Source organism: Malania oleifera, chromosome 1 (assembly GCF_029873635.1).
Source record: "Malania oleifera isolate guangnan ecotype guangnan chromosome 1, ASM2987363v1, whole genome shotgun sequence".
NCBI lineage: Eukaryota > Viridiplantae > Streptophyta > Magnoliopsida > Santalales > Ximeniaceae > Malania > Malania oleifera.
This window is the reverse complement of record NC_080417.1, coordinates 89,123,393-89,267,571: the sequence shown is the minus strand read 5'-3', so window position 1 is coordinate 89,267,571 and position 144,179 is coordinate 89,123,393. Positions and strand designations below refer to the sequence as shown.

The following is a 144,179-nucleotide window of genomic DNA, read 5'->3' as shown; positions in this document are numbered from 1 at the left end:
TTTTTAAGAACACAGAGGCGGCCAACCCCCCCCCCCTAAAATTTCTTCTGCAAGCCTCAGCTCGCTTCGTCTCTCTCTCTCTCTCTCTCTCAGTAGATTTGTAGCGGATCGGGAAATGGAAGGTGTCATTGGATTCCTGATTTTGCTGTCGACATTTCTATTGGAGTATATTTGTCGTGGGAACGACTTAGGCACTGCTCCTGGGGAAAGGTAATTTTTTCCCATTTTTCTAATTTCTCTTTAAATATGCTGTTAAATCGACGATCGGATACCACCACGTGGTCCTAATCACGGTTGTCGTCATTTTGGCATAGGTAAATTTCCAATTGGGGTTTTTTAGGCCCCACTCCAAAGCAAGAGTGGGATTTGAAAATTTTGGCAAATTGGGTATATTTGCGGGTATTACTATTTATTTGGAAATTATGCCCCTAGGAAATTTTTAAATAGTATTTTATTGAGGAATAATTTATTGGAATTAGGAATGTAATTTCAGGATCCGGGTGAGAGCCGCAAGCATCTTTTTGGGATCCCTATTGGCGTAGTGCAAGAAATCAAGTAAGGGGAGAAATATATATTAAATCAGAAATTTTATAAATTTAATGAAAAATAAATTGTGTTATAAGTACGTATATATGTTTCGGTATGAGTTTAAAATGACAACTGTTTAAATTATATTTTTTCGAGTTTAGGGTTGTTTATTAGATATGTATATGTGAAAATGAACTGATGAAAGTGGAAAAATATTTTCAGGATAATTATGTAAGAAATGAAAGGTATATTTTTAGAATATAAATGTTAAATGTAGGTTGGCTTATTTTATAAGAAATATATGTGTATGAATTTTACTGCTAAATTGTGTGGCATGAGTAAAATAGAATTTTGTGTGGAATTATGTTATATATACGAGATGCAAGATATACAAAAAATGAAATGAGTAAGAAAATGATATATGAAATATGCTGCATGTGAGTGTTAATACAATCATGGAAACAACCACGGCTGAAAGGATCCCGAAGCTAACCAACCACGGCTGAAAAGATGTCGACCACGGCTGAAAGGATGCCAAAGCTAACCAATCACGGCTGAAAAGATGCTGACCACGGCTGAAAGGATGCCGAAACTAACCAATCACGGCTAAAAAGATGCCGACCACGGCTGAAAGGATGCCGAAGCTAACCAATCACGGCTAAAAAGATGCCGACCATGGCTGAAAGGATGCCGAAGCTAACCAACCACGGCTGAAAAGATGCCGACCACGGCTGAAAGGATACCGAAGCTAACCAACCACGGCTGAAAAGATGCCAACCACAACTGAAAGGATGCCGAAGCTAACCAACCACCGCTGAAAAGATGCTGACCACGGCTGAAAGGATGCCAAAGCTAACCAACCATGGCTGAAAAGATGACGAGTATTTATGAATTAAAATAAAAATGAGTATGAAATGAAAATGAAATGGAAAATGAATGAAATGGAAATGAAATGTGAAATGTGAAATATGAAAGAGTCACTTAAAGTGAAATGAAATGAAATGTTAAAGTTATGAACATGAACATAGGTGAATGGTTAAACAATGATAGAAAGAATAATGTATTATGGTATTAGCAGTATTTATGCTAGTAGAACATGTTACGTTTGGGCGAGGCAAACTCTTCGCCGAGGGCTTGCTGAGAAAGGCGAGTGCCCTAGTTGTATCAGATATAGCAGTAGGTTGCATAACATGCTAGGGCAGAGAGAAACTACTTGTATGGGCAAGTAGATTTCCCTATTCTTGGGAGCCTTCGTCGGTAAACTTTTGTATGAACCATGTGAGTACGAGACCAATTTATCACTTGAGGGCTTACTGAGTAAGGTGAGTGCCCTAGTATGCTTTAGCTGTGACCTTTGGGTTACCAAATGTATTAGAGCAGAGGGGTGCTACTTGTATCGGCGGGTAATCACCCCTATCCTTGGGTAATCTCATGGGTAAAATATCTTGCATGTGTTTGAATAGGATCAAAAAATGATTTTAGAAATTATGTTAAAGATTTGTAAATGTTAAATATTATGTTGATTATAAACTCATGTTGGCCACATACTGTTTTAATATATTGTTTCTTCCCTTACTAAGATGTGTCTCACCCGAATATGAATTTATCTTTTTTCAGGATTTCCTCGAGATCGAGCTTTGAGAGCTCAAGGTTTTTATAGCATTATTGAGAAATAGAAAAAGAAAATGGTATATTTCTATGTTAATTTTGGGGAATGTAAATATTTATGTTTTATGTCTTTATGTTTTAAGTCTGTGGAGAAAAGAATGTTTGTGAACATACTGAAATGTTTTGGAGATATATGTAATTATGGAAATGCAAGTGTTGGATGGATAGAATGGATGTTATATAGGGGTAGTAAAGTATGGTATTGGTGATTATGGTTTTTATATTATATGGAGATTATATTTATGTTTTCCACTGTGTATATGTTGATTAAGGATTTTATCAAGTATAACGCGTCGGACTCGGGTTTAAGGGTTCGGGGCGTTACAAAGGCTACTTCATCTTCATCCATTTCTTCTTCACTACTTGAGTTCTCTTTTGAGGCTTTGAAGACTATTGTGTCTTGGGATTTGGTTTTACCACTCTTTTCATTCATTGCCATTTCATATGTGAGTAAAGAACCTATAAGCTCATCTAAGGAAGTGGTTTTCAAATTTCTTCCTTCCGTTATGGATGTGGCTTTTGGTTCCCATTTAGGTGGCAGCCCTCTAAGAATTTTCCTTATCATCTCATAAGTAGTGTAGGTTTTTCCTAGTGCATTTAGGGAATTCATTATGTGAGTTAACCTAGTAAACATATTAGTTATGGATTCATCCGGGTTCATTTTAAACGCTTCATATTCACTTGTAAGCATATCGATCCTATTATCCCTAACATCTATAGTGCCTTCATATGTTACTTCTAATTTGCCCTATATCTCCTTAGCTAATTTGCAAGCCATTATTCTATTAAATTAATTGGCATCTAGAGCACAATATAGAGCATTCATGACACTAGAATTTACTTGCAGCATCTTATAGTCTAAGTCTGTCATATCAATTTTCACCTTAGGAACTTGTTTTCCATCAACTATCTTAGTGGGAATTTGGTCACCTTCCATGACAACCTCCCATGCTTTCCAATTCATAGTTTGAAGATATATTTGCATTCTCTTTTTTCTTGAATGTATAGTTCAAACCACAAAAGATTGGTGGCCTAGTTGAAGATTGTCCCTCTCCAAAGGGAGCTACGCCTAATTGAGCCATTTAGATCTTTTTATAGCTACTAATTAAGATTTGTTATAACCCTGCTCTGATACCAATTGAAAAGTAAGGTGTAGTCCCAAGAGGGGGGTGAATTGGATTTTAAAATTTTCTTTTAATTCCCTTCAATAATCCTTAAACTTCTTTTAAGTCCTTTTTAACGAATTCTTGTTTTCTTGTTGTTTTACCAAATAAACAAGAACTTAATTTCTTTTATACAATCAACAATACAACTATGTAAACATCCAAGTAATCATTCAACCAAACCAATCATTCACAATTTGAAAGCAAACAACAAAACAAAGATTAAAATATACAGCGCTTTGTGTAATGTAAGAACTTAATATGGTTGTTTGTTTATATAAGCCCTATGAATACAAATTTGAACCAAGCCCTGTAGTGAATAATAATTTATGCTTGCTGATATGGATTTTCTTCTTCAATATGATTTTCAACAAAACATTCACACTCTTCCCAAAATTCAAAATTCAAATAAACTCTTGGTTAATTTATCTTTGGGTGTTAACCAAATAACGTACTCCCGTATGATTTCCACAAAGTATAGTTTAACCAACGTACTCCCTTTCGGTTTCTGCAACCCAAGTAAAAATTAGACTTTAAGTTTACTTGATTCCAAATATACGTAGTATATATGATTACCAATTAAACCATCCACGTAATTTAAATATGCTTGAAAATAAAGAGTAAAGAAAAAAGAGAGTGAGACAGAGATTTTTACGAGGTTCGGCTTATACCCAGCCTACATCCTCACCTTTGGAAAACCACCAAAGGATTCACTAAACCTATTCCTTTAACGGGCGGAACAATACCTTTACAACACTCCTCGGTTAAGACTAGAGCCCGCCTTCTCCAAACGTTGTCCCCTCATTCGGTCACTCCTTAACTAGGTTAGAGCCCGCCTCTCTAAGCAAGATCCCCTTGCTTAGACAACGATCCAAAAAACCCTTGGAATCGTCAATCTACAAGATACAAATCAAATATTTGTGTACAAAGAATTTGCTCTTAAAAGAGCTTATTAGTACAACAATTCAGAACTATAATATACTTCAAAGTAAATAACAATATGGAAATTAACTTGAAGCTGCTCAATGAAATATATCACCGATTAACTCTTTCAATGATTGAAAGATTTAGAGTTTGTGGCACAATTCTGGTGGAATAAGATCAACAAAAACTCAATTGAATTCGTGCAAGTTGAGAGCAAAAGAGAGCCTTGAGAATTTGAGAGCAATTGAGAGAGATTTTGAATTTTTGCTGAATTTGAATTCTTGGTGTATTGATTCAATGATCTTTGAGGCTTATTTATAGGCTTTTAAAAGGAGTGTAACTTGGTTCCCAAGTGACTTGAAGTATCCCCCAACTTTTCACAAAGTTTGAGCCCCAAGCAAACCATTTAAAAAATGTTTCCATTGAGTTTTTTTTTTTTTTTTTAAGTTCTGTTCGTGGCAGTTGCCTGCCCCAATTTGGTAGTTGCCTGCCATGTTATTTTTAAAGGAGCAGCAGGGGCAGTAAGGTGACAGTCGCCTGTCAGGACACAGCCAGTCGCCTGGCTTGACCACCTAGGCGCACCCAGGCGCCTGTCTTGGTTCAAGCAATCTACTGGTTGCTGTCAGCTTCGAGCACCCTTCTATTTTTCGGTCATAACTTTTTTGTGTAATTCTAAATTTGATGATCTTGGTGTCAAATGAAAGCTAAGAGAAAATACTACAACTTTCATGTTGAACACTTTTTTAAAATAAAGAAGAGTTTTTTATAGATAAAAATACACCTCAATGTAAATGTAGAAAAATTAACAGCATTTTGAAAATCCTCTTTTTTATGCTTTTCATTCCAAAAATAATTCTAACCTTTTTGAAATAATTTTTGACCTTATAAAAATATTTTCCAAGTATGTTAAAAGATATTTGGGTCCAATAAATTAATCTAAGAGTTTCATGTATCCATATTGAAATTATTTGAAGTACTTACATGAAATTTCCTATAGACTCTTTCAAATTTTCAATTCTTGAATTCCTTGAGGTCTTTATGCTTGCTTCATCTTTCTTTAAGCTTTCATCAAGTTCTCTTTGATCCTCATACTCTGATGATCTTCAAGCTTTATCTTTAAATCCATTTTTGAATTCATGCTTCAAGCTTGATATAAATCATCCTTCTTTAAAATATAAGCTTTCATGAATTTTTTAACCTTGCATTCATCTCTTAGTCATGAAAATACATCACTTAAACAAAGCATGTTAAGTTCTACTTGTTTATTAGCGTCAAAACAAAATGTTAAGCCTTGTAAGACCAACATATTCAAACTTTATGTATCTTAATGCTTTCTAGTTTAAGGCTTGTATGGCCAACTCTTCTTTGAGATTTTTCATACGAGGCTTTTTATTTAGGTACCCATGCTTTCTTGGGTCCTGATGAAAAGGATGTTTCTTTTACGTTCCATACTTGTTTGGTTTTCACGCCCTTTCTCTTAAATGGACATTCAAACTTTATATGTCCTTTCTTTTTACATAGATAGCATGTGGTGTGAGTGTAGGCATTTGAGGAGGTGCTAGTATAGTCTTTTGATGCTTCTATAAAGTATCTCATGTAAAGATTTTTTTTTCCTTTTATTTTCAATTCCATTCAACCCTATGCCTTCTTTATTTAGAGACATTTTTTGTAAGTCAATCATTTTGTCAAAATTTTCTTTTCCTTTAGTGAAGTTATAAATGATTTTGGCTTAATCCTCAATTTCTTTTTAAGATCATTAATTTTTGAATTTTCTATATTTTTACCCTTTTCTTGGTTTTTAGACATCTTAGTAATTTTATCCTCTAATTCAAAAATATATAAGTCTTTCTCATTTTCCATTAAGGATTGGGATCTCAAGCCTTCTACTTCCTTCATCAATTTTTCATTCTTGCTCTCTAAATTCTTGATTTTCAATTCTTTTTCTTTTTCAGAAAGATTTTCATACTCTAATTCATTTATCACAGCTTCATACTTATTCTCGATTTTCTAAATTTTTTAATTTTTATCGTTTTCAACAAGCTTAATTGATTCTAATTCTTTCATCACTCCATCATTCTTGTTTTTCAATGATGTGTTTTGTTTAGTTACTTTGATTAGCATCTTATGCACTTTGAATAAATCATTTTGTAATTCTTCATAAGATGGCATACACTCATCATCATATTCATTTGATGAATCACTACAAGAATTATTAAAGGATTTGGATGAACAGCTTCTCTCATCGTACCAAGCTATAAAGCAAGTGTAACCAACCTCTTAGTCACTTGATTCACATTCCGAACTACTTGTACTATCCCAAGTAGTGGCTTTCATTGCCTTTTTCTTTTTCTTTTTAGAATCTTTCTTAAGTAGTGAACATTCCGATTTTATGTGTCCATCCTTTTTGCCATTATAACATGTGGGAATTTTATTCTTTGATTTCTTTAAATTGGTTTCTTCTTTATCTAATTCGGAGTTTTGGATTCTTCTTTTGAACTTGTTCTTTCTTCTAAGAATTCTTGCTAGCTTCTTGGATATATAGGCTAATTCATCTTCATCCATTTCATCTTTTTCCTCATCACTAGAGTTTTTGTTTGAAGTTTTAAAAGCTATAGAATCCCAGGCTTTAGTTTTTCCATTCTTTTCATTCATTGACATTTCATATGTGAGGAGAGAACCTATTAATTCATCTAAGGATGTATTTTTCAAATTTCTTCCTTCGGTTATTGCAGTAGCTTTTGATTCCCATATGGGTGGAAGACCTCTAAGAGTTTTCCTAATCATTTCATAAGTAGTGTATGTTTTTCCTAAAGTATTGAGTGAGTTAATTATATGTGTGAACCTTGTGTACATACTTGTAATTGATTCATCCGGGTTCATTTTGAAAGCTTCATACTCGCTTGTGAGCATGTCAATTCTATTATCTCTTACATCAATGGTTCATTCACAAGTAACTTCTAATTTATCCCAAATCTCCTTGGCTGATTTGCAAGTCATGACCCTATTGAATTCATTCATGTCTAGAGCACAATATAAAGCATTCATAGCACTGGAATTTTCTTGTAACATCTTGTGATCTATTTCAGTCATGTCCTTTTTCTCCTTAGGGACTCATTTTCCATCTTCTAGTTTGGTAGGAATTAGATCACCATCCATGACAACCTCCCAAGCTTTCCAATTCATAGTTTGAAGATATATTCTCATTCTTTGTTTCCAAAATGTATAATTTAAATCACAAAAATGGGTGGCCTAGTTGAGGATTGTCTTTCTCCAAAGGGAGCTACACATAAGTCTGCCACTACGATCTTTGTGTAGCTACTAATTAAGATTTGCTATAACCCCGCTCTGATGCCAATTAAAACTAAGGTGTAGTCTTAAGAGTGGGGGTGAATTGGATTTAAAAATTTTCTTTTAATTCTTTTTAACTAATTCTTGACTTCTTGTTAGTTTATGAAATACACAATGAATAATTAAAACAAAATTCAATTCACATTCACAACACAAGTATTTAAACAATCAAGTAACCAATCAATCAACCAAGCCAATTAATTTTCCAATCAACCACAATATCCAAACTAAGATATAAAACTCAGTTTTTATTTGTTTGCAGCCCTATATATATGAAATTTTGAATCAAGCCCCTGTGGCAATGAATTTGCTTTCTCAAAATGATTTTTAACAAAACATCCACACTCTTCCCAAAATTTAGAATTTAAATAAACTCTTAGTTAATTTATCTTTGGGTGTTAACCAATTAACATACTCCCTTATGGTTTTCGCAAAGTATGGATTAACAAACGTACTCCCTTTTGGTTTCGACAACCCAAATCAAAATTAGACTTTAAGTTTACTTAATTTCCAAATTTACGTAGTATATATGATTTAATAAATTAAATCATCCACGCAGTTTATATGTACTGAAAATAAAGAGCAAGGGAAAGAGAGAGTGAGACCACGGTTTTTACGAGGTTCAGCTTATACTTAGCCTACGTCCTCGCCTTTGGAAAACCACCAAAGGATTCACTAAAACCAGTCCTTTACTGGGCGAAACAACACCGTTTACACACTCTTTTAGTAGGCTAGAACCCGCCTCTCCAAGTGATATCCCCTCACTCGGTCACTCCTTCAATTAGGCTAGAGCCTGCCTTTTTAAGCGATATCCCCACGCTTAGCCAAAGATCCAAACACCTTGAATCATCCAAGAACACTGCAAGAATACAAAAGAGTAGCTGCATACAAGAACACTCTTAAACGGAGTAGATTAGTACAACTTCACCACTATGCACTTCAACAAATTAAATACCAATATGAAATAGAATTGAAGCTCAAGTGTAGAGATCACTAATATTCTTCTTAGATGAGGATTAGCAGTAGGAATAGATTAGGAAGATCAGTTCTTTTAGAAATTCAGCAATATCAACTAGGCAAATATTTTAGCAAGAGAGAACAACCGATTTGCAAGATAGCTTTCAGCAGATTTTTCAATTCCTTGGCTCTTGATATTATTTGATTTGTAAAACCATGTATTTATAGAGTTTTAGGAAGAGTTTCCTTGTTCCCCACATTGTTTGGAGTGTCTACCAAGTTTTTATAACGTTCATATTTGAAAAAACTGATTTTTAGAAATTTTCTGTTCAAAAATTCAAATTCCCGTAGAGTCAGTTGGCTGGACAGGCAACTGGGTAAGCAATTTTCATAGGGTCAGTCGGCTGGACAAGCAATTGACACCCTTTTGTCTGTTCAGAATTTAACCCAATTAAATGTCAATCGGGTGGCTTGACACAGTTCAAAAATAGTCAGTCGGCTGGGTGTGTCAGTTGGCTGACTGATTTCAGTGCAAACTGTCAATCGGCTGGACAGTTATTCATTCTGATTGTTTTGTGAGTCAGCTGGCCAATCTCAGTGTTTTCTGGTCAGTCAGCTGACTAGTCCACTTTCTGAAAAATCTTTCATTTTCATTTTTTGTTTTCAAAATTAATTTTTCTCTCTTGCTTTGATCTTTCATAAAACATTTTCCGGGAATTTTTAAAAGTAGGTCTCTAAGTCCATATTCAATCCTAAAAGAGCTTCAACAATATTTCAAAAAGATATTTAAAATATGAAGCACTTGCATAAATACTTCTAAGACTTTAAACATTCTTAGCGCTTTGAGTCTTCATGTTTGTCTTTTCTTTGAGCTTTCTTTTGCTTTACTTTCAAGCTTTGATTTACTTTCAAACTCTCTCTCATATACTTCAAGTTTTAAGATATCATCTTGAAATTCATGCTTTAAGCTTCATATGATCATCCTTCTTTGAAGTATAAGCTTTTAGGACATTCTCTTTCTTATGTCCTAAAATATCATTACTCAAAAAATATGTTAAGTTTCACTTGTTTGTTAGCATCAAAATAGGATGTCAAGCCTTGTAAGGTCAACATTAAATAAAGCAACACTAACAATTTCCACAAGATATATAGGCCATCACTTGAAAATCAAGTTTGAACCAAAGTGTTTTATTTTCCCCAAAAAAATTCATATTTTTATGTTTTCACTCTTCAATAAAGACTATGATTATCAAGACATTCAATTTTCACAATAATTAAAATCATTAAAAAAAAATTGGTGCGCTTTCACAGTAACAATTTCTACAAGATATTCAACAATATGCTCATATTAAGATCATATTTTCAAAAAGAGATAGCCAATTATGCTCAATGACAACTATCTTTCACAAGATATTCAAAATGATCATTTCAAAATGCTAAATTTTTCAAAAGATATTCATTCTGCTCAAGAAATTTAATATTACCAACATAATTCTTTCCCATAATGTATTCATTTATGCCAAAAAAAAAATAAGCACATAAATGTTAAGAATCCTTCCTAATGTTAAGATATTCAATATGTTCAAGAAAGTTCTCAAAATGAACATTTTCAATGATATGAAAAATCTTAAATAATCATGTTCAAAAGGTTCAATCACATGGTATTCAAGTGAGAATGCTCCCCCTAAACAAATGCATGCCCAACTTGCCAAAATTTTGAGAAAATTTTAGCTTAAAATTCTCAATAATCCATTTACATTCATCAAGTTTTACACATATCTCTATATCAACATCTTCATTTCAGCATTGCAACTAATCATATTTCCATACAAGTATCAATCCACAATAAAGTTCTACAATTGTAAAATCATTTCCATAAATCATCCATCCATCAAATTTCATAATTCCTATTTTCATCACAAATCATAGGCATCCTTGTAACACGAAATTTCAATCATAATCATCAAGTTTGTAATCATAATATCTAAAAATCATATTAATAAAGCCAACAAAATTCAAAAGTGTTTACCAAAACATATACCACCCATAGATATACAACCAAGTTCAAAATAAACCCAAGGTTTTTACTAAAAGACAAATGCATAGCCAATAGCCAAAACTTAAATCATGTTCATGGAGTCAAATACAAACAACATAGCATAGATGTGTCCAAATGACACAAAATCCATCAAAAGAGTTCATAAATATCGAATCAACAATACATACATATCTAGAGTGCTTATACAAATTCAAGACAAACCAAATACAACAAGTCAATCAAGTTAATCATATAAAAGGCAATGGAGGAGGCGGATACTAGTGTGTAAGGAACTACATCATCTACTAAAAGTGATATTGATGATTGAAGCACATCTAATCCATCTGCCATGTCATATGCTATTAAAATAAGTAAAATTATCCTCTCATAAATTGTAGTTCTATATTTAGTTCCTCAATGTGGTCTTCAAGATCTTCCAAATCAACTCAGGTGATCGACTCACTATCATCTGAGCTATCTCCTTCTCCTTCTTCATTCCTAGAGTCGGGCTAAGATACAAGACAATCAAGATGCATGTGGTCAAGAGTAGAACAATCAAGGCCACTGGGTTTAGAAGCAAAATAGTCATCCTCAAGGATCCCAAAATAACGGAAGATGCTAGTAAGCAACATCCCATATGGAAAACAATAAGTTGACCCAGAGGAAGAGGACTCAAAAGTATCTATTATATAACTTAGAATGATATGACCAAGATTAAGTTGGATGTCATGGATAAAGGCATGTAAGATGTCAAGTTGAAATCTAGTGAAAGTGTGGATGTGGGCACCTCAAAGGATGATGTTGTCGGCAATGATGAGGGTTGTGATACGGTATTTAGGAGGTATTTGGATCGCCTTATTTATATGATTTATATTCACATTGACCAAATCATGAGTAGAAAAATGATCAACAAATCCGTCAATGGTAGGTTTATAATAACAAATGCCAAAGTTTTCAATATGAAGTAAGTTACAAATGAACTCATTATTACAACAAAGGAAACTGGTTTTGAGCCTTATAGAAAAAATATTGTTTATCCTTATGAATCTTTATGTTTTTATAGAACTCCCGAATGAGAGTGGAGCTTATATTCTCAAATAAAAAAAAGAAAATCTTGCCATCCTATCTCTCTAAACATATCAGCAATTCTTGGAGTGACAAATTGAGATAGTGTTACGGGCTTACATAAAGCAATGTCAAATCATTGAAAGGTGATGTGTTCCCATCATATGAATACAAAGTAGGAGAATATAAGAATGTTGGGGTGGATGAGGAGGGTGCAAACTGTAACGACCCGAAGAATAATGGTATTAAATAATAAAGAGGGAGGGAAATGGAAACAGTAACAGAAGAAGGTAGCCGACTTTGTCGATGAACGCTTCGCATTCGTCAATGACGTTGCACTTTGGGATGTAATGACCCAAGAAAATTTATCAGGTCCTCATTGACGAACACAGCGGATTTTTCGATGAGGGTATAAGAGGGCCTCGTCGATGAAGACAAGTTTCTTTGACGAGAAGATACCGAAAGAGGATTCTTGGAAGTCTGAAATTTGTCAACGAGGGTGCAGGTTCGTTGACAAACTTTCTACAGGAGTCATCGACGAGGTCACGTGTCTCGTAGACGAATTCAACTCTATAAATAGCTAAAACTCGGATTTTTACGCAGAAAATTCACAAGAACTCTCTCTCTCTCCTCTCTCTATGGTCTCTCCCTCCTCTCTCTTAGATTTGCGCCCCGTTAGTCACTAGATCGATGATCCGAGGCCACCACGACGCTCCTGGGAAGTTCTCTCCAAGTCTGTTGGAACGAATTGTCGGTGGGACGAAGTTGAATTTTATCCCAGATTCAAGGTAAGGCCTTTTTGTTGAAATTTGACTTTCCAGCAGTTGTAGGAAATACTGTAGACGTAGAAATAGTAATATTTTGTTCTGAGAATGTTGTTTTCAGGGTGTTGAGTGGAGAACCCTACGGATATAAGGTCAGAGTACAGTAATGAATTTTCAGAGATAAGGTAAGGGAAATATGCTATGATAGGTAGTTCTAGAATGATTTTCAGTATGAAATGTATATTTTTACCAGGTTATTATTCACAGCTGAATTTTATACAATTTATCAATTATGAATAATATGTTTTAAATTACTGTGTTGCTTGAAAATATAGATATAGTACAGAAACATGTTTTACAGTATTTTTCAAAGTTATTTTTTACAGAATATACAGACAGTGGATATGTTTCATAGCAATTACAGAATACCATGATTATACAGTTTACAGTACCATGACATACAGATTTACAGTTAATTTCAAAAACACAGTTGTTATAGATACAATTTACTATAGCGTCATGGTTAATACAATTATTATAGAATCATGGCAAAATAAATAGTTGTATATAGAGATGTATTATATAGTATCAGACCCTGATGGACCATTATAGATACAGTTTATAGAGCACGGTACTATAGCTATATACAGTATAGAGTACAACTACCTATTGAGACAATATATGGTAGGTAGGTCGATCGCATGCCCACAAGTGGACAAGCTCCTCATCGGATATGGGTGGAGGAGCGCTTATCAGATTGATGGAGTATAGTAGTTTATTCTGGTTGGCCAGCCAGGATAAATTCCGCACAACCCTATCATGAGGGGTTAAATCATGACATACAGTTATCCATCCAAGGAAATTTTCAATTATTATTATGTATGTACAGTTTCACAGAAATAGGGAATATATTTATATATATTAAAATTATTATGTATAGAAATCTAAAATACAGAAACGTTAAGCAACATGGAAGAAAGGGGGGTGGTTTATATTACTTGTACTGCATTCACAAATTCAGTTTTACGTGATTATATAGAAACAAATTTTCATAGTATTGTAACTCATTTGCTACACACTAGCAATAGCATATTTCATCTTACTAAGTGTCATCTCATCCCATCAAATTAATATTTTTCAGGTGATCCAACTAGACGAGCAGATCAGACTCGCAGACACAGGAGGTTACAGTTCAGGCCTGTCAATAGAGTGAGTATTTTAGGAAGGTTACTCAGTTGAGGGTATTTTGGGAAACAGTCGTATATGTATATTTTGGAAACATTTTAGCACTCTGGTATTGTATATTTACTTGATTGTGTTTATATCAATTCCACTTCTCGCTGCTTAGGTTGATGGTTTGGTTTAATCTAGTAGGCATCAGAGCATTATAAATTTCATAGTATATATATAAAAAAAAAAAAAAAAACAATAGAACTGGAAAATAAATGGCAGTTCGTTACACAAACATTCTTTTGAGCCATCCTCTTAAAGTGGCCTCCTTGTGGTGCCTGACTTTTAGAGGCTGTATTTGTGAAAATAAATTTAGTTAAAGTGAAAAGGAGGAAGAGGATTTTAATGGATGGATACAAGCAAAAACAAGGGTTTGGAAGGGCTGATCAAAGAAAAAAGGAGAGGAGAGGGGGTTTAGTGCAGGAGAAAAGGAGAAATTGAGGTAAAAATTAGACCTTTTGTGCTTTAAAAATCCCTCACAACTGATCAGTCCTGTAGGAATCCAAACCTGAAAAAAGAAAAGAAAATAAATAAAAGAAGAGAGAAATAAGGGAAAAGAAAAGAAAAAGAGGAAATTGGTTTGGCAAGACCCCAAACCATCGATGATTTCACTAAGCTCAGGAAAAACCGTTGATGGCTATAGTCAATGGAGAGCATGGGACTGCCAAACCATTGACGGCTTTGTAAGCACAAGGAAAATCGTCGACGATTTTCCTGTGGGCTGGCTTACTTAAGCGCTAAGCAAGGTATATTTTTCATAACTTAAAAATTTCTCTCTTCTAATTAACTCTTGGGATTCTCTCTCTTCACTCTAACTCTCTCGTGACTCTCTCTCTCTCGCGTAGGCTCACCCGGAGACCTTCATCGGTCTCCGATCATCTCTCCCTCCTATCTCAGCTTTTCGGTTCACTTTTGGAGGTGGGATCGAAAAGCTAGGGTTTTCTATTTTCTGAACAAAATCAGATTTTTTTTTCAGAAACATGTTAGGGGATTAAGTTAAGTCAAGTTTTTATCAAAATTGAACTGATTAAACTGCATTATATGTGTGTATACTTATGATTTCAATGGTTATTTCAGAAACCAACCGTTCAAATGGACTTTACAAATATTAGGTTTATTATACGGTGATTGAATAAAATGAATGATGGAAGCTTGGTTTTATCATACAAACTAAATATACTATATTTTCCTGGTCGTTTAATTGATTATGTTTTAATACTAAACTCGTGAAGCATGAGAATAATCTATATGGTTTATTGTATAACTGAATCTGAGTATGGTTGCGAAAATATATCATAGAATAGTGATTTACACTGGTTGTGAAAAATACTGGAATTGATTGTGAAAAATACTGGAATTAATTATGTAAAATACTGGGATTTGATATGACGGTTGAGAGCCGAGTTTTTATATGACAATTGAATGTCGAGGTGTGATATAATGACAGGTTTTATATGAAATAATAACAGTGAGAATATATTACGATTTTTATTACTTAAATTGCATGATATGGTTTAAAAATCCTGAGGACCAGTTCTGTTGAAAGCACAGTACCATTGCCAGTGATTTGTTTGGTCAGGTGCACCCACACTATAGTGGAAGTGTAGGGGGTTTCAGCTGATTGACCTGCAAAGAGTTGTTGTACCTTCCTTGGGGTCCGGACCAGGAGGTGGTAAGCGAATCGGACCTGCAGATGAACTTGCAGATGCCTGCAGATGTACTTGCAGATGGTTACTTTGACTTAGTTTGGGTTGATTACCCAGGCTACGTCCAGCCTTTGGGTCGCACAACCTGTCATGGGGGTTAATCATGTCATTAGTCCCAGGGGGTTTCTTCTATGCATATATGTGAATTTATGTAAATGGTATTATCTATTCAATGAACTGGTTTATGTTGTGGAAGTAAATGCATATTTTTCAACTATATAAGTGTGAGTACCATTTCACCAATGCTATTTTTGGATAAATGAAGAAATGGATATTTTCTAATTCTACTTCAACTCTTGTCGACCATACCTGATATTAACTTAATCCGTCTTACTGAGAGGTGTCCTACCCCAATGATCATTTGACTTTTCAGGAAATACCAGGGATCGTGCTTAGCAGGCTAGAGGGGTTGAGTTTAGTTATATAGTTTATGTACATGGATTGTATGGACAAAGTTTGATTATGTCTTTTATGTTGGTTTGTTATATGGGTATTGGAGACTTCAATGTACGATGGTAGTTTAGAACTCTAGTAATGTTTTGGGGAATTTTTAAATTATTTTCGTTGCTTTTACATGAAAATTATGGTATCAGGAATGCAAATGTTACTAAAGTAACACCACGGGCCGCACATGGCGGGTCGGGGCGTTGCAGGTGGTATCAGAGCCTAGGTTTACTAGGTTATGTAGACTTTGATGGTTGATTACCAGAGTATTTGTTGAGATAAGATAAGGATAGGAATGGGTGACTCACTCGAAAAATGAACAGCTCGGAAGCTATCCCAAGTATAGGAGTTACGTCGTGTAATACTCAGCCCAAGGGATAGATCGTCTCCTTAGGGAATGCGCTTAATTTCAAATTTCACGTTTTTCCAATCAAAAATAAAAATGCACTGAACTCAGTTCAGATTCGGGGGTTTTCAAGATTGTGGAGACTTAATTAAAAACACAAATTAAAGTCTTAAAACTAACATGCTTCGAATTAAAAAGTATGAATATTGGAAACTCTAATCTACTCAAAGAAACATCAAAACACGCGTTGACTAAAAATGGTAACATTGATCATGGAATTAAGCATGCAGGAATGGAAACACTAAAAACTAAACCTTTAACACGAACCAAAAACTCGAACTTAAAATTAACTATTAACAATTTAAACGATAACATAATGCAATCAAAACATGCACCTTTTTTATTTTTATTTTTTTATTCTTTTTATTTTTATCTTAAAACCAAACCATACCTCACTAGTTTAATTAAGTAATTCGAAGCACTAATTAAATCTACCATGAAATTAATTGAGAGAATAAATAAATAAATAAATTGCGACAACTCAAAAGTTGAATTTTTCCATAAACTTCAACAAAAAAAATAATAATAATAAAAATAAATTACAATAGTTACCTACTACTAATAAGGCATTTAAAAATCTAGGGTAATTAATCCTCAATACAAAGAAAACAGTGTCCAGATAAAATAAAGTAAAAGAAAAGAATAAAGAAGAAGAAGAAGAAGAAAAGAGAGAGAGAGAGAGAGAGAGAAATATAGAGCTGGAGGATGATGGTGGCTAGCCGGAGGTTCTGTGGGGGATCCAAGATGGTCTTGCAGTTGGACGTCTCTCGTGGCTACTGTTGTGGCCTTCGACTACAGCTGGGGAGTCTGGTGTTGTTGTAGCTGCCTGACGTCTCCTGTTACAAAAGATAATGGTGTGGAGAATAGGGAGAGCAGTTGTGCAGGTGCTGGACTGGTCGAGGAGCTGTAGGAGGTTGCTGTTCGGTGGAGTTGCTGATGGGGGCAGAGGCTGAAACAGAGGGAGAAAGTAGAGAGATATTGAGGGAGAAGAGAGAAGGAGAAGAAGAAGGAAAAGGAGAAAGGCAAAGGTAGAGGAGTAAGGGAAAGAAGGAGCTCGGGGAGAAGGGAAAAGAGTAGAGAAAAAAAAAAAGAACAAAAAAAAGGGAAAAAAAAAAAAAGAGAAGATGCCTCATGCGTAGGAAAAGAAGAATTTAAAGGGGAGGGGGGAACTGCCCTAATGACCTATCTGGCTTGAACTGACCCGGCTGCATGGCCGGGTCACATCAATTGTTCTCAATATATATATATATATATATATATATATTCATTTTTGTTCTTTTTGTTCACAGCCAATTTTGACCTTCCTAGAACCAGTTCCGCTCAAAACTCAAAACATGGAATTTGTAGATAATCCTTTCCTCTCTCTCCATAAATTTGAATCGTCTCTAGCGGAGCTCGGATAGAAAAGTAATGCACAAATTACAAACAGATGCTGGTTTTGATTCCGGGAATTTTCCTGCGATAAAAAGCCAAAAGTTCATAAATTATGCAATAAAACTCAAGAATGATAAATTCAGTACTTCGTTAAAATATTAGACATAATTGGACATTTAATTAAAAAAATAAACCGTAAAGACCGGATTAAAGTGCCCAATTACGTAGTTTTGACGCATAATCAATGGGTAGGCTAAGTTGGGTGTTGGTCTAGAAACTTGGAGGTAGATATCCTTTGAAGGTCTTCTATGTTTTTCGTGGAATGACAATTTCAGCAAAACCACGGTAAATCCCTTAATGATTTCGTTTCTGGGTTGAGAGACTAGAATATTAGGTCAATTGAGTAGGTGTGTAGTGTTAGTGTTGTGATTAGAGATTGATACTTTAAATATGACTAAGTGTATATAAGCCATAGAGGCTAGTATGGTTTGCAGGAGGCAAATCGTCGACGGTTTCCTGGTGGAATATAAAACCATCGACGGTTTTCTCCAAAAGTGACTCTCTGTAATTTAGGTTTTTCATCGACGATTTCAAGACCCTCTAGAAAAACCATTGACAGTTTTGTGGCAGGACTATGTGAATGAATCTTTAAACTAAGAATTCATACATTATATTAACTTTTTCATTTAATACCTGCATCAACCAAGATAAATGAGGAACTTCTAAGTCGGGTTCTACCCTATCTTCATGATGGATTCCATGGGAAAGGACATTGATGCTGAAGGGGATAATCACGTTGACACTTCTAGTGGGAGGATGTCGATGTCTCGATGGTGCTGCGAGGTATAGCGTGGCAGATTAGGAAGGAGATTTGGAGGGACTCCAGAGAGAAAAATCAGCCACTGGTTGATCGGGGCTCCTTATTTGAGTAGTTCACCCAGACAAGCCCGCCGAAATTTGCAGGGGGAGTGTGTAGTAACCCGAATTCAAAAAAAAATAAAAGAAAATAAATAAAAGGAAAAAAGGAAAATAAAAGAGAGGGAAAAGAAATTTTAAAAGGGTATCAAGCAGGGACTCATCGACGAAGTTGTTCTCCTCATCGACGAACATCCTTCTGGGTTTTGTCGACGAGTATACATGTCTCCTCGACGAGGAATTACTGAGAGCAGAAGAAAATTAAGGTTTTTAAATGCTTCATCAACGAACATGATGACCTCGTCGACGAATGTTCTTCTTGGCTTCGTCGATGAACCTTTTAAACTCGTCGACGAAGGCTTGGGTATAAAGTGATCCTAGATCATTTCTTTCATGAAATTCTCTCTCTTCTCTCACTTTCTCTCTCTAGGTTTTGGTTTCCCTACCTTTTTTCTTCAAATATGGCCCGGATTTAGCCTGATTTGATGATCAGAAACCACTACAAGATTCCTAGGAAGATTCTCTGCAACTTAATGAACCCTAAGCTTGATATTTTTTGGACATACTGAATCTCTTCGTCGATGAAGTTCTGAATTTCAGTGACAAACCTCATAAGGGCCTTCGTTGACGAGAACATGGAGATCGTCGATGAAACCTACTGAAAATCCCCTTTTTCCTTTCTTATTTAAGTTCTTTATTTTCCTAATTCAGGTCTTTACAATCTCCCCTCCTCATAAAATTTCGTCTCCGAAATTTGCTAACTTCTTTCTATCACATCATGTAAATCATCACTGCTCTAACTTTAGGAAGAGTTGGCGGCGACCCACATAGCAGCCCCATCCCAAATTTATTACCTGCTCTCACTTATGGTGGAGGAATACCATGGTTACACACAGTGTCTTGGAAGATTACAATATCCAAACAAACTCTCCCGAAAAGCAAACATACTCTAACCCATAAACAAACTCATTCTAACTATAATACACATAAGCCACTTATTTACCATTCTGCTTACCTGTCTAACTCTAAGCGTATCTGAAAAAATGAGGATACTTCTGACGTATCTCTAATTCTAGCTCCCATGAAGCCTCCTCTACTACATGATTATGCCACTGTACCTTTACTAATGGAATTCTCTTCGTATGTAGTTCTTGCTCTCTATAGTCTAGGATTTGAGCTGGTATCTCCTTATATACTAACACGTCCCTGAGCTCCAATAACTCGTAACTGATCACATGTGAAGGATCTGGAACATACCTCCTAAGCATGGATACATGGAATACATCATGAATCCCAGACAACATGGGTGGTAATGCTATCCTGTATACCACTGAACCAACTCTCTCTAGAATCTCAAATGGTTTGACGTACCTAGGGCTTAGCTTGCCCTTCCTACCAAACCTCATCACTCCTTTCATCAGAGCAATCCTAAAAAATATAGCATCACCCACCTTGAAATCTAACTCTCGTCGGTGTGTATCTGCGTTGCTCTTCTGCCGACTCTGAGCTACTTTAATTCATTCCCTGATGAGCTTGACCGTCTCTGAGGTTTGCTGAACCAACTCTGGCGCCAATATCTGTTGCTCACCAACCTCATCCCAGTACAATGGAGATCGACACCTCCGACCATATAGTGCCTCATACGGTGCTATCTTGATACTAGCCCGATAACTAGTGTTGTAGGCAAACTCAATTAACGACCCATATTTGATCCAGCTGCCCCCAAAATTCAATACACACGCCCTCAGCATATCTTCTAAAATTTGGATGGTCCTCTCTGACTGACCATCGGTATGTGGGTGGAATGCAGTACTGAACGTAAGTTGAGATCTCAACGCTTCCTAAAGACTCTTCTAAAATCGGGAAGTAAACCATGGATCTCTATCTGAAACAATTGACACTAGCACTCCATGTAATCTGACTATCTATTAAGCACAAAGCTCTGAAAGTTTATCCATGGAATAACTAACTTTAACCGAATGAAATGGGCAGTCTTCGTTAATATATCAACCACTACCCAAATCGCATTCTGTCCGTGAAGTGCTGATGGCAATCCCGTGACAAAAACCATGGAAATGTGCTCCCACTTCCACTTAGGAATGAGAAGTGGTTGCAACGGTCCTACTGGCCTCTAGTGCAAGGCTTTCACCTGCTGACATGTCAGGTAATACTCTACGAAATGGGCAATCTCTCTTTTCATGTTAAACCACCAGAAAGATTCCGGAAGATCTCTGTACATCTTTGTACTCCCTGGATGTACTGTGTAGAGCGAATGATGTGCCTCCTCTAAAATAACCCACTTAATATCGGCATCATTCGATACACAGATCCTGATATGGAATCTCAACACCCCATCATCAGAGATGTTGAAATCCGGCTTTAAACTATCCTAAACCCCTTCAATAACCTCTACTAGCTCTGTGTCTTCCTTTTGAGCTATTCTAATCCTCTCCCGTAAGGTCGGCTGAACCACCAAACTAGAAATGAATACTTGGTGACTTCCTTCCACTAACTCTATGCCTAACCTTTCCAGGTCCATACCAATCTAATGTTGTACAACAACTGCTGAAACTGACGCATCTACTGACTTCCGACTCAGAGCATCAGCTACCACATTAGCTTTTCCTGGGTGGTAACTAATAATACAGTCATAGTCCTTTATCAGCTCCAACCATCTCCTCTGCCTCATATTCAGCTCCTTCTGGGAGAAAAAGTACTTAAGACTTTTATGATCGGTAAAAATCTCGCACCTTTCACCGTATAGGTACTGCCTCCAAATCTTCAATGCATACACTACCGTCACTAATTCCATATCGTGTGTCAGATAGTTCTTCTCATACTCCTTAAGCAATAATTTGCCGCTGCTTCAGTTCCTGAAAACTCTGCTCACACTCATCAGTTCATTCAAACTTTACGTTCTTCCTCGTGAGTCATGTCAATGGACCTGATAGCCTAGAGAACCCTGCTACGAACTGTCGATAGTATCCTGCAAGACCCAGATATATCCTGACCTCCTGAACATTCTTCAGTCTCATCTAGTCCATTACCGCTTCAATCTTACTTGGATCCACAGATACCCCTTCTCTGGACACTACATGCCCCATGACTGCCACTTTCTTTAACTGGAACTCGCACTTCTTAAATTTCACAAACAGATTCTTCTCCCTAAGTACCTGAAGTACCAACCTCAAATGAACTGCATGCTCCTCGGGACTCCTCGAATAGACCAAGATGTCGTCAATGAAAATGACCACGAATTGATCTAGATACTCATGGAACACCCTGTTCATCAAGTCCATAAATGCTGCAGGAGCATTGGTCAATCCGAAAGGCATAATCAGAAATTCATAGTGGTCATACCGAGTTCAGAATGCAGTCTTCGATACATCCTCCGATTTCACCTTCAGCTGATGATACGTGGATCGCAGATCGATCTTAGAGAAAACCTGTGTGCCTTGTAGCTAGTCAAACAGATCATCAATTCTGGGTAACGGGTATCTGTTCTTCACTGTCACTTTGTTAATCTCTCTGTAGTTAATGCACATCCTCATCTACCCATCCTTCTTCTTCACAAACAATATCGGTGCTCCCTAGGGTGAAACACTCAGTCGAATGTAACCCTTATCTAATAGCTCTTGTAGCTGCTCCTTCAATTCCCTCAATTCTACTGGAGTCATACGATACAGAGCTTTCGAAATTAGTGTCATGCCCAGAGTCAACTCTATAACGAACTCCACTTCACAATCAAGACGCAATCCCAGCAAGTCCTCTGGAAACACCTCTAGGAACTTACTTACCATGGGAATCTCTGCGCCTCATCCATTACCATAAACAGAGCAAAGCAAGACAGCTCCATAAATCTAGTGGCGTATTACTGAATCGTCAGCTACCCTTGAGTCAGAACTATGAACTCCTCCATCTTCGCATTCCTAACTGTGGCTAGAAAGTACCGCTCAAAGAACACCTCTCTAAAATAGCCCCATGTCATCGCCACCTGCACCGAACTCTGCTCCTCCAACAGCCTCACTAATTCCCACCATCTCTCCACCTCTCTAGTCAATTTGAACATCGCATAGAGCACCTTTTTTTTCATCTGTGCAACGCATAACAACTAAGATCTTCTCAATCTCCCGAATCCAATTCTCTGCTCGGATCGGGTCTGTACTCCCTCAAAGGCAGGAGGCTTCAGTCTGGTGAACAGATCAATGGAACCTCCCAACTCAGCCGTGGGACAGTCCTGCCCCCTAGAACTCCGCATGACCTCCGCCATAAACTGCTGGGCGAAGTCACAAAGTACCATTATAGAGTCACTGCTAACCTCATGGCCAGCCCCTTCACTGCTACTGCCACCAGCATTTGCAATAATATCCTTAGACTCCATCCTGAAGAGATAATTGAGAAAATTGTTTAGAATCTTTGTACCCTACATATATGCTACTAGTACAATACTATAAGACTCATTTCAATAACTTAAGATCCATGATAACGACATACTTTGCTAACTTGATGCTCTCATTCTAGCTCAAGTTCTGCCCTTCCACTCAAAAACAAAACTATCAATGGATTGTCATGATTTTTTGAACCCGTCGGCTAATCCAAAAAACACAGAAGTCCACCAATGGATTTCTGTCTCCAAGATTATGAAGCTAAACCCGAAAGTCCTATCATACCCATTCTTATCCTTATCACACTTTGACTCCTATACTCTGGTAAGATCTTTTAACCTCGTCTAACCAAGTCTACAAGACCTAACAACCTAGTTAGCTCTAATACCAACTATAGCACCCCGACCCTCTCGGTGTGCTCGGAGTGCCACTAAACATACATAACATACATCTCGCTAATACCATACATATACAACCCGCCCTAACAAGGGAAAAACGGGTGTTTTATATTAAACTACATAAATATACACAGCGAAAAACATACATCTTATAATAAAACTTACCAGAGTAACTAACTATTTCTCATATACATCCACACATAATTGAAAACATAATCTGTTATATATACAATCTCCAAAAGACAGACACTGCATAACATCTCACCAGCTCTGACAAGGACTGTCTACTATCTAACTCTGCCTGGTAACACGCTAGGCTCGATCCCTTAGAGGACCTGAAATAACATTTGTATGCTAGGGTGAGATACCTCTCAGTAAGATGGATTATATTATTATTAGTGTGTGGCTAGCATGAGATTTCGCATGTACATATACTACTAACATTTAAATACATTTAATTAACATTATAAAACTGCACTACTCTGTAAATCTGAAAATATATACTTTGGCTCAGCATAGCCCTTTCTATAGTAAATATGCCCATATATGCCTAGAAGATACAACCTAGTCCATAAGACTAGCGTCGTCACGCCATCACATACACGTGTGACATGCTTCCTTCTATGACAGGTTATGCGGCCTGAAGGCTGGACTTAACAAATAGCTATCCGACTAATGCCAAGTCAAACATAAAGTATTATTATGGTGCCTCCACTCTCTCTTTGTTCTTGAAGGCAGAGTCATCTAGAATACTCCGTCGGATAGGGCCCCGAAATCACTCCTTCGGGGAGTACTTTACCCAGGCCACCAGTCGCCTTTCCCATCCACACTCTAACTAAGCAATGTGGTTGCACCTCTGCATACATATAGCTATGGTATCGTGCTCTAACCATGAGATCATTATAAAAAGGCTCTACTATCATATATGGCAATTTACATCATATAAAACCGTAATCATCATTCATTTCATAAAAATGTAATAAAACATACTCTGTAAAATATATATATATATATATATATATATCAGATACTGACTCAGTAAAAACTAGCATATCATAACCTCGGCATTTAGCCATCACATCTCATCTTATCTCATTTTTTCTCTTCTCTTGGCATATAGCCATCATATTTCTCATCTTGGCTTATAGCTGTTACAGTTCACTATTACACAAAACATGCTCATTTAATGTCAATTATAAATATAGTCATGTCGCACAATTTTCTTCTGGTAACTCATTTATAACTCAACTACTTGAGAACATACATACTGCTACTAGAACAAGGATATAAATATCTCCAGGTTGTTATTTTATTAAATATAAATATATAGCTAAATATGGGAAAAATGGAGATAATCAACCCTACCATCTTTGGTTGATTTTAAAATAAGACTATAGTTTGAAATAACAACTTTCCAATTGGTAAAAACATTCAGAAAGAACAATATTATATTTTAAAAATATCATACTTAAATTTAAACGGTTGGTTTTGAAAATAAAGTCGATCAACCGAACCCTAGGCCCGAAAACCTTAGAAAGGTCGTAACTGATTATCTAAAATCTTTTTTACCATTTCAATCCATTAGAACTCATAAACATAATTAACATAATATAATCCCCTTACCTATTTCCTAAAAAACACCCGAGACGCTCGAAAACTGAACCCTAACTTTTTTCCCAAAATCATGAATCCACTACGCTAGACTTGTAGATATTCGCTCACTGATCCTTATGGTATCTTCCAATCATTGAAACGGGCAACGAACAGCGAAGGATTGAAGAGAGAGAGAGAGAGAGAGAGAGAGAGAGAGAGAGAGAGAGAGAGAGAGAGAGAGAGAGAGAAGGAGAGATATTTTTATTTCTTAACATGAAGCAATTGAAAATCTATTTATAGACTCCTTGACCTGATCAAATTTGTCGACGAAATGACACCATCGTCAACGAGCCACTCAAGGTCGTTCATAGACAAAGGAAAGGCCTCATCGACGAACCCTATGCCTGATATTTTTTAGACGTTCTAGATCTCTTTGTCGATGAAGCTCTGAATTTCGGCGACGAACCTCAGAATGGCCTTTGTCGACAAGAACATGGAGTTCGTCAAAGAAGCCTACTGAAAATCCCCCTTTTCCTTTCTTATTTAATTTCCTTATTTTCCTGATTCGGGTCTCTACAAGGCATATATGGGTACATTTACTATAAAAGGGACTATATTGAGCTGATAGTTTATTATTCTGAAATTATGTATTTTCAAATATATAGTGCAGTACAGTTTTAAAATGCCATTTCTGTTACAGTTAAATCATGACAATAATGTGTTTACGTGAAACCTCATACTAGCCACATATTGACAATAATATAATTCGTCTTATTGAGAAGTGTCTCACCCCATTATACAAATCATTTTTCAAGTCCTACAGGGAATCAAGCCTAGCATACTACGGGGCTAGGATTAGACAATTAATAGTAATTGTCTGAACTGGTGAGACATTAGACAACAGTTTTTTTTTTATTCTTTTTGGGTTGTAATATCATGATATGGAGTTATGTATGTATGTATTTGGGAACAGTTAGAACTCTGGTAATATGATTGAGGTCTTTTCTTCCACTGCATGGTTTTATTTTTAGTAATGACAGGTGCACCCAGCATTCCCTAGTTAGGGCGGGTTGTAGTATTTATGGTATTAGAGAGACTTATATGTTTTACTAGCACTCCGAACCCCACGTGGCAGGTCAGGGTATTACAAGTTGTATCAGAGCCGAGGTTGTTAGGTTCTGCAGACTATGTCGGATGATCTTACTAGAGTATAGGTTCAAATAGGACAAGGATAGGAATGGATAGAATAGGAATTTTGAGTTTTGCTTCGTAAGCTTGGAGGCAGAAATCCCTTGACGGACTTTTGTGTTTTTCTGAATCAATCGATGGGTTTAGAAAACTATGACAATCCATTGATGGTTTTGTTTTTGAGCGGAGCGGCAGGAACTTGAAAACTAGAATGGGAATATGAAATTGGTAGGGTATGTCGTAAATTAAGGGAGAAGATTTAGGCCGGTATTTTGAATTTATTTAAAGTGAGCATTTTAGTGTTATAATTGCACCAGAAAAGTTAGAATATTAGAATTCTAAATTCGTTTTGGTTCTATCTTCAGGATGGATCCCAGGGATAGTAATGCTATCACCAGAGGGAGTGGCGGTGAGGGGGCTGCCTATAAGGGTGGCAGCAATTCTATAGTGGCACTTTGAGATTTCACCCAGCAATTTATGGCCGAGGTTAAGCGGGGTTCTCGGGGGTAGGATCGTCCCACTACTGAGTTGGGAGGTTCTATCGAGCAGTTCACTTACCTGAAGCCTCCTACCTTCGTAGGAAGTACACCTGATCCTTGTGAAGAATTGGATTCGGGAAATCGAAAAGATCTTGGTTGTACTATGATGCACTGATAAGCAAAAGGTGTTTTATGCTTTGTTCAAGCCGACTGGAGAGGCCAATAGATGGTGGGAAGTGGTAAATCTACTAGAGGAGCAGAGACTGGTACCAATGGTAATGACATGGAGCTACTTCAGAGAGGTTTTCTTTGATTAGTATTTTCCAGCCTCTATCAGAAACGCGAAGGCGGAGGATTCCTGAACCTGACTCAGGGACAACTGACTATCTAGCAATATGCTGCAAGGTTTATGGAGCTGTCTCGTTTTGCTCCCTATATGGTACCAGACGAGTCCAAAAAGGCTTGGAGGTTTGAGAGGGGTCTGAGGTAGGAGATTTTAGTGCTATATTTTGCTACACTAGTGTATAAGGCCACTGTGGTAGAGATGATCCTACATGGAGTAGAGGTTCAGAGCCCGAAGAAGAGGTCGATGCCTTCTAGTTCTCATACGGGTGCGAGGCAGGGTCCTTGGAGGAGGTATAGTAATGGTGGAGTCCAATGACAAGATATGGGTTGTAACGCCCCGGACCCGTCACGTGGAGCCCAGAGTGTTATGAGACCAATCATACATCTCTAATACCATTCACACAGCATAATTAATTAAATAACCTCAAAAAAAATACCAGAGTTCTTTATTTACATATGCCAACCCATAAAAAGGTATATCCATATACTGTATTACATAACCAGGTCAAAATATAGATTAAGCATAAAACTAAACACATATTTGTTCTGGTATCCACTCACAAAAACTAACCCCCCCTAGAGCTATCTAAGTTCGATCACCTAGAAGACCTAAAAAGATTAAATAATCGACAAGGTGAGACACCTCTTAGTAAGGAAGAAATAAGTTACAACAGTGTGTGGCTAAAGTGTTTAATATATAATTACAAATAATACATACAATCGTATTTCACTATCAAATGTAGCTTAGAGAAAATGCACCCTTAAATCACATCATTGTCGACTTCTCTATCACCCAATCACATACACACATACATCATTACTTTTACCAACAATTCCTGAGAATAAGGAAGTCTACCAACCCATACAAGTAGATTCCCTTTACTCTAGTACTAACACTAGGGGACTTACCTTTCTCAATAAGCCCTCAAATTATGTATCTAGGTAAAGTCTCCGAGAATAGGGAAGGTCACCCGCTTATACAAGTGACTTTTCTCTACTCTATAACCCACAGATAATTACTAGAGCACTCGCCTTCGTCAGCAAGCCCTGGAGTGGAGAAACTACTTTACCATAAATACTTAAGTAATTAAATTACAAGCAACCATTGCCAATCATTTCACCGAGTTCCACACATAAACACATACCACAACCAATCCACACAGGATAATGCATACAGTTTTCATTCACCCACACAAGGTTCATATCCACATAGAATACAACGTCCACGTAGGACTCTAATCCATATAAAATACATGTCCACAAAGGACTGGTCCACACAGGACTATCATACATACAACATACACATCTGCATAGGACTCGTCCATACAGGACTAATCATTCACACAAGTTACACGGTCCACACAGGACTAATCATCACACAAATTACAACACTTACCACCCTGTTCATGGTAAATAGGTAAAACAAACTCCTCATACCACTACCAATGTTTTACCCCCCAATATAAATGCCCATATAATGACCTCCTCATACCACTACCAACGTTATATAACGGTTATATTAGGTACGATATAACGACCTCCTCATACCACTACCAACGTTATATCACAATTTACATGAATCATAACACAAATCAATAACAAAACCAACCACTCAAGCACAACCACACATCTACCACAGAATACACAATCAAACAATATCCACAACCAACCAGCATTTTCAACTAAGTGGTATTCGCAGCCCAAACAGTATTCACAATCACACAATAAAACATAATTCCGCAGTATTTGCAACCATTTGATTGTCAAAGTTGTTTTCATGTCACACGATTTTTTCCAATATAATATATAATCAAAAACAGTATTTTCAATACCTGCACTGTTCAAAAAATTATACCTGAATATATAGACCCAAAATTAGCCGGTTAAAAATTAATAAAAATGCTATTATAAATTATTTCCCCTTACCTGCTCCTCGAGATTCTGCCTAAAATTGAACAAACACAAGACCCTGTATTCCAAAAATCTCAACTTACTCAAATCTTAGAAAAAACGCTCATTTAATACTTCCTAGGCTCCAAATAATTTTATTTCTTAAGAAAACTTCAGAATAGCTCACTTACCCTGATTTTGGGATGTTTTCCAAACTTCTCAAATTGAAATTCTACTCTGCCTCTGTTGTAGAGAATCTTCCCAGGAGTCTTGTTGTAACTTCCGATAGTCAAACCAGGCTAAATTCGGGCCGAATTCAAAGAGATAAGGCAGAGGGGCCATTTTTAGAGAGAGAAACAGAAGGAAAAATGAATTCCTTCGCTGAATATATGATTTTTGCCTATTTATAGGCAACTTGCCACATGGCCTCGTCGACGAGACATCTGGACTCGTCGACGAGCCCAAGAACACAGTTCGTGGATGAAACCGAGAGCTCATCAACGAAATTCAGAAACATGAAAACCTCTCTTGGTAAACCCTCATCGACGAGACTTGCATACTTGGTGATAAGGCTCAGAAGATTGCTCGTCGATGAGAAAATCAAGATCGTCGACGAGGGCCTGCTTATTACCCTTTAAATTTTCTTTTCCCTTTCTTTTATTTCCTTTTTTCCTTTTATTATTTTTCATATTATTTTAAATAGTTAAAATTTTTTGGGTCGTTACACGGGTGGTAGAGCATTTCAGGGTACCCCTTCATACCCTATTTGCCCTACGTGTGGCAAAAGGCATTCGAGACAGTGCAGGGGCGGACTAAGTGGTTGTTTCTGGTGTGGTAGGCTTAGACATATGGCATGAGATTGCTGCACAATGTTGAATTACGCACCACCACAACATCTATATCGAGGAGGTAACCAGGCATCCTGAGGTGGTCATCAAAGGGGCACCGCCTAGGCGCGAGTGTACTCACTTGCGCCAGGAGATGCAGAGAACACCGGCGACGTGGTGACAGGTACTATTCCCACTTTTTCAAATAGTGTTGTAGTGTTGTTTGATTCAGGTGTGACACATTCTTTCATTTCTTGGGGATTGGTTAAATTGTGCATGGTAGAAACACAATTGTTAAATTCCGAGTTAGGTGTGGTCACGCCGACAAGGTCAGTTGTTATGTGTAGTAAGGTGATCAGAGACTACCCAGTGGAGATTCAAAAGGGAATGTTGCCTGCTAATCTGATTGTTTTCGACATGCATGGGCTCGACTTCATTTTGGAGATGGATTGGCTAGCATCCAGTTACACGAGTGTTGACTGCCACAAAAAGGAGGTAGTGTTCATACCTCTAGGGGAACAAGAGTTTAAATTTGTCGGATTGTGTGTGAGCTCTACACCACAGATTCTTTTAGCCATTCAAGCAAGGAGGCTACTTCTGGAGGGATGTCAAGGGTACCTAGCATTTGTAAAAGAAGCGCCGAAGGAAGAACTTAAGCTGGAAGATATCCCCATGGTAAGGGAATTCTTGGATGTTTTTCCAGAGGACTTATCGGGATTACCTCCTGATTGTGAGGTGGAATTAGCCATTAATTTACTTTTCGGGACAGTGCCCATATTTCTAAAGTTCCATACAGAATGGCTCCAGCAGAACTAAAGGAGTTGAAGGAGCAGCTACAGGAACTACTTGACAAGGGGTTTATCAGACTGAGCGTATCACCTTGGGGAACACCAGTGTTGTTTGTAAAGAAGAAGAATGGGTTGATGAGGATGTGCATCGACTATAGAGAGATCAACAAAGTGAAAGTAAAGAATAAGTACTCGTTACCCCGTATTGATGATCTGTTCAACTAGTTATAAGGCACACAAGTCTTCTCCAAGATTGATCTACGATCCGCGTATCATTAGGTGAAGGTTAAAATAGAGGATGTACCAAAGTCAGCTTTTCGTACTAGGCATGGCCACTACGAATTTCTAGTTATGCCTTTTGGATTGACCAATGCTACTACGGAATTCATGGACCTGATAAACAGGGTGTTCCACAAGTACTTAGATCAGTTCATGGTGGTATTCATCGATGACATCCTGGTTTATTCAAGGAGTCCTGAGGAGAATGCAACTTATTTGAGGTTGGTACTTTAGGTACTTAGAGGGAAAAAGTTGTTTGCAAAGTTCAAGAAATTCAAATTTTGGTTGGAGCAAGTGGCATTTCTAGGACATGTAGTATCTAGAGAAGATATTTTAGTGGACCCAAGCAAGATAGAAGCGGTAGTTGATTGGGCGAGACTGAAGAACGTGCATGGGGTTAGAAGTTTCTTAGGTCTGACAGGATATCACCATCGATTCGTAGCGAGATTTTCTAGACTATCAGGTCCGCTGGCATAGCTTTCGAGGAAGAACATAAAATTCGAGTGAACTGGTGAGTGTGAGCAGAGTTTTCAAGAGCTAAAGCAACGACTAGTTACTGCCCCAGTGTTGAACATTCCATCAGGACAGGGTGGATTTGTGATCTACAGTGACGCATCTCAAAAAGGACTCGAGTGTGTCTTAATGTAGCAGGGAAAGGTTATTGTGTATGCTTCTCGCCAACTCAAGGAGTACGAGAATAACTATCTGATGCATGACATGGAATTGGCAATAGTAGTTTATGCTTTAAAGATCTAGAGGCACTACCTGTATGGTGAAAGGTGCAAGATCTTTACTAATCACAAGAGTCTTAAATACTTTTTCACTCAGAAAGAGTTGAACATGAGGCAGTAAAGATGACTTGAGTTGATAAAGGACTACGACTATACCATCAGTTACCACCCAGGAAAGGCTAATGTGGTAGCTGATGCTTTAAGTCGAAAGTTAGTGGGTGCGTTAGTCCTAGCAGTTGTAGTTCAGCATCGGATCAGGATGGACCTGGAAATTTTGGGTGTGGAGTTAGTGGAAGAAAATCAGTAGGCGTTCATTGCTAGCCTGATAGTGCAACCAACTTTACGGGAAAGGAACAGGACAACTTAGACGAAAAATGCAGAGCTGGTAGATTTTATAAATGGAGTACATAATGGATTGAAGGCAGATTTCAATGTCTCAGATGACAGGGTGTTAAGATTTCACACCATGATATGCATACCGAATGACGCTGAGATTATTATGGAAGAGGCACATTGCTCTCTCTATATACAGTGCATCCAGGGAGCACAAAGATGTACAAGGATCTACGGGAATCTTTCTGATGGTCTAACATGAAAAGAGAGATCACCCATTTTGTTAAGCAGTGCCTGACGTGTTAGTAGGTGAAGGCCGAGCACCAGAGGCCAGCAAGACCATTGCAACCACTTCTTCTTCCAAAGTGGAAGTGAGAGCACATTTCCATGGATTTTGTCACAGGATTGCCATCGGCACTTCATGGACAGAATGCTATCTGGGTAGTTGTTGACAAATTAATGAAGACTGTCCATTTCATTTCGATTAAAGTTAGTTATTCCATGAATAGGATGGTAGAACTCTATGTGCAGGAGATAGTCAGATTGCACGAGGTGCCTGTGTCCATCGTTTCAAATAGGGACCCACGGTTTACTTCCCTATTTTGGAAGAGTCTATAGGAAGCATTGGGATCTCAACTCACTTTGAATACTGCTTTTCACCCACAGACTGATGGCCAGTCAAGAGGACCATTCAGATCCTAGAGGATATGCTACGGACATGTGTACTGGATTTCAGGGGTAGTTGGATTAAATATTTGCCGTTAGTTGAGTTCGCATACAATAATAGTTATCAGGCCAATATTAAGATAGCACCGTATGAGGCACTGTATGGTCAAAGGTGCCGATCTCTATTGTACTAGGACGAGGTTGGTGAGCGGCAGATTTTGGGGCCAAAGCTTTTTCAGCAGACATCTGAGAAGACCCAACTTATCAGGGAAAGGATTAAAACATCACAAACTTGGCAAAAGAGCTATGCGGATACACGCCGACAAGAGCTAGAGTTTGAGATAGGTGATGCAATATGTTTGAGGATTGCTTTGATGAAAGGGGTGATAAGATTTAGGAAAAAGGGGAAGCTAAGCCCTAGATACATTGGGCCATTTAAGATTCTGGAAAGAGTTGGTCTGGTGGCGTACAAGATAACATTACCCCCAGCACTGTCTAGGATCCACGACGTATTCCACGTGTCCATATTAAGGAACTACATTTTAGATCCTTCGCATATGTTCAACTATGAGTCTTTGGAGCTCGGGGACACTTTGGCATATGAGGAGATACCAGTACAGATCTTAGATCGTAAGGAGCAGGAGCTACATACTAAGAAAATTTCACTTGTGAAGGTACTCTGACGTAATCACACAGTGGAGAAAGCTTCATGGGAATTAGATACAGAAATACACTAGACGTATCCATAGCTATTCAGAGAGGCTCAGCACTAAACAGGTTGGTATGATAGTAGGTAAGTGTTGGTTTGTATGTATGGTGTTTATAGTAAGTTTGTTTACGGTTTAGCATATGGATGGTCTTTGGGAGAGTTTGTATGATTTTGTAATCTCCCGAGACATTACGTGCAACCATAGTATTCCTCCGCCATAAGTGAGGGTATTTAATAAACTTGGGATGGGGCTGCTATGTGGGTGGTTGCCGACTCTTCCTAGAGTCGGATTAGCAGATCAGTGATAATTCAGTGGATGTGATGGAAATCAGTTCGCAAATTTCGAGGACAAAATTTTTATAAGGAGGGAAGAATGTAGTGACTTGAACTCGGGAAAGAAAATAAAATAAATAAAAGAAGAGAGAAATAAGGAAAAAGAAAGGAAAAAGGGGAAAATGGTTTGGCATAAGACCAAATCGTCGACGGTTTCAGGAGACTCAGAAAAATCGTCGACGATTTCAGCTATGAGGAATGATTTAAGTGCCCAACCGTCGACAATTTTGTCAAGCTTAGGACTGTTTTCCTATGGGTCTATTTACTTAAGGGTTATGTTATGTTTTATTTTTCTTAACTCTCATATCCTCTCTCTTTCTTTAACCTAGGATTTTGGAAGGCTCTCTCACTCTCTCTCTCTCTCTCCTAAGCCTCCCGAATCATCTTCGAGTGTTCTTCGATCTTCCCTCCCTTCTCTCAGCACATAAGCCGTTGATATTCGGTAGATTCGTGTGATTAGGTTTTGGTGGTTTCGAAGGTTTTAGGCAGTTTCTTAAGGATCAGATAAGGGGATTATATTATGTCAGTTATTTTTTAAATATGGACCGATTAAATTGCAATTTATGTTTACAGAAACAATATATATGATTTTCTAAATGAATCGGGTATATGGAAATGGTTGTTTTGACTTTTATACATTTTTTGGGTAAACTAACGTGAATGGTTTGAACATCTCTTATTTTCAATAAAATATGCAGTTTGAGTTAAATAAAACCTTGGAGATGCTCATACCCCTGTTTTCAGCAATTTGTATATTTCCCAGTCAGTTTATTTTATTTATGGTTTATTAGATAGAAATTTTGTGGCATGAGAACAATTTTTAAATGGCATATATGAATATAATGTTTTAACTGATATTACACAGTATGATGTGACGGCTATAAGCCGAGATGTGATGAGACAACTATAAGCTGAGATTTGATATAACAGTTTTATATAGAGATAGAATATGACAGATATTTTACAGGATTATGAACATCTTATGTTTTATACAGTTTTTATTGCATAAATTGCCATATATGATTTTAAGAACCCTAGGGATTAAATGTTGTATTATGAACACGGTACCGTAACTAGTTTTGGCAGGTGGTGCAATCACATTGGGATGATAGTGTGATGATGGATAGTCGATTGGAGACATGAGTAGAGTACTACCCCAAGGCAGTTCTGGGGGGCCCATCCGAAGTAGCTCTGGGTGACCCTTCCCGACGCAGTTCTGAGTTAAGGGTAGGCACAATTGTACTTACTACCTTTTTTGACTCAGCTATGGTCGCCGGCCATATGTTGAGTCCAGCCTTCGAGCCACACAACCCATCATAGGGGGAAGCATGTCGTACGAGTATGTGAAAGTGTAACGACGCTAGTTCAACAATCCAGGTTGTATTTTCCATGCATATATGGGTACATTTACTATAAAATGGGCTATATTGAGCCGACATTTTATTATTATGAAATTATGTATTTTTAGATATATAGTGCAGTACAGTTTTAAAATGTCATTTCAGATACAGTTAAATCATGATGGTAATGTGTTTACACGAAACCTTATGTTAGCCACACACTGATAATAATATAATTTGTCTTACTGAGAAGAGTCTCACCCCATTACACAAATCATTTTCAGGTCCTACAGGGAATCAAGCCTAGCATACTACAGGGCTGGGATTAGACAGCTAATAGTAATTGTCAGAGCTGGTGAGACATTAGACAATAGTTTTTTTTATTCTTTTTGGATTGTAATATCGTGATATGGAGTTATGTATGTATGTATTTGGGAACAGTTAGAACTCTGGTAATATGATTGAGGTATTTTCTTCTGCTGTATTATTTTATTTTTAGTAATGACAGGCGCAGCGGGGATTCCCTGGTTAGGGTAGGTTGTAGTATTTATGGTATTAAAGAGACTTATATGTTTTACTAGCACTCTAGACCCCACGTGGCGGGTCAGGGTGTTACACGTCCCTTCCTCCAATAGCTCATCAATAGTAAAGGTTACATAGTTTATTGAATTTATATATCTGAAAATGTGGTAGTTGGCTTGGTTTAGGATTTTCATCAAAGCCTCCTTGTTCAATTCAAATTTATGTAAAAGTAACATGATGGAGATCTTGGCTAGAAGATGATTAAGTTTTCAATGACATTGAACTCACTTTGCTTAATTACCTTTAAAAACTTGCAGCATCCATCCTATAAGCATGCTCCTTAATTTTTTGGACAAGATCTTTCTAATTTGCTTCCTAATCTACTTTTTGCCCCTTATTGTTTACCTTCTCATTCTAGTTGGCCTTTCCTTTCCTTATTTACTCAAGTATTTCTGGCGTGTAGTAATAACCATTTATAGTTATACCACCTACTTTGGCTATGTTGGATAATTCACCATTTTTTCTCTATTTTCAATGAAGTTGCCTTGCACTCATAACTCTGTAGGATTGCATAACAATTGGAATGAGAAAAAAGGATGTGATTTTTATACCATAACCTTGATTGGACTATTTATAGTGAATTGACCATGATTGGCTTGGATGTGAAACAAAGGTTGAAATCTAGATAATCTCTTTCTTGGCCAATGATGAATATCAGGTCATCTTGTGGTCCCCTAACTTCCACTATGTAAGAATACATTAATTTATATAGGGATTGTCTAAACATCTAATAGTCTTGTACTAGAAGCCCATATCCTAGTTTCAACAGTCACAACTCATCTCAAGGCCACATAAATCTTCTTTCGATACAAACCCTTCTATATATAACTATTGCCAAATTAATCACATTTAGCAACATTTGGACATGTGTAGCCTCATCCTTCTATATGCCTTCTAATTCTATGCCACATTGACATTCATTTCTTCATGTTTGGGTAAAGGATTTTCATGCACATTAGGTTTCTACCTGCCACCAAAATCTAACCATTTGATTTCTCGAAGCACTTGGACCTTGTTCTTAAATGCCATGCAATTGTCAATCATGTGTCTAGTTGCAGCACTATGGTATTTTCAGTGAGTGGTTGCATTGTACCATTAAGGGTATAAGGGTTGTAGTGGGGTTTTCAAGATTGGGTCCACTAAATGATTGGATAGTGGTTTTCAAAACAACTATGCATAGGTCATAAGGATTGGTTATAGCTCCTCATATTACTCCCCTTTGCTAAACAAATTTTTTTGTAGCTCCTCGATGGTGATTACTCAATCTTCAGCATCTATTATGGCTTCCTCCATCGGTATAATGACCTAATCCATATCTTCCTACAACTTTTGGTTCTTTTCCTTTACAGTCCCTACGTCTCCTATTCAAATTTTTGGCAAAGTTTCTCCAAGTCTTGAATTGCTTTGTGTCTTGCCCCAACAATTGGCTAATTCTCCTATTCATCCATCAAAATTTTTATTCTATCTATCTAGCATTTTTTGCGTCTTTCTCAGTTCTCATCTCAACCTTTCAAAGTTGCTGATTCAACTTAGTTATCTCTTCTAGCCATTCCTATTGTTGGACGTCCAAGTCTTCATCTAAATCAACAATTTCAAGGGTTTTAGTGTTGTTGACAAGCTCTAAATGAGAAAGGTGAATTTCTACTTTGGGTTTAATCTATTGGTGGTTTTGCTCTACATATAAGCCTGATGCATCATTGGTAATCCTTCTTCGCTTAACTATGAAAAAAATTTTCCAATCCGTCGAGATGTCTATGATATTCCTCTAAGCACCTCTGTTAAGTGTAGCTAAATTCCAAATCTACCAAGCCATAAGTTATAGGGACAAACTAGTGCAACTTTATTTACCTTATGAACATTAGTGGAGTGTAAGCAATACCTCTAGATAGGAAAAGTAAAAGGACCCAAGGGTACTCCCAAGCATCAATAAAACATTTCCATATGGCTCACCTAGAGAGCTCCAGAGTCCATAACTACATTAACTAGTGTGGCTGGAACATCTTAGGCCTTGGTAAGCCTTTTTTGGGGACTGTGTTTGGCATTATGAAAGTGGACCTTATAGGGGATTTTGGAGGTTAACTTGAGCAAGGCAGTATATTCTTTGATGATCTAGGCTATGTCGTTGTTGTTAAAGGTAAAATAGTAGTATGATGTGTTTGGCCAAGTTCATGTCCTTCTTTATATTCATTCACTATGCAATTTGTCCATATTCCCTATTGAATTCCTCACTTGTCCTTTTTAGCTAACTCCTCTATATTGTTCAGAGCTCGTGTACTATATTTAAACAGGCATCTACCCAAACTTTCATTGGAGTGTGGGTGATGATTGATATATTAAGCTATCACCGCTCTAAACTTGCATTATTTTTTACTCTTCTTTTACAAAATATTCCTTTTATTGGCCACTAGGGGTTCTACCATATTCGACAGTTCCAAGATATATAGAAATTTAGGTTCAATATATATGAAGCATGCAACTAAAAAGAATGAATGAGGTTAGTTCATAAAATAATTAAAATACTAAATTGTACAATGAAACTATTATCCAAATCAATGGTTAAAGAAAGAACTTGCTAAGAAGGCGGGAGCTCCTATTCCCTAATGGGTAGTCTTTTATTCTTAGGGAGTCATGTTCTAAAGGTTTTTCCTAGGGTAGGATGCTATTCCATATTATGTGGGGGTTAAACTCTATAGGACCAAAGGTTCTTAGACTGCTTATACTATTGCCAATAGAATTCCCTACCTTGAAAAGGGTACATCTTGAGTGGGATGGTTCATATGCTGGGAGACTTATGCCCTTTTGAGCTAACACTATTACATCCATGTCTAACCTAAAAGGTATAGCCAATGTATAGGGCTTGTGAAAGTGTGTGCAAAAAGAGGCTAAAGTAAATCTCTCCCCTCAAAACCAATCAATAACAAATAAGTCATAATACAGGAAGATGAAAGAGTCAAATAGTCTTTATTGATTAGATTTAAGGTTATCAAAGACAAATTGTTGGCTCAACTCTTTAAATGTCCCTAGTAATTGTCAAGCCATTACACATCTTGGATTACCATTAGCTTGAACCCTTGACTCAAATGGCAGCTAAGAAAGTATGGTTAATAATTACCTATGGGTCTTTTAAATGTCCACGGGACTCACCACTAACCTATCTTATTTCCTAGGTATGGTTATACCTAATCACTACCAATTTTGGGTCTTTAAGCAAACCCTAGGTCCAAGGGATTTGCAGTTTTGGTTTGTGTAACTTGTGTAGGATTTAAGAGTATAGTGATGCAAAGGATGGTATCAACGCCCCTAGATATTAGTTATAACGCCCCGAACCCTTAAACCCGGGTCCGGCGTTTTATACCTGATAAAATCTCAGATAATCCATAATCCATAATATATATGCAGCGGAAAACATAACCATAGTCTCCACATAACATAATACTAGAGTTTACTACTTCTAACTACCAACCATAATAAATTAATCATCCACCAGTATTCAAATATATACATGTCTCCAAAACATTATCCACTAATACCAATAAGTTTCACAACCATCTATATCTTATAAAACTTAAAATATAAATCATAAAACATAAAATATACATATTAGAATTAAAACAAAAATATACCCTTTTTCTTATATCTTCCAAAAATGTTATAAAATCTCGAGCTCTCAAAGCTCGATCCTGAGAAATCCTGAAAAAAAAATGAATTCATATTCAGGTGAGACACATCTCAGTAAATGAAGAAATAATATATTAAACTCAGCGTGTGGCCATCATGAGATTATACATATCATTTTATAATATTTGCAAATCACTAACATAATTTCCTGAAAGTCATTTTCTGAACCTAACAATCACATGCAAAGGTTTACCCACGAGATTACCCAAGGATAAAGGTGATTACCCGCCCATACAAGTAGCACCCCTCTGCTCTGATACTTAGGTAACCCTAAGGTCACAATTAAAACATACCAGAGCACTCACCTTACTCAGTAAGCCCTCAAATGTAAGATTAATCTCGTACTCACACATTCAACAATAGTTTACTGGCATAAGCCATAAGGATAAGGAATTCTACCCGCCCATACAAGTAGGTTCCCTCTACCCTAGTACGTTATGCAGCTACTGCCGCATTTGAAGCTACTAGTGCACTCGCCTTACTCAGCAAGCCCTCAGGCGAAGAGTGTGCCCGCCCAAACGTAACATGTTCTACATACATAAATATTTCTAATATCATAATACATCATTCTTTTAATCATTATTCAATCATTCACATTCTTTCATGTTCATAACTTAACATTTCCTTCGGTTTCACTTTAAGTGACTTTTTCCCATTTGTATCATTCACATTTCACATTTTCATTTCATTGTCATTCTTTGTCATTTCATTTCATAACATTTTTCATTTCATTCCTTTGTACTACAGCTGGTCTTTAACCATCATCAGTTAGTATACGTAGAAATGTGCTAAATCTGCTAACACAATTCCTTTTAGTTGTCATCAGTTAGTCTACACAGAAGTGTGCTAGATCTGCTAACATGGCTATCTTTCAGCTGTCTTACATTTACATGGTTGCATTTAACATACACAAGCATCATTGTCCATATCATATTTTATTCATAGGCTTTGCTTACTTAGCTTGTATATAGTACATTTAACATATATTTGTACAAAATTTACATTTACTCATGCCACATAATATAACAATAAAATTCATACAATGCCTGTAAAATAAGCCAACCAACATTTAATGTTTATATACTGAAAATACCTTTCATTTCTTACTTAATTATCCTTAAAATATTTCCCACTTTCATCAGTTCATTTTTGCATATACATATCTAATAAACAGCCCTAAACTCGAAAAAAAATATAATTGAAACAGTTGGCATTTTACCCATATTGAAACATATACACGTACATATAACACAATTTATTTTTTCATTAAATTCATAAAAATTCTGATTTAATATATGTTTTTCCCCTTACCTGGTTTCTTGAACTACGTCAACAGGGATCCCGAAAAATACCTGCGGCGCTCACTCGAACTCTGAATCAAAAATTTCTAACTCCAATAAATTATTCATGAATAAAATATTATTTAAATATTTCCTAGAGCTATAATTCCTAAATAAATAAATATACCCTTAAATTTAGCCAAATTGGCAAATTTCCCAAATCTCACTCTCACTTTGGAGTAGGGCTTAGAAAACCCCAATTGAAAAATTACCTACGCCAAAATGACGACAACGACGATTAGGACCCGGTGGTGGTGTCTGATCGTCGATTTAATAGTAGATTTAACCAGAAATTGAGAAATTAGGAAAAAATTACTTTTCCCCAAGAGTAGTACCTAAGTCATTCCCATGACAAATCTGTTCCAGTAGAAATATCGGTGGCAGAGTTAGGAACCCAACGACACCTTTCGTTTTCTGATCTGCCATAAACTCGTCAAGAAATAAAGGAAAAAAGAGAGGCGGAGATGGACGAGTGGAGAGGCGAGACGACAAAAGCAGAAGCTCTCTACAATCCTGCAGAAGCTTTAGTAAGCTTCTTTATCCTCTTCTTTTTTTCCTTTTCCTTTTTTTTTCTTTCTTTATCTTACCTTAACTTAACTTTACTTAACATATATATATATATATATGTATATATATATATATACATATATATATATATATATATGTATATATATATAAAACTTATACTTTAACCTTTATATATATATATATTAAGCTTACATATATATATATATTACATATAAATATATATATCTTTATTCCATTTTTTTTTACTATTTATTTATTTAATTTAATAACATTTAATTAATTAATTAATAATAATTATTATTTTTATACTATTTATTTTTATTTGTTTATTTAATACATTAATTTAATAGTGTTTAACCAATTAATTAATTAATAATTTTAATTAATAATTTTTTTAATTAATTTTTTTTGGGTTATTACATTTAAGAAATATTTATTTTTATTTGTTTATTTAATACATTAATTTAATAGTGTTTAACCAATTAATTAATTAATAATTTTAATTAATAATTTTTTTAATTAATTTTTTTTTCAGGTTATTACATAACCCCTAATGAACAATACCTAGTTAGCATATGATTATCTTCCAAATTTCACCAAGCAAGACTCATGACACTTTCATAGTCAGTCCTAATGACGTCATGTTGCATCACCTAACACATGTCCTCCACTATTTCAAGAAAAAAAAGAAAAAGAAATCTAATCCACTCGTGTGCTACCACATGTCAGCACATATAGCTGACACATGGCAGCCCAACCCTTTTCCCGCCTCTGCCTCTCCCTTGAACCTAGTCAACCCGGTTTGACCCAGGTCAATATGAGCTCACCCATTGACCTGGTTCAATAAGTTGAATTGGTTTGACCCTCTAAACCACCATTTTTTAAATTTTATTTATTTAATAAATTTATTTTAAATTCTTTTTTAATTCAAAAACATTGAGAAAAATTGATAAAAATTAAGGAAATCAGAAAAATAAGAGAAAATAAATAAAAATTCCTTTAGCCATTTTTGACTTAGGAGCCAAAAATAAATTTTTTTAAAAAATCCAAAAAAAGGGGAATTCTTATATATTTTGAAAAATTGTAGAAAAATTCTAGGAAATTTTTTGGACCATTCTTACTCAATTTTGATTAATTTCTAGTGATTTTTCTTGTGTGGTTTGTTTATGTGTGCCCCGTTTGCTACATGAATGCATGTTTTGCCCCTTCTTTTATGCATGCGTGTGCTTGTATGCTTGTGTGTGCGTGTGTGCATTTCCCTTGTGAGGAAAACTAAAAAAATGGGGATCTTTGATCTTAAATTATCTCTTAAGGGGTGGAGATTCTAACCAAATCACTTTGTCTTTAGTGGTTCTCTTAGAATCTTTGAATTATGGTGCACATCTTGCCCGTATTTTTGCATAAGTTGTGAATTTATTTACATGTTGTGTACTTGTTTAATTGTTTAATTCTCCTTGCCTATCTTGTTGTACTATTGATCTACAACCTTAATGAATTTTCCTTTAAATATCAAGGGCTATGTCTTTGCATGCCTTGAGGTTTGAAGGCAAGAAATATTTGTCTCATGCAAAGTCTTCTTGAAAATAAAGGTGAGGTAATGAGCACTTTTAAAGTGTAGGGAAAATTTAAATAAATAATCTTCAAAAGGATTGCCAAGAATTGTGTTCTTAGCACGCTTTTGGGGTCTTAAGGTGAGGATAGTCTCTGCCTTTCATAGGGCTACCCAATATTTAAAGGCCAGATAATTGAATAAGTTGAAGAATTGAATTCTTGACTGGTCAATTTTAAGGGTAATCTTTAGGTTAGTCAGGTGTCGTCAACTAGACTGGTGCGAAGGGGTTCTAATACCTTCCTTTTACATAACTGCACTCCTAAATCCATACCTGGTAATGCAAACTATTGACTGTTGGCTTTCGTGGACCTAGGTGACCAATGAACTGGTAGAATAATAGATGTTCTAACCGCACCAAGAATAAATAGGTTAGTGGCGACTTCGTTATTTTTAAAAGAAACTTATTTCTTAGTCATTATATTACACCAAGACTTATATCACATTGTATTGAGTTCGCCACTCGGTCGAAGTGTTTTGAAATTTTCGATCTCATCGGTTGTGAGGGGTCCTCCCTCCAGGATGTTGTGACATCTGCCATCTTGCTTAACCTACCACACCCCCAAATTATAATGCTTATCCTTAAACACTGTACCCATCAATCCTTGGAGTGATAAGCGGCCACTCCAACCCTTACCCTTAGCCCTACTAGTGAATGTTTGTGGGCCACACTACAACACTCCATTTATGTGAATCCATAATGTGGGCTCTAGAAACAACCTCATCATCTAGCTCAAATGCAAAGTTAATCTTTAATATTGCCTATTAGCTTCTTCTTTTTTTTCGGTTCATGAAAACCAATTGAGTTAAGTGAAAAGGCTAAGCTAATATATCAAATCTATATAGGATGATATTATCAGCAACAATCATCTAAAGGCTCATTTACTTGTCCCCATTTAAGCCAAATCCCGTTGTCCTCTCTCATGCTTCTTGGATAATGTGTTGCATAAAACCAAAAACCCAGCTAAACCTTTGAAATATGAAGTAGCAATGAAAAGAAGCGTAGTTCTAGTAAGACTAACAAAACTATCAACCACTACAAACACTGAATGACCTTATTCCCCTAATTTCACAACTACACCCTTTGCAAAAACAAGTGTAGGCAAAACATATATAAAACATCTCACAAAGTCTTACTAACTTGTCCCTTTTATGCCAACTTCTTGTCTTCACCAATGCTTCCTAAATAATGTGTTGTATAAAAACCAAAAACTTATGTTAACTTTTGAAACGTGAAGCAAACATTGAAATATACCTTCTAGCAAGGGTAATAGAACTCTCAACTGCTATACACACACAAAGGTAAAAAATAATCTCTTAGTCTGACATCTACACCTTCCACAATAAACTTAGATACAACAAAGGGAACACAGACAAATACACACACACACTTAAATGAATCTATATCAATCAAGTGTTTTATGTTTCTAATTGTCTAGTTTTAACAACTAATGTGAATATACATCAATCAAGTGTTTTATATTTCTCATTGTCTTGTTTTAACAACTAATGTGTAGCCAAATAACTATTCAAATTATCTGCATTCCTAGTGATGTTTTAAAAATTAGTCCAATGCATGCGTGTAGGTAATTGGAATTTCAAAGTATTAAATTCTAGTGTAGATCTTGCATATAGATAGGAAAATAAAATTTTAAACCATATGAAATCAAGCTTCTAGACATGTAAGCACATCAATTTCAAAAAATCAAAACACACACACACACACACAAGGGGGAATGATAAGGAGAATATCATCATCCTATTGTAAAGTTCGTGCATTTTCATAGCTTTTTGTAAATGCTAGTAGAACAATAAGGGAAAGCTCTTCCAAAACACTTGCAATAAGAAAAACTTATTCCCACAAGCAAGTTTAATGTATTGGCTGACGAAAATATTACACATGTATCATAACCAAATTCATAGGAGAGTATTTGATTGTTGTGAAATATAAGTAAAGCAAAACATAATTTTTTTTTTAAATTTTAGTATCATAAATATAATTCACCAAGGGGGAAAAAGCAATGAATATGCAAAAAGATTACACTTGTACAACATGCCTAGAATATGCTCACATTGAATATGCTAACAACCAATATATCTACATTATTGGATCTATACACTATACATTTCAATACATTTCACATTCTAACATGCCGACAAAACCAATTAAAATTTTTTATTGACTGCAATAAGAAAACCAATCTAACTCAATAGATTGCTAATGCAATTATCAATCACCTGTTATTACCATTAACAATTATCAAAATGATAAACGTGAATAGTACCCATTTTGTGTTGCTTAAGGTGAGGAAGGTTTGAAGCATAGCCACAAACAATTAGAAATTGTAATAATTAAGGCGGCTTGTGGTGTTATTTCGCTATTATCATTCATGCCCACAACAACACCATATAAACAATCATATGGCAAATAAAAGATTTCGCAGGAGGTTGCTCGAGGCATTAGAGCTCCTACGGAGGATGGATGTAACAAATTTTTGGAACCACTTTTGAACAATCAAAAGGTACATCGACACAACATTCTATGGTGGAGGGGATGGTGGAATTTAAATGTGGGAGTTAAACAACTAGTAGGCGAATGTGAAAATAGACTCAACAGAGCATTCAAATTTGGGGTATGAAACTATATTTAATAAGAATACATGATAAAAAAAAGTTTACACTATAAATTTTTGTCACTTTCAAAACTATCATATTTTTGAAATTTTCACTTTTAAGAATTGTTAATAGTTTTATAAATACATATAGTTAAACTTATAGGGTTGTATTTTGGTTGTATAAATTTTAAGTATTAAATTTAAATTTATATACATTTGAATAAAAAATCAATATAATTTTACATTATAATTAAATTAAATTTACATAAATTTAAATTTATGTTCCAAAGTCTAAAATTAAAATATAAAATAAGTAAATCTAAATAAATAGAATTATGAGAACTTTAAAATGTGAAAATTATGAATGCCCATTACTAGACGGTCCAGTAAAGAATTTACTTCAGGTTGAAGCAAACGCTAAGCGGCGTGCGGAGTCTTTTTTCTCTTAATCCCAAATTGTCCTTTCGTCGCCTTTAAAACAATTCCACCTCCAAAAACCTTCGCTAAACTCTCCCCTCTGTAATCTGGAGTCATTTCCGACGAGACTTGACGAACGAATCTCTTACCTCTCTCATGCACTGATCACGAAGCCCATCCGGTCGATCGCTCCAGGCGCTTTGCTCCCATGGCGGAACTCTCCAAGCTCGCTGAGCTTCTTTTTGACGGGAAGCCATCGGACGTTCTCGCTCTGAGACTTCGATCCGAATCAGTTAAACCAGGGCTCGAGAAGTTCTACGCAGTCCTCCGGCGAGGCCTTGATGCGATTGCAGGCGGAAAACTAGTGTTCGAGTCGTGGACCCACTCGCAGATTCAGGCGGTTTGTTCCGTGGCATCTGCTATTGCTACAGCCACTCGATCTCTCTCTGGTTAGAGTTATCTTTTAAGTATTTTCTTTTGCTGTTTTTATTTTCTTGGGTTTCTTTGGAGGATTCAGTGTACTTAGCAAGTTCTTTTGTCCGATCTTGAGAGCAGTTGAACAAGCGGAACCTATAATTGTCGCAATCGTGCAACAGTCACTCGAGTTCGCGACGTGTTTTCTGGAGAAAACTGTGTCAAGCAATGATGATTTGAATCTTCAGGTTTGTAACTGTGTTTGTTTGTAGAGCTGGGCTGAACGGTTTGAGCTTCTTGTTTTCGGATGAAACTTGTGAGGCCTTGCGATCATCGATTAGTTGATCCGTAGCTGTCAACTCATGTCATTAGGTTAATTTATGCATGACTTGCTTGGCATTTCGTACACGACTGTTTCTTTTTAAAGAATTAAATGCACTTAGTTTTAGCTTGCTTTTAGTGAGAGTTTTGCCTGAGTGGTATTCCCAATGCTTTTGCACTTTTGTATTGCATGGAATTGATTGTGTCTCTAGCTGGGGTAATGTTGATTTGATGGCGTTTACTTGATAAACTTAAAATTCCAGTGAATTGTTAATTGGTTTGATGTTATTTAGATTTAGACAATGCTAGATTTTGTTTTAAAAAAGGTAGTGTTGTTTTCTTACCCTATTTGTTTCTCACCCTGGGTGGATGTTTTGGAATTTTTGAGTGATTCAGATATTGTTTGCTTGAAAGAGATACGCTTGGACTCATTTTTACTTAGTTTATCTTTTCTACAGTGATGAGTCGTTGGGAGTTTATACGTCAAACAATTTTTATGTTCTGAACCCACAATACACCTGCAGACCAATGCAGCCTGAGCTGTAGGATAAGCCGATAATAGACAATAAGCAGCTGATGTTGTGACTTACTGCAGTCAACTAGAAATTCTTGTTTTGGGCCTTAGGGGCTGATGAACACAAAGTTCTTTATGATTCTTTGTGATTTTCAGTGATCTGAAGGACACTCTTTTCTTTCCCTTTAAAGCATGCAACAAGAAAATTAAATGTAGGTGAAGAGCACGTAGAAAAGGTACACCAGGGTGTGCTGCAAGTCTACACAAACACCACTAAGAAACTTATAGCTTGATGTGGATTCCATCTAATTGGAAAAATTAAATTTCACTCTCCCAATGCAGGATATGCTTGTTTTTCTCTTTCTTAATGCTTTCAACTATTGCTCAAAATACTGATGTTTACATGTATCATGATTTATGTTGTTCTTATTGTTTCTAATGCTTAGTTTTGCCCCCTAGCTTTTGGAAAATAATTGTTGATACAGAGCTGATTAAGATTGTTGTAAAAATTGTTTGACCATCCTATAACAAAGGAGTTGTTAGAAAGAAAAACTTACTCTTTTTTTTTTTTTTAACAAAGAAATTTATTGGAAGAGATAAGAATGTACATCAGAAGAAGAAAGGGGAAAAGAAAAAGAAAAAAAAATCGGGAGAATAAAAGATCCTCCCTTTACAAGAAAGACAAAAAATTAAAATAAAAGATCATCACATCTGAAAGCCAAACTCAATGAAGCAGATGCAATCAGTCCTGTTGTAGGTCATCCAAAGAAACATGACAAAGAGACCATTAGCTGACACCCACAGTGACGCAAGATAAACCACCCTACTCCAAACCAAATTATTAGCGGCGGCCACCCTTTTGAAAATTTTGGCATTCCTCTCCAACCAAACACACCAAATAACAGCCATAATGGTACATCACCACAAGGCTTTCCAATCCTTCAAAGAAACATGATGAAAAGACCATTAGCCGACACCCACAATGACGCAATATAAACCTCTCTACTCCAAACCAAATTGCTAGACGTGGCCAGCCTTTTGAAAATTTTGGCGTTCCTCTCCCACCAAACACACCAAATAACAGTTGCAGTGGTACATCACCACAAGGCTTTCCTATCCTTCCTTTTTCCAAAACCTCTAAACGTGATAGAGCAAAAAGCCTTCAAGGTGGAGTGACAAGTCTAGTCTTTTTCACATATAGCAAATAATTTATTCTAGACAAACCCAAGTAAAGGGGCAATGAAGAAACAAATGTCAGCAAGTCTCCCCAATTCTCAAAAAAGTACACAAATATCCGTTGATAGGGCCTTATTAGGCCTTCTCTTCTAAAGCACATCATTAGTATTAATTCTATGAAGAACTGCCATCCAAATAAAATCTTTTATTTTTTAGGGAGCTTTCGCTTGCTAGATTGAAGAGTACAAACTAAAAGGTTCCTCATTAGTTGTGAGTCAAATAGGAGAAAAAAAATTTACAAGAGAAATCCCTAGAAGGATCTAAACTCCAAACCATTTTATCATTCCCCAAGCGAACATGAAAAGAATCAAGAAAACTTGTTAAAAGAGCCAACTCATAAATCTCTCTATGATTAAGATTTCCCCTGAAATGGAAATCCCAAAAGAGACTACTGCCGTGTGGGGAAAAAAAGGGGGTATCATGAAGAATAGAGACTTGATAAATACTGGGAAAAGCAATAGCCAACAACATCTCCCCAATTCAAAGGTCCTCCCAAAAATGAATTCACTCCCCATTTCCCGCCAGCTATTGGATTCTTGGAAAGAAATACTCATTAATATGAGTTATAAACTTCCAAGGACTTGCATAAGTAATATTATCCCCAACTTTTGCATCCCACCCATTTTGTTGTAGACCAAATTTAATGCAAATTATCTTATGCTAAAGAGAATTTGATTCTAAAAGGAAGGCGCCATAACCATTTCCTCACTGAAGAAATGTTTTTCGACACCAAATTAACCTAGACCGACCTCCCTTTTTTAGACCTACACATAGTGTCCCAACCTACAAGGTGATCTCTATGACTCTCTGCCCTACTTGATCACAAGAAATCCCTCATTAATTTCTTAAGCATGCGCACCACTCTCATAGGAATTCTAAAAAGGGAGAGATAATACAACGGAACTGAAGATAGGCACGTGTGGATAAGAGTAATCCAACCCCATCTAAGGTGAAGAATGTTTCTTTCCACCTACCCAGTCTCCTAGCCACTGAAAAATAGAATCCTAGAACAACATTAGGATTATCACCAAAGGGAAAACCTAAATATATAATTGGCCAAGTGAAAACCGCACAACCCCCAAGCCTAACAAAAGGGTCAATATTGGTGCCAACTTCCAAGGTCCACCAAATCACTATTAGAGAAGTTAATCTTTAAACTGGAAGCTTTCTTAAATACTTAAAGGATAGTTAGCAAATTTGAAAAGAAGCCCATGTTATATGTGCGGAAGAGAATAGTATCATTTGCAAATTGGGGAGGCGAAATGATGCACTCCTTGTACTAAAATCTTTTTTGGGCACTAGGGTGATAAAAATAGAACTTCTGCTCCTTCCTACTAATTATAAAAAAATTAATGAAAAACTATGAGAAGATCTCCCCCATAGTAAAACCATCCAGCCTAGGGGCTTTCTCTCTATCCATTTCAAAAACTGAGTTTTTAATCTCTTCTTCCTTGAAGGGTCTCTCTAGCCAGGATGCTTTATCAGCTGATATAGGAAACCAATCCAGCCCCTTGACCATAAATCTCCCCTCTTCCTTCTTTGAAAAGAGATCCCTATAAAAATCAGTATTCATCCTGCAGTACAATCCAAATTCCTATTAACCTCTCCTCCATCAACGTTGAGCTTTTTAATAAAATTCTTTCTTCTCCTGCCATTAGCCACCCTATGCAAGAGTCCAGAATTACAATCTCTGCTCCTGACCCAATTCATTCTAGATTTTTGTCTATAGCTCATCTCTTCCCTTAAAACAACCTGCTCAAATTCATTAGACAACTGGATACATCTTCTAGCAATGTCCTTAGAAATGAGGCCCTCCTTAGTCTATCAATCTTAGTCTATTAATTGACCCTTAATTCCTCAAGAATATATATATATATTTCTAGATCTAATATCACTGTAGGTCTCAATATTCCAAAATTTCAACTTCTCTTTCAAATACTTTTGTTAGATTAGCACTTTACCTAAACTAGCTATTAGTTTGTGGTCCAACAATGTATATCAGGTCTTAACACTCCTTCGCACATGCAACCTGATAGCACTTGGAGAGATAAACAAACAATGAGCAACACCCACATTGGGGGCAATAACTTTTTTACAAATTTATGTTAAATTTGGGCAACATGACTTGAACCTAGGACCTCCCGGCAACAATGCTACTAGGTTGTGGGCCAACAGTGTATGTTAGGCCTTAACAACTTCAATTTTTTCATAAAGCAAAATTCTTCCCACCATTCTGTAGTGTACTCCTCCCACCAACTCCTTATCATACTAGGAAGATTAGTATGAGAAAGCCAATGTTTTCATGTCAAAACTAAGCTGGGCCCATTTAATAGGATTGTATTCAAGAATCAAGGGGCAGTGATCAAACACCAATGAGAACATCCAATATGCTAGCAAATTTTGTACCCAAATAATAACATAACCCCATGAGGTAGAAGCTAACCACATCCACTCTTTGAATCCAGAATACTTTATGGTCCTAACAAGAAAACCATCCACCATCCAATTTAGATTCTTGGATCATAACAATGTCAGGAGCAGCCTTGACTATAATATCTTTAATCTGACGACATTTATCAGGACAGCCAACACCTCTAACATTCCAGCTCATAATCTTCATTCTACCAACTTACTACCCCTAACCCTCTTACCCTTCCACCCCTCCATAATTAATATAAGAGGCTAATTTTTGCAATTCCTTTTCTGCACTTTTTTTGGGTCCTTTCATAGGTTCTAGGAGAAACAACCACTTTGACAACCTAGCCTAAATATTAACTACATAGCATCCCAATTTATCTAAAAGGCCTTGTGGGTCCCAGATGTTCCTTTCACTTCCCAATGGGTCATAGGTTAAAGTCCATACTACAAAATCTAAATCTCTTCGTCAAGAAAGATAATTTGTTTCAATAAGATCAACCCTAGGCATAGGTAGGATGCCTTTGCCATAATTAAATGACTCATTATGAGCATTAGAAGTTACAAACCTAGAATCAAGATCAATACAAGGATTAATTGGAAAAGAATCCTTTTTTCCATTTGTTGGGGGGAGGCAATAAAAAAAAAAAGGGCAGCCTGATGCACAAAGCTCCTGTGTATCTAGGGTCCCGGGAAGGGATGGACCACAATGGGTCTATAGTATGCAGCCTTACCTTACATTTTTATAAGAGACTATTTCAATACCTTAAACCCATGACCTCTAGATCATACAACGACAACTTTACCATTGCGCCCAAGTATAGGGAGGTAGATAGTGGATGCTATTTTAGTTGCCAATGTGGTGGTGGAGGATATTCGTAGGAATAAGAAGGGGTTTGTCTTTAAACTAGATTTTGAGAAAGCTTATGATAGGGTGAGTTGGAGTTTTTTGGATAGAGTTTTTACAAGAAAGGGTTTTGGTCTGTGTTGGAGTCGTTGGATCAGGGGTTGTTTGTTTATTGTGTGGTTCTCGATTATTGTGGATGGTGAGCCTAAATCTTGGTTTGATGCTTCGAGGGGTATTAGACAAGGAGACCCTTTATCCCTTTTTTTGTTTGTTCTTGTAGCAGATGCTTTGAGTAGGATGGTGGATAGGGCAGTGGGAGAGGTTTGGTTCGTGGTCTAGAAGTGGGGAGAGAGGGTGTGGTGGTATGGCATCTCCGGTTTGCGATGACACCATTTCTTTGTAGATGACTGCAGTCTCTCTTTTAGGAGTATTTTGGGTATTCTTCATATTTTTGAGAGGGTGCCCGGGCTCAAAATGAATATGGGGAAGAGTGGTTCAATGGGGAAGAGTGTTTTAGCGGCTACGAATGTGCTAGTTGAGCGTGTTAGGGAGCGGGCTAACGAAGTGAGATGTGGTATTTTGGATTGGCCTTTGACACACATAGTGTTTTCTTTTGGGGTTGCCCTAGAGCTGCATATTTTTGGAACCTGGTAGTGGAAAGGGTGACGAAGAGATTAGATGGTTGGAAGGGAGTCCTCTTTTCTCTTGGGGGTAGAATTACTTTGACTCAGGTTTGTCTTGCTAGCATCCCATTATATTTCCTGTCTGTCTTTAAGATTCTGGTGTGGATTGCAAGCAAGCTTGAGAGGATCATGAGAGAGTTTTTGTGGTTCCGTGGTGGGAGTCATAGGGATCATTTTTGTGGGTTGGGATGAGGTTTGTAAATCTAAAGAGAAGGGGGTTTGGGTCTTGGAAAGTTGATGTCTAAAAACACTGCTCTTCTAGCTAAATGGCTATGGTGCTTCTCTTTGGAAGAATCATCCCTCTGGCATAAAGTAATAAGAAGTAAGTTTGGGATGGATGAGAACAGGTGGGATACCAATGCTAATTTAAGATGCTTTTTAAGGGAGTTTGTCGAGATCCATTTCTCATATTTATGCTTCTTTCATCCCTCACACTAAACTTGAGGTGGGGTGGGGTTCTCATATTCGTTTTTGAACGACCCTTGGCTGGGAAATGCACCATATTCTACTTCTTTCCCTCATCTATTTCATCTAAGTTCTGAACAAAATAAAGGTTTTTTTTTTTTTTGTTGGTGAATTGAGTAGTCCTTTGGTTTCCTGGACTCTTCATTTTAGGAGACCTTTGAACCATAGGGAGATGGTGGAATTGTCATCTTTGTTATCTTTATTGAGTGGGAGGATTCTTTCTTTGGGGAGGGTCGTTCATTCTTGGCCTTTGGACCAGTTAGGTGTGTTTTCTTGCAAATCTTTTTTTGAATTTTTGATTCGTTCCAGCTGTTCTTTCTCGCTATACTCTACTATTTGGAAGGCTAAGGTTCCCCCTAAAATAAAGGCTTTCACTTGGTTGGTTGTGCCTAATAAGATAAATACCAATGACTTGTTGCAAATTAGGATACCTATGAAGGCTCTCTCTCTCTCGTTGTATGTGTGCTCTGTTATAAGAACTCTGAGGCAACTTCTCGTTTTCTTTTGCAATGTTTATTTTCTTGGAGTATTTGGAATATGCTTTTTGGTGATATAGGAGAAAGCTGGGTTTGTCCTCCTCCCTTGGTGGAAGACTTTTTGGTGGTAGAAATATCCTTCGCAGGTTTTGGTAGAAGAAAGGACAGGACAACTTTATGGAAGTGTGGCTTTTTCCCATTATTGTGGGGGGTTTTTGGATGGAACACAATATTTGGATATTTTCTGGGAAAAAAATTAAATCAGATGTTGGTTTGGGAAAAAATAAGCATTTGGCCTCTTTGTGGTCTTGGATATGGATTTTTTAAAGAGGCAAGCTTTCAGAAGCTGCAAAGAGATTGGAGGAACATGTTGATTGAATGACTTTTTTCTTGTTTAGTCTTGGAGTGTCTCAGTTTGTCTTGGGAGATTTCTCATTCTCCCTATTGTAAATTCTCTTTCTATTAATGATATCTTCTTCTGTTATCAAAAAAAAAAAAAAAAAAGAAGGGAAAAGAGCAGCGCAAAGATTTTTCCAAAAGTCCCAAGAGGTTATCGGCAACCAAAGACTTCCCTTATCAAAAAGATTTTTGAACCTACAGAAAAACTAGGATGACCTGACAAGAGTCCCTACCTCCTTCGACGGTGCCCTTTGTGTTGACTTAGCAGTTTGACACTTATCAGGTAGTTCTTTGAATTTTCAGCATCCTTTGAATTTACTATATCCTTAAGCTGAGATGAAGGAAAGCCCACATCCTCATATTTGTGAATATATTCCAGTAACAGATTATTGTCGTCTTCATACCAGTCTTCCACTTCATTATCCCAGTTGAATATATGGTCCATTGTTGGTTTTTCGACATCACCTCATGGCTGCATCGTTGCTTATAAGAGTCTGTATTTTCCTTACCGAAAACCCTGCCTGAATTCTTTTTGGTTATTACTTTGGTTTCCAGAAGATTTTCTGCAAATCCAGCCTTCTTTGTATAGCATTAACATGCCAATTTCTCTGAAAATTCTTCTGTATCCGCCAATACACTTGTGGCTGGTTTGATTAGACGACTGAAATGCAGCACCTTTCCCAGTCTTTCCTTCTGTTCTTGCAAAACCTGTGGATCTTCTAGAATTGGCAAAAGTTGGTTGTCCTCCTTGTTCAATTTCAACTGCTCCTCTAATTTCCCTTGTGTTACTACTCTCTTATTCCCTATTATTTTTACCATTCATGCTGCCATTGTTAGAAAAAGCTCCCTCATGATCTGGGTTTTTAAGAAGCGTGGGCTTTTCATCCTCCACCCAAGCTAAACCAGCCAATTTACCTAACCTTGAGCCTAATGGATAGACTGGTTTCAGACTTAGACCTCATGGCCCAAACCGTGTAGTGTAAAAGTTATTCTCTATTTTAATAATTTTCAGCCCATAGCTCAAGTCATTTCCTTCACGAGAATAAAATTTAAAGTTTTTAACAGATTTAGGTCTGAAAATTGTCCAAGAATCACTTCCAAATTTTCTCTTTCTATTTCCAGAGACTTGGCTTGCTGAGTTTTCAGGCTAGTATCACCAGCAGTTTCCCAACTCCAACCCCACCAGACCCTTCACACTTTACTGTCTCTGCAAAGCTGCACTCATTTGTGATCCCATTAAATCTGCCCTCATTCTTCACCATGTCTCTAGATTCACAGTTTTTGTGAAGGGAACTTGGGTTCTGCTGTGACTGTTAATGTATATTTTCTTCAGCTTCTATCAGAATTTTGCTGAATGACCACCAACCAGAAGCCTCCTTTCTCCCTGGGATTCTCAGTGAGAACCTTCCCCCAGAATATATGAGTTCCTCTATGACAATCAGGCGTATGAATTTATTGGCTATCATGCACAATATCTGTGATCCTCCTGGGTTTCTTGTCGTTTTTACCCAAGGGTAATAATAAGAATTTTGTGTCTTCATTTGGTAACAATAGGCATCTGGATGCTCTAGTCCCACCCCTTTCCAATATTCTAAGCGCATGCGAATTGGGAACCCATTCAAAGGAGAAGTCTTTCCTGTCAATCATGATGGAAAGAGCCATGGCTGAAGATTGCTTGTGGTCCAAGAAGAAAATAGCATATGCGAAGAAGTTTCTCGCTGGTATAAATCAATTGGACTCTGAATCCCAAAAATTCTAGATTTAATCAAGGGTCCACCAAAGATGAAAGAGGTCAATGAGAGGACTAAAAGGTGTGTTGTAGGTAGTCCCTGTAGGGAGTTGATCGGTCTACTGATAGCCGAGGATGATTTTCCGAGAGGTGATGCGAGCATCTGATTAGAGAATTTTTTTCTGCAGAAAGAAAGGGTTTTCTGAAAATAGGAGAAAAATAGGGTTTGATTGCTAATGGTTTTTTTGGTGCTTTGGTTTGATTTCGGGGTTAGGTATCAAAGGAAAGAGGTATCAGGGACAAGGGTTCAGGAAAAGGGGGAGAGCTGAAATCTGCCATGCTTGCAGTCTCGGAGGGAGATGTCCAGAGGAGAGCATGTCGAGTGCCAGTGCAAGAAGCTTAGAAAAACCTGATCTTGATTGTTTGTAAAAAGCAAAATGGGTATAAGGTGCCTAAAAATATTTAAAATGACCAAAATTCTTGTCATTTTAGGAAATGTAACCAGGCGCTGATAATTTTGTAATATTTGAAAAAAAACTAATGGCACCTGTGAAATATGAAATAGTATCATTTTTTTTTATAAAGCTTTTGAAAGCTTCAAATCTATAGCTTTTATAAGTTCCCTAAAAAAGCTAAAAGTTACTTTATTGCATATGGTAAAAAAGGAAATTGTATTAAGATAGCAGAAAAAATTACAATCTAAGAGAGGAAAAGAAATTGTCAAGAAAAAAAGAGAAAAAAAAAGACCTATCTTATAGAGTACCTGTTGAGCTTCTAAGTCCTTCCTATTAATCTCCTCCACAGGAGTAAGTAGTATCCATGCTTACTCTGCTGGTCCTTACTAAGCATGTTATGTCCAGCATTTACTGAATGCATTATGTACAACTTTGAATTTTTAAAAGAATTTCTTCCACAAAAAATGAAAAAGAAAAAAAGAGAGGGCCCAATCTCATCCTTAGCATCAAAAGGATGCTTAGTGGGAAGAGGAAGTGTATAGATGATTTCTAGATCTGGTAATTTTGATAGAACTGATTGGTGAATGTATACTGAGTATTACTTGTGACTTATTTGCAAAAAAAGGGTTGCGGGATTAATTAGGTCCAGTTCGGTTAGGGTTTCAGATTCTGTATTCTGAAATGCAGGATACAAAGGATAAACAGAATTCATGTTTGGTTGAGTGATTTTAGAAGTTCGTTCTTGGAGAAATATCCAAAAACACTTCTACTGAAAAATACATGTTTTTAAGGAATAATTTTAAAGTGTTCCCTTTGTTTTTGAATACCGTTTTCCTGATACCAAGAAACCACAGGATATGGAGTATCATCCACTTTTTAATAAAAATGGTAAATTATTATTATTATTATTTTACTAACAAATTGCCACTTGGATCAACTGTAACCAAACACAATTCCACTGTTAAACAACTTTCAAAATAGCTAACTAAATGCATTTTTGAGCATAAAAAATACATGATCCAATCCCTTGTATTCATTTTAAAAACAACAATATGGAGACTTGTTGTAGGTCCTTAATCAAATGGGCTGTTAGTTCTTTGGTCTGAGGGAGCCCCTTGTAAGAATTTCATTAGATTAGGTTGCTGCACAGTGAATGCAGCTTCCAGGCAATTGGGAAGTTAAATACTGGTTTGGAGGTGAAAGATCATGCGCTACTTGGGACCATGATACATTTAGATGGAGAAGAAAACTGGCATGCTCTTTTTCTGTCATTTCATATTTCAATCATAGCCAGGTCTTCATGATCTGTACAATTGTTTTTGAGATTTCTGTGGATTCAATTCTTTAATTTTGAAGGTTATGTCCGAAACTTTTTGAGGAATACTTGCTGATTGATTTGGTCTTTTGCTAAGATCAAGTTCAATAATTAAGAGTTGCTGATGGAACATGAACTTAGGTGTTGCTCCTTTAGTTAGTACTCTTCTTCTAATTTCGTAAGTTTCTTTATATTTTTTAATGTTAAGAAAAAAGCATACTTATGGGCAAGTATAAAGAATCAAAGATGTGAATCCCTTCCTATGAAGAATTTTGCTGAAAGCAGTAATGCATTCCAAGGCTCACCTCTATTAGGGTGGATCTCTGAATCGCCTTGACACGGATGGCGAACTCAAAATGAAAAATTGTGAAATGGCATTGTGATGTGGGTCGGAATATGTCCATGAATTGTCATTGACCTACTTCGTCCGAGGTGAGGTTAGAACACCTAATTCGTTTACTGCCAATTTTAAGGTCCGCAAGCTATTCCTAGGGTCCAAAGAACTCATAGTCAAAGGTTTGTGTTCCCAAGCTAAGTTTGGGAGTACATTTATGTGAGGGGGGGGGTACTAGCACCCCTATGCACTTGTTCTACGAATAATACCTATTATGCTACGTATAATCTCCACTTTGAATTTTTTGTCCTTTGATTTGATTCATGTTATCTTTCCATTTAATATTGTTCCCCACCTTGCATTCCCACGGTATTTCGTTTTGGAATGCAAGACTTTCCTCACCTCAAGAAAGCCGATATGGGGTGCTATTGCGTCCCCCCTATGGTGTCCATCGTCGGATTAGTTAATTAGATCGCTTGTTTCATTCAACTGGATTCACTCACAGTTCTCTAGTAGAATTTCAAAGCATGCTATGCTACAATTTGTTTAAGAATTCCTCACGTATACAACTCATCACCATGTTCAAAATCCATTAACAACATACATCCATACTACACATAAAATGATACATCACGTAGACGCAAAATGGAATGAATTGAGCCTGCATGCATACCATCCAAATGCAAACCAAAATGCATCTCATGTGAATTAAATTGAACTAATAAGCAGCCCTAATCCCCCACACACAAAATAAGGGGAAACAACATTCTATGTACAAAATGCAAAGACTAACTTACCTTTGATCCCTTCTAATTTTTATTTTTAAATTTTAAATTTTTATTTTTTTTAAATTTTTTTATCTTTGAATCTATTCTAAGATTATATCTATGCCTAAACACTTCTAAATCTCAAATAAAATGATGGAAAACGAATAGAAATATTTTTTTGGTATTTTATTTGATTTTTCTGCTATTTATTTTTGGATTTTAGTCAATTAGTAACAAAAAAAAAAATAATCGAACCAAAACTCAATAAATGAGTAGAATTAAATAATAAAAAACTGAGGCAATAATAAATCCTAAATTTTAAGAAAAAAACAAAGCTATTTTTATTTAGAACAAAAAAAAAAAAAAAAAGAGCATGCTTTTTATTAAAAGGAAAAATAAAAGAAATAAAATGGAAAATAAAAGTAAAAATTTATAAAAATTATCCTAAAATGAAAAAGAATATATATATATATATATTCTGATTTACCTATTTTTTGAGCATTTTTTTACGAAGGAAAACTGTTTAAAAATGATTTTTGGATTTTGAAACAGAATTAAATAGAAATAAAAAATGAAAAACAGAATACAGGGAAAAACCGGTCAGACCAGCCTACCGGTCCATGTCACCTTATTATAAAAAAAAAAAAAAAAATCACGCAGGGGGCATGTGTATGTGCTCCCTTGCTACAATGTCATCTTCATGAAAATTAGGGTTTGCATGAACCTAATTTGCGCCGGTGGCCTGTTTCCCTCATAACACGTTGGTTGCCTGCCTCGTCTGGCCAGCTTCTGATGCTGGAATACCCTCGCAGACGCTGTTGACACCAGCAATACCACTGTCACTGGTGAAATACCCCTCTCTCTGCACACCTTCTCATTCCGACCATTCGGCAGGTGTCCACATGGGAAACTGCACCTCTACTGGGTTGCAGTTGCCTCCTTGCTCGCATCTTTCTTTCTTCATTTATCTCTCCCTCTCTCACATACTTCTCTCTTCTTTTTCTTCAGTTCTACCTTCTTTTTCAGTCCTTTTGCAGCAACAAGCAGTCTTCCATGGTACTGCTATGGCCCATACCACCACCCAATGTTGACTGAAAACACCGACTACTCTCTTTAAAGCTTGCTGCCATCGTTCGTTTGATGTTGTGGCCATCGCCTCTCCGAAATGCATCTGGTCCCCCTTTAGTTCTGCCAGCATGGTGGACATGATGGCTGCCAAATCTGCTGCATGGACGTTATGACAACTGTACCAGCAGCTCCTCCATGTATAAAATTGGCATTCATAAAGAAAAATGATGAAAAAGAAAGGAAGGAGAAGAACAAGACAATGAAGATAATAGTGAGGATGAAGATATGTTGATGATGTTGAGATTATTAATAAGATGATGCTTATGATGTTGATAGTAATAATCTATAGTAGATGTAGATCATGTTTACAATTAATATGAGAATATGTGCAGATCAACATGTAAACTTGAAATCACTATATTGGAATAATCAAATCCCATATCAAGAACACACTTACAAACACTCCATCACTGGCCAAGCTAGAAAAGAATGTGATACCTACACATATTCATGTGAATTGTAACATAAGGTAGAATCATGTTAACAAGTATAACAAGAAACGAGATGAAAGTTCATACCTTGGTTTTCTTATCTCATCTCAAAGGCAATCTAAATACTTGAATGAATCTCTCAAAACCCAAAAGGATAAAGAATTCCTTAAGCTTCCTCCTTCATGGGCCATAGTCTTCCCTTTGTATGCTTTCTTTCTATGCTCAAAGAAGTTGAACATGTGTTCTCCAAAACCCCCAATATTGAGTCTTCCCTTTTGCAATCGAATGTCTGCCCCCATTGGTGCCCCCTCCCCGTAGGTTTTCCTTTTTATACAGCAAGGAAAGCTAGGGTGTTGCCTTGAACCCCAACTTCCAAGAACACCCTAAGAAACAAGGAAATCATTTCTTTATCCTACAAGGGTGCTTGGACACAAGCTCATTCAAGCTCAGAGAGTAAATCCCTATCCAAGTTAGGGGTAACCCCTTATTGGATGGGAAAATGACAATTAAACACCAAAAATATAAAATTAGAAGCCATTAGTTGGTCCAAAATTAAATTGTCTAGTAATGGCTTAGAGAAAGGTGGAGAAAACACAGCTAATTGTTTCCTAACCAATTATTGTAAATGTACACTATGCTTTAATTAATTGAGAAATTCTAGAGTTTGTTCAAATCGATTTGGACAAAATAGGGTGTCTACAAGCGATAATCATATATTGTTAGTTATACATTGTAGAGATGGTTGTCTAGTTGTTCATTCTAAAACACCAAAACTTCAACAAAGGGAAAGTGCCGATTTCGAACATGTGTTGGTCACTAACACTCCTCCAACATGGCCTGGACACATGTCGGACGCTTCTTCCTTGCACATGTCGGACTTATTTTTATTTCTTGAGACACGTAAGACACGGAAAATATGAAGTTTCCAACACTTACATGACAAGTTGGGTGTTATTATAAGAAAATTAATAAAAATCTTAGGCCATGTTGCCATGTAGTAATATTATCAAATTGTGAGATATTTTGTATTTAAAGAAAATATATATTACAAATTAAGTGAACTTGTAACTTGCATGTATTGCATTACCAATTTTTTATGCTTGCATCAATGAATAAAGAGTCTAAAACTCAAATGGACCAAAGTTATCATCATTAGATGAAATTCAATGATGCTTGATTACTTATTTTTTAAAGGATTATGTTTGGATAAAAATTGTATTATTAATAGTCACATATAAAATAAATGTTGTTTTTTATCGCCATATCATTGTTGTGTTATGTCTTGAATTTTTAAGATTTGAGGTGTCAGCATGTCCAGCACGTATTTAGTTGCGCGCCTATTCCTGCATTCAGGCTTTGTAGTTGTAGTGTACATGACTTATCTTTTCTGTTTTGATTTATTTATTTTAGTTTGTTTATTCTTTTTTGTTTTGTTTTGTTTTGTTTTATTTTTCCCCCTATGTGGGGGTGGGGGTGGGCTCATGGGGATATGATTAATGGGCATTTGCTTATTTCTTGATTTTGATATAGCTAGGCTTGGTCATTGTATAATATAGTTGCTCAAAATCTAGAAAGGAATGCGATGAGAAGGATTTTATGTGTTGCTTAAATTATCTTTTGGCAAATTTTTATGCAATCGAATGTCTGCCCCCATTGGTGCCCCCTCCCCCTAGAGGTTCCTTTTTATAGAGCAAGGGAAGCCAGGGTGTTGCCTTGAACCCCAACTTCCAAGAACACCCTAAGAAACGAGGAAATCCTTTCCTTATCCTACAAGGGTGCTTGGACACAAGCTCATTCAAGCTTGGAGAGTAAATCCCTACCCAAGTTAGGGGTAACCCCTTATTGGATGGGAAAAAGACAAACACCAAAAATATAAAATTAGAAGCCATTAGTTGGCCCAAAATTAAATTTTCTAGTAAGGGCTTAGAGAAAGGTGGAGAAAACACAGCTAATTGTTTCCTAACCAATTATTGTACACTACGCTCTAATTAATTGAGAAATTCCTGAGTTCGTTCAAATCGATTTGGACAAAATAGGGTGTCTACAAGTGACAGTCATATATTGTTAGTTATACATTGTAGAGATGGTTGTCTAGTTGTACATTCTAAAGCACCAAAACTTCAACAAAGGGAAAGTGCCAATTTCGAACACGTGTTGGTCACCGACACTCCTCCAACATGGCCTCGACACATGTCGGACACTTCTCCTTGCACATGTCGGACTTATTTTTTTTTCTTGAGATGTGTCAGACGTGGAAAATATGAAGTTTCCAACAGTTACATGACAAGTTGGGTGTTATTATAAGAAAATTAATAAAAATCTTAAGAGGCCATGTTGCCATGTTGTAATATTATCAAATTGTGAGATATTTTGTATTTAAAGAAAATATATATTTTACAAATTAAGTGAACTTGTAACTTGCATACATTGCATTACCAATTTTTTTTTTGCTTGTATCAATGAATAAAGAGTCTAAAACTCAAATAGACCAAAGTTATCAACATTAGATGAAATTCAATGATGCTCGATTAATTATTTTTTAAAGGATTATGTTTGGATAAAAATTGTATTATTAATAGAGTCACATGTAAAAATAAATGTTGTTTTTTATTGCCATATCATTGTTGTGTTGTGTCTTGAATTTTTAAGATTTGAGGTGTCAACATGTCCGGCACGTATTTAGTTGCACGCCTATTTCTGCATTCAGGCTTTGTAGTTGTAGCGTACATGACTTATCTTTTCTGTTTTTATTTATTTATTTTATTTTGTTTATTCTTTTTTGTTTTATTTTGTTTTGTTTTGTTTTGTTTTATTTTTCCCCCGTGTAGGGAGGGGAGGGGAGGGGAGGGGAGGGGTGGGGTGGGGTCATGGGGATATGATTACTGGGTATTTGCTTATTTCTTGATTTTGATATAACTAGGCTTGGTCATTGTATAATATGGTTGCTCAAAATCTAGAAAGGAATGCGACGAGAAGGATTTTTTGTGTTGCTTATGAGAGAATTAAGAAGAAGAGGAGAAAAATAAGGGTTTAGAGTGTTTTTTTTTTCCTTTTGGTTGTATATTCTCTCTTCTATTACAATGTGTCATAAAAAAAATAAGGTTTGGTAGAAGAAAAATAGGACACAATGAGTAGTGAGAGTTTGAAGCATTACGGTATTAATTAATTATTCGAAGAGTGATATTGTGGAAATGGGCATTATTTGAACACACTTTCTTCTTACGCTATGATAGAGGGTTGTGCTCTTTTGAGTTGACCTATTACTTATTTAGGCTCCTCCCTTCAGGCGGTTACTTCGCTGCAAAATCTTTTTGTGACCCAGTCTAGAAGAGAGTTGGCAGGAGACTGAATAGTGGAAAGGAGCTTTCTTTACCTTAGGAGGTTGTATTACTCTTAATTCATACTTGTACCTCTTCTATTCTGCTCTAATGTTGCCCTTATTTAAGGCTCCTGTGAGGGTGAATGGATATTAGAGAAATTGATGGGGTACTTTTTGTGGTCAGGTGTTGGTGAAAGGGGCAGATATCATCTTGTAGATGGGACATTTTGGGTAGATTTAAAGGGGAGGGAGCTCTGGGTCTGGGTAACGTGGTGCCCAAAAAACTTTCCTTGGTGGGGACGTAGTACGGTGTTTTGGCATGGGATATTTAATAGTAGATTTGGATTTCAACAGAACGGTTGGTATGTTAAAGTTGGAGCTAACATCTCGTTAGTTCTTGAAAATTTGTGACAGAATATATTATATTATATTATATTATATTTTTGCTATAGAGTTGGTAATGGGGAGGAAATGTGTTTTTGGGAGGATCACAAGATTAGGGAGGCTCCTTTGGGTTGTAAGTACCCTCGCTTGTTTTTTTTTTTTCCTTCTCAGTTCTCCACTCTTCATAATACTCTAATTTTTCATTTTCTTATCTATTAGAAAGTAGAATTACCAATTTTTACACTGATTTAAAAGTGATGAGATTGATTTAGTGGTCTCAGTTGGAGATGGGATTGCATATGTTTATGGATTGAATGAGATTAAAGGTGGGGAAATGGTTGAACTTGGCACTGGTGTGAAAGGAATAGTATTGAATCTTGAGAATGAGAATGTAGGGATTGTTGTCTTTGGTAGTGCCACCGGCATTAAAGAAGCTTGATCTATTGTGGATGTCCTGCATGAAAGGCAATGCTAGGGTGTGTGGTCTGTGCATGAGCCTATGCTAATAGGGCTAAAAGCGGTATATATCCTCGTTCATATGGGCCATGGTCAACTTGAACTTATTGTTGGGAACTGACAAAGTGGAAAAGCAGTTATTGATATCATGTTCTAAACCAAAAGAAAATGAACTCAAGGCCACTTCAAAGAGTGGGAAATTGTATTGTGTCTGTAGTGATTGGACAGACAAACTCAGTGTGACACAACTAGTTCAAAATCTTTTGGAAGCCAATGCTTGGGAATATTGGGTCCTGCTCTCTTAAATTTCTGGCCCCATATCTAGGTGTGCCAGGGGGGGAATATTTCCACGATAATCGAATGCCCAAATTAATGATCTATGGTGATATTAGTAAACAAGCCATGGCATATTGAAAATTGTCATTATTTTTATGCTGATCATTGAGCTGTGAGGCTTTCCCAGGCGATATTTTCTATTTACATTCCCATCTCTTGGAAAGAACTGATAAACAATCGGACCAGACATGCAGGCAGCTTGAGTGTCTTACCTGTCATTGAAATGGGTGGGAGACAGATTGGCCTATATTCCTGCCAGTGAGATCCCCATTACTAATGGACAAATCTGTTAGGAAACAGAGCTCTTTAATCCTGGAATTAGATCTGCTATTAATGTTGGCTCATTTTTCAATTGGGTTGGGTTTTCCACTTAGTTAAAAGCTATGAAACACGTTCATGGTAGTTACAAAACTTAAATTGGGCCCATAATGCGAAGTGGCTGCATCTTCTGGGCACTCCCTGAATTTTCATTTTGTTGGGAACATTAATGAGAGAGATACAAATGATCTTGCTGTTTTGATAAATATGTTTGATTTTTTCATTATGCGGGGAATGATAAAAGAATATGGAGGTTAGATTCATCAGGGAATTTTTTTTTGCAAGTTCTTTCTTTCCTCATTTTATTCATGCTTCTCTCTCTCTTTTTTTATTTTTTAAAAACTTTATTCTTCTATTTTGAAAGCTAAAGTCCTTTCAAAGATAAAAGGCTTTTACATGGCTTGTGATCCTTCAGAAAATTAATACTCATCTCATGACATGTTTTATAAGTGAAGACCTAATACAGCCTTTTCACCAGATGTTTGTGCTGTTTCCCTTATGAGTGGGGAGACTTGATATGCCAGCATTATTAAGGGTGTTGTCCGTCTCATAATTTAATTTGTAGCCGAGTTCTGTTTCTTGCTTGCTTTGGTGCTCGGTGAACTGTTTGTTTACAATGTTCCTCTACAAGACTTGTAGTATGATTGGATTTTTTGTTGATGCAGAACAGCAATGTGAAATTGTTATCAAGAGAGAGAATTGGAGAAGAAATAGATAGGAGAAGTGCAGAAGAAGAAGGGAGGGGGAAGATGGAAGAATAGGGAAGGAAGGAGATGCAATGGGGGACAGCACATATTCATGTCTCAATTCAAATTCACAAGAACTACCGCTTACATGGCTTTCACACCCTATTTTTAAGAAAAATTAAATTCCAAGAAATTACACATAAATCCATAAAGATGCAAGAAATTGCTAATAAACCCCTAGGAGACATCTATTACAAACAAACCCGAAATGCACATAAGCCTGCTACAAATTATTCTAAGGGTCTATAATAATTATTAATTAACTAAATTTTTTTTGGTTTAGGGCTCAATCCCTTGATCCAAGTCTTCTGAATCAGCCTTTAAGTGTCTACCCATGGTCTGGCTTCTTGTTCTACATCATTTGTTTTGATAGAGTTGTTTAGTCTTTATTTTCTTTTCTTTCTTCCTTAATTTTCCTTTGTGTTGCTGGACGACATCCCGTTGTCCTTGTGATGTTCCTTGCCTTTCTATGTTTAATATTTGTTTATCAAAAAAAAGAAAAAAAAAAAAGAAAACTGTAATTTTCTTAACAATTTAACTATGTTGATTACATGACCATGAAGGTAACATGGCCATGAAACTTAGTGAATATGCAAGAACACACACCTTCATGTCTGATTCAATCATATGTAATTAAAAGGTTTTTTTTGTAGGCCCTTTGGTCAGGGCTTCGTGGGTGAGGAAGGAGTATATGGGGGCATGTTACCATTTATGAATTGCAAAAAAATATGCACCTTGCAGCTATGGATTTTTTTTTTTTTTTTTGTTGACGATGGCCTTATGTACGATCAATTCGTGACAGTGATACATTTTGGTTCTTTGCAATAGTTTTTGGAGTGACTTGGTCAGTGTCAACTTATTTTTTCTGATGAATCAGGTGATGCAAGCTTGGTAAGCCTACCAAGGCAATTAGTGTCTATCATAACAATTGTTGATTAGGAGCAGTGCCTACAATATTTTAATGTATTTATTTATATTGCCTTGGTGTTCATATCGTCAATGATTTTTTCTTTTCAGAATAACATGGCACAGCTATTGGAGGCAACATTGGTTGATGGAATGGATAAAGATTCTGAACCTTTACAGCCATGCTCTGTGGATGCCTTTGTTGACTTATTTGAACAATCCATTGTTATGTGTGGTGGAATTGAGCTGGAGAAAAACGTTAAATGTAATTTGCAAGGTATCTTTGCAATTAATAAATTGATATGTCTTGTGCTAACAATAGACTATACTAATTTTGCCATGTTATAGTTTTATTTACTTTTCTAATGACTTGTTTTTAACATTGTTTGTAGATGGGTTTAGTTGCTCAAGAGAAGAGGAAAAAATGGATCGTTTATTGATGACACTATTTTCTGAATGCATGCAACCAGACAGCCTGACTCCACGGTTTACTGGACCTAATTTTCTCCGGGATTCGAATAGATTGGTTTCTCTATCCCAGCATTGGGCAGTTTTTCATGTGGGATGCATTCGACGTCTTATTTTGCTCTGTAAAGAGCTGGTTGAGTCTCCAGGTAAGTTTGATGAGAAGATGGCAAGTATGAGTTCTCGCAAGAAACTGTCACTGTGTTTGAGGATTTTAAAACTACTTGGAAACCTTACAAAAGATATGCCATATATTGAATATGATGCTGCATTGTTGCAAGCAGTTGCCTTATGTGCTGATGTTCTACCTTGTTTGTTTAGAACTGAGTTTGAGTTTGTAAATAGCCATGTGCCTGTTGAGAGTAGCTCTGAGGGCCTCATACTGTTGGTATTGGAAGAGTTTCTTCATGTTGTTCAAGTTATTTTCTTTAGCAGCAGTGTTTTACAGAATATTCAGGCATGTATAGTAGCTTCTATATTGGACAATTTGGATTATAATATATGGAGATATAACAACTCTGCTCCAAATTTAAGGCCGCCTCTGGTATACTTCCCTCGTAGTGTCACGTTCATTCTGAAACTCATAGAGGATGTTAGAAAACAACCGTATCAGGCTCTCAATTGGAAGGAGGTCGATGGGGATCAAAATGGGATTTATGCTGGTTTCCAGGTTGATTTTTCATCTTGCAATGTTCCCTGCAAGAAGATTTCTTTACTTAAGAAGTACACGGTTGAGGAACTGTTAAGGATGATATTCCCTTCATCTAAGCAGTGGGTGGACGACCTGGTGCATCTTGTTTCATTCCTTCATTCTGAAGGAGTAAAACTCAGGACAAAGTTGGAGAGATCATATTCTAGTAGTGCAAAAGCTAGTTGCGCATCTGAAGCTGAAAATTCTGTTTGCCACGAAGATGAAGCTCTATTTGGGGACCTTTTCTCTGAGGGGGGGCGCTTGGTAGGATCTAATGATGGATATGATCCTACCCCTGCATCTGTCAGTTCCATTTCCAGCTCTTGCAATTTGCCACTTCAAGCTGCTACTGAACTTTTGAGCTTTCTAAAAGCGTGTGTCTTTTCTCCTGATTGGCATCCCTCTGTTTATGAAGATGGTTGCAAAAAGCTTAGTGAAAACCATATAGATATTCTGCTTTCCATACTTAACTGCCGAGCATGTTATTCTGAAGACAAGACTACTGATGGTGGTGCAGGATTGCATGAACAAAAGAAGATTGGGCATACCCATGAACTTTGCTTTGAGCTTTTAAATAATCTTCTCACTTGCCACAACTTGTCAGATCAACTTGAGGAATACCTTGTGGAGCAAATCCTGAATGTTGAAAACGGCTTGTTTGTTTATAATAATCAGACCTTAACCTTGCTAGCTCATGCTCTTATCTGCAAGCATGGTTTGGCTGGCAGCCAGTTAAGAACCAAACTTTACAGGGGATTTGTGGATTATATTGTTGAGAAGGCGAATTCTATCTGTTCAGGATGTCCTACCCTTAAGGAACTCCTTGAGACGCTTCCCTCTTTGTTTCACATTGAGATTCTTCTTATGGCATTTCATTTATCTCCTGAAGGTGAAAAGGCAACTCTAGCAAAGTTTGTATTTTCTTCCATAAAAGCAATTGATTCCCTCCCTTCTGGTTTTAATAGTGCGCAATTGTCATGCTGGGCTTTACTAGTTTCAAGGTTGGTTTTAGTGCTTCGTCATATGATATTCTATCCTTTTGCTCGCCCTTCATCATTGCTTCTAGATTTGAGATCCAAGTTGAGGGAAGCTCCTCTTTCTGGTATCCAACGTTCTAATAATGTCAGTGATCATTTGTTGTCTTGGGCATCAATCGCACTAGAGAGTGTAATGGGTTCATGGATCAAAGAAGAGTCTGTCATAAGCAGCTTACTTAGTCAACTGATTGATGTTGCAGTGTTTCCTGCTTCACTTTGTAGAGATGATCCTGGCATCCAATGGCTACAGTTGAGTTGGGATGAATTATGTGCCTTCTTCTCTCAGATTCTAGGGTTATGGAAAGGAAAGAGAGCAGCATCTGTGGAAGATCTTATTATTGAAAGATATATTTTTGTACTTTTTTGGGATATTCCTACCACAGGCTGTACACTGGACCATCTGCTTCCCCTTTGCAGTGATTCCCAGGTTTTGGACATGTCAAACATGGAGTCTTTCATTTACTTCAGCCATTTCCTTCTAGGCCACTCAGCTGTCGTCGGAAAGGGAATTAATTTCCAAGATGTGGTTGTTGGTCTGCTTCAGGACTTGCATGCTGTTCATGTACCGGGTAATGTTGAGGAACTAGGTTGGGATTTCTTGAGGTGTGGATTGTGGCTATCTCTAGTACTGTCCTTATTAAATGCTGGCATCCAGGGATATTGCATGAAGAGTATAGTCCCTGCAGAAGGTTTGGGATGGACAGACTGCGCGTCCAAAGACGATGACTACCTTATTCTAGCTGAAGGGTTAATAGCTGGTGTATTTGAGGTTGGTCAAACTGCACTGCTACTTAAGATGTTGTCCTCCTTGTTGAGCAGATATTTACAGGCTTATCAAAAAGCTTTTATTTCTACCCTTGATAATAGCCAGCAACATATTGATGGATTCTCACCCCTATTGCTTCTTAAGCATTCTGGGTTTGACAAAGTTATCCAGAATGAGCTGGTTGAGAAGAGTGGATCCAATTTGTGCCAGTTGGAATCTGTTTGTGGCCTCCTACAAAAGTTAGAAGTCATCCTTGACAAAAGAGCTTCAGGAATTTTGTCCAAGGTATTTTGGGAATGTATGTTGCATGGTTTTCCCTCAGAACTTCAAATTCCTAGTGGAACTCTTCTTTCTTGCATTCTTAGCATAAAGGGAATCATTGGTGTTCTAGATAGGCTCCTTAAAATTTTGGATGCAAGGGGAAATATTTGTCTGGATTCTGCTTTACTTCATGAGATTCTTGATTCAGTAATGACTATTAAGTTTGACAAGATCTTTGAAAGCCTTCATGGAAAATGTGGAGATATATATTGCTGCTTGACTTCTGGTTTGGGTGGGCCAGATTATAGCTGTTTATTTCTAATGAAGCACATGGAGCAGTTTTTGAGGGATATTAATGCATTAGAAGCAATTGATAATCGTATTCTTGAATGGATTGTTACCAAGACTATTGATACCATGGATAACCTGAGGAAAGACTCTTCAAGGGTGGGTATGTTCAATTTTTATCTTGGAGCAGAAGACGTTTCAGAGGGGGTCAAAGAGCTGTTTGGGCTGCAACGTGGTGATTTGTTGGTCCTGATTGGTTCACTGGATAGTTGCTTCAGTGAATCAGTTAACATAAAGGTTCTTAACTTCTTTGTTGACCTCCTATCGTGGGAACTTTGTACTGATCTCAAACGGAGGATACAGAAGAAATTCCTGGGAACGGACTTGCTTTGCCTGTCTCAGTGGTTGGAGAAGAGGCTGTTAGGTTGTGTGATGGAATCTTCAGGTGGGTTTGCATCTACAAAAGCATGTTCCATTTCTCTCAGAGAATCAACAATGAATTTTATTTTGTGCCTTGTATCCCCTCCTGAATTGCAGTCAAGAGAACTACACAATCATTTGTTTGAAGCCATGCTGGTTACTCTTGATGCTGCATTTATGCAATTTGATATTCACACAGCAAAGTCCTATTTCCATTTCGTGGTTCAACTTTCAAAGGGGGAAGATTTGATGAAATCACTTTTGAATAGGACTGTGCTGTTGGTTGAGAAGCTGGCTGGTGATGAACGTCTGCTTCAAGGGCTAAAGTTTCTATTTAACTTTCTGGGAACTGTGCTGGCAGATTGTGGCTCTGGTAGGAATATGCTAGAAAAATATTCTGTGAGGTCTCTATCTAACAGTGGCCTTGGTGTGGGATCCCTATCTTCTAGGTCAGTAGGTTCAAGAAAAAATTCTGGGACTCTGGTTCTCCCTTCTAATCCGGAAGGGGGGTCAACATCTATTGAATGTGATGCAACTTCTGCAGATGAAGACGAGGATGATGGAACTTCTGATGGTGAGGTGGCTAGCATGGATAAGGATGAAGATGAGGAAGCTAACAACGAAAAGGCCCTTGCTTCTAAAGTTTGCACATTTACATCCAGTGGCAGTAATTTCATGGAACAACACTGGTATTTTTGTTATACATGTGATCTGACTGTATCAAAAGGCTGTTGCTCTGTGTGCGCAAAAGTTTGCCATCGTGGTCATCGGGTTGTTTATTCTCGTTCGAGTCGTTTTTTTTGTGATTGTGGAGCAGGGGGCGTCAGAGGTAGCAGCTGTCAGTGCTTAAAGCCTCGAAAATTCAGTGGAAGTAACGGTGCACCTGTTCGCAGCACTGGAAATTTTCAGTCCTTTCTACTCTTCACAGATGATGCAGATCAACTGGCTGATAGTGATTCAGATCTAGATGAAGATGTCTATATGGATGTAGATAATTCAGTCAGGTTATCTATTCCAAAAGAGCTTCAAGATCAAGTACCATTGTTCCTTGAAGAACTTGGTGTTGAGGATCAGGTGCTTAAATTTTGCTCCTCAATGTTGCCTTCCATTATAAGCAGAAGAGAAGCTAATTTTACAACAGATAAGAAAATTGTTTTGGGTGAGGACAAATTGGTTTCATATGGTGTTGATCTTTTGCAATTGAAGAAGGCATATAAAAGTGGATCTCTGGACTTGAAAATTAAAGCAGATTATTCAAATGCCAAGGAACTTAAATCCCACCTAGCCAGTGGCTCTCTTTTCAAATCCTTACTTAGTGTCAGTATTCGAGGCCGACTTGCTGTTGGAGAAGGTGACAAAGTTGCCATATTTGATGTTGGTCAGTTGATCGGACAAGCTGCTGTTGCACCTGTGACAGCAGACAAGACTAATGTTAAGCCTCTTTCTAGGAATGTTGTTCGCTTTGAGATTGTACATCTTATTTTTAACCCAATGGTTGAGAATTATCTGGCTGTTGCAGGCTATGAAGACTGCCAGGTCCTCACTGTAAACCATCGTGGTGAGGTTACTGACCGTCTTCCCATCGAACTTGCACTGCAAGGTACCTATATTAGACGCTTAGATTGGGTTCCAGGTTCTCAGGTGCAACTAATGGTGGTAACCAATAGGTTTGTCAAAATATATGATCTATCCCAGGACAACATCAGTCCCATGCACTACTTCACAATACCTGAAGACATGATTGTGGATGCTACCCTTGTAGTGGCATCACAGGGTAGGGTGTTTCTTCTTGTTCTTTCGGAGCTGGGAAGCTTATTCAGGCTAGAATTGACGATGGTAGGCAATGCTGGTTCAAAACAATTGGAAGAAGTTATTCATATTCAGGATAGAGAGAAGCCTATTATGGGCTTATCTGTATTCTTCTCATTAACTTATAAATTGATTTTCCTGTCATATCAAGATGGCACCACGTTGGTAGGGCGACTAAATTCTGATGCAACATCTCTAACCGAACTATCTGCCATGTATGAGGCAGAGCAAGATGCAACACTACGACCAGGTGGACTGCATCATTGGAAGGAGCTGCTGGTTGGTAGTGGCTTATTCAGTTGCTTTTCAAGTGTGAAATCAAATGCTGCACTTACTCTATCCATTGGGTCTCATGAGATATATGCACAGAACATGCGTCATGCAGCAGGTTCCTCTTCACCATTGGTTGGTATAACTGCCTATAAGCCTTTATCGAAAGATAAAATCCACCTTCTTGTTTTACATGATGATGGAAGCCTTCAGATATACTCACATGTCCCAGTGGGAGTTGATGTTGGCGCAAATGCGGCATCAGAAAAAGTTAAAAAATTGGGTTCTGATATTCTTAACAATAAGGCTTATGCAAGCACAAACCCAGAATTCCCACTTGATTTTTTTGAGAAAACTGTATGCATCACTGCAGATGTGAAACTGGGTGGTGATGCCAGTAGAAATGGTGATTCTGAAGGTGTGAAGCAAAGCTTGTCTTCTGAGGATGGATTTCTAGAAAGCCCTACCCCTGCTGGATTTAAGGTATGGTTCTTCTTTAGTGCGTTTGTCTTCATCTTCACTTCGCATCTATTTTTTTTTGGCTTCTTTTGTGTCTCATTCCTTTTGCATTTTGGTCATTATCATCATCATCGTCATTGTCACCGTCATCATTATTGTTATATTATTGTGTTAGGGCTTGAAGCAGAATGAGACATTGCCAGACATTTCCCTCTTTCTTGCATTTTGGTAGTGTATGATTTCCCTACGCTATTTTGGTCTGGCATGTTCTCATTCTGTTTTCTACAAATTCCTGGAACTTACTAAATCTTTATCGTTGACCAATTTAGATGCTGTCAGATTTTCCCAGCGCACAGGCTGCTTGATTTTTAACACCTAACCTGCTCCTGCATTATGAAATGTTTAGTGGTTTAGTTATAATGGCTAGTCGTAGTTGCAAATATGTCAAATTTGTAATTTCTTTTTTCTGATTCAAACTTCAGTGGACTTACATTATTATTATTATTATTATTATTATTATTTGTCTGAATTTTTCTCAGATAACAGTCTCAAATTCAAATCCTGACATTGTCATGGTTGGTTTTCGTGTGCACGTGGGTAATACATCAGCAAATCATATACCTTCTGAGATTGCTATTTTCCAGAGGGTTATTAAATTAGATGAGGGTATGCGGTCTTGGTATGATATTCCATTAACGGTTGCTGAATCACTCCTAGCTGATGAAGAATTTACCATCTCTGTTGGACCAACCTTCAGTGGCTCGTCACTGCCCAGAATAGACTCACTGGAGGTATATGGTCGAGCTAAGGATGAATTTGGTTGGAAAGAGAAAATGGATGCAGTGTTGGATATGGAGGCTCGTGTGCTTGGTTGCAACTCCTGGATTCCAGGATCTAGGAAGAAGTGTCATTCTATGCAGTCTGCTCCTATTGCAGAGCAGGTGGTAGCAGATGGCCTTAAGCTTCTGTCTAGGTTTTATGCATTGTGTAGGTCACAAGGATGCTCAAAGCTCGAGGAAGTGAAAATAGAGCTAAACAAGCTCAAGTGCAAACAGTTCCTGGAAATAATATTTGAAAGTGACAGGGAACCCTTGTTGCAGGCTGCTGCTTGCTGTGTATTACAGGCTGTCTTTCCTAAAAAGGAGATTTATTACCAAGTAATTATCCAATTCTATGCAGTAAACTCTTCTATCTCTCTCTTTCTCTCTCTCTCTGCTTGCACGCACTCACACTGCCAATTGTGCAGATGCACCCTATATGATTTTGCATGTTCTTTAATCACAAACTGTTCCTCAGGTTAAGGATACCATGCGTCTTCTTGGGGTGGTGAAATCTACATCAGTGCTTTCTTCAAAGTTAGGCGTTGGTGGTACTACGAGAGGTAGTATTATTGAAGAATTTACCACTCAGATGCGTGCTGTATCCAAGATTGCTTTGCATCGCCGATCAAATTTGGCAACTTTTCTGGAGATGAATGGTATTGTTGCTACCCAGTGCTACATAATTTTCTAGCGTCTGGGCATGCTCTATTATTTATGTAATTTGCTTTTTCTGGAGTATGAACTAATATTCTATTTTCACTTTTTTTTCCTTTTAATTTACTATTCTGGATAGGGGTATTTGTGTTGGGCCCAAATTTCAACTGACCTAACGTTGTTGGTTTGGTGAAAATCCAATCTCAACTCGAGCCATTAACTATACAGTTTGGTTTGGTTTGGTTATTGGGTGGTTGAGCTGGGTTTTTTTTGAAGAAGAAATATTAACGCAAAGAAATACGTGAGATAAAAATTTGCAAAACATAATAAGATGTATCACCTTGAAAACAATAGTTTGAAAGTGTCATTCAAGCTACATCTTTGTTGGATTTCACATTAAAAAAACAATAGTATCAACTAGCTTATATATTTAGATCGCCTTATTATTATTATTATTATTATTATTATTATTATTATTATTTACATTTATGTCATTTACATTTGGCTTGGGTTAGGTCAGGTGTGTTGGGCACTCAATCCATAACCCAATGCATATATTTGGGTTATTATAAATTAGACCCCCCAACCAGCCCACATGCTGTTGGAAACCATTTCTTCGGATTGGATTGGTTGTTATTTTTGGCGGTTTGGGCATTTGAACTGTGCTAGTTGTGGATTTAATGAACTGTCACATGTATTTGATGTGCCTTTGAGAAACTTTGAAAGCTGGGTAGTTGTGGATATAGATTGATCAGCTTTAATGTTCCTATGTTTGGGAAGATGCTTCATGCTGTAAGAAGGTCAAGACCTGTCTGGAAATTGCACTTACGAATTCACTAAATTTAAAGCAACACAATTTCCTCTTTTCTTTTATTTTTTATTTTTCATTGTCGCAGAATCTGCCTTTTGGCCTTTTTAAACTTGATTTGTACAAAAGATTATTGATAACACTTCAACCTTTAATGTCTGCTTGATTTCATTCTGATTTCAATTTAGTCACACTGGAAGTATCCTAGCCATGCACTAGTAAATATTGAAATTATAAGTATATTATCATACACATTTGTGTCCAAAAATTAAGGATTTACAAATTTTAAACAAAAAATAAGTGGGTGGTGAAAATCTCCTAACTTTATATGTGGACCTTTTCCATTAATAGAAAATCCTTTTAATGAATGAGTGTGATATTTAATTGGTTTATGCTAATTTCTTTAATTTTCTACTCCAAAATTACGAGAAATTAGGTTTCAGGTTTTTGGGGGCCAGAGAAGGCTTATTATTTTGTTTATAATATAGTTACCAACTACTGAAAACGGGCATTCCGTCTGTTATTAATTTTCATACGTAAAGTTATCATATTTAGTTGATTCGTAATTTTTTTACCAGCTGTTCTGACATGAATTTAGTCTATAATTTTGCTATATTTTTGCAAGATCTTTTATTAATTTTTGTTTTCTTTTCTTTGTAAATAAAAATACTGTTTTTATTTTAATTTTTTCTGAACATGGATGGGGGAAAAAGCAATCAAGTGGAAAAAAAATAATTATGTCATCTTTTGCTGAAATTTGTGTTGTTGAACTTGAGCCATGTCTTGAATGATTCGGTGGTTAGAGTTTCACATCATCGTTTGAAGTCAATGTTCTGTTTTGTTCTATTTTAGTTGCTAATTGTGCATCTAGGGCCTAAAGTGGGTCTTTACAGGGGTTGCATCCATCCTTAAGCCATGTACTGATTTATTCCCTTTACAAATAAAAATTTTCCTCCTATCCTGGGAAGTTGGGAATTGTATTTGTATGATATGAAAATGTTTTGCTTGGGCATCCATATTTTTGTAAAGCTGTTATTTTACAAATACCAATTTCCTTTCTTTTGGGAAGTTGAGGATTGTATTTCTAATTATCATATGAAAATGTTTAGCCATCCTGTCAGCATGGTTCCTCAGAAATCAATAATTTACCTGCTTTAGTCACCTTGTCAGCATGGTCCCTCAGAAATCAATAATTTTACCTGTTATTCTTGTGCTAATTGATTTTTGGTGCTGTATGCGTCATGTGAGGCAGGTTCTGAAGTGGTCGACGGACTAATGCAAGTTTTATGGGGAATCTTGGACATCGAGCAGCCTGACACACAAACAATGAACAACATTGTTGTTTCTTCTGTGGAGCTTATTTATTGTTATGCTGAGTGTTTGGCGTTACATGGAAAAGATACAGGGGCACATTCTGTTGCACCTGCTGTTGTACTACTGAAGAAACTTATATTTTCTCCCAATGAGGCTATTCAGACTTCCAGCAGGTAGTTATTTTCCTTTCTGCTGTATTTTCTTGTTTATGTTATGCAGTTTTTTACGTGTTTTTTTTTATCATGTTTCAGCTTGGCCATATCTTCAAGACTGCTACAGGTTCCATTTCCAAAGCAAACCATGTTAGTTACGGATGATGTAGAGAATGCAGTGCCTGCTGCAGGGCCATCTGATCCTGCTGGTGGGAATAACCAGGTCATGATTGAAGAAGACTCTATCACTTCATCTGTTCAATACTGTTGTGATGGTTGCTCCACTGTTCCTATAGTTAGACGGAGATGGCATTGTACTGTTTGCCCTGATTTTGATTTATGTGAGACTTGCTATGAAGTACTAGATGCTGACCGACTTCCCCCACCACATTCTAGAGATCATCCTATGTCAGCAATTCCAATTGAAGTGGAATCAATTGGTGGAGATGGCAATGAAATTCACTTCTCAACTGATGGCTCAAGTGAGGCAAGCTTGCTACATGGGACAGGAGATACAAGTGGTCAGACTTCTACTCCATCAATTCATGTGTTGGAGCCTAATGAATCTGGAGAGTTTTCTGCTGCTGTGAGTGACCCTGTTTCAATATCTGCATCAAAACGGGCAGTAAATTCTCTGCTTCTTGCTGAGCTCCTCGAACATATGAGAGGATGGATGGAGACAACCTCTGGGGTTCGAGCTATCCCTGTTATGCAGCTCTTTTACAAATTATCATCTGCTGTGGGTGGACCTTTTATAGACAACTCAAAGCCAGAAAGCATAGATTTAGAAAAATTAATTAAATGGTTTTTGGATGAGATTAATCTCAACAGATCTTTTATAGCCAGAACCCGTTCTTCTTTTGGAGAAGTTACAATCCTCGTCTTCATGTTCTTCACATTGATGCTGCGGAACTGGCACCAGCCTGGTAGTGATAGTTCAATGTCCAAATCAAGTGGGACTGCAGATATACATGATAAAAGCGTTCTCCAGATCTCATCCTCTGCTTCAGGTGCTTCTCAATCTTCCTTTGATGATCAGGGAAAAAATGACTTTGCATCCCAGCTGCTTCGAGCATGCAGTTCTCTTAGAATGCAGCCTTTTGTTAATTATTTGATGGATATTCTGCAGCAACTAGTTCATGTTTTTAAGTCCCCTACTGTTAATTATGAAACTACTCATGGTTCGAGCTCTGGGTCGGGATGCGGATCACTACTAACAGTACGAAGAGAGCTACCGGCGGGTAATTTCTCTCCGTTTTTTTCAGATTCATATACAAGGGCCCATCGTGCAGATATTTTCATTGACTACCATAGGCTGTTGTTAGAGAATGCTTTCCGGTTGCTTTACAGTTTGGTTAGGCCGGAAAAGCATGATAAGACTGGGGATAAAGAAAAGATATACAAGGTTCCATCTGGGAAGGATTTGAAGCTAGATGGATATCAGGATGTTCTCTGCAGTTATATCAATAATCCTCACACAACATTTGTAAGAAGGTATGCAAGGAGGCTTTTCCTGCATCTCTGTGGAAGCAAAACACACTACTACAGTGTTCGAGACTCTTGGCAATTCTCGAGTGAGGTTAGTAAACTTTACAAGCATGTAAGCAAGTCTGGAGGAATTCAGAATCCCACACCTTATGAAAGGGGTGTTAAGATTGTAAAGTGTTTGTCGACTATGGCTGAAGTAGCAGCTGCACGGCCTCGGAACTGGCAGAAATATTGTTTGAGGCATGGAGATGTTTTGCCCTTCCTGCTGAATGGAGTGTTCTATTTTGGGGAAGAGTCTGCTATTCAGACACTTAGACTTTTAAACTTGGCCTTCTATGCAGGTAAGGACATGAACCATTCTTTTTTGCAGAAAGCTGAAGCAGGAGACTCTGGAACAAGTTCAAACAAATCTGGTGCAGAGTCTTTGGATTCAAAGAAGAAGAAGAAAGGTGAAGATGGAACTGACACAGGTTTGGATAAATCATCCTTGGATATGGAGTCAGTGGTGGATATCTTTGCCGACAAGGGAGGTGATGTCTTGAGGCAATTCATTGACAGCTTTTTGCTGGAATGGAATTCAACCTCTGTCCGTGTGGAAGCCAAATGTGTTCTTTGTGGTGCCTGGCATCATGGAAAGCCATCTTTCAAGGAAACCATGTTAGTCGCTGTCTTGCAGAAGGTAAAATGTCTGCCATTGTATGGTCAGAACATAGTTGAGTACACTGAACTAGTGTCCTGGTTGCTAGGAAAGATTTCTGATATCAGTTCAAAGCAACAAAGTTCCGAAATTTTGGACCGTTGCTTGACCCCTGATGTGGTTAGGAGCATCTTTGAGGCACTACATGTGCAAAATGAGCTCTTAGCTAACCATCCCAATTCCCGCATTTACAATACTCTAAGTGGTCTGGTGGAGTTTGATGGGTATTATCTTGAGAGTGAACCTTGTGTTGCCTGTAGCTCACCTGAGGTGCCCTACAGCAGAATGAAACTAGAAAGTCTAAAGTCTGAGACAAGGTTTACTGATAACCGCATCATAGTAAAATGCAGTGGGAGCTATACTATCCAGAGTGTGACCATGAATGTTCATGATGTTCGCAAGTCCAAATCAGTGAAAGTTCTGAACCTGTATTACAACAATAGGCCTGTGGCTGACTTGTCAGAATTGAAAAATAATTGGTCCTTGTGGAAGCGTGCTAAGAGTTGTCACCTTGCTTTCATTCAGACAGAGTTAAAAGTAGATTTCCCTATTCCAATCACTGCCTGCAACTTCATGATTGAGCTGGATTCTTTCTATGAGAATCTTCAAGCTTTATCTCTCGAACCGTTGCAGTGCCCACGCTGCAGTCGACCAGTCACTGAGAAGCATGGGATTTGTAGCAATTGCCATGAGAATGCATATCAATGCAGACAATGCCGCAACATTAATTATGAGAATTTGGATTCTTTCCTTTGCAATGAGTGTGGATATAGCAAATATGGTCGGTTTGAATTTAATTTCATGGCTAAACCAAGTTTTACATTTGATAACATGGAGAATGACGAAGATATGAAAAGGGGATTGACAGCTATAGAATCTGAATCAGAAAATGCTCATAGGAGATATCAGCAACTTTTGGGCTTCAAAAAACCATTGCTTAAGATCGTATCAAGCATTGGTGAGAATGAAATGGACTCGCAGCAGAAGGATTCTGTCCAGCAAATGATGGTTTCATTGCCTGGACCTTCATGTAAGATTAACCGTAAAATTGCTCTTCTTGGTGTCCTTTATGGTGAGAAGTGCAAAGCAGCTTTTGATTCTGTCAGCAAAAGTGTTCAGACTCTGCAAGGGCTTCGTCGAGTTCTGATGAATTACCTGCATCTGAAACACTCTGATAAAACTGTGGCCTCATCAAGATGTGTAGTTTCTAGGTCTCCCAATAGCTGCTATGGATGTGCAACTATGTTTGTAACTCAATGCCTTGAGATATTGCAGGTGCTATCAAAACATTCAAATTCTAAGAAGCAGCTTGTTGCTGCTGGAATCTTGTCTGAGTTGTTTGAAAATAATATTCATCAAGGTCCAAAAACAGCCCGCATTCAAGCTAGGGCTGCTCTCTGTGCTTTCTCTGAGGGTGATGTGAATGCAGTTACTGAATTGAACAGTTTAATACAGAAGAAAGTATCATATTGCCTTGAACACCATCGCTCAATGGACATTGCTCTGGCCACTCGTGAGGAGTTGTTACTGCTTTCAGAAGTGTGTTCATTGGCAGATGAATTTTGGGAGTCAAGATTGCGTGTTGTTTTCCAGTTGTTATTTTCTTCCATCAAATTGGGTGCCAAACATCCTGCCATTTCTGAGCATGTTATCCTTCCTTGCCTGAGGATCATATCTCAGGCATGTACTCCTCCAAAACCTGATGCTGCAGACAAAGAGCAAGGATTGGGAAAATCTGCTTCTGTTTCACAGATGAAGGATGAAAACTCAACTGGATCTTTGAGTGGTCTTGTCAGTAATAGTAAGTTGATGGCAGATTCACCGGGGAAAAATTGGGATAGTTCTCATAAGACTCAAGATATGCAGTTGCTGAGTTATTCAGAATGGGAGAAAGGAGCAACTTATCTTGATTTTGTGCGGAGACAGTACAAGGTCTCTCAGGCAGTCAAAGTTGCCAGCCAGAGATCACGACCTCAAAGATACGATTACCTAGATCTCAAATATGCATTGAGGTGGAAGCGCCGTGCTTGCAAGACAGCCAAGAGCGAGCTATCAACATTTGAGCTTGGTTCATGGGTTACGGAACTTGTACTGAGTGCTTGTTCTCCATCTATAAGATCTGAGATGTGCATGCTGATTAGTTTGCTTTGTGGCCAAAGTTCATCAAGGCGATTTAGGTTGTTGAACTTACTCATGGATTTGTTACCAGCTACTCTTTCTGCTGGTGAAAGTGCTGCAGAATACTTTGATTTGCTTTTCAAGATGATAGATTCGGAAGATGCTCGTCTGTTCTTGACTGTGCGGGGATGTCTAAATACAATATGCAAGTTAATTACTCAGGAAGTGGGTAATGTTGAATCTCTAGAGAGGAGCCTGCACATTGACATATCACAAGGATTTATTCTTCACAAGCTCATAGAGCTCCTTGGCAAGTTTTTGGAGGTTCCTAATATTAGGGCCAGGTATAACTGTTGCTCTTCTTATTCTTCTAATCTTCTTTTTGCTTGTGCATTTAGAAGGGACTTTTTAACCTTTCCATTCCTCATCAATTTGGTTCTGATGTCAGGTTTATGCGAGACGACCTGCTGTCTGAAGTTCTTGAGGCATTTATAGTCATACGAGGTTTGATAGTGCAGAAGACAAAGTTGATAAGTGATTGTAATCGTCTTTTAAAAGAGCTTTTAGATAGTCTTCTGCTGGAGAGCAGTGAAAACAAACGGCAGTTCATACGGGCCTGTATTTGCGGTCTGCAATTCCACGGAGAGGAGAGAAAGGGACGAACTTCCTTGGTATGGCAAGGTTACTTGTTTGTGCCTGTTGTGTAATTGTAATCAACAGTATGTTGCACATTTTATCAAGCTCTTGAAGTATGGTTTTTTTTTTTCACTGTTAAACATGTTTAATTTTTGCTGCGTGATTTATGATTCTTATTGTTTCAATCAACTGAGTTCTCTTCTGTTGTTGTCATTGTCTTTTTTCTTCCCCCCCTTTTTTTTAATAATAAATAAAGGGCCACCCTGCTGAAAGGCTGTACAGATTACTTTGTAGTTTTCAAACTCTCTTCTTCCCCCCCCCCCCCCCCTTTTTTTATTTATTGTTAGCTGGTATAATTTGACCCAACTTCAAATCCACAATGAAATTTCAAATTCATTTGCAGTTCATCTTGGAGCAGCTCTGCAATTTGATATGCCCATCAAAACCAGAGTCTGTTTACCTCTTGGTTTTGAACAAAGCGCACACGCAAGAAGAGTTTATCAGGGGATCAATGACTAAGAATCCTTACTCCAGTGCTGAGATTGGTCCGTTGATGCGTGATGTTAAAAACAAGATTTGCCATCAATTAGATCTTTTAGGTCTTCTTGAAGATGACTATGGCATGGAGCTGCTAGTAGCTGGGAATATCATCTCTCTTGATTTGAGCATTGCCCAAGTTTATGAGCAAGTTTGGAAGAAGTCAAATATTCAATCTTCAAACACTATGGTTAATGCATCCTTGCTACCCTCCAATGCAGTTTCATCAGCCAGAGAGAGTCCACCGATGACAGTGACATATCGGCTTCAGGTTGGGCATCGCTTAGTTCATTTACAATTTGAGCATTTGCCTTCTGTTTACTATGTGTTGAAATAGTATTCATGTGAATAATTTTGTCTTAGGAATTATACTCTTGAATTTTGTTTTTTGAGGCTTTTAGCCGATACTGCTTAATTGTGCTGCTTTATGGATATAATGCTCATCGATACTGAAACTTGTGTAGATAATTTGATGGTTTTTATTTATTTTTTATTAAAACTTGGTATTATGTACTACCCAATAAATGTTTCTTAGTAAATTTTTTTCCTAGGTTTAGAAGATAAATGCGCCACTATTGTCTAATTGTGTTTTGCCTGTGCCTTTATTTTATCACCTTTTCTAAGCAAGGTTATCTTCTGATAAAAATATATTTTTCTTCTGGTATGGCAGGGATTAGATGGTGAAGCTACTGAGCCCATGATTAAGGACTTGGAGGAGGATAGAGAAGAATCTCAAGATCCTGAGGTTGAATTTGCAATAGCAGGAGCAGTCCGAGAGTATGGTGGACTGGAAATTATTTTGGACATGATACAGGTTTGTGTTACTTCATAATTCATATTAATTTCTCAAGATGTCTTGAAAATTGATAACATTTTTTGTTTCTCCAAAACTATAAAATATTATAACATGTGTATTTCTCATCTTTTTTTTTTCAGTGTCTTTTTGTGTTTTTGAAATGGTTGAATGCTTCATGTTAAGGGTGAGTTTCATTAGTCATAATGCTGAACTAGTGTGGATTTGGAAAGCTATGGAAAATTGAATAATATGTTGGAATAAACTGCATGAAAATGTATAGGAACATAAACTAGATCATATTTTGGATGTTATCGATGAATTGACTACCTTCCCAATTCTTCCTTCTCCTCATAATACAACAGCGAGGTGAACCAAAGGGAAAGGTCCTTTATCCTCCAAAGTCATTTGAGCAACATATATCCAAACTAGAACAAGGATGATAAATTTAAGTATGAAAAATAGTTACCATTTATACTTCGAATTATGATTATGTAGCAGAATTGATTTTAGGAGGATGAGCCTTGAGCCCTTGGTTCAATAGTATTTTGGAATAAACTGCATGAAAATGTTTAGGAACATAAACTAGATCTCATTTTGGACGCAAAGTTAAAACATTTGTACTTTTTGCTGATGAATTAAATGACTTCCCAATTCTTCCTTGTCCTCATGATATGGCAGCAATGTGAACCAAAGGCTCTTGTGCTCCAAAGTTGTGTGAGGGTCAAAATGCAATATTTTAAGAGGATGAGCCTTGATGCTATAGCAAGGTTGCTCATCTGTAATTGGGAGCATCATGGTAGCCACATAAAAAGCTTCTCCATGCAATGGGGTTAAGGCTGCATACATCTAGCCCTTCTCAAACCTTGCTCTAGTGGGAGCCTTGTGCACCAGGCTGCTTTCTTTCTTTCTTTCCTTTTCCTTTCCCTTTTAACGCATTTGATTACTTTGGTTGAGACAACAATTTTATTTCAGAATTTGGAAAAATACAATAAATTTCTCGTTGCTTATGGTGCTTACAAGTTAGGTGTTAAAATTTTTTTCAAACTTTTTTATGAATTGTTGTTTTAAGTGTGAGTTTAATGTTAAAAAAGAGAAATGTAAGAAGACAGCGTATGTACAAATTCAGATGTTGCCTTTAGCATGTGTTTTGTTAGAAGGTGAGCTTGGTTGTATTATTGGCTTTTGATCGTTGACTTCTCATTTATTTAGCTAGTGGTGGATCTAGGAATTTTGGCATTTTTTTTTTTCTTTTTTGGCCCCGGGGGGGGGGGGGGGGGGGTCGCGTGGGGGTAGTATATAAATAAATAATTTGTTAATAATATTTTTTAAAAAAATTTCATTTTTAATTAATAGACTAACCCAATGTTTGGCAGTTTGGACTGTAGGCCTTGGATTTGAATTTGTGTGAATTTAAATAAAATGCAAGATGAAATTGCATTGAGTTTCATTCAAATCCACACAAAAACAATTGCAATGCCCATAATCTATGTTCCCAAACATTAATTAATGGTACTTAATATGAAAAGAAAACTACAAATAAGAATTGAAGTATTTTTAATGGTAGTTTGGTGCAATGACAATTATATGTCATTTAATTACCCAATTATCCTTTTGGGAGTATGGATTTTAAGTTTTTTATTTGTATCTAGATTTGTATGAATTTCGACAAAATGTAATATAAATTATCTTCAATTATTTCCAAATCCATGCACAAATCTAACTACAAGCCCTGAAATCCATATTCCCAAACACTACCTCAAGGTTCTAAGGCTAAGGATATGATTCACAATTTCACATGATTATATGGGAAAAAAAAATCAATAGTCAATCTACCACTAATTTTCATAATATAATAATATTGTACTACACAAATTCAATATTTGTAAATTAATTTACATATACAACAACAACAAAACCAAGCCATAAGTCCCACTAGGTGGGGTTGGCTATACAAATCCTTTTCCACCAATTTATGTAATCATGGACCATTTCTTTTGACAGATTCGACGATATTAAATCCTTACTATCTCCTCTCAAGTTATTTTAGGTCTACTCCTACCCCTTTTATTGCCCCCTATAGTAACTAACTCACTCTTCCTCAGTGGCGCACTATGTGGCTTATGTTGCAAGTGTCCACACCATCAGAGTTGTCCCTCCCTTATCTTATCTTCTATAGGAGCTACACCCAACTTATCCCAAATATATTTGTTCCTTAATTCATCTTTCAATGTTATACCACTCATCCATCTAAGCATTCTCTTCTCGACAACTTTTACTTTTTGGATATTCTCTTTCTTCATTGCTCAACATTCTGATCCATATAGCATAACTGGTCTTATAGCTATCCTTTAAAACTTCCCTTCTAATTTTAAGGATATTCTACGATCACAGATTACACTTGAAGCACTTTCTCCATTTTATCCAACCTGGTTTAACTCTATGCATTACATCATCTTCAATTTCTCCTTCAACTTGCATAATAGATCCAAGATATCGAAATCTATAAGTGTTATTTATTTTTTCATCATCCAGTTTAACTTTGTCGTCAATATTCCTCCTACCATTATTAAAATTACATTTCATATATTTTTTCTTATTTCAACTTATCCTAAAGCCTCTAGATTCCAAAACTTTTCTCCATAATTTTAACTCAGCCTTTACTCCGTCCCTAGTTTTATCAATTAATACAATATCTTCTGCAAACAACATACACCATGGAATCTCCTTTTGAATACTCTTAGTTAGTTGGTCCATTACTAAAGCAAAAAACCAAATTGATTTTCTGAGACCTTCGTTTCTAACCTTAATTTTTGTTCAACTGCCCTTTCCCATAGTTTTATCGTATGACTCATAAGTTTAATTCCACGATAGTTATTACAATTTTGAATATCTCCTTTATTTTTGTATATAGGTATTAAAGTGTTTTTCGTCCATTCATCTGACATTTTCTTAGTTTTTATAATTGTATTAAATAAATTTGTTAACCATATAATTCTATTATCACCTAAGCATTTTCAAACTTCAATTGGGATGTTATCTGACCCTATAGCTTTCCCTTTATTCATTTTTTTAGTGCAAACTTAATTTCGTTAACTCTAATTTTGTGAATAAATCTCATATTCTTAGTATTTTTCTCATTTGACAATTCTAAGTTTAAGCCTTCTATCTAGTTTTCATTAAACAACTTACTAAAGTAACTTCGCCATCCATCTTCCTTTAATATTTTCGTCCTTAATCAAGACAATATCATCCTCACTTTTTATACATTTTACATTTTCTAAGTCCTTACTCTTCATTTCTCTAGCTTTTGGCATGTTTAAATATATCTCTTTCCCCTTCTTTTGTATCTAATCTGTCATAAAAACTATTAAATGATCTGTATTTAGCTTCACTAACGGTCTTTTTTGCATCTTTTCTCGCCTCCTTATACTTTTCAAAGTTATCTCTATTTCTATATTTTTGTCATGTTTTATGCCCCCCCCCCCCCCTTTTTTTTTTTTTGTCTTTACGGTTTTTTGTACATATTTATCCCACCACCAACTTTCTTTGCTATTCGAGAAACTTCTCCTTGATTCACCTAAAATTTCTTTTGCTATCGTTTTAATAAAGCTAGCTAATCTACTCCAAAGAGTATTTGTATCTATCCCATCCTCTATAGTCCAATCCACATTTTGATATTTTGATATTTAAATTTTATTATATTTTCTTCTTTTAGGTTCCATCACCTAGTTCTCTTACACTGGTTTATTTTATCATTTTTTCTTCCATTTTTTAATACATATATTTAACACTAAGATTCTATGTTGTGTGGTTAGGCTTTGACCTGAAATAACTTTACAATCCTTACATGATAAACGATCTTCCTGCCTAGTTTAAAAAAAATCTATTTGACTTCTATTTTGTCCACTTTTAAATGTTATTAAGTGTTCTTCTCTCTTCTTAAAGCAAGTATTCATTGTACTTAATTCATATGATATAGCGAAGTCTAAGATCATCTACCCAGGCTCATTAAGCAAGCATTCATTATACTTAGATCATATGACATGGCGAAGTCTAAGATCATCTCTCCAGACTCACTTTTGTCTCCATATCCATATCCTTTATGTATCCTCTCATAATTTTTATTATTCTTTCCAACGTGTCCATTCAGATCTTCTTCTATAAATATTTTCACAGTCTCTGGTATGCATTGTATAATATTATCCATATCTTCCCAAAATTGTCTCTTAAGATTTTCTGCTAAGTTGACTTGAGAAGCATAAGCACTAATGATATTTATTTTCTTTTGTCAATACCATCTTGATTTTTATAATTCTACCCCCTACTCTATTTACATCAACAACGTTATCTTTTAAGTTTTTGTCTATAATTATTCCTACTTCATTCTTATGTTTTTCTTTTCTAGTGTATCAAAGTTTAAATCTTGATTTATTAATTTCTCTAGCTTTCTTCCCCACCCACTTAGTTTATTGAAAGCAAATTATATTAGTTCTTCTTCTGATCATTGTGTCCACAATTTCCATGCTTTTACTCGTAAGTGTCCCTATATTGCAAGTTGCTAATCTAATCCCAGTTTTCTGAACTAGCGTCTTTACCAGCCCACATTTAGAATGATGCGAGAACCCTTACATATTTGACACCGTACTCGGGTGCCGACACGGCGCGTCGCTTCGGGGCTATGACTTTGCCCACTTTTTGCTACACCCATGTGGTACAAGTGCAACACATTGCTTGTAGGGGACAGTCTAACAAATATTCGGTAAGGATTCATATCATAGTGATATGACAAATTTTTGCATTGGTTGTCAGCCACCTAACGCAATCCTTCTCCTTTACCTGGGCTTGGGATCGGCTGTGTGAAAAAATTAGGACATTAAGTGCACCACAGGCGGAGTTAAATTAATTTACAAATAAACATAAAAATTATTATATTAATATAAAAATATGTATTAACATTGTACAATCTAAAAAAGTATAAGTAAAGAAACTAATAACCATGTCCATAAACTATAAGCCTCACCAAATTACTAATAACTAGGATGTTGTAGGCATAAAGCAATTACCTATACCATAAAAAATAAACCCATTCCATATGGGCATGCATTGCATACAATGTATGCAACACATTTTGGGGGAAGGGATGGGGGCCCTAGTGGGAGGGGGTTTTTGGGGTGGTGGGGAGGGGGGGGGGGTGCGGAGTATTGGCAACAACTTTACAAAAATATAGGGCAAATAGAAAAGTGTTGGAAGCGTTTTTTTTGGGGTGGGGGGCTGCCTGCTCCAGCCTCCCCTGCATTCCCCATTGAATTTAGCTAGTGTTCTTTTAAATTATTGTCATCATGATTTGTTTTCTCTGTGCCTGTTTTTCTGGTTTACTTGGGCCCCTTCTGTTATGCACGAGAAGCATATTCCTCTTTTTTATTTATATATGTCTGAATTTTAGCTTAAATGCACAGCGCTTACGGGATGATTTGAAGTCCAACCAAGAGCAGTTGGTTGCAGTGCTAAACCTCCTTATGCACTGCTGCAAGATCAGAGAGAATAGGCGGGCCTTGCTAAGGCTGGGAGCTTTAAGTTTACTTCTTGAAACGGCAAGGCGTGCCTTTTCTGTGGATGCCATGGAGCCAGCAGAAGGCATTCTCCTGATTGTGGAGAGTCTGACATTGGAAGCAAATGAAAGTGACTATATTAGCACCACACAGAGTGTTCTTACAGTCACCAGTGAAGAGACTGGAGCTGGTGAACAGGCCAAGAAAATAGTTCTTATGTTTCTGGAAAGATTGTGCCATCCTTCTGACCTCAAGAAGTCGAACAAGCAACAGAGGAACACTGAGATGGTTGCAAGAATCTTGCCCTATTTGACCTATGGTGAATCTGCAGCAATGGAAGCACTTGTACAGCATTTTGACCCGTACTTGCAAAACTGGGGTGAATTTGATCAGTTTCTAAAGCTGCATTTAGAAAATCCTGAAGATGAGATGATTGCACAGCAGGCTGCTAAACAGCAGCTTGCATTGGAGAATTTTGTGAGAGTTTCAGAGTCACTCAAGACCAGTTCTTGTGGGGGAAGATTGAAGGACATTATTTTAGAGAAGGGTATTACTAGTGTTGCAGTTAGACATCTAAGGGAGAGTTTTGCAGTAGCAGAGCAGGCTGGCTTTAGATCTAGAGCTGAATGGGCGTTGGGTTTAAAACTACCATCCGTCCCACTCATCTTGTCTATGCTGAGGGGATTGTCGATGGGCCACTTGGCCACTCAAAGCTGTATAGATGAGGGAGGGATTTTACCACTGCTTCATGCTTTGGAGGGAGTCCCCGGAGAAAATGAGATTGGGGCAAGGGCTGAAAATTTGTTGGACACGCTATCTGATAAAGAAGGAAAAGGGGATGGGTTCCTGGTGGAGAAGGTCCAGAGGTTGCGGCATGCCACGAGGGATGAGATGAGGCGTCGAGCTTTGAGGAAGAGGGAGAAGTTGCTTCAGGTACAAGTATCTGTTATAAGATTTTCATTTGATTGGCAGTCTTCTGTTTATTGATGTGGTAATCACATCTCCTAGCTTAAAAATTGATTATGATTTCATTGGTATCGTATGACTATTCAATCCATAACTTCTCTTAGGTGCATGCATATTGTGCGGATGATAAAAAGATATCGTTAGTTCAATTTTTTATTTTTTATTTTTCCAATTTTACTTTTTGTGACATCTAATGCATTTGCAATTGTAGGAGCATTTCTTGCTATTTACATATTTATATACTTCCAATAATTGTTAATACATAATTTTATAATTTGTTAATCTGGGTTTCTACATCATCAACACCATTATCATTATTATTATTATCATTCTGGTTCAGTTGGTTCATTTTTTTGTTTTTTTGTAATTTTACTTTCTGTGACATCTAAATGCATTTGCAGGCATGGGAGCATTTCTTGCTATTTACATATTTATATACTTCCAAGAAATATTATTACATAATTGTATAATTTGTTAACCTGGGTTTCTACATCATCATTACCATTATCTTTATTATTATCGTTCTGGTTATCAATACTATTATTACAACCGTGTTTGCTAGAACTAGCAGTTTAATGTTGTGTGAAAATGTGGAATTAGCAGTTTAATGTTGTGCGAAAATGTGGAATTGAACAGTCTTTGATTACTAAGATTGTTGATTTTAGCATTTACTGGCTTTAACATTTTTCTCCCTTTTTCCGGTTTTTTTATTTGGGTGGAGAGGGCTGTGCGAGGGGCGCATGTAGTCCTTTGTTTATTTCCCTCTACTGTTCTATTGCTCTGAAGTGAACAGCATGTTGATGAATCACCTATGAAAGTGACATTATTAATAATTTACATTGCTTTGTCATGGATTTAAGACTGATTGAAGCTTGCTTTCTTAGGACCTTGGAATGCGACGGGAAGTTGCTTCAGATGGTGGTGAGCGAATTGTTGTTGCTCAGCCAATACTTGAAGGTTTAGAAGATGTGGAGGAGGAGGAAGATGGGTTGGCATGCATGGTGTGCCGAGAGGGTTACAGTTTGAGGCCCACCGACATGCTTGGGGTATACACTTACAGCAAAAGGGTAAACCTGGGTGTTGGCACTTCAGGAACTTCTAGAGAATGCGTTTACACAACAGTCAGCCATTTCAACATTATACATTTTCAATGCCATCAAGAGGCTAAAAGAGCGGATGCTGCGCTAAGAAATCCAAAGAAAGAGTGGGAGGGGGCTACCCTAAGAAACAATGAGACACTTTGCAATTCTTTATTTCCTGTGAGAGGTTCATCCGTTCCAATAGCACAATATATCCGTTATGTTGACCTATACTGGGATAATCTCAATGCTCTTGGACGTGCTGATGGGGGCCGACTCCGGCTGTTGACCTACGACATTGTCCTGGTACAAAATTATTCTTTTAGTGTTTTGTTCATTTTTATACATTTGGGTTTTTCAGGACTATTTATAAAATGGGCAAGCTCCACTGGATGGCATTCAAAACACAGTGAAAGCTACTGATATGAATACTGCTTATGCTTTTAAGCATTTATATGAGTGCGTTAATAACTGAAATCATTCCTGCCTAAATATCTGGGGCTGATGTTTGTACATACCTTTTGTGCAGATGCTAGCTCGATTTGCGACTGGTGCATCATTTAGCGCAGATAGCAAAGGTGGTGGAAGGGAAAGCAACTCACGTTTTCTCCCATTCATGATCCAGATGGCTCGCCACCTCCTCGATCAAGGAAATCCATCCCAACGCAGTGCCATGGCCAAGGCTGTGTCAACCTATTTATCCTCATCTACAGCGGAGTCCAAACCATCTACTCCACAATCTTCTGCGGGAACAGAAGAAACTGTTCAGTTCATGATGGTAAACTCACTTCTCTCGGAATCGTACGAGTCTTGGCTTCAACACCGAAGATCCTTCTTAGAGCGTGGGATATATCATGCATATATGCAACGTACACACAGCCAACCTACACCATGTGGATCAGTCAGTCCATCTGCTGCTGTAAAAGCAGAACCAGGCAGTGCCAGCAGAAGCCATGTCCCAGAAACTGGGACCAGTGATGACTTGCTATCCATCATTCAACCAATGCTAGTCTATACTGGCCTAATCGAGCAACTGCAACATTTTTTCAAGGTAAAAAAACTGGCAAATGTGTCTGCAGGGGCAGAGGGAATCGGCGGGCAATCTGATGGGGAAGATGAGAGTGGAAGGTTGGAAGGTTGGGAGTTGATGATGAGAGAGAGACTGTTGAATGTGAGGGAGATGGTGGGGTTCTCGAAGGAGTTGTTATCTTGGCTCGAGGATATTATGTCTGCCAGTGATCTTCAGGAGGCTTTTGACATAATGGGTGTGTTGGCAGACATTCTATCTGGGGGTTTTGCGCGGTGTGAGGACTTTGTGCATGCTGCAATTAATGCGGGGAAAAGCTGAGGGTTAAATAATAAAGGGCAAGGAGCATCGCCTTGTGCTACGTGTTGTGAACTTTGTGGTAACGTGGTATTTTGGTTGTGGTTGGCTAGTCTGTTGTGATTATTTATTTAGTTCCATTCCCGTGGGATGGAAGGCAACATGAGTGCCCCATCCTGAGCCTTTGTACACGTTTGGATAGCTCCTTGCAGTTGAAAACTTTTTCCCAAATAAACTGTTGCTCATCTTTATACCAAAATATGCATATGCTGTTTGCTGTTTGGTTATACCCTTTATGTCGAAGGCCTAATTGAAGGCATCACAGCACTTTGGAGTGAGTTTATAGTATAAATGTAATATATGGACCTAGTTGCGCCCTTGATGGATGGAGGTCATTGTGATATTATATTGTAATGTAGTGTTTTGGGGAATTTATTTATGATGAGACCATGCGTAGCGCAAGTGCAAGGCACCAGAATGACGAATTTGTGGCTTGTGTGTGGGGTGGGGCAAACTCAACCTTGCCCCTTTCCTCCAGTTCTCCTCAAACTAAGGCAGTCGCCATGGCAGCACATTCTCTTCCTAGTGCATGCCACCCTGCTACTGTCCCAACCCTTTGCCCCTTTAATTGCCCATCCCCTTGTCTCTATGAAACAATCTCGCATGGGGGGAGAACTCTAATCACTCTCTCGGCCATGCCATATCATCCTCCCTTTATATTTTCCCTTCTCTTTCACTTGCATTTGCTCCCACTAGAATAGAGCCCAGAATCCCTTCCCTCGAGTACGCACTCATTATAAAGGTGAGAATAGCCTCGGTAATGGTAGAACTAGTCAACGTTAGAAGAAGTTAGGTAAAATTAACAAATATGCATCGAGTTCAAGCTAATTAGGTACCGCTGGTTAAGACAAGAAGGAAATGTGCAAGATGTCAATACATTTCTCTTACATAATTATATTTACAAATGCTACTTTAATTATGTAGATCCGAGCCACTAGTTTCTAACCTAAGCTAAATTATTATGAGGATAAAAATATCATTATCATCTTAAAAGTAAGAGCCCAGCTCTTCCCCATCAACTGGGACTGAAAATTTAACACTGGACAGACATTGAAGTTTTAACAACGTAATCAATTTCTCTGTATATATATATATATATATATATATATATATATATATAATTACAGGCTTATTGGTCCCAGAATCTTATTTAATAAGGTGGTGGTTCTTTGGCAGCATAAATCCCTGGCTAGAAAAAAAGAAAAAGAAAAAAAGAAATCATAACAGCAGAGGCAGGAGACCCCGGCCCACCCATGACAATTCCATCTTTAAAATCTTCACGGTGTCATTGTTAGAGATTAATTATATATTGTGGGACAATCTCCTCAACCCCACTTTGATTCATTGTCTGTACTAATTAGTAACCTGCTGTCGCTTTGGTTGTATGAATGATTCACGTGCATGAGTGTTTTGTTTTCCTGCAGTCTTCTGCCCAATCAAATCCTCAATTGGGCCAGGCCAGTGCCCCTAAAGGCACATGATTAAAATGCTCAAGCTTCATTTTGTCCCTTCAAATTTAGGGTCATTTTAAATATATTCCTATAGTTTTTAAGCTGAACAATCCTAATTTTAAAGTAAGATCAAATTATCCTCCACTATTCACATCACTCTTAATTTTGATATTTTTTATTATTTAATTTTTCACCAATTGAATTTTACTCAAAATAGTTGAATTTATGTTAGAATTTGAATATACAATGCAATATAATTCAAGTGGGTCATTGAAAATATCCTAAAATTTGAAAAAAAAAAAAAAATTGAAATCAAATCATTAAACTATTACTACACACTAATTGAGATGTTACTAACGATTATTTTAGAAGAAGTATTATTTAGTTTAAACTTTAGCACATTAAAAACGACCTTAGACCTCAAGGGCGCACACTGAATTAACCCTTCTCATAAAAACCAATTGGACGAATATTTTGATGTGAAGGTGCTGCCCAAACGCCATGATAATTAATCTGCAGCCCACACAACACAGAAGTACAATTCAACAGACAGATACCACCCGTTGGAGAAATTACAAATAGGGCTACACCATCCACAACTCTTATTAGTAGCAATATATAATATGGGTTGGATCTCGGGTATTCGTGTAAATATGTCCCACATGAATGTTGAGATATATGTCCAAGGGCAACATGGTCATGTTTATGGATTAATAAATTAAGGTGATTGACTTTTAAAATATCATGAGATTTAATGATTGGTCCTATATGACTACTCTTTTGGGGAGTAGCTGAATGGTGTAATAATATGATAAAAATATAAGAAATTATCCTCTCTTTATCGGTATTCTCTTTTCATCAGCCTTTCTCCCATATAATCTGGTAAAGTACAGAAAGAGATCAGGTAAAGCAAGAGAAACGATTTCTACAAGTGTTCTTCTCGATTGATTTACATCATGAATGATCTCGGTATGTTAATTTATGGTTTTTTTTTTTAATTTTCTGCATAAAGGTAATATATGTGAAGATCATAATAATTAAACATCCTATTTCAACAAATAACAACAGAAAAATAGAATAAATTTTTACATGTGGTAGAAATTATCATGAATTTCCTTTCAATATAAAGATTGTTTCCGCTTACACCTTTCAATCTTGTTATTGTTTTACGTGTAAAGTTTGTGTTCATGATATTTGTTCATTTGATTCCGAAAAATTCATATGATATTTGCTGGATTTATTGGGATTTTATTGGATTGGAATATCAAGGTTCTGAAATCGTGACCTCGTTGCCCGAACAAAATCGGTAACAATTTTTCTAAAACACCCAACGAAATAAAATACAAAGAGTTGATTTCTAAATTTTAGTAAAACTGTCGATGGATTTCCTGAAACCATCAATGGTTTCCACAGGACATTAATTCTGAATTGAGCCATCAAATATAACGCATACAAACCATTTTATTGTTTGATTAAGTATGGGACACTCACATGTTTGATAAATAGTAAATTGATAATGGTGGCAATGTTATGGACCCATTTGTATTGGGTGAATAATTGTATTTATGCATGAATGGGTTGCTAGATTTTACATAGAAGTAAGCAAGTAAAATTCTCATTGTGGGAAATTAATTATTTGCTTTGAATTTGGACAAATTTTTGCTTAGTAAGTTATCAATCAATGTTTATAATATGGTTAGCATGTTGTCACCAAAGTGATCTTACTAGGAAAAGTTATAAATATTGAATTGAATTATGATTTTGCACCAAAGATGCACCAACTTTCAAGTAATCATTAAATTAATCAGGATAATTGATAGAATAACAGTGAGATTGAAATGGATGCCCAAAGGTGACAAACCAATTAAACTTTAAAAGGGTTATCAATTATGTCTACGTGGGTGAAAATCACCATGAAATTTGAATATTAGTATATTGCATAAGTTAATCCAAAGGTTGAACGAAATTTACTAATGAAAATGTTTTTCTCAAAGCATTAATATTGTGATCATTTTATTGCAGTGTCAGTTCCTGTTTCACTTCATTCGTTAGCTTCTTCTGTTCTAATCTTTAATGGAACTAATTTCTTTGACTGGAAGGAATAGATTCAGTTTCACCTTGGTGTTCTGGATCTTGACTTAGCACTGCGAATTGATAAACCAGTTGCTATTACTGAAACAAGTAGTTCAGAGCAGCAAGCTTTGTCTAAGTTATGGGAAAGATCGAATAGATTAAGCATTATGTTTATGCGAATGTGTATTGCAAACAATATTAAGTCAATACTTCATCAAATTGAAAGTGCAAAGGAACATTTTAAGGTTGTGGAAGATTGGTTTCGTTTAGCAGACAAATCCCTTGCAGGGAGATTAATGGCTGAACTTACCATCGTGAAGTTTGATGGTAGCTGAATGAACATGTCCTTGAAATGACCAATCTATCAAATCTCTGGGTATGAATGTTGATGAAAGTTTTCTTGTTTAGTTTATTCCGAATTCTTTGCCTCCTTGATATGAGCCATTTCAGATTCACTATAACACTATTAAGGAAAAGTGGAACGTGAATGAATTGATGAGTATGTTAATTCATGAAGAGGTAAGGTTTAGACAACAAGGACAACATTCAGTTAATGTTATGAGTCATGGAGTTGGAAGTAAAGGATTGAAATCAAAGAAGAGTTTTAAGAAAGATCCATTGAAGGTATATATATATATATGTATGTTAAAGGTATAAAATATTATAATATAAGTATTAAATTTATATATCAATCCTGAAACCACTTGATGCTTCAGGACATTTTGATTTCAATTCAAGCCAAAGACATCCCTATGCTCTCTCTCTCCTCCATCCCTCCTTCTCTCTCTCCTCGATTTCCTTGACCGAACGAGCACCAATCAGAAAACTGAATATACCATTAAGTTCTTATCTCGGCCACCAACACTTTAACAGGAGTGGATTCATGATTAGGGCGTCGTAGGCACCACTCCTGGGGTAAGGTAAACTCTTACTCTCTTCTCAATTTTTCCTTACATCTTTAGCCAAATCGACAATTGGACACCACCACAGGGTCCTAGCTCCGATCCTCGTCATTTTAATCGAGCAAATTTTTAATTTGGTTTTCCTAGGCACCACTCCAAGGCTAGGGTGAAGAAAATGGAATTATATCCGTTAATTATTTTTAAAGTTTAATTAGTATTGAGAGTGTATGGGTCTAGAAAATATTAAAATAATTATTATTCTGGGAATTGAATTGATTGATTTGGGGGAAATGTGAATTTCAGGGTTTTCAGTTTTGAACGCCGCGGGCATAGGATTGAGTATTTTAGCAGGCCTCTCAGTAAGTCAAGTAAGGGGAATAAATTATAACAGTTAATTTTTTTTGGAAACTACTGGTTGAGTAAATATGTGAAAATGAGATTATGATATATTCACTATGATAATTATAATATGAATATTAGGTGAAAAATTGTGTGGCATGAGGAATTTTGAAATAATAAATTTATATTGGGAAAGTGTTAGAAATTGAGAAATGTGTTTTGTACTAAGAAATGATACTATGTTAGTATGGAAATGTTTTACTCAGATGTGAAAATATGAGAAACCCAGTCTTGTTATACACGCACACACACATGTGTGTGTGTGTGTGTGTGTATTTTACTGAGAAATGATGAATTGTGAAACAATGGTGTATTTTACTCGGTAATGATAAATGTGTTATATAGGTATGTATGATAAATGTGTTATACAGGTATGTTTTCATTGAAATATATCAAATGAGATATATACTATTATGAGAATGGAATATGTACTGAAATGACGAGAATAAAACAGAAAATGATGAGAATATTACTGATGTGATGGGATAAACGAATATACTGAATTGCGAATACTGAATTTTGAATATTAAAATGTGAATATGGAAATGTACAAATGAGAACCCTGATGGACTGTTGTTGATAGAGAGCATGGTACCATTTCTAGTGAGGTGATAAGTGCCACCACATGGTCTCGTGGAGAGTGTGATGCGATAGTCGATTGAGCTAGTGAGAAGGGTAGTTTTGCCACCTAGCGTCTGAACCAGGAGTGGGCAGGCCAATCATACTATGAATGGATAGATAGATTCCTTATTTTTATCTAACGGGGTAGGCCAACCACGGTTTATATTCAACCTTTGGGCCGCATAACCCGGTCATGGGGGGAAGCATGACGATGTGAATATCCTCAGGGAAGCCATGAGTTACAGACATTATGTGTATTGGTTACTGAGGACACTTATGAGCTAGATTGTGAAAGAAAAATGAGAAATGAAAGAGTGTGAATTTAATGGTATAAATAATTAAGGCAAAGTAAAACGTTCAGCCTAAGGGCTTACTGAGTAAGGTGAATGCCCTGATAAATATCAGTTGTAGTCGCACCCGAGTTAATCAAGTATGGTTACAAACAATATCAGAGCAGAGGGGCGTTACATGTATGGGCGTGTAATCTCCCCTATCATCGGGAACTTCGTTGATAAATATTGGTTGCATATGTAAGAGTATGAGAAAAGGTATAAAAGCTTATAAGATTATGTTATAATTATATGATTATGAGTACATATCTAGATATTTTCTCAAAAGATATAATCATTAAGTGAGTGTATTATGATATAACTAAACTTATGTGCCACAGACTATAAATAATTTATTTGGTCTTACTGAGAGTTGTCTCACCTAAATATTTAAATATTTCAGGGAACCGTAACAGATTAGGAGATAGAACTCCGAGATAGAGGGGAGCTAGTACCCTGATATACATGGTAAGTGTTTTATGTTGAGGATGTGTTTGTGTAATCCCCTAGAGTATGTTATGGATTTTTGGAATGTGTGTGGATGTATAGAACTCTGGCTATTTATATTTTGGATGGTTTGTAAATATTGACTTTCGTTGTTAGGTTTGTTTGTAATGTGATAGTCTGATTACTCGGTACCCTACTTTGGGTCGGGTTATGTTGATATGGTATCAAAGTTTGTGACGTGGTAGAGGATTGATTTATTGTTTATTGTATATATTTTTTCTAAAAAAAAATTGTATGAAAAATTAGGGTGTCACATTATATAAATTTAATCTTGAAAAAGGAATGTGTACTCCCAAAGGGGGGGGGGGGTGAATTGGGATTTTAAAATTTTCTTTAAATCCTTTTTAATAAACTCTTTCTCAATCCTCTTTAGCTTTAACAATTACACATGTAAGATTGATTATCAATAATAAGTACAACAGAAGATTAAATTAGCTATCAACTTTAATGAATGAGTATGCTTACTTTGAATGCTTTATGGATTAGTCAAGAAATCTTTCAGCAATTATCCAACAAACCAATCCAAGCAATGTAACCAAGATAAGATTCACAATATGAAATAATAACACAATCTCAACAATGATTCTAAGATTCAACTTTTATGTATGTAGTTGACAAAAACCCTGTTATTAATACACACGATACACTTGATTTTTCAATATGAAACACAATAGAAATTTCCATCCACTTTTCCAAAACTCGGATTTCAAACCAATCACTTTCAAGATTAAAGATTGTTGTTGATTTATTTTAATGATTTTTGAGTCTTGGGTGTTAATCAACCAACGTACTCCCTTTATGGTTTTGGCAATAAGATTTGATCAACCAACATATTCCCTTTCGATTTTCGCAATCCCAATATCAAATTAATTTTTAGCTTTGTTTATTTCTAAACCCCGCAGTGTATATAAACTGAAAAATAAACAATCAACCACGTAGTTAATATGAATGGAAAATTAAAGAGAGTAGGGAAGCGAGTGAGACCGAGTTTTTACAAGGTTCGACTATATCCGCCTACGTCCTCGCCTTAGGAACCACACCTAAGGATTCCACTATACCACTCCTTTACGGGCGGAGCAAACTTTTACAACACTCCTTCAATAGGATAGAGCCCTCCTCTCCAAGTGCTATCCCACGCTCGATTACACAAGAATTCCTCTTCTTGCAAATCCAACGATCCAACAATCCTGAATCGTCACAAAAACAAAAAACAAATGGTGTACTATGACACTCTCTACAAGAACTAATTAGTACAATTGATTAGCACAATATACTTCAATAGAAATCAATATAGAAAGAATGAAGCTCAAGATAATATCATCGAGGTTCTTTAGATTTGGAAAATCTTAGTAGAAACTCAAAGAACCATGGATTTAAATCAGCAAATTTTCAGTAGAAACTTCAGCAAGAGTTTGAGCAAGAGAGAGCTTTTGAGAAGTATTTGCAATATATCTTGATTGCTACTTGTATTCCTTGGTGTTTTGAAATCCTTGGGTTTAAGGGGTATTTATAGAGTTTATAAAGTGCATTTCATGTTCCCCAAGTGACTTGGAGTGTTTCCCAAATTTTCATAATGTTTAGTATTCAAAAAATCAAATTTGGAAACTTCTCGTTATTTTTAAAATTTGAAATCTCGAAGAGTCAGTTGACTAGAAAGAGAGAGTCGATCTCCTGGATAGTTAAAAACATAGAGAATTAAAATTCAGCAAGGAGTCAGTCGACTGGAAACACTGAGTCAGTCACCTAGGTCTTCTCGGGTCGTTGTTCAGTCGCTTGGACAAATTATGTCAGTCGCTTGGACAAATTATGTTAGTCGCTTGGGATGCCGACAGCTTCGACTATCTTTCAGTATTTTGGGTATAACTTTCACTATACAACTTCAATTTTATCAATGTTGATATCAACAGAAAGATAAGAGAAAATGCCACAACTTTCATGTTGAACACTCTTTAAAATAAGGAGTGTTGGATAGAGAAAAAGGCTCATCAATACAGATGTAGAAAAAGAATGTAATTTGAAGAACCTTGTTTTGATGCTTTTCATTCAAAAAATAATTTAAACCTTTTTGAAATAACTTTTGACCGTATAAAAATATTTTTCAAGTATTTTAAAAGGTATCTAGGTCCAAGTAATTAACCCAAGAGTTTCATGTTTCCATATTGAAATCGAATGAAATACTTACATGAGACTTCTTAAACTTAAGCACTCTAAGCAGTAAGTCTTCTTGTGTAGCTTCCATTTCTTCATTTTGAATTTGGCTTTAAGTTTCACCTACAACTTCATGCTTCAATATACTTCAATATTTATTAGATCATCTTTGAATCTATGCTTTAATGCTCTTTAATTTTCATTTGATCATCTTTCTTTGGAGTATTAGCTTTCAATAATCTTTGTGAGCACTGACCTTGTATTCACATACTTGAGTCATGAAATATCATTATTTAACCAAATATGTTAAGCTCCACTGATTTGTTATTATCAAAACAAGATTTTAAACCTTGTAAGACCAACAATCTCCCCCTCTTTGATAATGACAAATAATGAGTAAAAAATGAGTAAGCCTTAAAAAGGCTCCTCTTTACAATAAGCATCAACTTAACAATATTTGCAATATCAAGATCAATTTCAATATTAATTTCAATATCATGCTCATATATCAAGATCAAATACTTTCAAAGTTGAGCCAATATACATGCTTAGGTATGTAGTGTCATGCTCAGTTTTCGCCTAAAACTTCTCTCCCTTTTGATATCAATAAAAAAAGTAAGATATCAAGAAAAATATATAAGCAATGAGCAACCATAAGTAGAAGTATAGATCTAGTGAAGGCCCAAAACAAAAATTTTGCATTTATCATGCATAAAAAGATTTGCAATAAGTCCCAAAATAGCATGAGAAAATACAAAAGATTGTATATCATAATTTTCACTAATTTTTAATAATGAACATAAATCATGATATCACTTTTAACAAATCTAACTCCCCCTGAATGAAATGTATTTCATATTTAATAAATTCAGACTTTCATTCATGAAGTATAAACTATGTATCCATGAATAGTATGAGTGTAAATATCATGTGGAACTATCATCATTATCAATCATGCTTTAAAACTTATCATGCCATGCTCATGCTCAGATTCAATTTTTGCAAAAATTTTCTCCCCTTTTTTTATATCAAGAAAAGGATAAACTGAAAGAAATATTATGCAAAGGTATTAAGGACCAAAACAAATTTCACATTTAGATTGTAATAACAAGGTCCATAAACCACCATATATTTCAATCATAATATGGTTATCCATCATCTAGCACGCAAAAGATATATAATATAATATAAAATCATCATGTGAACTAAGATGTTCAAGGGATACAAATAAAATAGCTATGCACAAAAAAATAAAAAAAAATAGTGTCAAACATTTCAACCTAGCTTAGTGTTTGATTTCAGAAAATATTCATGCATTTGCAGTTCCATCAGATTAGTATGCTCATGCTCATGCTTTGCATGCTTTAATCATATTTCAAAGATTCATTCTTAGAGTCATATTTCATATGGTATGAATTAAATATTCATGCTCAGATTTTATTGTTTTTACTTAACACATCTCCTCCTTATTACATTGTATCAATCAAAATGAGAAAGTCATCAATAAGCATATACAATTAGCATAAAAAAGATTAATGACTACTCATCATGCTTAAGAAGATAATTAAGAATCCCAAAGTAGCAAGAGAAACATCAAATGAGCACACAAAAAAAATCAGTTGACTGATGAGCCTGATCCTGTTTTCTTCAAACACTTATCCTTGTTCCTTATTCAAAATACTTATGCAATAAGCTCAATTTGCTTTAGATTTTCTTTCTTTTGATTTCATATTTTATTTTATTTTATTCTTTTTGCATATGAATACCAAAAATTCATTTGGCTTTCAAAATCTCAATACTTTCTAAGTTAAGCCTTGTATAATTCATCCTTTGATTGTGGCCAATAATATCATTTTCATTTGTTTCAATATGATAAGCATTAATAAGCTAAAAAATTTATCCTTATGCCCCATTTCAACTTGTTCAATATCCTTGTATTATTAAATAATTTTTCATAGATTGAACAAGGAGAATTTTCTTCTTGAATCAGCCATATGCTGTGAGTATAGAATAATTTCAATGCACTTGCAATACTTCAATCACCTGTATTTTAGATTTTTCACTTTGTGAGCTTCGTCAGTGATTGATCAATCAACTAGGTCTCTTTTAGTTTGATCTTCTAAATCTCATGTATGAGCAAATAACAACATATGTTGTGCTCTTAAAAAATCTTAACCTTAAGTATTCATGGATTATCGTAGACAATTCAACTAAGGTCACCTATTTTTGTCCATGAGAGATGAATTTTCTGGGTCAAACTACCTCATTCCTTTATCTATAGCCGATATAGTGAATCCTTTATCATGATATGCATAGTCAAGATAGACTTTTAGTTTATGCATTAGATCTTTAAGGTCTCTAATATAGTCGACATATCTATTAATATTTTATGAGTTAAGCATGTCTATTATCAAAGCACAATTATAATTATCACTTTATCTCTTTTAGGATTAGCTAAATTAAACTCTATAGGTTGTCGATTCATTACTAATCCATTCATTTTAGCATAATTTTAGCTTTCTTAATTCCTAATAAGAGAATGCCTATTATGAAGTCCTTGTTTTATGAACTAGACTTTCATCTTGGTACCCATACTTTCTTGGGTCCGGATGGTTTAACAAGAGATGTTTCTTTTATTCTCCAAACTTGTTTGATTTTTGCACTCATTCTTTTTAATGGACATTCAAACTTAATGTCACGCCTCAAATCTACCAGGTGGGGCCTGGGGTGTGATGAGACCAATCACCATCTCTGATACCATTCACATAATGGAAAAAATAAAGAACAACCTAAAATAAAATACCAGAGTACTATATACAACCCAAAAAGGAGTATCTATCCACATATATTACATAACTAGAAATTCTAAAACATAATTATACATATTTAAGTTCTTACTACCACCCAAAATATACCCAAAACTCTTAGCCCTGCCCCTAAGCTTTCTAAGCTCAATCACATGAAGGATCTGAAAAGTCAATAATTCCTTAGGGTGAGACACCTCTTAGTAAGGAAGAAATAAACTATAACAGTGCGTGGCAGAAGAGTTTTAATATATATATATATATATATATATATATATATATATATATATATATATAAACACAAAATAAACTCATCTATTAATCAGCTACAATAGGCAAGTCACATATAGACTGTAATCACACAAACAAAACCAATTTTTATAGTGAAAGTTCCCGAGGATTGGAAAGATTATACGCCCATACATGTACCTTTCCTCTACTCTAATACCATTACAACTACTGGGCACTTATCTTACTCAATAAGCCCTCGAGGTTATATTTACAAGCAAAGTCTTCGAGAATAGGGAATATTACATGCCTATACATGTAACTTCCCTCTGCTTTGGTACCATTACAACTACTAGGACACTCAACTTTCTCAGCAAGCCTCTAGCGGAGAGATTTACTTTACGATAAATATTTATACATTTAAGTTCATATACTAGTATACACACACATTTACATCAATTATTACACCTAGTCTGCAAACATATAAACCACAGTTCATTCACACAGGATACAATACAATCCATTGAACTCAGTACATGCCCCACCTAGGGCAACTGCATACCTCGCAATATGTGGCCTACATAAGGCTACTGTGTACAACCCAGTATGTGGCCCACATAGGACAATTGCGAACTACCCTACACGTGGCCCACATAGGGTAGCTACGTATATCACTATACGTAGCCCACGTAGGGCAGCTACGTACTCCATTGTACGTGGCCCACGTAGGGCAGCTACGTATCTCATTGCACATTTATGTTCACAAAATAAAGTATTCACAATCAACCCATACTCACCATCAAACAATCACAACCAAGCAATATTCACAAGCAGACAGCATCCATAACCAATCAATATTCACAACTAGGAAGTACTCACATCCAGACAGCACCAACAAGCAGACAGTATTCACAACCATACAATATTTACAACCAGATAATTAAGAAGAATTATTTTCATGCCATACGGTTTTTCCTAATTATGATTTATAATAAAATCAATCATTTTTAAATGCCTAATCCATTTAGAAAATCATACTATAATTATACAGTTCCTATACTCGAAAATAACGGATTCAAATTTAATAAAAAGCCTGGTATAATTTTATTCCCCTTACATGCTCCTCGAAATTCTACCCAAATGGACGGAAAACGGAAAACTGTATTCCAAAAATCCCTAATTTAATCAATTCAACCCCAAAATATTTATCATTTAACATCCCCTAGGCCCACACACTCCCAATAATTAATTTAATATTAAAAATATCATACTTTCCCTAATTTTGGAGTGGTGCCCAAGAACTCCAAATCAAGTTTCTACTCCGGCTAACTTAAAGAGAATCACCCCAAGAACTTCGTCGTGGTTTCCGATTGTCGAATCAGGCTAAATTCGTGCTAGAATCGAAGAAAGAATGTGGTAGGGTCGAACCCTAGAGAGAGAGAGAGCGAGAGGAGAGAGAAATTTCATGCTGAAAATGGATCCGGGCCTCTTTATAATCTGGCGTTCGTCGATGAGTCTAAAAGGTTCGTCAATGAACCCAAGAAGAACATTCGTCGACGAGAAGATCGAGTTCGTCGATGAAGCATATAAAAATATAAATTTTACCTATTCTCGATAATTCCTCATCGAAGAGACACGTGTATTCGTCGACAAAACCAAGAAGGACATTCGTCAATGGGTCCCTGCTTGATGCCCTTTTTAAATTTCTTCTCTCTCTTTATTTCTTTCCCTTTTTTCCTTTTATTTATTTTTCTTTTATTTTTTGGGTTCGTGTTATTACACTTAATGTGTCATTTATCCTTACATAGAAAACATGTGGTATGTATGTAAGAATTTGAGGAGGTGCTAGCATAGTCTTTGGAGACTTTTGCAAAGTACCCCATGTAGAGGTTCTTTTTCCTTGTGTTCTCAATTCTATTGAATCTTATGCCTTCTTTATTTAAGGACATTCTTTGTGCGCCGATCATTTTATCAAAATTTTCTTTTCCTTTAGTGAAGTTGTAGATGATTTTGACTTGATCCTTAATTTTTCTCTTAAGATCACAGATTTCTGAGTTTTTTATATTTTTACCCATTTCTTGATTTTGAGACATTTTGCTGATTTTATTTTCTAGTTCAGAAATATATAGATCGTTCTTATTATCAATGGAAGTTTGGGATCTTAGATCTTCCAATTCTTTCATCACCTTTTCATTATTGCTTTCTAATCTCTTGATTTTTAAATCCTTTTCTTTTTTAGGAAGATTTTTAGATTCTAATTATTTCATTATAGCTTCATTCTTATTTTTCAATGACGTATACCATTTGGTCACTTTAACTATAGTCTTATGAACCTTAAATAATTCACTTTGTAGTTCTTCATAAGATGGTCTACTCTCATCATTAGATTCATCGTTGCTAGATTCACTGCATGATTTATTAAAAGATTTGGATGAGGAACTTTGTTCATCATAATCATTGTCCTATGCCATAAGACAACCTTTTTCAAACTCTTGTGTTAGCTTTGGTGCAATCCCAAGAGGGGGGGGGGGGTGAATTGGTATTTAAAAATTCTTCCTAAGTTTAGCTAATCTAGCAGGCAGTATTTCACAAGCCTAGGGCCTTTCTACGTATTCACAATCCCAAACAAATATTCAAATAATAAACATAAACATACAGGTGCAGAATGTAAATTGCGACAAATAAAATCAACACCAGATATGATATCGGGGTTCGGCCAATATTGCCCACATCTTCGCCTTGGCACACCTGCACAAGGATTACACTATAAGTTCAATTAATGGGTGGAGTGGCACCATTTACAATCAGGACAATTAATAGGGCTGACCTCAACCTACACCTTACCAAGATGGTGCACCTAGCTTTCCTAAGCGGGTCTAAGCCAATCCGGGACTATTCAACATGACTAGTCTCCCTTTTCAGGCCCATGCCTGGAATACAACGAATATGAAAATTTTGCGTACAAGGAAATGCTCTCTTACACTAAGCAGGTATGTACTACAATATGCATAGTATAATCAATGTACTACCAAAAGATAAGATATGATAAGCTAAATGTAGTCTTAGTGTTTACTTTCAAAGATTTATGCAAATATTGCAATTAGTATGTGAGAGTGTAAGTGATAGGATCTTTGTGTCAAAATAATAGTCTCAATCACAATGTAGCAACAAAGATCACAAGCACACTTCAAATATCTCAACAAATATTTTTCTCAAAATAAACCACGAGATATTCAAAAATGGTTTGTAAAAATTATTTGATCTTTGTGTCAAGATGATAATATCAATCAAAAGATATAGCAACAAAGATCTTCAGCACGCAAGCAACTATCTCAAAATATTCTCAAAGGTAAGCACAAGAGATATTTGAAAACAATTTGTAAAATATTTTTTGCAACCAAAACACAATATGAACTCTTGAATATTACAATGAAAATGCAAAACTCAGAAGCTCTAAGAAGTTTTTCTACAGAAGGCTTATTTACGAAGCCCCCTAGAAAAACTAGAAGCTTACTCTCAAGGAAAACTCACACTAATTTTTGCAAATGAGGGGGTATATATAGAGTTCTCCAAAATTATAACCGTTCAGGACATGTAGGGTATTATTAGGATTGTTTTAAAACATTTTAGCATAATTAACCCTGTTTAAAAAATTTAACCGTGGTAAAAAAAATTATCCAACCTGAGAGCACCAGTTGACTGAACTTAAGGTTCGGTTGACCAAGTGGTAGAGTTCGGTCGACCATGCAAAAAATGAACTGAGAGTTCAGTAGACCGGACTTGCATGGTTCAAGGGCAATTTCCAATACTGCGCGGTTCGGTCGACCAGGTCAATTTGAACTATGAAGTTCGGTCGACCGAGCGGTTAGAATCTCTCACGTGGGGGTTCGGTCGACCAGGGCGTTGCCCGTATATTTCTGGTCGGTCGACCGAGGAGTCAAAATATTGACCCGGTGGGAGTTCGGTGAACCAAGCTGTATGAACTTGGCAAGGTTTGGTCGACCATACAGTGGTCAAACCGTTGACCTCTAAACGGTTCGATCGATCGAGTGATTTACAGTGTGAAAGTTTGGTCGACCGAAGCATTGTTCAATGCACAGTTTCGATCCTATTCTTTCTCAGAAGTCACCCCTGTTCATATAGGTATAAGTTTTAAGTTATGGGGGACTTTACATGTAATGATTAGGGACCTAGGGTCAATCTAAGGTCAATGGCCAAGGCTTTTCAACTATGCCCGAAAATCCGGAGTTGGTCGACCGATCCCTATGGTCCATCTATGGTCTTTCGATTATCTACCCTATCATGCATGTAATGCATTAATTATTACAGACCATTGAGCTTTAATTATTACAGACCCGAATAACAACTTAATTAAATTACAATGAATAAATATTCTAGGTCTTCGTTTTCTTTAAGCCCATGTGCGTGCACCATATAATACTTCCGATTGATCCTACACACAAACTCATCAACCATTAAATATAATAATATTTGTAATAATCAAAATGGGATATGACCTATAAGGTCAACATCTTGTTCACTTGATTCACTCTTTGAACTACTAGAACTTAGATTGTCCCATGTAGTGGCTTTCATTGCCTTTTTCTTTTCCTTTTTAAAATCCTTCATGAGCTGTGGACAATCCGATTTTATATGTCCAAATTTCTTGCAATTATAACATGTAGAGATTTTATTCCTTGATTCCTTTTTATTGGTTTTTCTTCTTCTAATTTCAAGTCCCAAAATTTTATAGCAAATTTATTCTTCTTTTTAAGAATTTTTGCAAGTCTTTTGGTTATGAGGGCTACATCATTTGCATCAATTTCCTCTTCATCTTCATCGCTAGAGTTTTCATGTGAGGCTTTAAATGCAACAGATTTATGTGCATTAGATTTTTCACTCCTTTCGTTTATTGCCATCTCATATGTGAGGAGAGAACCTATTAATTCATCTATGGAGGTGTTTTTCAAATTACTTCCTTCAGTTATTGGAGTTGTCTTAGGTTCCCAAATTGGTGAAAGTATTCTAAGAATTTTCCGAATCATTTCATATGTTGAGTAATTTTTCCCTAAAGCATTTAACGAGTTTATAATGTGAGTAAACCTAATATACGTGCTACTGATAGTTTCATCCAGATCATCCTAAAGGTCCTCATACTCGTTTGTGAGCATGTTGATTCTACTATCTCTAACATCAACCGTACCTTCATGGGTTACTTCTAGTTTATCTCATATTTCTTTGGTTGATTTATATGGCATGACCCTATTGAATTCATTTACATCAAGGGCATAATATAGTGCATTCATAGCACTTGAATTTACTTGCAACATCTTAAAATCATTGTCGGTCATCTCTTTTTCATCTTTAGGTATTTCTTTACCATCCATAGTTTTTGTGGGGATGTGGTCACCATGTGTGACAACTTTCCAAGCTTTCCAATCCATGGTTTGCAGGTATATCCTCATTTGTTGTTTCCAAAAAGTATAGTTGACGCCACAAAAGAGTGGTGGTCTATATAAGGATTGATCTTCAGAAAAGGGAGATACACCTAGGTGTGCCATATAGATCTTTATGTAGCTTCTAGTTAGGATTTGCAACAACCCCTCTCTGATATCAATTGAAAAAGGAAGGTGTACTCCCAAAAAGGGGGGGGGGGGTGAATTGGGATTTTAAAATTTTCTTTAAATCCTTTTTAATAAACTCTTTCTCAATCCTCTTTAGTTTTAATAATTACACATGTAAGATTGATTATCAATAATAAGTACAACGAAAGATAAATTAGTTATCAACCTTAATGAATGAGTATGCTTATTTTAAATGCTTTATGGATTAGTCAAGAAATCTTTCAGCAATTATCCAACAAACCAATCCAACCAATGTAACCAAGATAAGATTCACAATATGAAATAATAACACAATCTCAGCAATACTTCCAAGATTCAGCATTTATGTATGTAGCTGACAAAAGCCCTGTTAGTAATACACAAAATACACTTGATTTTTCAATATGAAACACAATAGAAATTTCCCACCACTTTTCCAAAACTCATATTTCAAACCAATCACTTTCAAGATTAAATATCGTTGTTGATTTTATTTTAATGATTTTTGAGTCTTGGGTGTTAATCAATCAACAAATTCGCTTATCGTTTCGACAATAAGATTTAATCAACCAACGTACTCCCTTTCGATTTCCGCAATCCCAGTATAAAATTAATTTTCGACTTTGTTTATTTCCAAACCACACAGTGTATATAAACTGAAAAATAAACAATCAACCACGCTGTTAATATGAACAGAATATTAAAGAGAGTAGGGAAGAGAGTGAAACCAAGTTTTTACGAGGTTTGACTATACCCACCTACGTCCTCGCCTTAGGCAACACACCTAAGGATTCCACTATACCACTCCTTTACGAGTGGAGCAAACCTTTTTACAACACTCCTTCAATAGGATAGAGTCCTCCTTTCCAAGCAACACCCCACACTCGGTTACACAAGAATTCCTCTTCTTGCAAATCCAACGATCCAACAATCTTGAATTGTCACAAAAACAAAAAAAAAAATGGTGTACAATGACACTCTCTGCAAGAGTTGATTAGCATAATATACTTCAATAGAAATCAATATAGAAAAAATGAAGCTCAAGATAATATCACCGTGGTTTTTTATATTTGGAAAATCTCAGTAGAAACTCAAAGAATCGTGGCTTTAAATAAGCAAATTCTTAGTAGAAACTTCAGCAAGAATGTGAGCAAGAGAGCGCTTTTAAGAAGTATTTGCAATATAGCTTGATTGCTATTTGTATTCCCTGGTGTTTTGAAATCCTTGGGTTTAAGGGGTATTTATAGAGTTTATAAAGTGTATTTCGTGTTCCCCAAGTGACTTGGAGTGTTTCTTTAGTTTTCATAACGTTTAGTATTCAAAAAATCAAATTTGGAAACTTCCCGTTATTTTTAAAATTTGAAATTTCGAAGAATCAATCGACTGGAAATAGAGAGTCAGTCTCCTAGATAGTTAAAAAAATAGAGAATTCAAAGTCAGCAAGGAGTTAGTCGACTGGAAACATTAAGTTAGTTGCCTGGGTTCTCTCAGGTTGCTGTTCAATTGCCTGGACAGATTATGTCACTCGCCAAGGATGTTGACAACTTCGACCATCTTTCAGTATTTTGGGTATAATTTTAACTATACAACTCCAGATTTAACATTCTTGGTATCAAAAGAAATCTAAGTGAAAATACCACAACTTTCATGTTGAACACTTTTTAAAATAAGGAAATTTTGATAGAGAAATATGCTCATAAATACAAATGTAGAAAAAAGAAGGTAATTTTAAAGAACCCTATTTTGGTGCTTTTCATTCAAAAGATAATTTAAACCTTTTTGAAATAACTTTTGACCTTATAAAAATATTTTCCAAGTATTTTAAAAGGTATCTAGGTCAAAGTAATTAACCTAAGAGATTCATGTATCCATATTGAAATCGAATGAAGTACTTACATGAGACTTCTTAAACTTAAGCACTTTAAGTAGTAAGTCTTCATGTGCAGCTTCCATTCTTCATTTTGAATTTGGCTTTAAGTTTTATCTATAACTTCATGCTTCAATATACTTCAAACTTTATTAGATCATCTTTGAAATCATGCTTTAATACTCTTTAAGCTTCATTTGATCATCTTTCTTTGGAGTATAAGTTTTGAATAATCCCTGTGAGCACTTGACCTTGTATTCACATACTTGAGTCCTGAAATATCATCACTTAACCAAATATGTTAAGTTCCTTTGATTTTTTATCATCAAAACAAGATTTTAAGTCTTTTAAGGCCAACAAATCTTAATGAAATTTTTGCTGAAACACTCCTCATCCTGCATCATAATGCTGGAACTAAACGTAACAGAGTGGGATAAAAGACTAGGTCATATATCCAGAGAAAGAATGGAGAGATTAGTAAAAGATGAAATTCTTTCAAACCTTAATTTTACTAAATTCGATGTATGTGTGGATTGCATTAAAGGAAAGCGTACCAAACAAACAAAGAAAGGCGCTACAAAAAGTGGAAAATTTTTGGAGATTGTCCATACTGATATTTGTGGACTTTTCAACTCACCATCTTTTGGTTGAGAAAAGTACTTTATCACTTTTATTAATGATTTTTCACTTTACGGTTATATCTATTTTTTGCGTGAAAAGTCTCAAGCAATAAATGCTTTAAAAACATATATTGCTGAAGTTGAGTGACAATTAGATAGAAAGGTGAAAATCATTTGATCAGATAGAGGTGGTGAGTATTATGGAAGGTATGATGGAATAAGGCTATTGACTCTACGAGTCCAATTCGGTTTTGATAATGAAAAATCACTTGGTATTTGATATGTGCATTGAGTTTGTGAATATGAACTATATTAAGCATGCATGGAAGGATAATGAGTCATGGAAGCCATAAAGTAAAGCTGACATATCTTGGCAAGATCCATGGAACTCAAAGAGTATGAGAAGCAAGATGCAAGCGGTAAAGTTCAAGAACTTCATGAGAATGGGTATTTAGAACTCATGTATTTACATTTTCGTATGATTTAATTTGAGGCTCAGCATATACCTTAGAATGACTTTAGGACTCATGCATTTCATGAACATCATTAGGGAACATTCATAGACTTAGAAATAATGTCAAAACCTTGGAAAATGTTTTTATAAAAGAGCCAAGAAAGGAAGCAAAATAGATTTTTGAATTAGAAAGAAAATATGTAGAAATTGGGAACTTCAGATGACTGAACTTTAAGTTCGGTTGATTGAAGAATTTCCTTAGACCTCTGAAGAATAAGCTCAGTCATTTGAAGATTTATTAGTGAAAAAAAGAAATTGGCAGAAGCAACTTAGATGACTGAACCTTGACCTCGGTCATCGGAACTCGACACTTCGGTTGCCTGACCTTTGACCTCTGTCGTCTGACCCTGTATTCCAAGTTAATTTTTCAAAACTTTAAGAGACTTCAGTTGTCTGGGAACTTGACTTTAGTTGTTTGAACTTGAGCAAACATGCGACGCGAGCTATCTTATAATCCAACGGTCAAGATCAATTCTAAGGGTAAGACACTATAAATACTGAATATCTAAACCCTAGTATGATAGCTAAGACAAAAGAGAAGAGAAGAGAACTTTGTTTGAAAAAGAATTGAGAAATTTGAGAGTAAAGCTATATGATTGCCTGCACTCCAACCTATATTCATCTTCCTTAGGCAAATAAACTCAGAAAACCAAAAGGAATCTCACTTATACATCTTTATTTCATCTTGGTATTGAGGTTTGGTAATTCGAGTTGTTATTTTCAAGAGCTTCTCATCTCATCACTTGTTATTGAGTATCATTAGTGAGATTCATCTTGAGTGTGCATATACATATAAATATTTTTTAACAAGATCATTACTTGAGAAAGGTTTTAGCTATTGGTTGAATATTATTTGATTCAAGAATATATCTATTTTTCAAAGAACTTCTTATTCCAAATCTATTGTTGAAATAAGTCGGGTGATTGATAGTGAGTATATTTTCACATAGATTCTTTGGATAATCTCACTACTTGATTAAGGTTTTGTCATTGATTGAATAGTTTGATTTAAGTGTGCATTCAATTAAAGGATTCATATTTTGGATATATTAAAACACTTGAATATATATCCTTGGTATTCATAAATATTTATTTTATTAAGGGATATTTTGTTTGGAAAACCTTATACTCTGTATTTTGATCTTTGAATTACATATCATATATATATATATATATATATATATATATATATATATTTGCATATTACAAAGATCGGGTTGTGATTAAATATTTGAAAAAAAGTTTTTTGATATAGATTGATAAATTATTCAAGATAAAGCTTTTAACAAGTTCACATTAGATATATCTGTGCATCTTTACTAAGTGAACTAGAACCCTAATATACTCCAAAGCGTTTCAAATATATCTTTACTTGGGAGTTTTTGATAAAAAGGGTTTTGTGTGCGAAAGCATATCATACATGTTATTGTATCACTTCATACATTCTGAGCTTCAAGTTTAATCATATGTTAATGTATTAACAATTTGAATTGTACTCACTAGCTTTTGTTGAAAGCAATTTTGAGTGTTTTACAGATTCATTGTATTCACGGTTCGGCTTGCGAACTGGGATTTGAGAAAAGAGTTGTATCTCTTTTAAGCAGTGGAGTAGGAGAGAATTGTACCTCTTGTATATAGTGGATTGTAAGGGAAGCTCTATCCCAATTTAAGGAGTAGGGATATTAGTGAAATCCTTAAGTGGGTTACTCAAGGCAAGGACGTAGGCCGAGTTGGCTGAACCTCGTAAAAATTGCGTTTGTCTTCTCTCTTCCCTTAACTCTTTATTTTTTGCATTTCACTTTATTGTTCATATTGCATATGTATGTTGAATTGATCTACACACATTTAATTGGGTAAAAAGAATTCATTGATAAAATCAATTTAAGTTAGTTATAAATCCCAACAATTGATTTGGTTAATATACAAATAGGGATTAAGTGGTAAACAAGTTCAAAGAATTTTAAAATACCCAATTCACCTCCTCCTCTTGGGATTACATTTTAATCAACATTTGGTATTAGAGCCAGTATACATAGACTTAATAGTTATTTTGTAAAAAAGATCACATGGCACACACCGGTGCAACCCCATTCGGTGAGGGATGATGTTATCTTAGTCCTCCAATATTTTATGATGAAAATTTTTTGGCTTGGAAACTAAAAATTAGTGTTTTTATAAAATCGATGGATTGGAAGGCCTGGCAGGTAATAGCTAAAGGAATTTGTGTGTTTACAAATGAAAATGATATTAGTTTAATACATGCAAATTCAAATGCCATGGATATGCTTTATCATGCTTTAGATTCTAACATTCTTCATGAATTTACGACATGTACATGTGTGAGAGACATGTGGGAAGAACTTGATAGGAAGTATGGAGAAACCTAGGAGAAAGAAACCACCACTCTAGAAATGCCAAGTTCAAATGATCAAGAGGTGGCAAATTGTAAACAAAATGAGTTAGTCAAGGAAGAGGTATATGTAACTCAGCCTAGTTCATATAATGATTCATCTATTGATTTATGTGATGATTTTTGTGATAAATCTTGTTATAAATCTTATGAAAAATCATGTGATGAATCTTGCGTTATATTATGTAATGAATCATGTGCAGTGTCCCTTGTGATAGTATTACTATAGATGCATGCAATAATTCAAATGATGGAAATTATGACAATGCTTGTAATGAAACATGTGTGGAATCATCTATTGATAATTCTGTTTATTAAGTGTGGAATGAATCATATGATGTTTATTGTGATAAATTTTGGGTTGAATCACATGTTGAATCATGTAATGAAAGCATGTCTTCATATAGAGATCTAGAAAAAGCTTTAGTCAAAATGCATAAGCTTCTAGCTAGGATATCTGAGGAGAGAATGTGGTTGACAAATGAAAATGGAAGGATAGCTAAACAATTAGAGGAATTAAAAGATTATCATACTATTCTAGAAAAGAAGAAAATCATGAAGATCCTGAAGATCACATGTTTATATAGAAAAATAGATAAACATGCTGAAGATAGTTTAAATAAACCCTTAGAAGTTAAAAGAAAGTATATTTCCAAAACGAGTTCGGATGCATCTAAAAAATTCCATAGTTATGCCACAGTAAGTAAGAAGAGAAGAAATAAGCATACTTTCCCATGAATATACAAAACTGGCTTGTTTTGTAAAATGAAAAGGCATACCCGATATAAGTGTCCACTTAGAGGAGTTCGAGACAAAGACAAGAAAATGACTTGCGTAATCAAGAAAGGTTCAAATTGGAATCACATGACCATTTAATTCTTTCCTTGCTCTTAGGACTAGTTAAAGGGTTGTGATGACTAACAGGCTTGGGATTAGTATATGCTTAGAATGTAAATCTTAGTATGTGTATCTCGTACACTATTATTATACTAAGAATCCTATGAGAAAGTCAAGTCAATATGATTCTCTAAGCAAGATATCCAATCTAATTACCTAATGGTTTTATATCGCAATGATTGGATGAAATGTTAAAACATTGAATAGTAGGAAAATCTTGATGTATTCAAAGTGAAGGTTGAGAGATTAACTGTTAAAATATTAGGAATCCAATATCCTTGTAATGAGTAACATAAATCATAACATTGAAGAATAAATCCACTTTCAAATGGATTAAAGCATTTCTATTTAACGAATAATTCTTAGTACTTAACACATGCTTAAATATTAAAATCCTAAGTTAAGCAGATCATGTCCATTGCATAAGACTGAGCTTTAGGAATAAATCATATTAAAAATCATCTAATCCTAAACTCACTCTTGAAGGTTCAAAGGATTTAAATCAATCATCATTCTAGCCACAAGCACTAATAATCATAAATTCCATATCTATCAAGTGCTTATTAAAAGACATCCTGTTGTAATCAAACTTGGGGCATTCTCTAAGGGAATCAAATCGTTTACCAAGACATTTGTAATAAATATTCCCATCGCACTTAAAATGTAAAAATCCCTAAGTTTGATGTGTTTAAGTAGTATCCTCCACAAGAAATCTTTACCATACCATGATCATATCCGGTAAAGATTCATCCATTATAGGGTTGTACCCTTGCTTAATACTGAAGACATACTTATAAGGTACCGTCCAATAATTGGATAATCAGAAGTACCTTAAGAGCAGTATTCCAAAATTAATATTATTCAAAATTGCTCTTTTGCCTAAGTAGTTGGATATATTCACTTCCACGAAAATATTTTGAATATTGTCCACACACAATGAATATTCTTCCAAACTTAATGATAATTAAATTGTTAAGATTATTTGCAAAATCTTACCTCAAAAGCTCTCAAACTTCAAGTCAAATCTATTAGAAGAGTTTGAATGCATCAAATGGCTAAGTTATATGCTATAGGTTTCAATTGATATGATAATGCAAATGACTAGGAAAATTGTGCATTGAGATCCATAAGCTAAAATGGTTTATGAATTTGTGGTTTTCTAAGCTAAAGTTGGTAAAGTCAAGTAAAAATTATTCAAAATCTTATAAAAATAGGCTAAATTGGTGAAAAATGATTATAAGGAAAAGATATAAGAATATGATAAGTGCATAACTGAAGGGGAGCAAATTAGCTTGAAAATACTATGACCCTGAAAGATAAGCATAATCACATTTAGTATCATATTTTGTATGTACATCTGGTATCAAATCATGAATGGTATGATTCTTGTGTGTATATTTGATACAACATGTTAACCAGATGAGTGTTGCTTTAAAACTATACTGAACTAAACTTGTTGGTTGCTCGAAAATACTTAGGGGAGCTAAGCTCCATTCCTAGAGAAAAAGCGTAAAGGACTCATGTGCATCATAGTATAACTTTAGTTGGTCTAAAAGATTTCACAATGATTGCTTATATGACTTTGAACTAGTAGTGAAATTAAACCTTGATAAGTATAAGCATTTCATTTCGTCTATGCAAGTATTAAAATTCAGGGGGAGCAACTTCACTTAAGCTGAAATCACTTGGTATCAAATCAATCAACTTTTGGTTTCGCATTAATTCACATTTGGTATCAAATTAATCAACATTTTTTCTCATTTTATATAACATTAGTCCACATTTGGTAACACATCAATCAATATTTGGTATCCTCACATAATCGTTGAAACTTATGCATTAGCAAGGGGAATGGTTGATATGAAAAAAGAAGAAGAAGGGAGAAGTAAAGTCTGGTAAAAATCTAATGGTTGAACAAGATTAAAACTTTAAGATGTCAAATGGGAGAAGAACATAAAGGTATGTACATTCATGTCTTATTATTATACACCTTTTTGTTGATGTCAAAAGGGAGAGAAAAATTGGGAGCAAAAATAATAAAAACAAATCAGAAGCAAAAAAGAATGAGCAAAAATTGTTATTGATGTTATGCAAAGGGTGAAATATACAAAGGGAGAGATACTGTTGTTGATGTCATGGTTGAAATATCATGAGCATATTCACCTTGAGCATATTTCATACTTCATTTAGATTCAGGAACTTTGTGTATAAACATGAGCATACTGTCATTCAATGAATATTTGATGCATTAATTAAGAGGGAGCCTTGTTAGGAATAACCTATTATATATATTTTGCTCGTGTATTTGTCATCATCACAAAGGGGGAGATTGTTGACTCTACGAGTCCAATCTGGTTTTGATAATAACAAATCACTTGGTATTTGATATGTGCATTGAGTTTGTGAATAGGAACTATATTAAGCATGCACGGAAGGATAACGAGTCATGGAAGCCATAAAGTAAAGCTGACATATCTTGGCAAGATCCATGGAACTCAAAGAGTATGAGAATCAAGATGCAAGTGGTAAAGTTCAAGAACGTCATGGGAATGGGTACTTAGAACTCATGTATTTATATTTTTGTATGATTTAATTTGAGGCTCAACATATACCTTAGAATGACTTTAGAACTCATGCATTTCATGAACATCATTAGGGGACATTCATGGACTTAGAAATTATGTTAAAACCCTAGAAAATGTTTTTATAAAAAAGCCAAGAAAGGAAGCAAAATAGATTTTTGAATTGGAAAGAAAATATATAGAAAATAGGAACTTCAGATGACTGAACTTTAAGTTCAGTTGACTGAAAAATTTCCTCAAACGTCTGAAGAATAAGCACAGTCATCTGAAGATTTATTGGTGAAAAACAAAAACTAGCAGAAGCACCTTAGATGACTGAACCTTGACCTCGGTCGTTTGAACTTGACATTTCGGTCGCCTGACCCTGACCTCGGTTGTCTAACCCTGTATTCCAAGTTAATTTTTCAAAACTTTAAGGGACTTTAGTCGTATGGGCACTTGACCTCAGTCGTATGAACTTGCGGGAAAGACTAAAAATGTAATTTTTATTAAGCAAACACGCGAGCTATCTTATAATCCAATGGTCAAGATCAATTCTAAGGGTAAGACACTATAAATACTGAATATCTAAACTCTAGTACAATAGCTAAGACAAAAGAGAAGAGAAGAGAACTTTGTTTGAAAGAGAACTGAGAAATTTGAGCGTAAAGCTATACGATTGCCTGCACTCCAACCTATATTCATCTTCCTTGGGCAAATCAACTCAAAAAACCAAAAGGGATCTCACTTAAACATCTTTATTTCATCTTGGTATTGAGGTTTGTTAATTCGAGTTATTATTTTCAAGAGCTTCTCATCTCATCACTTGTTATTGAGTATCATTAGAGAGATTGATCTTGAGTGTGCATATACATATAAATATTTTTTAACAAGATCATTACTTGAGAAAGGTTTTAGCTATTGGTAGAATAGTGTTTGATTCAAGAGTATAACTATTTTTCAAAGTACTTCTTATTCCAAATCTATTGTTGAAATAAGCCGGGTGATTGATAGTGAGTATATTTTCACATAGATTCTTTGGATAATCTCACTACTTGATTAAGGTTTTGTCATTGATTGAATAGTTTGATTCAAGTGTGTATTTAGTTAAAGGATTCATATTTCGGATATATTAAAACACTTGAATATATATCCTTGGTATTCATAAATATTTATTTTATTGAGGGATATTTTGTTTGGAAAACCTTATACTCAGTATTTTGATATTTGAATTACATATTATATATATATATATATATATATATATATATATATATATTTGCATATTACAAAGATCGGGTTGTGACTAAATATTTGAAAGAAAGCCTTTTGATATAGATTGATAAAATATTCAAAATAAAGCTTTTAACAAATTCACATTAGATATATGTGTGTATCTTTACTAAGTGAACTAGAACCCTAATATACTCCAAAGTGTTTCAAATATATCTTTACTTGGGAGTTTTTGATAAAAAGGGTTTTGTGTGCGGAAGCATATCATACATGTTATTGTATTGCTTCATATATTCTTAGCTTCAAGTTTAATCATATGTTAATATATTAGGAATTTGAATTGTACTCATTAGCTTTTGTTGGAAGCAATTTTGAGTGTTTTACAGATTCATTGTATTCATGGTTCAGCTTGTGAACCGAGGTTTGAGTAGAGAGTTGTATCTCTTGAAAGCATCGGAGTAGGAGGGAGTTGTACTTCTTGTAAGCAGCGGATTATAAGGGAAGCTCTGTAAGCAGTGGGTTACTTAAGGCGAGAACGTAGGCCAAGTTGGCTGAACTTCGTAAAAATTGCGTTGGTCTTCTCTCTTCCCTTAACTCTTTATTTTTCGCATTTCACTTTATTATTCATATCGCATATGTATGTTGAATAGATCTACACAAATTTAATTGGGTAAAAAGAACTCATTGATAAAATCAATTTAAGTTAGTCATAAATCCCAGCAATTGATTTGGTAAATATACAAATAGGGATTAAGTGGTAAATAGGTTCAAAGAATTTTAAAATACCCAATTCACCCCCCCCTCTCTTGGGATTACACCTTAATCAACAAAGGCAATGTCCAGGACTATTTGCTAAACTCTTAGAAGTGCATGGTATGTGTGTATAGTATACAATGCTTGGTACGCCTTAGCAGAATGGTGTGGCTGAAAGGTGTAATTGTACTCTTATGGAAACGGTTAGGAGTATGTTAAATAACTCCTTAGTACCCATTTCATCTTGGATGGAGGTCCTTAAGACGACCGTTTATGTTCTTAATCAGGTTTCTAGTAAGGCAGTTCAAAAAACTCCTTTTGAATTGTGGATGGGAAGGAAATCGAGTTTAAGACACTTTCATATTTGGGGTTGTCCAGCAGAGGTTAGGATCTATAATCCACATAAAAATAAGTTGGATTCTAGAACTGTAAACGAGTACTTTATTGGCTATGTAGAGAAGTCCAAAGGGTATAGGTTTTACTGTCCTAACCATAATATGAGAATTGTTGATACTGAAAATGCCAGATTCCTTGAGAATGGTGAAATTAGTGGGAGTGATGTATCATGTAATGTGGTCATTAAATAAGTTTGGGTTCCTATCCCAATATCTATAACTTTAATAGAAATTGTTGTTTCTCCAATTATTGAATAGTATGATAACATTAAATAACAATCTAGTGATCAATCACTCCGTAATGAGAATGTCACCAATGAACTAGTTGCAGAACAATCGCAAGGAATAGCATTAAAGAGATCTCAAAGAGAAAGGAGATCAGCTATTTCAGATGATTATTTGGTATATCTGCAAGAATTTGATTATGATTTAGGGACAAGAAAAGATCCGGTTTCATTTTCACAAGACATTGAAAATAGTGATTCTGAAAAGTGGATCAATGTTATAAATGATGAGTTGAAATCAATGGAACAAAATAAAGTTTAGGACATCGTTAATTTTCCTGAAGGTTTTAAAATAGTCGGGTCTAAGTGGGTCTTGAAGACCAAACACGACTACAATGGCAATATTGAATAAAATAAAGCTAGACTTGTTGCAAAAGGTTTCACTCAAAAGGAAGGTGTTGATTACAAAGAGACGTTCTCTCCTATATCGAAAAATGACTCTCTTAGGATCATAATGGCTCTGGTGGCTTATTTTAATTTGGAATTATACCAAATGGATGTGAAAACTGCTTTTCTGAATGGGAATTTAAATGAAGAGGTTTATAGGGATCTACCTGAAGGTTTCTCAATTAAAGAAAAGAAGCATATGGTATGCAAATTAAAGAAGTCAATTTATGGACTTAACAAGCTTTTAGACGATGGTATCTTAAGTTTAATGATATCATCACGTCAATTGGATTTAAGGAAAATACCGTTGATAAGTGTATATATCTAAAGGTCAGTGGGAGCAAGTTTATTTTCTTGATTCTGTATGTTGACGATATATTGGTTGCTAGTAATGATCTTGGTTTACTGAATGACACGAGATTTCTTTGAACTTTGAAATGAAAGATATGGGTGAGGCTACTTACGTGATAGGAATTGAAATATTTCGTGATAGATCACGTGGATTGTTAGGGTTGTCTCAGAAGGGATATATCAATAAAGTTTTAGAAATATTTCATATGGCTGAATGTGCGACCACTCTTACTCCTATTTGTAAAGGGGACAATTTTAGTGAAAAGGATTGTCCACAAAACGCATTAGAAAAGAAAAGAATGGAAAATATTCCTTATGCATCTGTTGTTGGAAGCTTGATGTATGTTCAAACCTGTGAGGAATGGTGTATTTCCAAGAGGAAGGGTGAATTGGGAATTTGAAAATTTTCTCCTAGGTTAGGATCAAATTCACAATCAATATTTCGCAACCTAGGGTCTTTCTAAGAAAATATAAATCCCAACAATATTTAACTGAGTAGCAATGTGATAACAAATATAACAATCTCAGTAATTCCCAATCATTCATAATATTTAAAATATAAGCGTCCTCCAAATAAAACGTATTTAAAAACATGCATGCAAAATAATCAAGAAAGTAATTAAACAAACATACATGTGCAAGCGTTTAAAGTGCAGAAAAAATAAAGGGCCAACACTAAATTTGTTATCAAGGTTCGGCTAATCCTGACTACCTCCCCGCCTTAAGCCACAACTCAAGGATTCCACTAAATGCTCACTTAACGGGTGGAATGACACCGATTACACCCTCTCCTTACGAGGCGAAGAATACCCCAGCTCAAATTATAGGGCTGAGCCCAACCAACAACTACACCTTACAGGACAGTGCTCCTAATTCTCCAAACCGGGTCTGAACCAATCCGGTGTATGTTACTGGTCAGTGCAATCCTCTTTCGACCACATGCCGAGAGTACAACAAATATAATTAAAGTTTTTTTTTGTACAAATATAATGTTTCTACAAGTAGATATGTATAACAATAAGCACAATGCACTCACATATAATATGAAATATAGCTCAAGTGAGTATGTGTATTTTTCACTCAAAAATATATTTCAATTGGAACAGAGAGTGCGAAAAATAATTTTCTCAAGATTAAAAATGAAAGACCTTTCAAGAAAATATTTTTAGATCAAAATATGCTGAAGGTTCTCTTCTCAATATCTCAAGAATTTTCCCAAAATAATTTTTCAAATAAAGTTCAAGGGAAGCAATGGATTTGTGTTCAAAAAGATTTTTGCAAACAAAACCAAGTGAGCTTTGAATTCTACAACAAATGTGTAAAGATTCAAAAGCTAGAAATAAGGTTTCTCCAAAAATAATTATCAATAAAAATATGTGGAGAAACTCTATACAAACTCTCACAAAATGATTTTCAAAGGAAATGAGTGAGAGTGAATGCTTTTAAAATGATATATCAAATGCGCAAAATAATAAATCTCAACCAAACTTCAAAAGAAATAAGTGTGCTGGTAAAGGAGGAGAGTAGAAATCAAATGCTCTCTAGAAAAGAATTTTGAAAATGAATGAGAATAAGAGAGTAAAAATTTAATGCATAAAATATTTGGGAGGATTTTCTAATCTAAGCATTAGTTAAGAATTGTGTTGTGAAGGGGTAGTTATGGATTTTTTTTGAAAATATGACCGTTTGGGGGCGCAAAGGTCATTCTATATTTGTTTAATTAAAATTAATCACATTTTTAGCACTTAAAAATACCAAAACTCAAGAGGTTCGGTCAGTAGACGCTAGCGTTGGTCGACTGACCTCACACACTAAATTTGAACATCTCAATGGGTTTGGTTGGCCAAGGAAAGGGCCGATCGACTGTATTTGGGCAATTTTCCTTTCTTCATAACTTTGGTCGACTGGCCAAATGACCAATCGGCTAAGCTTTGAAGGCCGATCGGCTTGGGCAGATTTTGAATTGAAAGCGTCGGTTGGCTGAGGAAGATAGAAAGACCAAGTTCAGGGGTCAGTCGACTGTGGAAGCTAAGTTAAAAAAATGGTCGGTCAACTGAGCCAAGTCAAACTTTGACTTCCAGCCTAATGTGTGTTCGGTTGACTGAGCTGGTTAAAACTTGAACTGGTTGGTCGATCGAGGTGAGTGAATTTCTCCATTTTTTCCTTAATTTTGGCCCTAAAGCTATTCCAAAAACTTGTATGATTTTAACTTTTATGAAAAAGGTTTTTGATGAAAGTGTTAGGTTCCCTAAGGTTAATCTATGGTAATTCTGAACTTTTATCCACATCATGCATGATGTTGACCTTATAGGTCATATCCCTTTTTTATTATGACAAATATTTTGATATTTAATGGTTGATGAGTTCATGTGCAAGACCGATCGGAAGTATCATATGGTGCATATACATTGGCCTAAAGAAGACAAAGACCCTAAAGATCTTTTTGTATTGTAATTTATTATTATTCAATTTGGGTCTCTACTAGTAATTAGGGAAAATGGTCTGTAATAATAATTAATGTCTTACTTGCATGGTAGGATGGATAAGCTCAAGACCATAGATGGAACTTAGGGAACACCCTTCGGTCGACCTTCGGTTGACCAACACTAGATTTTTTCAGTGTCCTCAAACTAAAAATGACCTAGAAATGACCCTATGACACTCACACATGCATATATATGAATGGTCATTTAAATAGGGTGTTTGCATGCTTAAAAAGAACTGAAATGCACTTAAGTTACATGTTTGATCGACCGTACTGCTCAAGTACAAATTCCCTCGGTCGACCGAATCGGTGCTGGGTCAATAGTTTGACCATGGCCTGGTTGACCGAACTTCTTAGTTCATTACCTGTCGGTCGACCGAACCCTAACCACGTCAACAAATTGACCATAGCCCGATCGATCGAACTTATATAGTTCATTTATACCCGGTCAATCGAACCCCCTAGGGAGTCAACTTTTTGACCACCTAATCGACCGCCCAAAATGTATTCCAATGCTCTGGTCGACTGAGGGTCATCGGGAGATGTCCCAATGCCATGGTCGACCGAACTATCCAGTTCAAATCTTACCAGTCGACCGAACCTCGAAAAACTAAAAAATCGCCTTCGGACTTACTTGTCCGGTCGACCAAATAAGCAGTTCATTTCTTGCCCGGTCGACTGAACCTCAAGAACTTCGGTCTACCGAGCTTGTCCTGGTCGACCGGTGCTCTCGGGTTGCCCTATATTTTTTACCGCGGTTAACTTTTTTAAACGGGGTTAATTAGGGTTAAATTGGTTTAAAACAATATTAATAATACCCTACATGTCCTAACGACTATAATTTTTCCTATCTCTATATATAGGCCTTCATTTATAAAAATTAGCAAGAGATTAACAAAATAATTAGCAAATATCCTCTGAATCTCAAAAGGCCCATTTTTGCATATTCAAGCCATATACTACTCCTCTTACTCGTTTATATTGAAAATTCTTGTTTGTAAGAGTATTCTTGTGCTTATCTCACCAAGCTTAAACTCTCTCTTAATTGTTCTGATTAAGATTTATTTTTCATAGAGAGTAAGCTTCAAGTTCTCCTAGGGGGCTTTGTAAATAAGCATTCCATAGGAAAACTTCTTAGAGCTTCTGAGTTTTGCATTTTTCATTGCAACACTCAAGAGTTGATATTAGGTTTTGGTTGTGAAAAATATTTTACAAATCATTTTTCAAATATATTTTGCGCTTATATTTGAGAAATATATATTTTGAGATATTTGCTTGAGTGCTTAAAGATATTTGTTGTTATACCTATTGATTGAGATTATCATTTTATTACAAAGATCAAAGAAATATTTTACAAACCATTTTTGAATATTTCTTATGGTTTATATTGAGAAATATTATTTGTTGAGATATTTGAAGTGTGCTTGTGATTTTTTTTTTGTGCATTGTGATTGAAATATTATTTTGACACAAAGATCATATCATTTACACTCTCACACACTGATTGCAATATTTGCATAATTATTTGAGAGTAGATACTTAAACTACACTGAGCTTATCAAATCCTATCTTTTGGTAGTGTATTGATTATACTGTGCATATTGGGTACATATCTGCTTTACATGAAATCACAATCACTGTACCAGTTTCTTTATTGAGAAATCTGTTATATTTCCAGGTGTGGTTTGAGGGGGCAGTAATCCAGCCCAGAAGGATTGTGTAGGTTGAGGTCAACCCTGTGTTAATTGACCTGGTTGTAAAGGTTGAGGTTAGCCCTGTGGTAATTGACCTGGTTGTTTAGGTGCCACTCCACCCGTTAAGTAAGCCTATAGTGGTAATCTTTGTGCTTGTTAGTCAAGGCGGGGACGTAGGCAATTTGGCTGAATCTCGATAACATTTCGGGGTGTCGTCTCCTTTACTGCTTTATTGTGCATGCTTGGTTAAATTTCTACTGCAGTTTAAATTTCGTTGTATATTTACATTGATTTACTTTACATGTTCTAGATTGACCTTAGGCTTGTGTAATACCCGTTGTTAGTGGATTGACCTAGGGGTCAAAATTTTTAAATAGCAATTCACCCCTACTCTTGGGATTGCACCAAAGCTAACACATGATATGCATTATTACATACCAAAACTAAACTTAAATGCATTACAAATTAAAATAAATGTCTTCTTCTTTCTTGCTCTTCTGATCCATCATGGAATGTGCCAAGTGTATGATCTTGAAGTTCTTCATGGCTTCCATTTGCATTCTCTTACGTGTGATCTAAAATGTAAACTTGCTTATGCACTAAATAGCACACCTAAGATACTTGTGTTTTGTCAGCATTAAAATAGAGATAGGATTCAAAAAGTCAACAATCTCCCCTTTTTTTGACGATGATAAACACATCAGAGTAAAATGAGTTCAGCTTGAAAAGGCTCCCCCTAAGAATATGCATACGTTTGAAACATAAACATGTAGCTCAAGAATATCAAGAAAGAAAACATAACAAATAATCATGCATTTAGATTTAGAATTAAAGCATAGCAAAGCTCAGATGTTTTAACCCCATTTTAATCCTCCTATTAAAAATTTAATTATTTACATTTTGCTCAGAAACATTCTCCTCCTTTTGTCATCAGCAAAAGGGCTAAGCAATAAAACCATTTGAGCATTAAAAGATTTTAGCTTAAGAAAAAACAAAACTCCCCCTATTTGATTTAATCTTAAAAGATTTAGCTTAAAATAACTCCCCCTTTTTAATGTAAAATTTGGGCATGAAAATTTTATAATTGTTTTTTTTTTTTAAATATAACAATTAAACATGTAAAAACTGTATAATTGGTCATTAAGGATTGAAATGACATGATAAACTTGGTTAGACCAAAAATATACACAAACCATTTTAGTTCAAGCATATCATAAGACCCGTGAAAGATTTGAGTTCAAGGCACACGACATATGATAACAAATAGGGGGTTGGGAATAAATTTAGTCTAACTGGTTCGCATGCATTTTCACATATAATCACCGAACCAATTATGCAATTCAAAAGCAAATAAATAAACAATGAGGCAAGAGATAAAGAATTTTAGTTTTGAAAATGTTTCTTGTCGTACAGTATTTAAACAATTAACACAAAACAAAAAATTCCCCTTTGATGTTTTCGAAAGGTATTGAGGGTATGCTTGTTGAAAAAGAAACTTTAACAAGAAGATTAAGCAAGAAATATTTTTCTGGTTTAGCATCTAAGCACAAATCAAAATAAAACCAGAAAAACATCTATATGAATCTTAAAGATAAACAATTCAAATGCAATATCATATGGCACAACAAATGATTGTGGTAAGACAACATATTTCAATTTAAAATTTTCAACAAGACTCATCATTCTTTAATGCATATGCCACATTAAGTTCAATTTAGATCTAAACTAAAAATGTTGGTGAGCCTAGTTAGATGGAAATTTAATTTCACGGACTCCCCCTATAAATTTGAGTACAAGCTTAGCTGCTATGGATTTAAGATTTACTATGGGTAGAAAGAAATTCATTATATTAAATGTGCGGGCCATAGTAAGCTATGAATCTAAGCTAAAGGTAGGGTGAACATAAGAAATAGAAATTTAATTTTAGATGCACCCCCTTTCCATTTGAATCCGGGCTTAGGTGCATTGAACTGCTTATACTAATCACGATTACTTTCTCTAAGCATACCAAGCAGTATAAACAATCATTTTAGGTTTCTTAAAACAAATATACTAGATCAAGATTAATGCACTCTATTATGCAACTAGTATAATTATCCCTATAATTCATACATGCATCATAAAAGAAATATTAAAGCATACACTAATGGTCATAAACCAAGACCAATCCATATCTATTCATAAAGCTTTTAAGAGTTGGATATGATGTTTAGGATTCTTAAAAGAGCCTTAATATTTAAAAAGCGAGACATGATGCAAATGAGTCTTTTATGCTCCTTTTCTAGGGAGCTCAGCTCCCCTGAATATGTGATGATTATGTAAGGATGAAATTTAATATTCATTTAATTTTCACTTATCCTTTCAAAAATATTTTATCATTAATTTTGTCATAATCATCTTTGTACATGGTTTTATTTTGGAAAAATTTTAATGAAATTTTGGCAGTATGCTGTCTGTAAATTGGACATTTTGCTATAAAACCTGTACCTGAAATCTGGTTGTATTTAGCAAATAGTTCATTTCAAGCATGCAACAACCTAAAATATCTACCAGCATGCAATTCTCATCACTACATCAACCATGTAGGTGATATTCAATACAAGCATGCATTTCAGTAGACAATCAACTCAAGATATTCAGTATAGTTAAAAAATAGTTCATGTTAAGATCAACATATAAACTATCCATTAGATAATATAAACATCAAAGGATAATGGATATTGAATGTTCATTACTGTGCTTATGAAGGCATATGGGTATAAAATACGATGAGAGCATTTAATTTATATAGCCATGAAAGAAAAATGCTCCCCTTGAGTTATGCACTAATCCATCTTATGTCTTTTCTTATTTTTCAAATACTTTAGTAAAGAATTCTAATATTTTCATTGATTTAAGCTTGACTTTGTGTTCTAAGGCTTATTAGACCAAAAACTCACAATAAATATTTTTTTTAAAGTGTTATATTATAACACATTAGAGGTTTAAGTTCGAATGACTTTGGACTTTTAGTGTTCGTGCATAGGTTTCCTTTGAAATATGTTTCTTCATCTAGATTGAAACCTAAAAAAATCTTCTTAGCCATTCAACTCAATATAAGGAAACGAAGCTCTAAAGGATTTGATTTAAACTCTAAGAGCTTATGATGGGAGTTATCATAAATACTCTTAACGATTTAAATCCCAATTGAGTTTAGAAGAGTATTTAGAAAAGTAGGACAATAAAAAATTTCGTGTTGGTGGTTATGTCCTAACAGAATAGTCAAATAGCACTTGGAGCATATGAATTTTTTGAACACTACTCTTTGGTGATTACAGATCTATCACAGTTGGAGGGTATCCTTTGAATATGATTACAAAGTCGAGTAAGGATACAAACCAATGAATAGATAAGATCTATACCAGATATGATCGTGATTTGGTAAAAAGATCCTATAAAGGAAGAGGTCATTGCCAAAAACTAAATTAGGGATTTTTTGCATTTAAAGCACATAGGGAATAATTTAATTTAACTAGCTGAAGAAATTGAATCCCTTAGGAGGTATCCCTAATTTGATTATGAGAAGGATGTCTTGGTTTTAATAAGCACTTAATAGATTAGGAATTTATGATAATTAGTGCTTATGACCTGAGTGATAACTAAATTTTGATTTAGCATTTAAGGCTCCAGGATGAGTTTTAGGAATAAATGATATATGATATAAGATTAATTTCCTAAAGCTCAAGCATATGCAGCGGATAGAGTATGCTTAACTTAAGATTTTTATATTCAAACATGGGTTAAGCAATAAGAATTATAAACCAGGCACAGTTGCCTTGTCCATTAGGAAGTGGATTTTATTCAAGTTTGCTATAGCCAATGTATTCATTTTACCCAGCCATTATGATATTTCTGCATTTAGCTAATTAGTTGGATATATTAAGTGAACTTTTGTATTGGCTTGAAATTTTAGATGTTCCTAGCATAACAATAGTGTATAGTGAATGCATATACTAAGAGTTTTCATTTTAAGGCATAAATCACTTCCTAAGCCTTTAGTCATCACAACTCCTAAGCCTAATCCTAAGGTCTAAGGAAGAATTAAATAATTATTTACTACCTACTGGATCATATTCTTCCTTTGGTTTTGAGGGGTTTGCTTCCATGATTACCCACATAATTTCCTTATCTAAGCCTCTGGCACTTCTAGATGGACAAGTAAACCGAATGTGCCACATCATTTAACAATATAAGCAAACTTTGTATATATGTGAAAGATTTTGCTTATTTGTTATATTTTTACTAATTGAGCCAGACGAATGACTATGGGATTTATGAATTAAGCCTGAACCCTTTTTGAAATGATTTTTCTTTTTGATTCCTAGGGGTTTATTCACGTTATCTTCCTCATTTGTGAATTTGAAAAATATTTTAGAGTAACCTTCAGTTTTTCTTTCTAAGCAAATGATTTTCAAAATTCTTTCAACCTTTTTCCTGTCTAAAGTGGCATGATATTCTTTTAGTTCTTTTAAATGATTTGCCAACTTTTTATTTTCATTTCTCAGGAAGGTTTTATGTTTAGGCATCCTAACTAGAAGCTTCTGCATTTTAAATAAAGATTTTTCTACTTGTTCATTAAAGAGCATGCTTTCGTCATTAAACTCATTGCATGATTCAATATAAGATTTATCACAATAATCGTCATATGAATCGATCCATGCATTATTAGCAGTATTATCACAAAATTCAAAATATGATTCAATACATGATGTATGGTAGCACTCAACTCAAGAATCATCATTAGAGGTAGAGAAAGATTGTCTGCTAATGCTATTAGCCCATGATTTGCCACTACCCGATCATTTTAACTTGGAGCTTCCGAAGTGGCAGTCTTTTTCTTCTGGGTCTCTCCATATTTATTTTCGAGCTCTTCCCACATTTCCTTTGCACTAGTGCAAGCCATAATCTCATGAAAGATATTAGACTCTAAAGCACAATATAATATATCCATGGCATTTGAATTAATCAAGCTACAATTATTTTCATTTATTTGTGCACAACTTCCTTTGGTAATCAATTTCCAGGACTTCCGGTCTATAGATTTTATGAAAATGCTTATGCTAATTTTCTAGGTGGTGTAATCTACACCACAAAACATAGGAGGCCTGGTAAATGATTGGTCCTCACCGAATGGGGATACACCAACTAGAGCCATTGCGATCTTTACCAAAACATGTTTAAGCTTTTTGCAATGAGGCTTTGATACCAATTGCGAGGAATAGTGTATTCCCAAGAGGGGGGTGGATTGGGTATTTGAAAATTTTCTCCTAAGTTAGGTTCAAATCCATAATCAGTATTTAGCAACCTAGGGTCTTTCTAAGTAAATATAAATCCCAACAATATTTAACCGAGCAGCAATGTGATAACAAATATAACAATCTGAGTAATTCCCAATCATTCATAATATTTAAAATATAAGCATCCTCCAAATATCACGTATTTAAAAACATGCATGAAAAATAATCAAGACAGCAATTAAACAAACATACATGTGCAGACATTTAAAGTGTGGAAAAAATAAAGGGCCAACAAAAAATTTGTTATCGGGGTTCGGCCAATCTTGCCTACGTCCCCACCTTAAGCCGCAGCTCAAGGATTCCACTAAATGCTCACTTAATGGGTGGGACGACACCGATTCAGCCTCTCCTTACAGGGTGAGGAATAGCCCAGCTCCAATTACAGGGTTGAGCTCAACCAACAACTACACTTTACAGGACGGTGTTCCTAGTTCTCCTAACCGGGTCTGAACTAATTTAGTGCACGTTACAGGCCGGTACAATCCTCTTCTGACTACATGCCGGGAATACAACAAATATAATTAATGTTTTGTGTACAAATAGGATGCTTCTACAACAAGCAGATATGTACAATAATAAGAACAATGCACTCACATATGATATGAAATATAGCTCAAGTGAGTATGTGCATTTTTCACTCAAAAATGTTTTTCAATTAGAACAGAGAGTGAAAAATAATTTTCTCAAGATTAAAAATGAGAGACCTTTCAAGCAAAGATTTTTAGATCAAAATATGCTCAAGGTTCTCTTCTCAAAATCTCAGGAATTTTTCCAAAATAATTTTTCTAATAAAGTTCAAGGGAAGCAATGGATTTGTGCTCAAAAATATTTTTGCAAACAAAATCAAGTGAACTTTGAATCTTGCAATAGATGTGCAAAGATTCACAAGTTGGAAATAAGGTTTATCCAAAAATATTTATCAATAAAAATATGTGGAGAAACTTTATACAAACTCTCACAAAATGATTTTCAAAGTAAGGAAATGAGTGAGAGTGAATGCTTTTAAAATGATATATCAAATGCCCAAAATAATAAATCTCAACCAAACTTCAAAAGCAATGAGTGTGCTAGTGAAGGAGGAGAGTAGGAATCAAATGCTCTCTAGAAAAGAATTTTGAAAATGAATAAGTATAAGAGAGTAAAAATTTAAAGCATAAAATATTTGGGAGGATTTTCTAATCTAAGTATTAGTTAAGAATTGTGTTATGAAGGGGTATTTATAAATTTTCTGAAAATATGATCATTTGGGGACATAGAGGTCATTCTAAATTTGTTTAATTAAAACTAAACATATTTTTAGCATTAAAAAATACTAGAGTGCGAGAGGTTTGGTCGGCTGACACTAGCGTCAGTCATTTGACCTCACACACCAAATTTGAACTTCTCAATGGATTTGTTTGGCCATGGAAAGGGCTGATCGACTGTTCTTGGGTGATTTTCCTTTCTTTGTAACTTTGATCGGCTGGCCAAATAACCGATTGGCCGAGCTTTGAAGGCCGATAAGCTGAGGTAGATATTGAATTGAAAGCATCGGTCGGTTGAGGAAAATAGAAAGGTCAAGTTCAGAGGTCGATCAATTTTGGAAGCTAAGTTTAAAAATGGTTAGTCGATTGAGCCAAGTCAAACTTTGACTTCTAGCCTAATGTGTGCTTGGTCGACTGAGTTAGTTAAAACTTGAACTAGTCGGTCGACCGAGGTCAGTGAATTTCTCAAATTTTGCCCTGATTTTGGCCTTAAAGTTATTTCAAAAACTTTATATGATTTTAGCTTTTATGAAAAAGGTTTTTGATGAAATTGTTGGGTTCCCTAAGGTCAATCTATGGTCATTCTGAGCTTTTATCCACATCATGCATGATATGCATTATTACATACCAAAACTAAACTTAAATGCATTACAAACTAAAAAAAAAAATGTCTTCTTCTTTCTTGCTCTTCCAATCCATCGTGGAATGCGCCAAGTGTATGATCTTGAAATCCTTCATGGCTTTCATTTGCTTTTTTTTCATGTGTGATCTGAAATGTAAACTTGCTAATGTACTAAATAATACACATAAGATACTTGTGCTTTGTCACCATCAAAACAGAGATATGACTCAAAAAGTCAACAAAATATGTACGAGACTGGATATTAGTTTTCTAGTTAGAATGCTCGGGAGATACCAAAGTAATCCTATAATGAAGCATTGGAAAGATGCAAAGAAAGTTTTGAGATACTTGAAAGGAACAAGACACTATATGCTCACGTACTGAAGGTCTGCTCAGTTGGAGGTGATTGGTTACTCCAACGTAGATTTTGCCGATTGTGTTGATAGTTGAAAGTCAACTTTTGGTTATTTATTCCTATTAGTTGGAGGAGCAATATAATAGAAAAGCACCAAACAGACTATCATAGCAGCATCTACTATAAAATCTGAATTTGTGGCATGCTTTGAGGCCACAATTCATGCTTTGTGGTTGCGAAATTTTATCTTAAGACTTGAAATTGTCGACAGTATTATCAAACCACTGAGAATTTATTGTAATAATTACGCAACAGTCTTTTTCTCCAAGAACGACAAATATTCTAATGACGCTAAGCACGTGGAGCTCAAATATTTGGCTGTTAAGGAGGAAGTTCGAAAACTAATAGAGCTTATAAAACATATTAACACTGAGCTTATGATAGCAGATCCTTTAACTAAAGGATTAGCACCAAAGACATTTAAGGAACATGCTGATCATATGTATATTTGATATAATCTCTAAGGTATGATTGTGGATCCTTATGTTTGTTCTATAACATTTATTGAGATACCACTAATGGTATTTGTCGCGACGTCCTGGTGCGTGGGTGCCCTGGAGTCGGCAAAATAAAAAAATGTGTGGTTTAAATTTTCGGGAAAAATGGTATGATGGAATTGCCACTAACCTTTTAGTGTGGTTAGAACACTTGATTACAACCCAATTAAGGGTAGAATCGGTCCGCGTTACCAAATCCGGGATCGGGAGTTCGGTTATGTGAGGGGAAGGTACGAGCACCCTCTATGCGTCCGTTCTTACGAACGGTACCTAATTAATTATGAAATTATCCTTAAGTAAATTTAAAAAGTCTTTATATTACTCATTTTCAGTGAATTTTTGAAATACCCACAAATATATATATATATATATATTTCCTTAGAACTAAAGATACGTGAAGCTCGAAAACTTATACTCTCTCGTTAAAATCATAGGGATATACATACACAAAAATAATAATACTATAAAATATTAAAACTAAATATCCTAATACATGATACAAAATATAAATATACCCAAGAAACAAATACACTAAGAATAATTAACATTAGTAATAATAAAAAATAATAACAAAAGTAACAATAATAAAAACATATTACTATAATAATAGCCCTATACTACTAATATCATATTAATATTGCAACGTTACACTATAATAGTAGTATAAAATATCATAACAATACCATACTAATATATGTAGTAAAACCACGTGATAACATAATAATATAATAATAGTAAGTAATAAATAATAAAATATCGTAACAATAAAAACCCAAAACTTAAGATAAATATAAAAATGATACTATGACTAAAAAAAAAAAAAATTTAACTTACTAACATAAACACTTTAAAGATCCTATTAATAATAACATATAATAGTAATATAAAAACTTGACAATATTATAATAAATATAAACAATAATATCATACAGTATATGTTTAGTGTGTGCAGTGTATGTCTTGGCAATGTGCTGTGCGTGTGTGTGTTTTCTGCGTGGGTGTGGTGTGTGTTCCCTGCTTGTTGCCGTGTGTTTCAGTGTGTGTGTGTGTGCCTATGGCTGGGTGTGCGTGCGTATATTGCTAGGTGTTTCAGTGTGTGTGTGTGTGTGGGCTAGGCTGGCCGTGGCTGGAGCAGGCGGTGAAGAGGGTGTTGCCGTGAGATGCTGGCTGGAGCAGGGGCGGCTACCTGCTGCGGGTTTGCCGGATTGCTGGAGTGCCATTGCGAAAGATGGTCGGAGCTGGGCATGAGGAGGCGTCGGACTGGTATTGCGTTGCAGAGGGGCGTGGAGGATGGCTGTGGGTTGCCCTGTGTGAGCGAGAACTGGTGAGGGTTGGTGGTGGCTGCCGGACTAAGGTGGCAAAGGGGAGTTTGGCCGCCGGACTGAGGTGGTCGCTGCAGCAGCAGGCTTCGGGTGGCTACTGTGGAAGTCTTCACGTGTCTGTGCTGGGGTTGGCGGTGCTAGGAGCGGAGGGTGGCTCACGGGTGTCGGAGCTGCTGGTTGGCTTTGGGTAAAGGAGAAAGGTGAGGTCGTGGGAGAGATTGGAGATGGAGGCTGCGGGGCGGCTTCCTGCTGGTGTTTGGCCGCTGGGGTGTTGCATAGGTGAGGAGGGGCTGCGATTGGAGATGGAGGGTGAGTAGGAGGCAGCCCCCTGTGGCTGTGAAAGAGCTGTGCCTATTTATAGGCTTTTAAAAAAAACCCTAGCCCCCCTTTTTTTTTTTTCTCTTTTTGTACTTTTTTGGTAATAATAATAATAATAATAATAATAATAACGATAATAATACTAAGAAAATGATAATAATAATAATAATAATAATACTTCTAAATAATAATAATAATAATAATAGATACGACACCTTCGTTATATTTGGCTCGGGAAAAAATATTGTGTCTACAGCTGCCCCTCTTTGTATTTTTCGTTACTTCAAATTAAAAGTAGGAACTCTCCTATGTTATTTGTAACAACAAACCTGTAAAGATAAAAGATGCCGATTTTGGACCGGACGAAATGTAACGAAAGAGACAAAAGATTGACTTCCCAAAAATGACTAGCGAAGGATCAACATGAGTGAGGCTGCAAAAGGTTAATAGGAGTGGACCGTGAAGGGTCAATAAGAGTGGACTGCGAAGGGTCAATAAGAGTGGATCTCGATGGGTCAATAAGAGTGGACCGTGATGGGTTAGTAAGAGTGGGACTGCGAAGGGTCAATAAGAGTGCGACCGCGAAGGGTCAATATGAGTCGGACCACGAAGGGTCAATAAGAGTGGGACTGCGATGGGTCAATAAGGTGGGACCACGATGAGTCAATAAGAGAGGACCGCGATGGGTCAATAAAGTGGGACTGCAATAGGTCAATAAGAAAGGAACGTGAAGGGTCAATATGGTGGGTCCACGAAGGATCAATAAGGTGGGACCACGAATGGTCAATAAGGTGGGACCGCGATGGGTCAATAAGAGTGGGATCACAATGGGTCAATAAGGTGGGACCGAGATGGGTTAATAAGGTGGGACCGCGATGGGTCAATAAGGTGGGACCATGATGGATCAATAAGAGTGGGACCGCGATGGGTCAATAAGAGTAGGGCTGCGAAGGATTAATAAGGTGTTGGACCGCGATGGGTCATAAGGTGGGACCGCGATGGGTCAATAAGGTGGGACGGTGATGGGTCAATGAGGTGGGCACCGCGATGGGTCAATAAGGTGGGATTGCGATGGGTCAATAAAGTGGGACTGCGATGGGTCAATAAGGTGGGACCGTGATGGGTTAATAAGAGTGGGACCACGAATGGTCAATAAGAGTAGGACCGCGAAGGGTCAATAAGAGTGGGACCACGATGGGTCGATAAGAGTGGACCACGAAGGGTCAATAAGAGGGGACTACGATGGGTCAAAAAAGTGGGATTGCCATAGGTCAATAAGAGTGAGATAACCATGAAGGGTCAACAAGGTGGGACCACGAAGGGCCAATATGGTGGGACCGCGAATGTTTAATGAGGTGGGACCGCAATGGGTCAATAAGAGTTAGACCGCGAAAGGTCAATAAGGTGTTGGACCGCGATGGGTCAATAAGGTGGGACCGCGAAGGATCAATATGGTGGGACTGCGAAGGATCAATAAGAGTGGGACCGCGATGGGTTAATAAAGTGGGACTGCGATGAGTCAATAAGGTGGGACCGCGAAGGGTCAATAAGGTGGGACCGTGATGGGTCAATAAGGTGGAATCGCGATGGGTCAATAAGGTAGGACCGCAATAGGTCAATAAGATTGAATAAGATGATAAAAACAATTTGGATGAAACTACTCGCATGAATGAGATAATCAAGAAAGCTTTGAGGTGATCCAACGCCTTGGTTTCATCGTGAAAAACACCATTTTTGGATCTGAGGGTCGATGCCTTAATTTCAAGGTAGATGAATCAATTTGGACTAGGGGGATGGTTACTCTGTACGGGGGATGATGAATCGAGTACAAGGTCTCGAGATCTTTTGGGAAATGTCCTCAAGTGTAGGGTTCTAAGTCTTGAAGAATTGCTCCGTTGAGGATGATCAATCAGGTGCAAGACCTTGAGACTTTTTAAAGAATATGCTCATGTGTAGGGTTCTAAGTCTTGCAAAATTACTTCACTAGGGATGATCAATCGGGTGCTAGGTCCTGAGACTCTTTGAAGAATAAGCTCATGTGCGGGGTTCTAAGTCCTGAAAAATTGCTCCACTAGGGATGATCAATCAAGTGCCAGGTCCGGAGATCTTTTGGACGGTCTTTAGATTACCCTCTTTGAGACTCAACAACTAATGTCTCAATTGATTCCTGGGGTCAACTACCACAGTTTCAACGTATGTCAATTTGTGCATGGCGTCAGCTGCCCCAGTTTCAAAATATGTCAATCTGTTCTTAAGGTCAACTGCCCCGGGTTCAAAATATGTCTAGACAAGAATGGCTCAGTCAAGGATGCAAAAGGATTATTCAAAATTTTATTCAACCAAGCAAGTATGAATGAATGGTGCTCTATTGCTATATGTATGCATGTCGCTACCTGAGATACTAGAATGCAATGATATGTTGCTATGTGTACGTTGTGCAAAATGATGCATAAATGCAAAGATGTATGCACGTTGTTTGGTATGATACCAGAACATAGGGATATGTATGCATGTTGCATGACATGACATGTATGCATTTTTTATTTTTTATTTTTTATTTTTTTTTATTTTTAATTTTTGTGCAATGCATGATGATGCATGAACTTTATTTTTCCAATGCGCCTGTAATCAACAACTCAATCTTTGATCTTGACTATTTTATCTTTGAATTTGCTCCCCTAAAATTCAACCCGAAACCTTCCCCAACTGAATGGATCTATGACTGATCTTGGCTCGGTTTTCTTGATGGAGATGGCCGACTTGGCTAAAATAAAACTCAATCACAAAATCTGCCCCAATTGAATGGATATATTACTGATCTTGGCCTTGTTTTTGAATTTCCATCTGACATAGATGTCCTTGAATGTGTTCCTCTAAAACTCGACATGGCACCTGCCCCAGTAGATGCATTTGTAGCTGATCCTATCCATCTTACATTTTCTCCGTAAGGACGTTCTTTGGATTGCATCCTTAATGTTTTAAAATCTCTTTGAAATTTAAATAAATAAACATGCAATCAGATAACTCAATTTCAATAGGAATATGGAAGCAATGCACAAGCTTGCTTATCTTTGCTGGATTTTCTGTGCTTGTTAAATAGGAAACAAATTTTACCAATGCTTTGACACTAATGCAACTTTGCTAGCTTAGAGAATCATATCAATGGGCAAACCCCCCCCCCCCTTTTTTTAAGCCTCATAATTATAACTCGTGCACTATATCACCACTTAGAGATTCTTTCTTACTTATTTCAAGCTTATTTCAAAATCCCTGTCTTGAATTAGAACTAGTGTCTCATTAAGTAGCCTGATCAATATTCCAATCTCAGGGTGGACTTAAGACACGGGACAAAATGTAGGCTAAGGATTCAAGTTTCACCAAGAACAAGGAAACTAAGGCTCAAAAATCTCATCCCATAATAAAAATTTCTGCCCCAGTTTGTGGTGCATTATTCTAAAAGTATTGACCGAACTTATCATTTGAACAAGTTGCCTACGTACCCTTGCAGGATCAGGTCATTACGTAGTTCAAACTCAACATTGAGTCTGACGAATTATTTGAGACAATAATGTATACCAATCTGGTCAAGACTTTCATTTGGACCGTAATGTAAGCTAGGGGTATAGGTTGAAGAAGAAAGAGGTATAGTAAGGCTCAAATTTTGTTGTAAAGGGTAATCATTGATCAAGGATCACATTTGAAGCATGTCCCATTCTTTTCTTTATTTTCTTTATTTTTTCTCTTTTTCATCTTTCTCCTTCTTTTTTTTTTTTCATCATCTTCTTCTTCTTTTACCGTGACTTTGCTTTTTCCTTTTATGAAGGAATCTTAACTTCATTTTTATTTGAATTCCATTTGGGACTGATTTTTTTTTTTTAAACTGCCCCAGTGTGGAGTGTGATCCTTTGATGGGTTCCTTAAGGATTGAATTCTTCAGGCTCAAAAAGGGCTTGCAAGGTTTTCTTCTTTGACTTTCTTTTGGGTAGTAGAAAAATGGTCTGCCATCATTTTGGTAGTGACCATTGCCTCAAATGACTTGTCAAACACTAGTAGACCCAAATCCAAGCTAAATTTCTAGTGTACTGACTTTTAAGAAAAAAAAACTGATTTGACATTCAGGCTCAAAATGGGTTAACAAATGATAAATTAATATTTGGTTCATTTTAGGAATACTGGTCAACTAAAGATGGCCACCCCTCATTGGATCAGAATATAATAATTATACTTTTTAAGACTCTAGTCATAATTTAGATAATAAAGACAAGATACTTTTTCATCGATTTCATCAAACAAATGTAGGACAAAGCTTGATAAGTCATTTTTGTATATTTCTCCTATGACACTTCATCATTTTGAAATCCACATCCCAATGAGGCTCCTTAACAACGTCTTGAAGTGGGGGTCTTCCATCTCGGAGGCTTTTCCTTCATCTTTTTTTTGCCCCATTGAATAAATTCCCACAATTAACTATTGGCTCTAAGTCCTTTGTACTAGAAAAACTATTTCCTACGTCACTTACACAAAATGCAAGCAAAAATAGACCAAATTTGGCATATCCAGGGTGATGATCCGAGGAGGGTGGGATGAGATGAGACTGAAAGACATTTTTATTTCATTCAATTTCAAAAATGATTTAAATCAAAACCATGGATGTATTCTTCTTGTTATCACCCTTAGGTGATCAAGCACATCATTTCGGTATCATATGAGCTCACTTCTGAAGTTGAATGCCAATCAATCTTCCAACCCGATGGCATTTATTACATTCCTACTATGATCACGCAACAAGTTCCCATGATCCTAACCTTTCTATGTAGAGAGATCGTCTTCATCTGCTCAATACTGGAATCCTGAATCTTTAACTTTGCCCCATCAGCACACTGGTTTTACAAAAAATTGGGATGTAATTACAGACTTATTGGAGAGGACTATGCATGCATGGTTATGAAATTGAGCATGGGATGCATGATTATGTTGTGCAAGGGGTGTTTATGTATGGGTGTAACTAGTGCAAACATACATATAAACAAAGATATGAACATGCATACAACCTATCGTGCATGACTATGCGTGAAATTATGCATGAATGTAATGTAACTTAAATAACTACTTTGCCAGAATTCTGTAAAAATCTTATCAACTAATGAAATACTTTAAAATTAAACCAAACCTTGATAGACCACCATTTCAATTTAATTCATTTCCCTAGTGATGGCCCATCTACTATAGATCCTACGAACGATCGGATTATGATATGAGTTTGGGGTTAACTCAGGCGAGTCGACCCATTGTGTTAGTTCATCATGGACTTGTAGACTCTGATGTGCACTTGGACCTCAAGTGTTTTAAAATATGAGTTTCAAGCTATTTTATGATGGGATCAGGCCCTAGTTTAAAAGAAGTTGGACTTGGATTGTTTAAAAAATGTTGTCCTGGATTTTTAGGTAATAAGGCCGAGGCCCACTTTTGAAATCTGGGTTTGACCCTTTTTGAAAATCAGGTCTAGGCCGAGTTTTTGCTTAGAAAAAGGTCGAGCTTAGGTTTGTTTTTCAAAAAATTGGGCTCGAGTTATTTGAAAATGGTTAGGCTGACCCATATTTTAAAATGCTTAGGCCAAGTGCTTCATTTTTTGAAAGGATGGACCATGGTCTCATTATTGGGGTTTTTCAAAATAATGGCTAAGTAGTATGCATGTCTAAAATGGATGCAAGATGCATAACACAACACCAAACATATATACAGAAGACACAGATTAAGTCATATGGAGAAGGATGAGGATCCTATCCCAACTCAAAGTAGATACACCTATTTTATAGGGTTTCTTCATGGGTCTATCCTAGTTAGGGAAAACTATAGGCTCTAACCCTATTGACAATAGGCTCCCAACCTGAACCCTATCTTCACCCAAAGGGTTTGGACAGAGCTCAAATTGAGCAGAGTGGTTCACAGGTCCCCACAAGCCCTGTCACGTGGGGACAAACGATATTACACTCCTTTCTAATCTTAACAGGTAAGGCCTGGGTATAGAGCGTGAAAGTGTGTGAATCTAAGTTTTGCCTAATCCTACTACCTCATATGCATGTACATGCTATTTCAAAATTAATAACATGCTTATTCAACAACCATAGACATAAAGTATTTACAGGCATTCACATGCTTAAACCACCATGGAAACACGTATTCTCATTAAATCAGGGATTAAATCGGGGATATTGTCAAATTTGGAAACTAAATGTTTGCATTAAATCTAGAATATTTACAAATATAGTAACAAGCATTCACATTAAGTCAAGGATATTCACATATATGGGGACTAAATATTCACATTAATCAATGATATCTACATACATGGGAACTAAATATTTACATTAATCAAGGATATCTACCTATATGAGAACTAAGTATTCGCATTAATCAAGGATATCTACGTACATGGAAACTAAATATTCACAATAATCAAGAAAATCTACCTATATGGGAACTAAATATTCACACTAATCAAGGATATCTACCTATATGTGAACTAAATATTCACATTAATCAAAGATATCTACGTATATGGAAACTAAGTATTCACATTAATTAAGGATATCTACCTATATGGGAACTAAATATTCATATTAATCAGGGGTATCTACATATATAGGAATATTACTCAAAGATATTTACAACTATGGAAACATATGTCTTTACTAAATCAAACGTGTTACAATTTCACAAACCACTTTATTAAAATATGGAAGTATTTTAATTATTTACAAAATAAAATGGAGTATTTAAAAGACTTAATAAATTTAAATTCGTATAATTCCTAATTAATTATTAGCTCGACTCTCAAAAGTCCCCAGCAGAGACACCATGCTGTCGCGACGTCGCGGTGCGTGGGTGCACCGGGGTTGGCGAAATAAAAAATGTGTGGTTTAAATTTTTAGGAAAAATGGTATAATGGAGTCGCCACTAACCTTTTAGTTTGGTTATAACACTTGATTACTACCCAATTAAGGGTAGAATCGGTCTGCGTTGCCAAAACCGGGATCAGGAGTTTGGTTACGCAAGAGGAAGGTACGAGCACCCCTTACACGCCCATTCTTACGAACGGTACCTAATTAATTATGAAATTATCCCTAAGTAAATTTAAAAAGTCTTTAAAATTACTCCTTTTTAGTGAATTTTTGAAATACCCACAAACATATATATAATATATATTCCCTCAGAACTAAAGGTACGTGAAACCCGAAAGCTTATACCCTCTCGTTAAAATCATAGGGATATACATACACGAAAATAAATAATACTATAAAACAATAAAACTAAATATCCTAATACATGATACAAAATATAAATATACCCAAGAAACAAAAACACTAAGAATAATTAACATTAGTAATACTAAAAAATAATAGCAATAGTAACAATAATAAAAACATAATACTATAATTATAGCCCTATGCTACTAATATCATATTAATATTGCGACGCTACACTATGATAGTAGTATAAAATATCATAACATAACATAATAATATAATAATAATAAGTAATAAATAATAAAATATTGTAACAATAAAAACCGAAAACTCAACATAAATATAAACATGATTCTATGAATAAAAAAATATTTTACTTACTAACATAAACACCTTAAAGATCCTATTAAAACTTGACAATATTATAATAAATATAAACAATAATAACATACAGTATATGTTTAGTGTGTGCGGTGTATGTGTTGGCATTGTGCTGTGCGTGTGTGTGTTTTCTGTGTGGGTGTGGTGTGTGTTCCTTGCATGTTGCCGCGTGTTTCAGTGTGTGTATGTGTGTGCCTATGGCTGGGTGTGCGTGCGTATATTGCTGGTGTTTCAGTGAGTGTGTGTGTGGGCTGGGCTGGGCTGGCCGTGGCTGGAGCAGGCGGTGAAGAGGGTGTTGCCGTGAGATGCTGGCTGGAGCAGGGACGGCTACCTGCTGCGGGTTTGCCGGATTACTGGAGTGCCACTGCGGAAGATGGTCGGAGCTTGGCATGAGGAGGCGTCGGACTGGTATTGCGTTGTAGAGGGGCGTGGAGGATGGTTGTGGGTTGCCGTGTGTGAGCGAGAACTGGTGAGGGTTGGTGGTGGCTGCCGGACAAAGGTGGCAGAGGGGAGTCTGGCCGCCAGACTGAGGTGGCCGCTGCAGCAACAGGCTTTGGGTGGCTGCTGTGAAAGTCTTCACGTGTCAGTGCTGGGGCGGGCGGTGCTAGGTGTTGAATTCTGCAGGTGTGGAGCCGCAGACAGCCACACCAAACCAGCCACCATCTTTGACACTGGAGATGGACGGCCACCTGCTCTGCAGGCTTTGCTGAAACAGCGGCCACCTTCTTTGAATTTTGCTCCTCCTCTCCTGTATATATATATATATGTGGGTTGCAGTGGGCAATATATGTAGAGTTGTGTGCAGCAGAGAGTTGTGAGAGTGTGTGTATTGCAGAAAGCAGAGAGCAGAGAGGTGTGATAGTGAGAGAGAGTTGAGCAGTGGCTCCTCCGTGTATTATTTCTCCCAGATTATAGTACAGTGGTGTGTGCTCCCGTGGACGTAGGTCAGTTTGGACCGAACCACGTAAATCCGGTGTTCCATTGTGTGTGCTTGTATTTTTTCTTCGTGTGTGATTATTACTCCAGGTCGATTAATTCCCCAACAAATGGTATCAGAGCTTTGGTCGGAGTAAAATCGCCAGATCGAGAAAAATTCCGGATTTTGAGCCCCTGTCCAGTAGCTCAAAATTTAATTTTAAGGCTACCATCGAACTCCTCTCGACAAGACGAAGCCAACGGCAGTAACCGGAGCTCAAACAGAGCTCGGACGAAGCCGCACGCGCTTACACGCGCCACCGGTGAAATTACCGCCCTGCCACGCACCCTCACGCACCCCCACGTGCTGGCAACACGTCGGAGGAGGTCCTCACGCACGCCCACGTGCCGGAGAGAGTCCGGAGAGCGTGCGGAGGTTGAAGACGCTGACGTCAGCGTCCACGTCAGAGAGACCTAGAGCCGCGTCAGCGCCACGTCGTCTGTCTACGTCAGCGCCACGTCAACCGTCCACGCCAGCGGACCGATCACAGTCAGCGCGCCACGTCGTTGGTCCACGTCAGCACACTGGCATCCGCCACGTCAGCGCCACGTGGCGCCTAGTCAGCGACACTCAGCAGTGACGTCAGCTGCCACGTCAGCCCCGGGCCCAAGCCACGTCAGCGCCACGTCAGCAAGTGGACCCCACAGTTCCAGGTCAGCGTGGGTCCCACAGTGCCACGTCAGCAGTGGGCCCACGTGCCACATCAGCAGGGTTGACCATTTTGGCCAAGTTTGACCGAATGTTTGACTTGATTTTTTGAAGCCATTTCGGGTCCATTTTTCAAGCGAGTTAAGCCATTTCTAGGGTTTTCGATCGTTTCGGATCCAACCGTGTTGTTCGATTAAGCTAATTCCATCTCTAGA

At 36.2% G+C, this 144,179-nt stretch overlaps 1 protein-coding gene across 2 annotated transcripts; it reads left to right on the top strand.

Annotated features, from left to right (window-relative positions):
* Positions 1–45,641: 45,641 nt before the first annotated feature.
* Positions 45,642–91,764, top strand: LOC131155052 (auxin transport protein BIG). Of its 2 annotated transcripts, none has more exons than XM_058107964.1 (14): positions 45,642–46,032; positions 46,139–46,245; positions 66,089–66,254; positions 66,370–72,467; positions 72,983–73,600; positions 73,740–73,920; positions 75,979–76,213; positions 76,292–80,839; positions 80,944–81,166; positions 81,535–81,939; positions 82,339–82,482; positions 87,921–88,946; positions 89,864–90,364; positions 90,588–91,764. In XM_058107964.1, exons 1-14 carry the CDS (start codon positions 45,792–45,794, stop codon positions 91,404–91,406), a joined length of 15,312 nt encoding a protein of 5,103 aa, XP_057963947.1. In that variant the 5' UTR covers positions 45,642–45,791; the 3' UTR covers positions 91,407–91,764. The 2 variants fall into 2 exon arrangements, with proteins under 2 accessions (XP_057963947.1, XP_057963954.1); XM_058107971.1 differs by having other exon boundaries at positions 45,687–46,032; positions 66,089–66,242.
* Positions 91,765–144,179: the final 52,415 nt, after the last annotated feature.

Excerpts from the sequence above, each read along its gene's own strand:
- LOC131155052 (XM_058107964.1), top strand. The coding sequence starts at position 45,792 with ATGGCGGAACTCTCCAAGCTCGCTGAGCTTCTTTTTGACGGGAAGCCA. Across the intron at positions 72,468-72,982 it reads CTACCCCTGCTGGATTTAAG|ATAACAGTCTCAAATTCAAA; the intron begins GTATGGTTCTTC and ends AATTTTTCTCAG. Across the intron at positions 80,840-80,943 it reads GTTCCTAATATTAGGGCCAG|GTTTATGCGAGACGACCTGC; the intron begins GTATAACTGTTG and ends TTCTGATGTCAG.